The sequence below is a fragment of the Pseudophryne corroboree genome, chromosome 5, assembly GCF_028390025.1.
Source record: "Pseudophryne corroboree isolate aPseCor3 chromosome 5, aPseCor3.hap2, whole genome shotgun sequence".
Lineage (NCBI taxonomy): Eukaryota > Metazoa > Chordata > Amphibia > Anura > Myobatrachidae > Pseudophryne > Pseudophryne corroboree.
The window spans coordinates 362,054,502-362,188,443 of NC_086448.1; the positions used below are offsets into that span (position 1 = coordinate 362,054,502).

Genomic DNA, 133,942 nt, shown 5'->3' on the forward strand with positions numbered 1-133,942 from the left:
ATGTGGTATACTGTATATATTTATAATGTAATAACATAATACTGTATACTGTATACATTAGTTGTGAGGCCCCGCCCACTTTTCTAGAACCACGTGCGCCTTCGACTCACACATTGGGGAGATTGGAGGGCACTTCAAAAGATCTTGCTCAGAGTGCTAGTAGGCCTGGAGTTGTCTGAGTACTTTGGAGTCTGTCCTTTAATCACAGTATACAGTACTGTATACACAATATCATCAGTAGCAGCCCACCCCCATGTACTCTAATGTACTGTACTGTATCTGATGTTCCTAAAAAGTGAGCAGAGGTTTGCGTTCTTGTACTGCTGAGGATGTACTGGAGAAGCCAGTGCCTCCCCAACCATTGACCTCCCCGGACATCACTGATCTCAGAGGCGGAACTTGCGCCAGTGCAAGTGGTGCAGTGCACTGGGGCCCAGCGCTGTGAAGGGGCCCATAGCCGGCAGCAGTATAATGAGTCAGACTGACTCATTACATTACACGCTGCCACCGCTGAGAGACTGCTGCGGGTCCTAACTGATGAAGCCTGTACGCGGTCCCCGGCACCAGTGATGTGAGAAGGGTGATCACATCACCCTTCATCTCGGCTGCAGCTCTCAGCTTCTTCCTGGACTGAGTCACTGCATACTGGACAGTGGGGGAGAGGGAGGGAGTGGGAGGGAGAGGGGAGTCACGGCAGCAGTGTGTGTGTACAGCAGAGTGAGGACTGAGGAGACGTCACGTCAGTGCACTGCACTCTGCCCCTGCACAGTGAGGAGCCTTGCCGGAGCCAGAGCTAGCCTAGGAGGTGGAAAGTGTGCAACTTGTGGAAAATGAAAACATATGTAAAGTAAACAGTTTGTGTTTTGCTGGCAATGTGTGTGTTTAGCTATGGGTGTGTGTGTGTGTTTCAGTGTATACTCTATATGTATTTTCCTATGTCTGTTTTGCTGTGTGCGTGTGTGTTTCTGTATATACTGTATATGTATTTTGCTTTGTCTGTGTTGCTGTGTGTGTGTGTTTGTGTGTGTGTGTGTGTTTAGCTATGGGTGTGTGTGTGTCTGTATATACTGTATGTGTATTTTGCTATGTCTGTTTAGCTGTGTGTGTGTGTGTGTGTGTGTGTGTGTGTGTGTGTGTGTGTTTAGCTATGGCTGTGTGTGTTTCTGTGTATATACTGTATATGTATTTTACTATGTGTGTTTAGCTGTATTTATGTGTTGTGTGTGTGTGTGTGTTTTCTGTGGATGTGTCTGTGTATATGTGTCTTGCTTTGCGTATGTTTTACTATGTGTGTGTGTGTGTGTGTGTGTGTGTGTGTGTGTGTATATCCATATCTATAGATGTAGCCACACTCATCCAACCCATGATGAGTTCTCATCACGGCATGGATGGCGCGACTAGTGTGCCCATGTCTATGAAGCGTGTGTGTGTGTGTACGCATGCAAGCCATAGACATCTATGGAGTGAACGGAGGCAGCGACTAGCCACAGCACGGCGTTCACTGCAGCTTGCTGTGATGCGTACACCAGTTCCAACACATCGCGGCAACGATAAGGCTGTCTTCATCTGTATCTGTCTCACATTCCTGGTTGTAAATGTTGACGTGTGCGTCGCTCTACTGTGTGGCGTACCATGTATAAGGCTCTCTACTGTGTGGCGTACCATGTATAAGGCTCTCTACTGTGTGGCGTACCGTGTATAAGGCTCTCTACTGTGTGGCGCAACGTGTATAAGCATCTCTACTGTGTAGCGTATCGTGTATAAGCCTCTCTATTGTGTGGCGCAACGTGTATAAGCCTCTCTACTGTGTGGCGTACCATGTATAAGCCTCTCTACTGTGTGGCGCAATGTGTATAAGCCTCTCTACTGTGTGGCGCAATGTGTATAAGCCTCTCTACTGTGTGGCGTACCGTGTATAAGCCTCTCTACTGTGTGGCGCAACGTGTATAAGCCTCTCTACTGTGTGGCGTACCGTGTATAAGCTTCTCTACTGTGTGGCGCAATGTGTATAAGCCTCTCTACTGTGTGACGTAACGTGTATAAGCCTCTCTACTGTGTGGCGTACCGTGTATAAGCCTCTCTACTGTGTGGCGCAACGTGTATAAGCTTCTCTACTGTGTGGCGTACCGTGTATAAGCTTCTCTACTGTGTGGCGCAACGTGTATAAGCCTCTCTACTGTGTGGTGTAACGTGTATAAGCCTCTCTACTGTGTGGCGTAATGTGTATAAGCCTCTCTACTGTGTGGCGTAACGTGTATAAGCTTCTCTATTATGTGGGGTATTCAATTTCGGCTAGCCGAAAAAACTGTATAATTCGACCATGGGTATTTAATTGTTGGCGTTTTCGCCCATTTTTTAATCCCTTTTCGCCCATAACGTTTCACTTGTTTTGTCGAATTGGCATGGGAGAAAACAGACCCAAAAAACGGGCGAAAATGCCTGCAAATTCGTCAAAACACATGGCTCACCAGGAAATTCACAGATCCACGTGGTTTTCGTTAGTGCTGGATTTTTTGACCAGTTGAAAAATCCTGCACATGCATTGAATAGGGGGAATGTCATTTGCCCTAAAAATGACCAATAATTGACGATTTTTTGACTGGATGAAAAATCCGGCAATAATTGAATACCCCCCTATGTGTTGTAACATGTATAAGCTTCTCTACTGTGTGGCGCACCCTGTATAAGGATCTCTACTGTGTGGCGCACCCTGTGTAAGGCTCTCTACTGTGTGGCGAACCCTGTATAAGGCTCTCTACTGTGTGACGTACCATGTATAAGCTTCTCTACTGTGTGGCGCAACGTGTATAAGGCGCTCTACTGTGTGGCGCAACGTGTATAAGGCGCTCTACTGTGTGGCGCAACGTGTATAAGGCTCTCTTCTGTGTGGTGTACTGTGTATAAGCTTCTCTACTGTGTGGCGTACTGTGTATAAGGCTCTCTACTGTGAATTGGGAGTACTACTGTGTGGCGACACCCCTTGTTAGTGAGATAAAACACCGTATTTTGGGCGACGCCATTTCCCTGTTTTTAATATGGGAGGGGGTCCAATGCATATTGTTGCACCTGGGCCCACCATTCTCTAGTTCCGCCACTGACTGATCTACTATACAATGAATCTGTAAAGTACAGTACTGTATCTACAGTCTTCTACTGTACTTACCATGTGCATTTAGGAGTTCTATATCTGCGGCGCATCCTCATAAAAGCATGATTGCGCACAGTCTGTAAATTAACTACAACATCACTTTCTTTAAGCCAAGCCTGGATCTGTCGTGTTGTCTTGTTTTCTTTTTTCATCTTTGCAATTATCTGGCTCATAGATTTGCTGATTTTTACTGTCATGTTTCACGTCAGGAACTAGGGAGACAAGATAATGTACAGTAAATACTGACCTGTACTGTAATTTTTGGCACTCCATTATATAATTTTTTTTACAATATACTGTACAGTAGAGTACAGAACTGTGTACAGTATTATGGATGTTAAAACAATTCAATTGCCCCTCGTGATATCTGCGAATCGGTGTTGCAGTTTCTTGCACACAGTGCTAAAATGTCTACTTGCGGCACTGCAAATTACTGTACATACTGTACAGTAGATGTGCATCTATAGACATGGCTAGTGTACAAGGAAGGAATACACGGACATACTGTACAGTGCGGGGCTTAGCTACTGTAACAGGAGAGAAGAGAGGCATGTTCGGGGACAAAATGGACATTTTGTCTTCCTACAAACCTGCACATGGCTTGCTCTTAGGACCTGCTAGGGTCAGTAGCGGCTCTTGCCACGGGCAAGCAGGCTTTTTACCCAGGAGCGCCGCTGCCCTGAGGGTGCCACCGCCATGGCAAGAGCTGCTTCTCCTGACCCCCTCCCTGGCTGCAGCAGGCGCCGTGGGCTGTGTGGATGCCGGCTGCAGCCAGCGTCGCTGACTGACTGACTACAGAGGGCACTACTACAGGGGGAACAGCTACTGGGGGCAAATCAACTGCGGGCATAGCTACTGGGGACACAGCTACAAGGAGCACTACTACAGGGGGCACTTACTAGGGGCACATCTACAGGGGGCACAACTACTAGGGGCACAACTACAGGGGGCACATACTGGGGACACTGCTACAGGGGGAACAGCTACAGGGGAAAATCAACTGGGGGCACAAGGGGCACAGCTACAGGGGGCAAATGTACTGGGGGAAAAGCAATAGGGGACACAACTACTGGGGGCAAAGCAACAGGGGGCACAACTACTGGGATACAGCAACAGGGGGCACAACTACTTGGGGAAAAGCAACAGGGGGCTCAACTACTGGGGCACAGCTACAGAGGGCAAAGCAACAGGGGGCACAACTAATGGGGGCAAAGAAACAGAGGGCACAAGTACTGGGGCAAATCTACTGGGGGCAAAGCAACAGGGGGCACAGCTACTGGGGGCAAAGCAACAGGGGGCACAGCGAGGAGGCACAGCTACATGGGGAAAATCAACTGGGGGCACAACTACTTGGGGCAAATCTGGGGGCATAACTGTGGCCATGCCCCTCCCCTATGAAGCCATTCCCCATGTTTTTTGCCTAACTGTTTTGCCTGGGGGGGAGAAGAGGGGGGGAGGGGGCCAGTGGAAACTTTTGCACTGGGCGCCACAAGGTGTGAAACCAGCCCTGCACGTACAGTGTGCTCCCACAGTGCCAGATAAACTTACTGTATGCCTCCACAGTGCCAGATACACATACTGTATGCCCCCACAGTGCCAGATACACATACTGTACAGTATGCCCCCAAAGTGCCAGACACACATACTGTACAATATTCCCTCATGTTTATTTTACTATTAAAGGCAGCATTTTTAGGTACAGTAGATTCACATTTAGAGGTGGCATCTACTGTATCCCCTACAGTATACTGTACAGAATGTTGTGTTCCTGGACTTCACTCTTAATGCTAGCCATCACCTTTGGTGAAACACCTTCATATTCAAATAACAACAGTACACTGTAGTCCCCACAGGTAATTTAATTATTCCAGGAATAAAGCATTTTGTCCCTCCAGTGCAGAGGGTCATGTTGGGAGGTACAGTATGATACAGTGCAGTAGCAGCAGGGGGCTTAGGGGTCTATTTACTAAGCCTTGGATGGAGATAAAGTGGTAGGAGATAAAGGGTAACATGTACTAAGCAGCGATAAAAGTGGAGAAGTGAGCCAGTGGAGAAGTTGCCCATGGCAACCAATCAGCATTAACGTAACATTAATAAGTTGCATACTATAAAAGTATACAGAGCAGCTGATTGGTTGCCATAGGCACCTTCTCCACTGGCTTTCTTCTCCACTTTTATCACTGCTTAGTAGATGTTCCCCAAAGTACCAGCCAATCAGATCCTACAGTAACTGCCATGTAACTGGACGTAGCATTAGTGTATACTGTAAATGCATAAATCAGTGGCATATTGCATAATGTACAAATGACCTGTACTTACTGTGCTTACTATACCAGCGAGATGATCCTTCAGTAGAAAAAGTTTGTGGTAGAAAAAGTAGAATACAGCAACAACTTGACTTTGAAGTCAGCAGAAGCTGCAGAATGTACAGTATCTCAAGGGCTTGTATGGGTGATACGGCCGAAGAGACGAATCCAGTAGCAAGTCTACACTGTAAGATGCAGAATCACAGAATGGATAGCTTCTTGTGTCTACAAAGTGGCTTTATACAGTATTAGGTGTCTATAGAGTGTGTGGCCACTCTGTCTGCGGTGCCACCAAGTCTGTAATACCAATTATCAAAAAGGAAGACTCATTTGTGTGAGCTCTTAGCGGCTGACACCTTAGACAATGCTGCTAATTGCCATTGTGTGCATTGCCGGTGGGCCTGCCCTGCTATTGGTCGAACACAATGCAAATGCACCTCTATCAGAATTTGGAAAATAATGTCATCCTTTTTCATACAGTATTTGATAGCAAGTTAACATGGAGTGTTTATGCTAATGGTACCCGGCTATTTGTACAGAACATAACGACAATATCTATAGCTAGCGTGATCGGGCGGCAGTGTGCCTGTAGACCATCTGGTAGTCATACTGTGCATTCATGAGATACTGTAGGTACCCAGTTGCACTTTGCATTCAATATTTCTGCCCATTTGAAACAACAGAGACACAAAGCTAGTCCAAAATAGGATTGCTGCTTATGCTAATGTTATCCATCATTTTGTACACAACGTAACGACTAGATGAATAGCGTGAACAGGGCAGCAGCGTGGCCTTGTATTTAGTAGAAGCAGACTTTTTTTATATAACGAGAAATAGAAACTTATAACACTAAATAACTTTATTGTATTAAAAAAGAATAAAAAAAATAAAATAAAATAATAAATGGGTGCCGAACTCTGTATCGAACCCGGGTCTTCAAGCATTGCAGGTGCCCACTGTTCTAGTTAGGCCACAGCCGACCATGGTAGAGGTGGCCCTCCGGGTTTATATGTCATGTGTTGTATCTTGGTGCTTTAAAAAAAAAAAAAGGTAGCTGCTTACGCTAATGTGATCCTGCAATTTGTACACACTGTAACGACAATATCTATAGCTAGCGTGATCGGGCGGCAGTGTGCCTGTAGACCATCTGGTAGTGACTGAAACACAAAGCTAGTCCGAAATAATTCCCATATAAAGGGAAGTGATTAATGGTTCGTCATTGTCACAATAAATGTCAGCCAATCAGCAGGCGGCGCTATGAAGGGTCCGTTGGCTATTTGAGGCATGCGCTGTAGATTCTAGGAAAAGCGACATCTGGTGGACAGAAAGTAGAATGAACATTACAATTATAACGTGACGTCACATTTACAACGCAACTTATAATGGGAGTTATAGCGCAAGGAGCTGGCGCGAGTTGCATGGCGCCCGCTATGCAGTACGCAGCAACAATATATCAGGACACATCTGTATGTATATCTGGCATTGGGGGCATTTATGTATAACTGGCACTGGGGGCATATATGTATCTGGCACTGGGAACATGTGTATAACTAGCTCTGGGGGCATATATGTATATCTTGCACTGGGGGCATATATGTATATCTGGCACTGGGGGTATATATGTATATCTGGCACTGGGGGCATATACGTATATCTGGCACTGGGGGCATATATGTATATCTGGCACAGGGGGCATATATGTATATCTGGCACGGGGGGGGGGGGCTTATATGTATATCTGGCAATGGGGACGCTCTACAGTGTATATAATGGGCTCTGTCAGGCATAATGTGTGTAAGTGGCTCTACCAGACATAATGTATATAAGGGGCTTTGGGGGTAATTCAGACTGGATTGCTGCAGCGGCAGTGATCGCAGTCTGAATCCCTTTGTGGAGTGCGCACGCACCCCGGTAGCCCAGTGAGATGCTGACAGCATCTCTGAGCTGCGATCACCTCTGCCTGATTGACATCCCCCTGCATGTCTGAGTGATCGTAGATGTGCTAAAATTAGCACATCTACGATCAGATCTGAGTTAGGCCCTTTACCAGGCATATTGTGTGTAAGGGAACTCTACCAGACATAATGTATATAAGGGGTCACTCACTCTCTGCTACTCCATAGAATTTCGTATAGGTACAAGTGACCTGTCTAAGGTGGCTAGAAATTAGGGGTGCCAAATTGAGATTTTATCTTGCCCCCCCCCAACTGAAAAACGTTCTGACACTCCTGTTATGAACACTATTCTTATTACAGAGCTGTCTTTGATTGTGTGTGTGTGTGTGTGTGTATATATATATATATATATATATATATATATATATTAAAAAGAGAGAGAGAGAGAGTGAATGAAAGTGTGTAGCCAGAATAGGACAATAAGAGCGACCACTGGTGTCAAAATTGTATACAGAGACTTTGCTTCAGAAAGACATAAATATGGTAATTTATTTATAAAAACAGGCCACTAAAACAATTTTTACAGAGTAACAGCACAAGGGTATTTATGTAAAATACATAGAAAAGACTAACATAAAACATTACACATTAAAACATGAGACATAAGAGAGACATAAAAGATCTAATAGATGCTTATCTTTCAGAGAGAGGTAAACGCCTGTGGACTTCATCAAGGGGTAATACAGGAATGGGACAGGGCTCCTACTTATCTACTTAGCTTAATTGGGAAGTGATTAATTACATCACTTCCTGTTTGTAAACCATGTTCATCAGTGACATTAAAAAATGCATTGAGGCAATGTTAGCTAAATAAAGGGGGTACTTAATATTCAAATCATTGAAATGCATTGTTAAAAATCTCTATAATAAGTGAAAAAAGTCCAAAAGTCTGTGTTAATCCAGACTTCCTATCCGGGATGTGGAGGACGTCACTTCCATCTCACTTCCGGCGTCCAGGGCGCTAAACTGCGCATGTGCAGGCTTAAGGTGGCAGCTTCCGTGGAGCGCATCCCCCTTTCCGATTGCATCACTTCCTGTTTCTTCGAGTAATGCATCGGCAGCCATTTTAATGGAGATCCTGAGTGCAGACAGTTTTTAGCAGTGCAGGGAAGCCCATCGGCCATATTTGAAGATGCTTCAATATTAAAATCATTTCTTATAATGTGCTTCACGTATTGGCTCCCAAAAGCGTACATATAAATGAAAGATAATAGTTTAATAAACCAAGACAGTTTGTTTATTTTTTTTGAGAATATATTTAATGGATTTTTCTCGACAAGAAAAATGAACAGTGATGAGAGCAAAGTTCCAATTTCCCATTGCAGGTACAAAATACAGTGTGAATGCCAGCCACAGAAAGTAGGCAGGTAACAACCGTTATAGACAGTACTAGAAACAAAAGTCTCTCAGTGGAGGGGGGCGGCAAAAAATTTAACATATCAATATAAATACAAAGAGGGGTAGGAACATCCATAAATATGGTGTCAAGGTAGAAGACAGACAATACAAAGAACAAAGAGGCTAAGACGTGGGACACAGTTTATTAAAATAATTATAAAATATTTATTTAAACACTATTTAATGAGTTGTGATGGATGCTACAAATGCGGACGTTGCAACATCTGTCGTCATCTACATCCGGATAGAAAAACCTTCCAAAATATGAACTTAACTAATACTAGTTAAAAAGTTTATCAACATCGAAAGAAGCTAGTAGACTTCAAGGTTTAATGAGTGCCAGGCACAAGTTTGAGGTGTATATATAGTGTTGGGTATGAAATGCCGGCTGATGGGATGCCGGCGGTCAGGAGACCGACAGCGGCATTCTGACAGTGGAAATCCAGACAAGGGGCAGTAAGTAGCCTAACCCTCCCCCCACAGCCTAACCCTAACATCACTGCGTGGCACCTAAACCTAACACCCCCCCCCCCCCCCCGCGCACCCTAAACCTAACCCTAGCCCCTTCGGGTGGTGCCTAACCATAAGCCTCCCTCCCCCTGTGCCCTAACCCTAAGTACCTCGGGGGGTCACCTAAACCTAACCCCCCCATCCCGGGCATAATACTTACCTGCCCCACTGTCTGGCCGATCGGAATCCCGACAGCCGGGATTCCGGCGTTGGTGTCCTGTGTCCTGTCCCCTCTCGGGATTCCGGCAACAGTATTCCGTCATGTGTCAGGATTCCGGTGCCAGTATCTCGTGGGATCACGACAGTCGGGATTGTAACCACATCCCATATGTATATACTTCAGGCAACAGTGAAGCATGGCAGAGGTTCCTTGCAAGTTTGGGGCTGCATTTCAGCAAAAACTTGGGAATTTGGTCAGGATCAATTGTGACCTCAATGATGAGAAATACAGGCAGGTACTTATCCATCATGCAATACCATCAGGGAGGCGTCTGATTGGTTTCAAATTTATTCTGCAGCAGGACAACGACCCCAAACATACAGCCAATGTCATACTATCTTCAGCGTAAAGAAGAACAAGGAGTCCTGGAAGTGATGATATGGCCCCCACAGAGCCCTGATCTCAACATCATCGAGTCTGTTTGGGATTGCAAGAAGAGACAGAATGATTTGAGCAAGCCTGCATCCATAGAAGATCTGTGGTTAATTCTCCAAGATGTTTGTAACAACCTCCCTGGCGAGTTCCTACAAAAACCGTGCAAGTGTATCTAGAAGTATTGATGCCGTTTTGAACACAAAGGGTGGTCACACCAAATATTGATTTTAGTAGCTTCTGTGATCCGCTGCTGCGTCTGAACCCAGCATCAGACATCTATGTAAACATCAAACATCTGCGTAACCCTCAGATTCCTCAGGATGGCCAATGTAATCATGCAGCAGAGTCCAGGAAATCTGTGTTTAAGATGTAGACGCTAGCCTCACCATGCCTACAAAACGGTGCTGACATGCTTGTAAAGCGCTCACCATCGGTGCCCCACCTCCGCATCATGTCAACCATGCTTCAGCTTAGGGGACACTGCAACTGTCGTCACATGCACTTATCTACACAGCGCTGCAGTGCTGATCATGGACAAGCGCAAGATCAATAACCATCGGAGATGTATGTAAACCATTGGAGATGTACTGTATGTAAACACAATCAGGCCCATAATCAGAGAGGTCAAAAAAAGTTGGAAAATGCCAGATTCATCCTTACCTGTATTGAAGTGGAGCCAGGTTCTTAAAGTAGGTGCAGCTATAGCAAGCTTATCTTGTAAAACTACTTTACCAGAGTAATTTGACATTACTGCTGTGAGTTCAAAGTCAATCCAGGATGAACCCACCCTGGCAGACTCAATCTTAAATCGCCATGAGGCTTTTTTGTGCTCACTGGGCCTTATTTTGAAAATGTAGAGAAGTCCATTAATGTGACTACTAAAGCATTTCCCTTTGAGACATCATCCTTTAGAGATGTGATGATAGCCCTTAGTAGAAGCTCCAAGTATCAAGATAACTAAGTTGCTTCCAGAGCTGTCCATAATCATAAATATCACTAAAGGCACAGATTTAGCCAATTTATCAGAACAACATTTTTTGTTCATATTTCAGTGTCTGGGACCAAATGGCTTATTATCATTTGCTCCCAGCCATTACAAATACAAGGCCACCTCCAAAGACCTTGGCACCCCTTATTCAACACTGCCCAATGGTATGAAGAACATTGATACTCATGGAACTGTAAAGAACATCTGGGTGTGAGGGAAATAAAGTTTGCACAAACTGTGGAAAAAACACCAAATAACACATCCAAAGAGCTGAAGGCTTACCTGGAACAATCTGGAGTGATGGTTTCAACCTGTACCATATGCCCCACTAAACTACGAAGGTCATTATGGGCAAATGCCAAGGAGAATCACACTACTGAAATATAAGACATAAAAAGGAATGACTGTTTATTTCAAAACATACCTAGACAAACCTAAGTACCCTCCTGGAAAATGTTCTGTGGATAGACAAAACCAAAACCTGAACTCTTTGGAAATGCAGACCAGCGATTTGTTTATAGGTGAAAAATTGGTCTGTTTTTACTGGCCAGCAATGGGTCCTGATCTCAATCCAATTGAAAATCTTTGGAGAGAGATTAAATCTACTATTGGGTAAAATAATCTGGAAAACATTTAAGAGCTTCAACAAACTGCACTGGAAGAGTGGGAGAAACTACCAGCAGACTGGTGAAAGAAGCTTATAGAAGGCTATAACATGTTGTAATCATTATTGCACGGGTATGGGTCGACAGTCATTAGGTCGACACGCACTAGGTCGACATGTACTATGTTGACAGGTGAAAAGGTCGACATGAGTTTTCAGAATTTTTTGGGTGTCGTTTTTCTTCGTAAAGTGACAGGGAACCCCAAGTAGTGCACCGTGTCCCCTCGCATGGCTCGTCATGCTTCGGGCAAGGTTACTGTTCCCAATTGTAGTCCACGTGGATCGCAAAGTATGAAAAAGTCAAAAAAATTAAAAAAATAAATGTGAAAAACTCATGTTGACCTTTTGACCTATCGACCTAGTACATGTCGACCTAATTCCCATGTTGATCTTCAGTGGTCGATCTAATGACTGTCGACCTAAGTTGTTTCGACCTAATGACCGTATCCCTATTGCGCAAGGGTGTGCAATGTCAGAGTCGAAAAAATTGATAAAGCCTATTCTTTACCTTATAACATTCACTATATATTTGTACCAGACTCAGTACGCAATTGGCGTATGAAGTACCGTAATGGTACGCACTTAGCGTAACAGACGCTAGGCCGTGGTCGAAACGCACGAGCGGCACGTTCGCTCACGGCTTAAGCTTGGTATCGAGCACGCTATAGGCGGTCCGAGTACCGTAATGCTACGCTATTAGCGTAGTGGAAGCTGTACCGCGAGAGCGGGATACAAGCGGCGCTGACGCTCACAGATCTACACACAGACAACCTTGTAACAATACACTGTAAGGGTATGCTTACGCTGTAAACCTTATTACTGTAATATTACCACAATGTAACGCTGATTAACCTTGATAATAAGCAAGCTGTTTGAGCGACTGAGACGCTCAATAACCCTTAGTAATAAATGATGAAATACACAAGACCTGATGTAGATTTAAAAACCACTCCGGCTCTAAAGGTGCATACACACGGAGAGATTTTGGCTATGAGAGATTTTGACTAACTTTTCCCTTGAACTGGCAGTAGGAGATTTTGACTAACTTTACCAGAGATTTTGTCTAACTATGCAAGAGATTTTGGCTATGGGAGATTTTGGCTATGGGAGATTTTGACTATCTCATTTAAATAAGGGGATGAGTGTCATATATAGGACGATTTTACAGGGTGGCTGGTATTTAAATAGCTGAAAGTTAAAAAAAAATTTTTGCGTGGGGTCCCCCCTCCTATGTAAAACCAGCCTCGGGCTCTTTGAGCCAGTCCTGGTTGTTAAAATACAGAGGAAAAAATGAGTAGGGTTCCCCCATATTTAGACAACCAGCACCGGGCTCTGCGTCCGGTCCTGGTTTAAAAAATACGGGGGACAAAAGACATAGGGGTCCCCCGTATTTTCCAAACCAGCACCGGGCTCCACTAGCCAGGGAGATAATGCCACAGCCGGGGGACACTTTTATATTGGTCCCTGCGGCCGTGCCATTACCCCCCCAACTAGTCACCCCTGGCCGGGGTACACTGGAGGAGTGAGGACCCCTTAAATCAAGGAGTCCCCCCCTCCAGCCACCCAAGGGCCAGGGGTGAAGCCCGAGGCTGTCCCCCCCATCCGTGGCCCGGTGGATGGGAGGCTGATAGCCTTTCAATAGTAATATTGTTCTTTACAGGAGGCCTACAGGTCCCAGCAAGCCTGCCCCAGCATGTTGGCACTTGGAGAACCACAAGTGCCAGCATGCCCGGACATAAAGGGCCCGCTGGCACCTGTAGTCCACCTGTAAAGAAAATATAAAAAAAAAAACACAACACATTCTTTTAAAAATCCTTTATTAAACTGGGTCTTCACCTGGGGGCGGCGGCCTTTAAGCTCTTTTGCATGGCCGCCGCCTTCCCAGGGCTTCCGGCGTCTTCACCTGGGGGGGCGCCACCTCCCCAGGGCTTCTGGGGTCTTGCTCCGGCGTCTTCACCTGGTGGGCGGCGGCTGCTAAGCTCTTTTGCATAGCCGCCGCCCATCCAGGACTTCCACGACGTCTTCACCTGGGAGGCGGCGGCCTTTAAGCTCTTTTGCATGGCCGCCGCCTTCCCAGGACTTCCAGCATCTTCACCTGGTGGGCGGCGGCTGCTAAGCTCTTTTGCATAGCCGCCGCCCATCCAGGACTTCCACGGCGTCTTCAGGAGCTCTTCTCCGCTCCTCCTCCGCCGTCGGACTGACAGCCGCTGCCTCGCGCTGACTTATATAAGTCAGCGGGAGGGGGCGGGGCGATGACGCGGCGAGCCGTGATTGGCTCGCGGCGGCCATCTTGAATTTCAAAAATGACGCTGAGGCGCCATTTTTGAAACTGGTACCGCTCCGCTGCCAAACTCTGCAATAGAAAGGTAAATTTCCCCCGCCCGCACCGCTGCCGCAACCCGCCGCCGCCCGCACCGCCGCCGCCCACACCGCCACCGCAACCCACCGCCGCCCACACCGCCGCCGCAACCCGCCGTCGCCCACACCGCCACCGCAACCCGCCGCCGCCCGCACCGCCGCCACAACCCGCCGCCGCCCGCACATCGCTATCGCTGGGAAAAATCGCTGGCCTCTTAAAGTGTTAGCGATTTTGACTAACTTTTGCAGCGACATAGCCAAAATTGACTTGCCTGCACTGACTATTTTTCCCAGCGATAGCGACCTAGCGGGGACGCGCATCGCTATCGCTGGCTGTGTACACACGGAGCGATCTGCACTAACTTTCTGAGCGATTTTGACTATATAGTCAAAATCGCTCAGTTATATCGCTCCGTGTGTATGCACCTTAACACCAGGTGGATGATTCTTTTAGTATAAAAAGGGGAAAACAATACATCTGATACACTACAGATCTAACATTAATACCTAAACAGAATATCTAGACATAAATACAAACTAACAAATGATTGGAAATACAGATACATAGAATGAGAATGATTGGCATACATTAACCGGGTAACAAAGTGGCCACAGAGAAACATACCATACGGGGAAACACTCGCAAGCGCGACCGGATCCAGTCCTCCAATTATCCGACTGATAATTGTTGATGAGAGAGAGTCTTGTGTCACCAAGCCTATTGCAAGCTATATTTATTTACTAACTCAAGACATACTACAATAGATACTGTGTGCTCTCTTTCCATTGGTTAGGGGGTGGGACATGTACTGCACCTGGGATCATTGGTTAGTTCAAGAAGTGGGCGATGGCTAGGACTTGTTAGTATTCTAAATTCCTCTCTGGTTGTATTGTGGAAAGCTATTTGTTTTGGATCTTCCAAACAAACTCTGTCTCTGGGCTTTGTTTACCCCACCTTCAGTTGAGACAATTGACAACTCAGCACTCATTATTCTGGAGAGAAGCCTGGTTCTACTCATAAACAAAGGTGTAAGCCCTCTTCATAGAATCTCAAAGTTTAGTGTAAATAAGGCTATTGTATTCAGTCTGTGGGAAATAAGTGACTGAATTCTATTCACCTACCCTGCACTTGTGTAATTTATTCGGAATGCAATTAATCTTATTTTCTACTTCTGTGCCTAACCATGAGCAGGAACTATGCGAATCCCTCCCAATTATCATAGGCACAACACCCCTTCAATACCCCACAGCTGGACACCAACCACTAACCTCCAACCTTTGTCTGAGCCCTCCCAGCATGCAAAGAGGAATCTCTCTGTCTAAGAGGTTTTAAACTTACCATACTTGCTGACATTGTTAATGGGAATATTAACTATAATATATTATTACGCTATTTGGGATAAATATGTCGCGATCGAGTCGCACGCTACAAGCTCACAAACTCCGCCGTATTTACACATCCCATGCGCACGAGACGCTGGAGCGTCCCTTATAAAATCTGCGGGGATGTGTACGCACGGGGGACCAGGCGACGAGCAGCATGCGCACACATTAGGGGTTAATACAAGGTATATGAATCATGATATTTTTCGACTCTGACAGTTCAGCATTTGGCAGTCACCAATAACTGCCACTTCCTAAACAATTCAAACAGAAAAATATATGTCATCATGTAAATACCTTTTTATGATTGGGTAAGGGAGGAGAGGAGAAGGTGAGAAAGATATGACCAAGTGGGATAGTAGAAGCATGTGTGTATGAATCCATGTCTGAGGGGTCATGTATCATCGTGCCGTACGTGTTCTAAATCAAGCTTCGAGGTATTGCGAAGTATACATTTGAATCCTTCTTATCCCGTATTAAGGGTCTGTGAAACTCTACCGAGCTCTTTTCGGCTGTTGGTTGCAACAAATGGGGGAGCACATTTAGTTGATGATACATGAATGGGGGGAACATGTGAATGCTGATATATGTGTCTATATTCCCTGTCGACTATGTGTGTCCTTTCCTGAAGGTTGTAGTGGTGAAGATAAGAAACAATTGTTATGAATGCAGTCGTAAAACTATGTGAGTTTTAATAGACAGTCGCCGATTGAGGTCTTGTCTGATGTCTTGTCTTGATGTACATGTTGTCTGTTGTCTCTCGGTGCCTTTGCTGTAAGTGGGGAAGCAAAAGCTGTTCCAGGGTCCATAAAATTACAGTCTCTAAAGTATTGGGCTTTCATAAAAAGTTAAAGTCACTAGGGATATTGGGGGTCTGTGACACAGTTCATCAATGGTCTGTATAAAAGAGGTTGTCAAATTCTTCTTCCAAGCGGATGTCTTTGTACCTTGGAGGAAAACAAAGGAGAAACGGGTGAAAGAAACGGACCGTGGAATCACATTTTCATCACAACATTGTCTCTATCGTTGGGTCATAAATCAAATTAGTTGTTGTTATTACAGTGTCCTCGCTCCTCAGACTCATCACTCTGGTACTACGTTTACACTTCATTAAAGTCCGAACGCATCTAAATATCAGACCAACCAATATGACGACTCCCAGAATACACAAGATAAATTTCCCTACATCCATGATAATACCTTGGGCCCATTCTCCTAAACCAGAGAACCAATTTCGTGGGTTCAACCATGACACCCAACTGGTCAGCTCATTACTCACAGCAGCGAGAGTGAGATTATGTCTCCTTTGGAACTCCCACTTCAATTGCAAAATGTCATCCATCTTTTGGTCTATGACCTCGGCCGGGTCATCAGTGCTGTTTGTAATATACGTGCAGCACTTTACTCCATACTGAGTTGCTAGGGTTACACAATACCCGCCTGCCACTGCTGTGAGGTAATTGAGAATCATCCTATGCTGAACCAGCTCTGTTTTGTAGGCTTGTAACTCTCTCCCAGTATACCTGAACGTGTCGTCATACATTTCGGTGATATTGTCTAACAAATTTGCTAGCGCAGATATATACCTATAATTTATCACTCCTCTGGCGGTACGAGTGATATCTAACGCGAGTAGGACTTGAATCCCGGTGGATTCATGGATCAAATCAGAGGCTGGATGCTCTGTCCTCTCTATCAGGTGTCGTTTAACGACGTGCTCATAATGAGTGTGAGTATAAGGAGCTTGGGCACCGCGGTGAATGTTTTTCATTTTGATATGGGATACAGTCATTACTTCAGGCAGTACTTTTCCAATGTAACACAATCCCTCTGAGTTTGGGGCAAGCCACTTATACGCCTTCCTCCCGCTTATGAAATATGCATCATCGGGGAGAACATATGGGACTGAGTATGACATAACCATGTTACAAACTTTCCATGTGAAATCTCCTAACCCTAATTCTCCCATCTGTCTAGTACACGTATCCGATTGTATGATATGTGCACAGTATCCTGGTGATACTTCTCCAACTCGCATGGTCCTACTTCCTAGAGTGTACCTATACCGGAAATATTTTCCACTGTTGACTATGTGGCGTATAAGCTCTGTATCTATGGGCATTCTGTCGGCTCTGTGTGAAAAGGTCATGGTTTGATTACTCCATGACACTTCCCAATTTCCCGGCTTTCGGGGATTGAAAATGTTAAAGCATACTAAGGACTTATCCACATGGTATTGGTGGAGCTTCAAACTAGGAGGACTAGAGATATTAAACCTCTTGTCCACCGGCCTCCCACCACTTAACTCAAGTACCTCTCCTACAGTTAAAGGGAATGGTACTAGTCCTGATTTGCTATGACCTTGAGGTACTTGAGAGCATACCCAACAGTCTGTCTGGTTTAACACTTTACCCACTAAGGAGTGATAATCACTCAATGGATGCCGGTCCATGTGGATATTAAAACTGGACTGACATTTCTTGATGCACCCATCCTCAACTATATTGTCACAATGCCTACAGATGCAGTTCTCTTCAGCTAACAATCCTTCACAATTACTTCTATTGTCAATGCTACCAGATCGCTTTCTAAAACTCGCCTTTACTCAGTGATTGTGTTGCTCTTGGAAATCTACGCCTCCATCCTGGTCATCAGATTCCATTCTAGATCCTTTCTCGACCTCACTGGAACTCTCACCGAAACAGACTGCTCTGGTCAAAATCAGGGTCAACAGGAAAACACGGACTGCAGTCTCTTGGGGCGAGTCCATCTTACAGGAGGAGAAAGAGAAATTTGTAATGGGGGTACAGAAAATAATTGAGGGGAAAGAAAAATGTTACGATGTCTTCTAGTCTTGTTGTTCTTCTTGCTCTGTCGTCATCTCAAAGGTGCTGTCTCTCAGTCTTCCAAACGAACATTCCGGTGATGCAATATTCTTTCCGACTCAGCGATCTTTCTGTAAGGAGCAAAAAATGTTGCATTACCATTTGTCTAACTGACGTGTGACATACCATCTGTAAAGCATGAAAACATGAGAAAAAAAACTAAAGAGAGAGAGAACAATATATATATGTTATATAAGCCACAACAAAAAAACATTGTCAGATTTTCATCAGCAGGCTGTTACATCAACATGTCCACCAGTATCTCTGCATAATCTCCCCCCCCCCTTCAGTATTTCCCCTCTCCACCCTTTGCGTCTGGCCAAACACAACGATGCTGGTAAGACATACTGGGGTTAGGTAGACTTCTGCAAAGACCAAGTAGCTATGTGATGTTTGAGTTCTGCCGATGAACGTCAGAGATGGGGAAAAAGAAACATTTACAGATAAATTACAAAGTTTACCCGGCCGTCCCTGTGTCTTCAAGGAATGACCTCCCAATTACATTGACTGTAACCTCAGGCTTACTATCAAGGTTAATGATCAACTTTCCTGATTGCAACTTATAGGTGTAGCTCAAAATTTTACATATGTGGTACCTGATTGCAATTTCATTTTTCATGTCATTGTCTAGGGGGTTGATATACCTTCTGTAAATCTTTGAACATACAATCTCGTGCATAATGTCCCTCTTTGTGACAGTGATAACAAGTTAACACCTTTGACTTACCCACAGGGATCTGAGGCTTCTTACCTCCCTGTGACTCCCTGTGCTTGCTGATGTTTAGATCGTGCCCAACAGCGGACTTCCTTAATGCAGCCACTGAGATATTTCTCCAGTTTGGCTGAGTGGTCTGTACCCTTGTTCTCAATGCTACCTTTAAACCATCCATTAATACCTTAACCGCTATCTCTCTATGTTGTGCATTTCCCTCAATGTCCGTGATCCCCGTGTCTCTAGCCATTGTTTTCAGTGCTCGATTGAAATAATCAGAAGTACTTTCCCCCTCTCTTTGTCTTATGGAGAAGATTTTGTTCCACTCGACAACAGATGGGAAATATACTCCTAACTGTTGGTTGATCTGCTTAATACATTCCTGATTGTGTTCCTCCGTACGAGGTACTTCTGCGGTTAACTTACAATCAGTAATAAATTTCGCAAGGTCAACATTGGAGGGCAAACATGCCCTCCGCACTGTCCGCCAACCTTTGTTGGTGGGTTCTGTGGAGTTTCCTAGTTCTTTAATAAACCTCTGACATACAACTAGATCTTTCCTAGGATCAGGGAATTCAGACATAATTGTCTTTCAATTCTGTCCGGGACCAGGGACGGTGCATTGCACTGTTCCTGGCGGGAGTGATTCCCAGAGCGTCAGTCTGTCCATTTGGGACTGTGATCACCCTGACAGGATTAAATTCAACCACATCATCTTGTGTTGGCTCTACAATATGAGGTACATTTGTTTGTGCATGATATATAACACCGTACTTACCTGTGGACACGACCTCACCTGACCCTCCGTTAGGGGGTTTGATTACTGCCTTTACCGAATTGGTCGCGTCCACCTGGATGTCTTGTATGATGGCTGCTGGAAAAGGTGCCGACATTGTGCTGGGCTCACTTTCTTGCTTGTAATCCTGAGGGAAGTTCAACATGGAGTGCAACTTGCACGGGTTAGAATTTGTACATTTATCAGTTTTCCTTCTATCATTATTACATTTGTTACAATTATTCTTATCATCAATATTCATTTTACTCTTATCACTACTACATTGGTTAAGTGCACCCTTTTCGTGTACCCGTATGCCATTCTCTGCAGCCACTTTTTTCCCTACTATATACGGTGGTGGTGCCGTTGCCATCAGACTTCTACCAGGATGTGAATTTGCTTTTTGAGCTAATTTCTGTTGTATTTCACTCTCTTGTTGCCATACCTGTAAACAATCATAATGTCTAATCCTCTGCTTTGCAGACTTTATTAGACCTATCCTTTTTCTTAGATTCTGCAATACCTCAGGATTCAAACTGCCCACCCGGGGAAACTGTTCCCCATCATTCTCAGTCATTCGTTCCCATTCTTTGCATAATACCTGTGTGTGTGATCCGTCTCACACATTATATACCGTGCTGACCCTTTGGGCCAACAAATACTAACGTGAACCCTTGTTGGACGTCCCTTCTTTGAGCAACTGGCCCCCATCGTTTGCAGATATTGCTGTTTTAGCAAATTCTTACAAAACAAACCAAGTTCCCCTCGGTAAGGCGACGGTGAAAGTTCAACTAGTGCCTTCACTCACTTACGCCCCAATTGGCCAATACGAGTTCCAGCAATGTGCCCACCACTGGTCGTACCCAATTCGCGGGATCTTTTTGTAACCTCTATTTACTGGGGCGTGTGGGAGTATGCTACCCTCCCCAGTAAGTATTGGTTGTTGGAGATTTCCTGAGTGAACAGCGAAACTCCCTTAAAATAACAAAAACCTACACAAATCACGTTAGAATGTACAAATAGCGTTTATGATCCCACAATAAATTTTTAATGGGTATCAAGGTAACAAACTAATGCACACAATTACATGCGGTACAGTCGCACTTCGTATAAATAACTATTATTTATACGCCTTACGACCAGCGGAATCGTTTGTTTAGGCTGTGAAACCTTCAGCCGGAGCTCAACTTGTGTCTATATGGGTACTACGCAAACCCCCTGGGCTGCGCTTCAACCTTCGCAATTCTTTTTTTTTGCGAATACTACTTGCTCCTTTACCTTATATAATGTTAACGCGGGCAAGCCAGTCCCACGCCACCAAGTGTCCACTCACCTGATGTGGTCTCCGACGGGATCCCGATTTCTGAGTTCACAAAAGAATACCTTTATTTCCACACTCACTCCTGTTCATTCATATACACTCTAATCTTTCTGTACAGAAATTCCTTTCATACAGGCAGTAGTCCAATTCCTGGGTTTTGCAATAGATAAAGGTTCTCTTTAAACTAAACTTTTTGGCAACTGAACAAACTTATGCTATTATCAGGTGGCTATTATACCACCCACACTAAAACAATGTTATCATGTGATCTGAGTTTCAGTGGGCGTATCCGTACGCAGGTTGCGTAATGTACGCCACGTGTGTACGCCTTTGCGTCACATACGTAATCTCGCACGTTGCTCGAGACACGTACGCACAAAGTCCAGATACACCAAATAAATTTCCTCAGTACGTGTCTAACAATCAATTCTAATGGCAACAAGAGTGACTATGCGAAAATACACAAAATAAAATACAGGCGTATGTGCATGTATTGTGTGTGCAATTGGCGCCAAACAGAGAGAGAGAGAGAAAGAGAGAGAGAGAGAAAAAAAAAACAGATTTAAAACAATAGCTGTATGTTCTTACCTTCCTCGGATTCCACCAGCATCCCTACAAACCAGGAGAAGCAGACACAGACGCACATCCGATCAGCACTACAAGATACTACCTATCCGCCCTTTTGCTGATCGATAAAGTCTGTTGTTTTCGCCTGACTGCGGATATGAGGTGGACCGGACTAGCCCTCAATTGATAAAGCCTATTCTTTACCTTATAACATTCACTATATATTTGTACCAGACTCAGTACGCAATTGGCGTATGAAGTACCGTAATGGTACGCACTTAGCGTAACAGACGCTAGGCCGTGGTCGAAACGCACGAGCGGCACGTTCGCTCACGGCTTACGCTTGGTATCGAGCACGCTATAGGCGGTCCGAGTACCGTAATGCTACGCTATTAGCGTAGTGGACGCTGTACATCGAGAGCGGGATACAAGCGGCGCTGACGCTCACAGATCTACACACAGACAACCTTGTAACAATACACTGTAAGGGTATGCTTACGCTGTAAACCTTATTACTGTAATATTACCACAATGTAACGCTGATTAACCTTGATAATAAGCAAGCTGTTTGAGCGACTGAGACGCTCAATAACCCTTAGTAATAAATGATGAAATACACAAGACCTGATGTAGATTTAAAAACCACTCCGGCTCTAACACCAGGTGGATGATTCTTTTAGTATAAAAAGGGGAAAACAATACATCTGATACACTACAGATCTAACATTAATACCTAAACAGAATATCTAGACATAAATACAAACATTAACAAATGATTGGAAATACAGATACATAGAATGAGAATGATTGGCATACATTAACCGGGTAACAAAGTGGCCACAGAGAAACATACCATACAGGGAAACACTTGCAAGCGCGACCGAATCCAGTCCTCCAATTATCCGACTGATAATTGTTGATGAGAGAGAGTCTTGTGTCACCAAGCCTATTGCAAGCTATATTTATTTACTAACTCAAGACATACTACAATAGATACTGTGTGCTCTCTTTCCATTGGTTAGGGGGTGGGACATGTACTGCACCTGGGATCATTGGTTAGTTCAAGAAGTGGGCGATGGCTAGGACTTGTTAGTATTCTAAATTCCTCTCTGGTTGTATTGTGGAAAGCTATTTGTTTTGGATCTTCCAAACAAACTCTGTCTCTGGGCTTTGTTTACCCCACCTTCAGTTGAGACAATTGACAACTCAGCACTCATTATTCTGGAGAGAAGCCTGGTTCTACTCATAAACAAAGGTGTAAGCCCTCTTCATAGAATCTCAAAGTTTAGTGTAAATAAGGCTATTGTATTCAGTCTGTGGGAAATAAGTGACTGAATTCTATTCACCTACCCTGCACTTGTGTAATTTATTCGGAATGCAATTAATCTTATTTTCTACTTCTGTGCATAACCATGAGCAGGAACTATGCGAATCCCTCCCAATTATCATAGGCACAACACCCCTTCAATACCCCACAGCTGGACACCAACCACTACCCTCCAACCTTTGTCTGAGCCCTCCCAGCATGCAAAGAGGAATCTCTCTGTCTAAGAGGTTTTAAACTTACCATACTTGCTGACATTGTTAATGGGAATATTAACTATAATATATTATTACGCTATTTGGGATAAATATGTCGCGATCGAGTCGCACGCTACAAGCTCACAAACTCCGCCGTATTTACACATCCCATGCGCACGAGACGCTGGAGCGTCCCTTACAAAATCTGCGGGGATGTGTACGCACGGGGGACCAGGCGACGAGCAGCATGCGCACACATTAGGGGTTAATACAAGGCATATGAATCATGATATTTTTCGACTCTGACAGCAACAAAATATTAAGGAAGAGAGCCTTTAATACTGTATGGGTCATATGTTTTTATATTTTTTGTCTGATGATATAAAGCTGGTACATTTCTATTTCTTACTGAATATATTGTATACACAGATGTAGCCACACTCATCGTTGCATCACGGAGGTGATGGCGTGGCTAGTGTACCCGCGACACATGCGCACACCATTAAAGCCTGTGGAGCGAATGTCCGCTGCGGGCAGTCATAGTGCAGCGTGTTCGCATTATGCTGCAATGGGTGCGCACGCGTCGCGGCATAGATGAGCATGGCTGCGTGGAACCAGGAAGCACGTCTTATATTTAACACTAACGCATAACTCCCAACTATCCCGATTTTCGCGGGACTGTCCCATTGTCCCACCCACAGTCCACAGTGTCCCACGGTGGGGGGGCAGTTGGGAGGCTCCTGTCACTCGCTGGTGAATAGATAATGCGCTCATGCGCAAAGCATCTATTCACAGAAGACAGAGGGAGTGGGAGCATGCCAGCAGCTCATGGAGTGTTGGGCATGCCCCCCAAATGCCGCAAACGGGGGTGTGACTAACAATTGCAGGAATCACGACCTTCCAGAGAGCTGGGCAGGTAAGTACTACGCCGGGGATGGGGGGTTAGGTTTAGGCGACCCCCAGGGGACGGATTAGGATGCGAGGGGGGAAGACACTGCCAAGGGGTGCTAGGGTTAGGCTGCAGGGAGAGATGGTTAGGTTTAGGGTGCGGGGTTTAGGTGCCACTTGGGGAGGTTAGTGTTAGGCTGTGAAGGGGGGACGGGGGTTAGGCACCTAAAAGGGAGTGTTAGGGTAGGGTAGGGTATGGGGAGGGTTAGACTACTTACCGCTCCTTGGGGACAATTCAGACCTGATCGTAGCAGCAAATTTGTTAGCAGTGGGGCAAATCCATGTGCACTGCAGGTGTGGCAGATATTTCATTTGCAGAGTTAGATTTGGGTGGGTTATTTTGTTTCCATGCAGAGTAAATACTGGCTGCTTTATTTTTACACTGCAATTTAGATTTCAATTTGAACACACCCCACCCAAATCTACTCTCTCTGCACATGTTATATCTGTCCCCCCTGCAGTGCACATGGTTTTTCCCAACTGCTAACAAATTAGCTGCTATTACCCCTTGTCGGGATGCCCAACCCTAAAATTTATATATATATATATATATATATATATATTCCACCGTGGTGGAGGAGGGTGTACTCTCTAATAATGATCAAATGCAGTTCACTTAAGACGTCATCCGTTTAATATTCTATGTTCAGACAGTTCCTCATTGGGTACTTATGGATATTGTACTGTACGCTGAATTTCATCTGAATAATGTGTTTGAACATTTGATTATGTCTGAACTGTGTAAGCCCTTTCCTGATGAAGATTCAGTTCTTTAAATCGAAATATCGAGGTGACTTTGATTAAACAGATGACGTCTTAAGTGAAGTGCATTTGATTATCATTAGAGTGCACCCTCCTCCCCCACGGTGAAATTGTGTATATCGAGTGGACCATTCATTAGGACCCATTGGGAGCACCCTGAGAGTTGTTAAAGAGACCTATGAGAGTGCGGGACCTATGTGGATTGGGAGCGATGGGCACTTTAAGAGTTTAATAGTGTGGGCTGGCTTCTCCCTCTATACCCCTCCTACCAGACTCAGTCTAGAAACTGTGCCTGAGGAGACGGACATACTTTGAGAGAAGGAAATACACAGATAGTGGTGAGATTCCCACCAGCTCACACATAACAGAAAACCAAGCTAACTAGCTTGAAACAATTCAGCAACGGCTAAACAACAGTACTTAACCAAGCAACAATGCAGTACTTAACCAAGTAACACCGCAGTACTTAACTAAGTAACAAATGCAGGAAAACAAAGCGCTGGGCGAGCGCCCAGCATCCTCTATGGACTACGAGAAAAGGATTTACCGGTAGGTAATTAAACTCCTATTTTCTCTTACGTCCTAGAGGATGCTGGGGTCCACATTAGTACCATGGGGATGTACCAAAGCTCCCAGCACGGGAGGGAGAGCGCGTAGGCTCCTGCAGTACCGATTGACCAAACTTTAGGTCCTCAGAGGCCAAAGTATCGAACTTGTAGAACTTAGCAAACGTGAATAGCGGTAGCCGTAGAATAAGCATGCTGGATAGTAAACCTGATCCAGCGAGAAATCATCTGCTTAGAAGCAGGACACCCAACCTTGGACAAACAGAGCGTTCGACTTTCTGTGATGAGAAGTTCTCTTCACATAAATCTTCAAAGCCCTCACAACGTCCAAGGATTTTGAAGTAATTGAGGAGTCAGTAGCCACTGGCACCACAATAGGTTGGTTGATATGAAAAGTCGACACAAACTTCGGAAGAAATTGCTGAGGTGTCCTGAGCTCAGCTGTATCTTCATGGAAAATCAAGTAGGGGCTCTTGCAGGACAATGCCCCCAATTCCGACACATGTCTAGCAGATGCCAATGCCAAAAGTGTGACCGCCTTCCAAGTAAGAAACTTGACATCAACCTCCTGTAAAAGTTCAAACCAATCCGACTGCAGGAACTGTAGCACCACATTAAGATCCCAAGGTGCCGTAGGAGGCACAAAGGGAGGCTGGATGTGCAGAACCCCTTTCAAGAAAGTCTGAACCTCAGGGAGGACAGCCAATTGTTTCTGGAAGAAAATGGACAAGGCCGAAATCTGGACTTTTATGGAGCCCAAACGCAGGCCCACATCCACATCTGTTTGCAGAAAGAGGAGGAACCGCTTTAGTTGAAACTCCACCAGAGGAAACTTCTTGAATTCACACCAAGACACGTACTTTTTCCAAATCCGATGGTAGTGTTTAGACGTTACTCCTTTCCTAGCCTGTATCAGGGTAGGAATAACTTTTGGAATGTCCTTCCGAGCTAAGATCTGGCATTCAACATCCATGCTGTCAAACGTAGCCGTGGTAAGACTTGATAAGCGAACGGCCTCTGCTGTAGAAGGTCCTCTCGAAGAGGAAGAGGCCTCGGATCTTCCAGCAGTAACTCCAGAAGATCTGCGTATCAAGCCCTTCTTGGCCAGTCCGGAGCAATGAGGATCACCAGAACTCTTGTTCTTTTTATTAGTTTGAGAATCCTTGGGATGAGTGGAAGTAGAGGGAACACATACACTGACTTGAACACCCACGGAGTTACCAGGGCATCCACCGCCACCGCCTGTGGGTCCCTCGACCTTGAACAGTACCTCTGAAGCTTCTTGTTGAGGCGGGAGGCATCATGTCTATTTGAGGAACGCCCCAAAGACTTGTCACCTCTGCGAACACCTCTGGATGGAGGCCTCACTCTGCCAGATGGAGGTCGTGTCTGCTGAGGAAGTCCACTTCCCAGTTGGCCACTCCCGGAATGAAGATTGCTGACAGCGCCACCGCGTGCTTTTCTGCCCAGAGGATGATTCTTGTTACCTCTGACTTTGCAGCTCTGCTCTTCGTTCTGCCTTTATGTAGGCCACTGTCGTTACATTGTCTGACTGAACCTGAATGGCCCGATCTTTCAGAAGATGTGCCGCTTGCAGAAGACCGTTGTACACGGCCCTTAGTTCCAGAATGTTTATCGGAAGGATGGCTTCCAGACTTGACCACCTTCCTTGGAAGTTTTCCCCTTGGGTGACTGCTCCCCAACCTCTGAGACTTGCATCTGTGGTTAGGAGGATCCAATTCTGAATCCCGAACCTGCGGCCCTCTAGTAGGTGAGAAGTTTTCAGCCACCAGAGGAGCGAGATTCTGGCTTTCGGTGACAGATGTATCCTCTGGTGCATGTGAAGATGAGATCCCGACCATTTGTCCAAGAGATCCAGTTGGAAAGACCGTGCATGAAATCTTCCGTACTGTAGCGCCACGTAGGAGGCAACCATCTTCCCCAGATGGCGAATGCACTGATGAACCAATACCCAGGCTGGCTTCAGGACATCCAGGACCACTGTTTGTATCACCAACGCTTTCTCTGCCGGGAGAAACACCCTCTGTACTTCCGTGTCGAGGATCATCCCAAGGAAGGACAGTCTCCTTGTCGGATCCAGATGCGACTTTGTAAGATTCAGGATCCATCCATGATCCTGGAGTAGTTGAGTTGAGAGAGCAATGCGCTGCAACAGCTTCTCTCTGGAAGACGCTTTTATCAGCAGATCATCCTGATAAGGAATTATGTTCACACCCTGCTTGCGGAGGAGTAGCATCTCCGCCATGACCTTGGTGAACACCCTCGGTGCCGTGGAGAGTCAAAACGGCAGTGTCTGGAACTGATAGTGACAGTCCAGCAGCGCAAATCTTAGATAAGCCTGATGAGGCAGCCAGATCGGAATGTGAAGGTACGCATGCTTGATATCTAGGGATACCAGGAATTCCCCCTCCTCCAGAACTCAAATCACCGCTCTCAGACACTCCAATTTGAATTTGAATTCCCTCAAATAAGGGTTCAATGACTTTAGGTTCAATATTGGCCTGAACGAACCATCCAGTTTTGGTACCACAAACAGGTTTGAGCAATAACCTTTGTTCGTTAGGTGAGGTGGAACTGGAACAATGACATTTGACTTTAGCAATTTCTGAATGGCTTCCTGCAGAATAGCACTTTCTGTCAGCAAAGCTGGTAAGCCTGATTTGAAGAATCTGTGAGGTGGGAGTTCTTGAAACTCCAGTCTGTACCCCTGGGTAACAATATCTTGTACCCAGGGGTCTAGGCCTGATGACGCCCAGACATGACTGAAATTTCTTAATCTTGCTCCCACCTTCCTGATCTCCAGGCAGGGAGGTCCACCGTCATGCCGAGGATTTTGAAGAAGCAGAACCAGGTTTCTGTTCCTGTGAACTTGTTGGTGCAGGTTTTCTGAATTTCCCCCGACCTCCTCTAAAGAAAGTGGAAGGGGGTTTGGACTTTTTAACTTTCGCGGTCCGAAAGGACTGCATTGCAGATGTAGGATAAGATTTCCAAGTCGGCGGTGTTGCTGAGGGAAGAAATGTTGACTTACCCGCAGTTGCTGTGGAGATCCACGCATCTAACGCTTCCCCAGAGCCTGACTTGTGAAGGGTAGGTTCTCCACACTCTTCTTGGATTCTGCATCCGCAGACCATTGGCGCAGCCAGAGTCCCCTGTGTGCCGAGACAGCCATGGAAGAGGCCCTCGCATTAAGATGGCCAAGGTCCTTCATGGCCTCCACCATGAAACCTGCAGAGTACTGTATGTGACGTAAAAACAATTCAATGTCACCTCTATCCATAGAATCTAATTCCTCTAGTAATGTGCCTGACCACTTTAGTATGGCTTTAGAAATCCACGCACAAGCAATAGTGGGTCTAAACGCTACTCCAGTAGCTGTGTATAAAGATTTGAGTGTAGTCTTAATCTTACAGTCAGCCGGCTCTTTTAAAGCTGTGGACCCAGAGACAGGTAAAACCACTTTTTTAGACAACCTAGACACAGAAGCATCTACTACAGGCGGGATTTCCCACTTTTTCCTGTCCTCATCAGGGAAAGGAAAAGCCATGGGAACCCTTTTTTTGGGATCTGTAATTTTTTCTCTGGGTTTTCCTTAGACGCAGGGAATGTAAGGGAGTATTTCTTATTGTCAGTAAAATAAGCCTCCTCTACTTGCTCAGGTACCTTATCATTAATGTGTAAAATGTCACTGAAAGCCTCAATTATGAGTTGCACCCCCTTAGCAAGGGATGTATCCCCCCCCCCCTTCCTGCGTATCCCCATCACTGTCCCCTGTATCAGAGTCGGTATCCGTGTCAGCTTGCATTATCTGGGCAAGAGCACGCTTCTTAGGGTAAACAATTGGGGTCTTTGAAGAGGTAGTGGGAGCTGAATATGACAAAACTTCAACAGACTTTCTCAAAACCTGTGTTTCCGTCTCATTTTGAGCTATCCGAGATGAAATCTGGGATATCATTCCCCTAATTGAATCCACCCATGGGGGTTCGTATTCAGAAGGCTGAGACAGTATATTACAGTCCTGAGTACATGGAATAGACTCTTCAGGAGAAGATACACACTCCACAACACAAGATACCGAGTTCCTAGACACACACACACACACACACACGAAAATGCAGACACAGTTTCCCCCAGAGTACCTTCAGAGAGACACAGAGTATATGGAGCCAGCCACACAGCGCCCCAGTAGGCAGTTTATACAGTAAACAGCCGGCGCTGACTGAATAACCTTAATAGATTAAACAGCTATTTCTACACTCTTTCCCCCTGTCTATAACACCCTGGTACTGCAGAGGGCATGCTAGAGTTATGTGGAGGGCAACGCTCCCTGTCAGCGTCTCTTCAGTGTGATCTGCAGGGAGAAAATGGCGCTGGTGAGTGTTGTATCCGCTCTGAGGAAGAAGCCCCGCCGCCTGTAATGGCGCGCCTTCCCGCTTTCAAGGATTATACTGGCATGAGGTGAAACTGCTAACAGTGGGATTAGTCCCTGTTAGCATCTGTAACCAGTGTAGGGTATTTGCGCTGGCCCAGGGCGCCTCTCACAGCACCACACATCAGTACCACTGAGCCCTCCGTAGCGCAGCCTGTCAGAGCTGCGCTCCTGCCTTTGTGCCGCCATTCCAGCCAGCGAACCGCTTACCGGGGCGCCGGCGTCATACTCTTCACTCTAACTTCTGGCTCTGTTAGGGGGTTGGCGGCCGTGCTGCGGGAGTGAGCGGCCGCCTCGTGGGCTTGCGATCAGCACCCTCAGGAGCTCAGTGTCCTATCAGTGGAGATATTATTATTATTATTTATTAACAGTTTCTCATAAAGCGCAGCAAATTCCATTGCACTTTACAACTGGACACAATTAGAAGACAAAACTGAGTAAAAACAAACAGTCATAGAGGGAGAAGGGCCCTGCTCGCAAGCTTACAATCTATGGATAGAGAACTATTAACTTCTAGAGTTGGTTCCTATTGCCCCCCCCCCAAGTCCCACGAAGCAAACCTTCCTGTACCTAACTCTTAGAAATAACAATAAAACTAGAAAAACTCATAGGAGCTCCCCTAGCTGTGACCGGCTCCACCAGGCACATTTTCTAAACTGAGTCTGGTAGGAGGGGCATAGAGGGAGGAGCCAGCCCATACTATTAAACTCTTAAAGTGCCCATGGCTCCCAAGGGACCCGTCTATACCCATGGTACTAATGTAGACCCCAGCATCCTCTAGGACGCAAGAGAATATATATATATATATATATATATATGTTTTTGTGTGTGCGCGTGTTTATATGAGAACTTTCTCTATTAACCCAATAAACACGTCCCAGCATATCCTGCCAGTTTTAGCATGTATTAACAGCAAAACTGTGTTGGGGCATACTGGGAAGTGTAGTTCCAGAGCAGCTTGATGGTCACATGTTGAATACCCCTGCTATAAATTGTGGAAATTGATTTCTTCCCTTAGTCTGGATTTGCATGCATTACAAAATGCTCCTTGGAAAATACCAGAGATGTGCGGGTTCAGATTTACCTCGATCTCAAAAAGGCATCTTATTGGCTGTACGGCTATCACATGTTTTGGAAAGCCAATAAGCAAAATCCTGATAAATCTGGATAAATCCAAATTTACGCTAATTCTAGTAAATCCGGGCCTGCACAACTCTAGAAAATACACAGGGAAAGAGGAGCCTCTACATTTATACCATCCAGGACATGTTATTCTATTCCTTGCTCGGGGGTTGGGTACAGGTGTCTAGCGGTTGGGATGCCGCTGGTCACCATAGCGACGCTGGGATCCCAGTGTTTAGATTGCTGAGGGGGGGGGGGGTTGGGGCGAGCGGTCTCGCTGCTCTCGCCACGCAGCCGGCTCACTGTGCTCGCCACAGGTACTACTATTTCCACTCTATGGGTGTCGTGGAGTGGGAATAGTCCCTGTCAGTCAGCATGCCGACTGTTAGGCTTTCCACTGGTCGGAATGCCGGCGTTGGTATAGTGAACGCATCCCCTTGTTCGGGTTGGGTACCATACCCTGGCGATTTGTATCCCAGACAGTCAGAAGACCGGCAGTGGAATCCCATTAGGTATTTTAACAATACCCCTATCCCTAACCCACCCCTCCCGCAGGCTAACCATAACCGTCTCCACGCCAACAGCCTAGCCATAATACTCCCCTAGTGCCTAACTCTACTACTTACTGGTGGGATCTGTTAGGTTTCTGTCCATCGGGATGCCAACTGCCGTGATTTAGACTGCGCCCCCCTAGTTTTCCCCGATTTAGAAGTGACACATTGTAAAGGCTGCCATGACGTTTCCGTACTGAAAGATGTTATATTTAGCACATGACCAATTTCCTACTCTTCATGCAGTTAACTTTCACTCTGTCTTAAAGGCTTTATGTTTTACTTTTATTTTTCCCATTGAGTTTGGAGAATACTCTCCACTTTTGTGTGAAGCTGGAATAGCAGATCCTCTGTGATTTAGAATCAATAGCTGCTGTTCTGAGAACTAAACTAACAGGGTAAGCTTTATTAGTACCATGGGGTATAGACGGGTCCACCTGGAGCCATTGGCACTTTAAGAGTTTTAGAGTGTGGGCTGGGTCCTCCCTCTATGCCCCTCCTACCAGACTCAGTCTAGAAACTGTGCCCAAGGAGACAACATACTTCGAGAGAAGGACTTAACACAGATAGTGGTGAGATTCATACCAGCTCACACATACAAAGCACGTCAAGACAACTATCTTGAACTACTCAGCAACAGCTGAAACATTACTTACCAAGTAACAATGCAGTACTCAACAAAAACGAAGTTGTACTGAACCAAAGAACAATGCAGGAAAACGAAGAGCTGGGCTGGCGCCCAGCATTCTCTATGGACTACGAGAAAAAGATTTACCGATAGGTACCAAAATCCTATTTTCTCTTACGTCCTAGAGGATGCTGGGGCCCACATTAGTACCACGGGGATGTACCAAAGCTCCCAGAACGGGAGGGAGAGCGCGGAGGCTCCTGCAGAACTAATTGACTGTTAGGGTCTCCTGCTCTGTGCTGCCACATCGTCATGGCAACCGGGAGACAAGTGCTAACGGAGTAACCTGAGCGTAGCTGATACTCCGGTTCGGGTCTTTTGCTGTGCAGTGGTTACAGGCTCTGTGCACGGCAGGGGATCCGGTGCTGGTTTTTGTGCTCACAGTCTGTGAGGTCTGAGTGGGGCGTGGACGTGCTGCTATATTAACCCTCTTCTCAGGTTAGGCAGATGCTGCTGAATCTTTGTTGGTTAGTCAGTTCCTGAAAGCTAGCTAGTACTGTGTAAACTTTGTATTTGTTTGTTGCTTACTGCAAATAGGCCTTGGGATTTGGTATTACACTCTGCCAATCCAGACCTAGCAGTAAGACTGGAGTCAGTCGTTTAACCTGCTGGGGTTCTTTTGCTACTCTGTGAACCTAGCAAGTTTGCAGCTGTATTCTCAGACTTGCCTGCCAAAATCCTTTCTCACTGTGCAAGGTGTTCAGGTGTCAGTTTAGTGGCAGTAAGCTGAACCACTGCACTGCAAGTGAGGACTAGGATTGTGGAGACTCTCCTTGTGTCTATTATTCCATCTCTGACCAAGGAGTTTACTGCCACACCCGTTGGTAACCCTTTAGGGTTTTGCTGTTGCCCTTAGCAACAGCATTTCGGGTTCTCTACGTATTAAATCACTACATCTCGCTTCTTTCCATCTGAGCATTCCTAATACTAGGGAGACACCCAGTTTCTTAGCCTTTGGGCTTCTCTGTTCACTTTGTGTTTATTTTGTTACCCTATCACCTTCTGTGTATGTAATGTCATATTCCCCAGTCTGTCTGTGAGTTCATTTGTTTTGCATCCCTCACCGTTCAGACACCAGTACATTCCTGCTGGCACTGGTGTGCATAACATTGACTGAACTTCAGATCATCAGAGGCCAAAGTATCGAACTTGTAAAACTTTGCAAACGTGTCCGACCCAGACCAAGTTGCACTGCCGAGACACCCCAGGCAGCCGCCTAGGAAGACCCCACCTTACGAGTAGTGTGGGCCTTAACAGATTTTGGACATGGCAGTCCTGCCGTAGAATAAGCATGCTGGATAGTGAACTTGATCCAGCGAGAGATCGACCGCTTAGAAGCAGGACACCCAATTTTCTTGGGATCATATAGGACAAACAGAGAGTCCGACTTCCTGTGACGAGAAGTTCTCTTCACATAGATCTTCAGAGCCCTTACGATGTCCAAGGACTTTGATGTGATTGAGGAGTCAGTAGCTACTGGCACCACAATAGGTTGGTTGATATGAAATGCCGACACAACCTTCGGAAGAAACTGCTGACGAGTCCGGAACTCAGCTCTATCTTCATGGAAGATCAAGTAAGGGCTTTTACATGATAAAGCCCCCAGCTCGGACACACGTCTAGCAGAAGCCAAGGCCAACAAAGTGACCGCCTTCCAAGTAAGAAACTTGAGCTCTACCTCCTGTAGAGGCTCAAACCAGTCCGATTGGAGGAACTGCAACACCACTTTAAGGTCCCAAGGCACTGTAGGCGGTACAAAGGGAGGTTGGATATGCAGGACTCCTTTCAAAAAGGTCTGAACCTCAGGGAGGTATCCACTCCTGCCTGCAGGAAGAGGAGGATCGTCCTAGTTGAAACTCCACCGTAAGAAACTTCTTGGACTCACACCAAGAGACATATTTCTTCCAAATACGATGGTAATGCATAGACGTTACCCCTTTCCTAGCCTGTATTAGGGTAGGAATGACTTTCTTCGGAATACCCTTCCAAGCAAGAATCAGGCGCTCAACTTCCATGCCGTCAAACGTAGCTGCGGTAAGTCTTGAAAGGCGAACGGCCCCTGCTGTAGCAGGTCCTCCTGAAGAGGAAGAGGCCTTGGCTCTTCTTGCAGTAGATTCAGAAGGTCCGCGTACTAAGCCCTTCTCGGCCAGTTTGGGGCAATGAGGATCGCATGAACCCTTGTTCTCCTTATGAGTTTTAGGATTCTTGGGATGAGTGGGAGTGGAGGAAACACGTACACTGACTGGAACACCCACGGAGACACCATGGCATCCACTGCCACTGCCTGTGGATCTCTCGGCCTGGAACAAAAACGCCAAAGCTTCTTGTTGAGACAAGAGGCCATCATGTCTATTTGGGGTAGGCCCCAAAAATCTGTTACTTCCTTGAACACCTCGGGATGGAGTCCCCACTCTCCTGGATGGAGATCGTGTCTGCTGAGAAAGTCTGCTTCCCAGTTGTCTACTCCCGGAATGGCTGACAGCACCAACGCGTGCTTTTCTGTCCAGAGTAGTATTCTTGTCACCTCTGACATTGCCGCTCTGCTCTTCGTTCCGCCCTGTCGGTTTATGTAAGCCACTGTTCTTACGTTGTCCAACTGCACTTGATTGGCCTAGTTTCTTAGAAGAGGGGCCGCCTGAAGAAGACCGTTGTAGATGGCTCTTAGTTCCAGAATGTTGATGGGCAGGCCGGCTTCCAGGCTTGACCACCTTCCTTGGAAGGTCACCCCTTGAGTGACTGCTCCCCAGCCCGAGGCTCGCATCCGTTGTTAGCAGGACCCAGTCCTGAATCACGAATCTGCGGCCTTCCAGGAGGTGAGGCAATTGGAGCCACCAGAGTAGTGAAATCCTCGCCCTGGGCGACAGACGAATTCTCTGATGCATGTGGAGGTGAGATCCCGACCACTTGTCCAGGAGATCCAGTTGGAAGGTCCGAGCATGGAACCTCCTGTACTGGAGAGCCTCGTAGGAGGCCACCATCTTTCCCAATAGGCGAATGCATTGATGAACCGACACCCGAGGTGGCTTCAAGACATCCCGGACCATGGATTGGATCACCAACGCCTTGTCCCACCGAAGAAATAACCACTGCACTTCCATATCCAGGATCATTCCCAGAAATGACAATCTCTGGGTTGGTACCAAATGTGACTTTGGAAAATTCAGAATCCACCCGTGACTCTGAAGCAGCCGCATTGTGAGAACAATGGACTGCAGCAGCTTCTCCTTGGACGATGCCTTTATCAGGAGATCGTCCAGATATGGAATGATGTTCACACCCTGTTTGCGGAGTAGTATCATAATTTCCGCCATCACCTTGGTAAACCCCCTTGGTGCTGTGGAGAGGCCAAATGGCAGGGCCTGGAACTGAAAATGACAGTCCAGCAATACGAAGCGGAGATAAGCCTGATGGTGCAGCCAGCTCGGAATGTGAAGGTACGCATCCTTGATATCCAGCGATACCAGGAATTCTCCCTCTTCCAGACCTGATATCACCACCCTGAGAGACTCTATTTTGAACTTGAACACCTTTAGAAAGGGGTTCAATTACTTTAGGTTCAGAACGGGCCTGACCGAACCATCTGATTTCGGTACCACGAAAAGGATCGAATAATAACCTTTGTTCAGCATGTGAGGTGGTACTGGCACAATGACCTGTGCCTCTACCAGCTTCTGGACAGCATCTTGAAGCACTGCGCTGTCCTCCAACAGAGTTGGTATGCCCGACTTGAAGAAATGATGAGGAAGGAGACTTTGAAATTCCAGCCTGTATCTCTGAGACACAATATCTACTACCCAGAGATCCAGGCCGGACGATACCCAGACATGACTGAAATGTCCGAGTCTTGCTCCCACAGGCCCCACCACTGGGCCGTGCAGACCACCATCATGCGGAGGACTTTGGGGTACCTGAAGCAGGCTTTTGTTCCTGGGAACCTGCAGCGGCAGGTTTCTTGGACTTAACCCTACCTCCCTTAAAGAAGGTATTGGATGTTCTGGCCTTTCTAGGCTTGTTAGGCCAAAAGGACTGTTGCGCAGCTGAGGAGAAGGTGCTGCTGAGGGAAGAAACGGAGACTTATCCGCTGTAGCGGTGGATATCCACGCGTCTAGAGCTTCACCAAAGAGAGCCTGACCTGTATAGGGCAGCGACTCCACACTTCTTTTGGATTCCGTGTCGGCCGACCACTGGCGCAGCCACAGTTCCCGATGAGCTGAAACAGACATGGAAGCAATTCCCGCAGCCATGGAACCCAGGTCTTTCATGGATTCTACCATAAAACCTGCAGAATCATGAATGTTGCGTAAATATAATGCAACTTCATCCCTATCCAGCGTATCCCAATCCTCAAGCAAGGTAGCCGACCACTTCACTATTGCCTTTGCAATCCATGCACTAGCAATAGTGGGACGTAATATGGCCCCAGAAGAAGTATACATTGACTTAAGTGTATTATCAATCTTCCTGTCTGCCGGCTCCTTTAAGGTGGTAGATCCCGGAACAGGAAAAAAACACCTTTTTTGAGAGTCTGGATACAGATGCGTCAACAATCGGAGGGTTTTCCCACCTTTTCTTATCCTCCTCAGGGAAAGGAAAAGCCACCAGAACCCTCTTAGGGATCTGAAACTTCTTTTTAGGGTTTACCCATGCCTTTTCAAATATAGCATTCAACTCCTTTGTCGCAGGGAAGGTTAGCGAGGCTTTTTTATTTTCAGTGAAAAAAGCCTCCCCAACCTGCTCAGGTGTGGTATCATTAACATTTAACACATCCCTGATAGTCTCTATCAACAATGGCACCCCCTTTGCAAGAGATGCGGACCCCCGTGATACATCCCCATCACCATCTCTAGTGTCAGAATCGGTATCCGTGTCGTCTTGTGTGACCTGCACAAGCGCACGGTTGTGGGAGTATATAGCGGGGTGTCCTGAGGTACCAGACATGGGCCATACAGCCATACCTGGGTTGCAGATTCATTACTAGCAACCCTGTCAGAAATCTGAGAAATCCAAGTTTTGATAGAGAAAAACCACTCTGGTTCCCTTGCTGGTATCTGTGCTAAACCAGTGCTAACCTGATTACATGGAATGGGATCATCCTGGGAGGATAAATCCTCTGCAGCATATGACACAGTGTCCCCGGACATAGCTAAAGGAGACCACCAGACACTCCATACACACACAGGTGGGGCAGACAGAGTTTCCTCCCCAAGAAAGGCAAGAGAGACACAGAGATCGGAGCCAACCCACAACACAGCGCTTATAGTAAAAGGCAACCCCTTACCAGCGCAGACTATGTCCCTTAATAGGAGACACAGTTGTTTTGCAGCCTCCCCTCCCTTCTACAACCCCCTGGTACCGTGTACAGTCAGTAGAGCTGCTGTGGAGAGACCTGATCTTCCATCCAGCGCTGTGCAGGCAGGAAAATGGCGTTGGAACGCTGCTGGGTCCGCTCTGAGAAGCTCCACCCCCTTAATGGCGCTGTCTTCCCGCTCTTCAGATGATTATACTGGCCTGAGGAAAGTTGCTGGCTGAGATCCTCAGACCCCGACAGGCTTAATGACCAGTGTGGGGGGTAAGCGCTGGCCCAGGGCGCCCCTCACAACGCCGCACTATGTGCCTCTGGCACCATCCCAGGAGCGCAGTTAATACCCTCTCCATTGCCACCATTTTCACACCAGCCCCCCGCTTGCTAGGGGGGTCGGTGACTAACTCACCACTTTTTTCAGTTCTGTAAGGGGTTGGCGGCATGCTGCTAGGGCGAGCGGTTCCCCTGTGTCGGATACCGATCAGTCCCCTCTGGAGCTCAGTGTCCAGTCAGTCGAGTCAGTGGCTCAGACCCCGCAGGGCGGACACTACTTCCCCCCTTAGTCCCACACTGCAGGTAGGCTGTTGCCAACGGGTGTGGTTCGTTTTATCGACAGTATCTAGGTCAACAATGTTTAGGTCGACCACTATAGGTCGACAGTCACTAGGTCGACATGGATGGAAGGTCGACAGGGTTTCTAGGTTGACATGTGCTAGGTCGACAGGTCTAAAGGTCGACATGAGGATTTTTGTTGTTGTTTTCTTCGTAAAGTGACCGGGATCCCAAATTAGTGCACCGCGTCCCCTCGCACGGCTCGCTTCGCTCGCCATGCTTCGGGCATGGTGCCTTCGCTCCGCTACCGCTTTGCTCGGCACACTTTACCGTTCCAATCGTAGTCCACGTGGATCGTTAAGTATGAAAAAATAAATAAAAATAAAAAAAATTTGAAAAACTCATGTCGACCTTTAGACCTGTCGACCTAGCACGTGTCGACCTAGAAACCCTGTCGACCTTCCATCCATGTCGACCTATAGTGGTCGACCTAAACATTGTCGACCTAGACACTGTCGATCTTCAGACCGGATCCCGTTGCCAACAGCCTCCTGTAAAAAAACAAACTGCAAAAAAATTTTTTTTACTAGAAAAGCTCAAGAGAGCTTCCCTAGCTGTGACCGCCTCCTCCAGGCACATTTTCTAAACTGAGTCTGGTAGGAGGGGCATAGAGGGAGGAGCCAGCCCACACTCTAAAACTCTTAAAGTGCCAATGGCTCCTGGTGTACCCATCTATACCCCATGGTACTAATGTGGACTCCAGCATCCTCTTGGACGTAAGAGAAATAAATGCATGTTTAACAGTCTCAAAATAGTTTGCCTTGTACACGATTGTCGCTTTAAAAAAATGTCAGAGTCCAGCTGATAACTCGCACCAACACAAGCTTCTTTACATCCGGCCCCAGGTTTTAAACGTATCCATGCTAAAGCACAGGTGACTTAATTAGTACCCTCAGTCAGTTTGATTATACAACATGTACACAAGCATGGGTATCCTTAAAACCTGGACTGTTCGTGTTCCTTGAGAACCACGTAGGGAACTACTGTCTTATAGGGCATACTTACCTACTCTCCCGGAAGCTGCGAGAGGCTCCCGTTTTTTGGGGTAGCCCCCCGCACCCCCGGAAGAGTGGGCAGGTCTCCCGCATCCTGCTCGCACCCTAGTGATGCGGGCAGGATGGAGAGAAAACCTCCCGATTCGCGGGTCCGTCGGGTGGAGAAGGGGTTAAAATGATGCAAATTGCGTAATTTTAGCCCCGCCCCCTTCCCGCGGACCCGCAAATCGCGGCATTTCCCGATGTGGGGGGGGCGGTGCTTAGTGATGTCACAGTCCGGCCCCGCCCCCCGAAGTCACTGCAGCGTCTCCTCTCCGGGCTTCTCCCGGAGAGGAGAAAGAAAATGTCGGTAAGTATGTTATAGGGATCAGTACGTAATCCTGCTGGACGGGATCCCGGTGGGCGAAATACCGACACCGGAATCCCGACCACACAATCCCAACAGGGGTGGCGAGCGGAACTATTATATTCTCCCTCTATGGGTGTCGTGGACACCCACGGACGGAGAATATGTCGGGATTGTGGCGGTCGGGATTCCGGCGTCGGTATTTCGACCGCCGGGATCCCGTCCAGCGGGATGTTGACCGCATCCCGTCTTATAGCCTTCCTCTTAAAGTAACAATTACTGACAGTTGTAAAAACGCTGTTGGAGGCCGGAGGGCGCGCAATCATGGGCACACATTAGACGATTTCTCCGGCAGGGTCCACAGGATAACAATGGGTTATGATGGAGCGATAGCGGATTGGCACCAAACGATCACAAGCTTTCAGTCCTCCCAGGATGCAACGGGCCCGTCCATATATCCCGGCCCACTGGCTCAGGCAAATCCATAGTCACAGGGCTGCTCTTTTTGGCAGCCCTAAGCTTTCTTAATTTATTTTTATAGTCTTATTACGTTTTCTGAGTGATCTTTCCTAACAGCGTCTTACACGCATATTGGAAAGAGTTGCTCCAACAACTCTCTGCTGGGTCGCAATAACGCTTACCCATGAGTACAAGTGCTGTCTCGACGGGCGTCTGTGTCGGATATAATTGCAGGTCCAGCAGACGTTACCAGGCTGTGGCTGGAGCATGGGAAGAAGGTAAGGCATCGGTTCCACTTAGAAGGGGAATAACGGACACAGCCGCACTGTATTGGGAGGAAACTACTAAACAGTAGCTGGCGCGCCGCCACCATGGGTGCTCCAGCGCTAGGCCTTAGGGATCATAAGGTACCAGGAGTAGTATTAGGCTGCGATCCCTAGGGTTGATGTCAGCGGTGGGGAGTCAGACGCTCTCCTGGTCGCCCCTCCCCCCAGTTCATGACCAGTTTCCGTCGGTCTCCCGCCATGAACTGATTGCCTCACTTCCGTCTAAGACGCTACCACAAGGCGTCTCGGTCACAGCATAGCCGCTGTGTACACTAAGCTCTAACGCGAGGAGACCCGGTCGCAGTACAGGCATCTGTATGACCGGTGCATCTGCATGCACAGTGCGTGTGTGTTTACTAAAAGTTCCCGGAGCAGAAGTGTACACTAGTAGCGTCTGGATCCACTCAGCATTCACTAACGTCTTGATCGATCGTGGAAGGGAGGTGAATCTCCCTGTATCCCACTCTACTGAGTACGGGTTATACAGCACTAAATTTCAATCTACTTTTTGTCAGTATGAATAGTTAAGTTTAGTGCCTATTGCATATGAGTCTGTGTACATTACTGTGGTTTCTTCGCAATGCGTCTGAATACGTTAAGATCTGTATAAAACAGAATTCACGGGGTAATTCCGAGTTGCTCGCAGCAGCAAGTTTGTTAGCAATTGGGCAAAACCATGTGCACTGCAGGGGGTGGGGGGGGGGCAGAGAGAGTTAGATTTGGGTGGGTTATTTTGTTTCTGTGCAGGGTAAATACTGGCTGCTTTATTTTTACACTGCAATTTAGATTTCAGTTTGAATACATCCCACCCAAATCTAACTCTTTCTGCACATGTTATATCTGCCCCTCCTGCAGTGCACATGGTTTTGCCCAACTGCTAACAAAATTGCTGCTGCGATCAACTCAGAATTAGGCCCTCAGTAATATGTAATCCTACATACTCTGAAATGTGTTTGTAGTTGATAATATGCTCATATGACTAATATACACTGCTCAAAAAAATAAAGGGAACACTTAAACAACACATCCTAGATCTGAATGAATTAAATATTCTTATAAAAATACTTTGTTCTTTACAAAGTTGAATGTGCTGCCAACAAAATCACACAAAAATTATCAATGGAAATCAAATTTATTAACCCGTGGAGGTCTGGATTTGGAGTCACACTCAAAATTAAAGTGGAAAAACACACTACAGGCTGATCCAACTTTGATGTAATGTCCTTAAAACAAGTCAAAATGAGGCTCAGTAGTGCCTGTATGACCTCCCTACAATGCCTGGGCATGCTCCTGATGAGGTGGGGGATGGTCTCCTGAGGGATCTTCTCCCAGACCTGGACTAAAGCATCCGCCAACTCCTGGACAGTCTGTGGTGCAACGTGGGGTTGGTGGATGGAGCGAGACATGAAGTCCCAGACGTGCTCAATTGGATTCAGGTCTGGGGAACGGGCGGCCAGTCCATAGCATCAATGCCTTCGTCTTGCAGGAACTGCTGACACACTCCAGCCACATGAGGTCTAGCATTGTCTTGCATTAGGAGGAACCCAGGGCCAACCGCGCCAGCATATGGTCTCACAAGGGGTCTGAGGATCTCATCTCGGTATCTAATAGCAGTCAGGCAACCTCTGGCGAGCACATGGAGGGCTGTGCGGCCCCCCAAAGAAATGCCACCTCACACCATTACTGACCCACTGCCAAACCGGTCATGCTGGAGGATGTTCCAGGCAGCAGAACGTTCTCCTTGGCGACGCCAGACTCTGTCACATGTGCTCAGTGAGAACCTGCTTTCATCTGTGAAGAGCACAGGGCACCAGTGGCGAATTTGCCAATCTTGGTGTTCTCTGGCAAATGCCAAACGTCCTGCACGATGTTGGGCTGTAAGCACAACCCCCATCTGTGGACGTCGAGCCCTCCTACCACCCTCATGGAGTCTATTTCTGATTGTTTGAGTAGACACATGCACATTTGTGGCTTGCTGGAGGTCATTTTGCAGAGCTCTGGCAGTGCTCCTCCTGTTCCTCCTTGCACAAAGGCGGAGGTAGCGTTCCTGCTGCTGGGTTGTTGCCCTCCTACGGCCTCCTCCACATCTCCTGATGTACTGGCCTGTCTCCTGGTAGCGTCTCCATGCTCTGGACACTACGCTGATAGACACAGCAAACCTTCTTGCCACAGCTCGCATTGATGTGCCATCCTGGATGAGCTGCACTACCTGAGCCACTTGTGTGGGCTGTAGACTCCGTCTCATGCTACCACTAGAGTGAAAGCACCGCCAGCTTTCGGCCAGAAAGCATAGGAGCTGAGAAGTTGTCTGTGGTCACCACCTGCAGAACAACTCCTTTATTGGGGGTGTCTTGCTAATTGCCTATAATTTCCACCTGTTGTCTATTCCATTTGCACAACAGCATGTGAAATTGATTGTCAATCAGTGTTGCTTCCTAAGTGGACAGTTTGATTTCACAGAAGTGTGATTGACTTGGAGTTACATTGTGCTGTTTAAGTGTTCCCTTTATTTTTTTGAGCAGTGTATAACATGTGACTGACTGCTAGTGTGATTGCTGACTTTATATATGCTTGTCAGTGGTTTCTTCTGAGCCTCAATGCTGGTGCACGGGATGGGGTCAGATTGATATCACTTTAATATAGTAAAGTGATTAGTCACATATTGTGTAGTACACTGTGAAAAGCTGATTTTTTTATCATGTCTAAGAGCGGCAAAAAAGACGAGGTTACATTAACAGTAACAACACTCATAACATGTTTGTCCTGCAAAGTGGGATTATCCTCTCAGGATCTGGCACATGATGGTTTATGTACAAATTGTTTTGCGTTTCAGTAGATGGCAAGGCAGATCCCTGTTCAACGGCAGGTAGATCCACCTTGGACTATGTTTGCACAGACCTTGTCCAGTATAGATAAACGGGTAGTCCCTACAGCTTCAACCCTAGGAGTAGGGTACACTGTTAACCCATACATGCAGCTCCTTCTTACGGTATATCCCCAACAGCTTCTCCAAGGAAACAAGCTGATAACCCGAGTGTAAATATATCATCAAATTCACAGACTACACAAGACGATACATCAGATGATGATAGCTTTATATACTCTGCTTCAGCATATGAAGAACAGGTAGAAGGTATCAGCTTATAGGATATAGCTTAATTAATTGGAGCAATGAAGGATATTCTGTCCTTAGAGGATTCAGCAGAGCCGATGTTAAAAACTAAGGCACCTGTGTTTAAACATCCCAAAACAGTTAGGGTCGAGTTTCCAGGGTCAGATCAACTGACGGAAATCATTGAGGAAGCTTGGGCTACACCCAATAAAAAAAAAATAAAGAATTCCCAAAAAATGGGATTCCTATTACCCTTTTCCAACCGGGGACTGTTTAAAAAGAGAAGTGCCTCCTAAGGTAGATATGCACGTCATTTACCGTCAACATCATTAAATGATGTCAAAGACAGAAGAGTGGATGGGTTTTTGAAAACCATATTTTCTCTGTCAGGGGCAGTCATAAGGCCAGCTATGGCTTCAGCTTGGATGGCAAAGGCGGTAGCTGAATGGGCTGAGGTACTGGAAAACGGGCTTTCAGCACTTACTAGGGAACAGGAATTCCATATAGCTCACATGAAGCAGGCTGCAGTATTCTTAGAAGAAGCGGCAATAGATATGGGTACTATTGCTTCCAAAGCATCAGCCTTAACGGTAGCTGCTCGCAGAGCAATCTGGCTACATACATGGAAAGTTGATTCAGAATCTAAGAAGGTTCTGGAATCTGCCTTTTGTTGGGAATATTCTGTTTGGTAAAGAATTGACAGATATTCTGGAGTCAGAAGCAGAATCCAAGAAGGTCAGGTTTCCTGCGAATTATAACCCCAGGGCTAAGGGTTCGGTTTTTCGGCCATTTCAGTCGCAAGGAAAACAAAAAGAAAAAGTAATCATAAGCAGCCCCAATACAATAAGTTTGGTAAGGCAAAGAAGCAATGGGCCACCAGGGGGCCAGCTTCCAAACCAGAAGATAAGTCATCAGCCTGATGGTGCGGGCCTCCGCCTGGGGGATCCCAGGATAGGGGGCCTACTTCTTCAGTTTGCACACATATGGCAGCAGTCAACAACAGATGCTTGGGTGCAAGAAGCGGTATTTCTGGGTTATGGTTTCCCTTTCAAGAAGCAGCCTCCTCGAAGGTTCTTCTGCACCAGTCCGTCTCGAATAGAGGCGAAGGCCAAAGCCCTGCAAGAAGCAGTTCAGAAATTGCTTCAGTCAGGAGTAATTATTCCAGTACCCCCTGCACAACGGGGACAGAGTTTTTACTCCAACCTGTTTTTGGTCCAGAAACCAAATGGGTCGTTTCGGCCCATTCTCAATCTCAAAATGCTAAATAAATACATTTGGGTACCACGGTTCCACATGGAGATGTTACGCTCCATAGTTTAGGCCATGGAACCAGGGGAATACATGGTATCTGAATATACAGGATGCTTACCTGCATGTTACTATAGCATTGTCTCATCAGTGTTACCTCAGGTTCGCCATCCTCCAGCAACATTTTCAGTTCCAGGCCTTACCCTTTGGGTTAGCCACAGCCCCCAGAGTATTTACCAAGATTATGGTGGTTATGGCAGCTTATCTCCGCACGCAGGGGATAAGAATTTTTCCATACCTTGATGATCTTTTAATCCTGGCACAATCCCAGGAATTGCTCTTGGTCCATCTTCAACAGACAACTTGTCTACAAAAGCACGGATGGCTCATAAATTGGGCAAAGTCATCTCTGATTCCGTGACAACGGATGATTCACTTGGGGGCTGTATTGGATTCAAGTCTGCAGATAATATTTTTATCTCGGAACAAGATATCCAAGGTGCAGTTAAGGACTCAGGTGTTGTTACAAAGTCAAACAATATCAATTCATGCAGCAATGCGAATGATGGGATTGCTGGTATCAACATTCGACATGGTGGAGTATGCACAATTTCACTCAAGACCTCTGCAGCATCTGATTCTGGCCAGATGGAATAGAGTACATCAGACAATAAAGAAACGGACCATAGTACTGTCAGAAAAGGTAAATAGGTCATTAGCCTGGTGGCTACAGACATCCCATCTAGACAAGGGGAGACCCTTTTGGATATCAGATTGGGAGGTCCTGACAATAGATGCCAATCTTCAGGGCTGGGGAGCAGTGTCCGGAAAATTATGGTTTCAGGGACAATGGACCAAAGAAGAAAGTTGCCTGCCAATAAACCTGTTGGAACTTCGGGTCATATTCATGGCACTGATTCAGGCAAAGGACACTCTGCAAGGAAAACCAGTCCAGATCCGCTCGGACAATGCAACGGCAGTAGTGTACCTCAACCATCAGGGAGGAACTCGAAGCCAAAAAGCAATGAAGGAGGTAAGTCACATACTAAAGTGGGCAGAACTCCATCTTCCAGCATTATCCGCAGTGTTCGTTCCAGGAGTCCTAAACTGGGTAGCCGACTTTCTCAGTCGACACACCATTCAAGCAAGCGAATGGGCTCTACACCCAGAAGTAATTCAGACTCTGGTAGACAAGTGGGGTATGCCAGAGATAGATCTCATGGCGTCCCGTCTGAACAACAAAGTACCAGCATACAGGTCAAGAACAAAGGATCCCGGAGCGATCCTTGTAGACGCACTGTCAGAAAAAAGGGACTTTCATCTGGCATATCTGTTTCCTCCGATCATCCTGCTACCCAGGGTGGTGAGGAAAATAAAACAAGCAAGGGGTGCCATGATTCTAATAGCTCCAGCTTGGCCCAGAAGGCATTGGTACATAGATCTGCAGAGGATGTCGATGGATGCTCAAATTCTGCTCCCTCAACATCCAGATCTACTAATGCAGGGTCCTTGTTATCACAGGCATCTGGATCGACTGTCTTTGACGGCGTGGCTATTGACACCTCTATCCTGAAGTCAAGAGGGTTCTCACAACAGGTAATTCAAACTATGCTCAGAGCAAGGAAACCCTCCTCAGCTCGTATTTATCAACGAATATGGCAAGCCTATTTCTGCTGCGGGGTACACTGGGCTCCACAAGGAAAGACATAGGTGTGTAGAGTAGGATCTTGATCCGAGGCACCAACAGGCTCAAAAGCTTTGACTGTTCCCAGAATGGATAGGGCCGCCTCCTCTATAACCCCGCCTCCCTGCACAGGAGCTCAGTTTTGTAGTTGGTGCCGCAGATAGCAGGCACATAACAGAGGGGCTGCTCTGGGCAGCCCTAAGAAGAGCTTTTTGAAGAAAAGTGAAGACTTCAAGGGCTGTAGTAGTGTGTATATGTCTAGTGACATTCACTGCTGCAGCTCCATCTCTCCCCAGCGGCGCTGTACACTCCCGAGCCCTGGTTGCCGGGTAACTACAGCAGGAGGCTCCGGTTTTCTTCTGGTCAGGCACACACGACGGGGGCTCTCCGGGATCGCGTGAGCGCGCTTCGGGAGGTGGTGAGAGGGTCCCGCTAGCGGGACCCGAGCATTATCGCGATTCGGCACGGCCGGTGGGAGACGGGCCGCGTGCGCTGGCCACTGTGGCAGTAGAGGCGATCCCACTAGATCACCAGGGCATGGGTGCAGGTCAGGTTTTCCATTAAAACCTTTTTATGTGTAGCCCGCAGTACCTGGTGGTTTTGCCAGCAGAGGGAATAAGGCTTAGACCTGGAGCCCCTCCCCCAGGGCGCCATTTCCAGCAAATGTTCCCACCCTGGAGCTGCATATCTGTCTCTCCCTCACTCCCTGTCAGTGTTTGGGCGCCATTTCTCTCAGCTACACTGTTCCTGGGACTGCTTGGGCAAATCCTCCTGTGTAAAGCCACCTGGTTGTCAGCACTGTGACTTTACATGACACTTAAGTATTCTACATGTCACTTAGACATTGTTAGTTAAGAAAGAGTTAATTTAGTCAGGGTTCTCTGGTACAAGTACCCTGTGATATACATCCAGTTCTTACTGTGCAGTGTTACATCTATTGACTACATAGCTATATATAAGCTGGTCCAGTGCAGTATTATTGTTAGTAATAACCTCTGCATTGTTTAACTGTGACTATATGTGTGTGCATTAGCTTGCTGATTGGTTTCCATTTTGTGTCTCTCACTCAACTTGCTATCCCTGTATTCTATAACCTGAAGGGGCTTGGTGCGTCAGGTTTTATGATTATATAGGATTTTAACAAGATATAAATTAATACGTATTTTTCTCTGTGATTTTAGTCACTTTATCTCTCCCGTATCTCTGCTTGTACTGACTACACTGCGCAGGGGTTTGGGTAAGAGGTATTGTGCTGCTGACAATTGTACTGTGTTACCTGATACTGCAAGTTATATCATGTCTGCTTCTGAAGGTAATGGTTCTGGGGCTGAACATACTGCCGGTGTTGCTGACGCCACAGATCCCTATGAGGAGAATATAGCAGTTGAGGGCTCCTTGCCCCCCAGTGGGACTGTGGCAGAAGGGGTACAGAATGACCCACCGTGGCTACTTTCTCCACGCTTCTACCTACGCTAGTTACTAAACTAACACCCCCATGGGACCCCCTATGCCGGTGCAACCGTATGTGGTCCCCGCAGCTAACCCGCCGTGGGCGGATAATTTGTCTGCTCAATTGAAGAAGTTGAACCAGTCCTTGACTACTAAAAAGTCTGACCCTCGCTCGCCTAAGACCAAGGGGTCCTCTAAGCGAGCTATTATCTCCGCACAATCCACTGCTGTCACTGACACCTCGTCTGATGAAGATGGCGCTTACACTGACCCCATAGATTCTGACAGATACTGCTGATGGGGAGGGTAGTTCACATGTGGATGTTCCTGATCTTTTGGAGGCTATTAAGTTAATTCTACAGATTGCAGATGATCCCGAGCCATCCGCCCCTCCTAAGAAACCAGATAGGTTCAAGCGTCAGAAGGTGGTTAAACAAGTTTTAGTTCACTCTGACCACCTGGTGAATATACGTCAGGAACCCTGGGGAAACCCGGGAAAGAAGTTTGTGCATCAAAAGAAGATGCTGGCTCGCTATCCCCTCGCGCCAGAGCTGTCTAGACTCACATGTGGCTAGGATGGTGGTTTCCTCAGCTCTACCTGTCACTACCGTCACATCTCTAAAAGAGCCTACGGATAAACGTGTGGAGGGTTGTCTGAAAGCGATTTACACCCTCACGGGTGCTGCACAAAGGCCCACTATTGCAGCAACATAGGCTGCAGAGGCTATTCAAGCATGGGCCCTAGAGTTAGAAGCTGAAATCTCTTCTGACCATGCTAGACAACGCTTATCATATATTGTCACAGCTTCTCACTATATTATAGAGGCGGCTTCTGATGCCGGTATCCTAGCGGCCAAAGCCTCTACTACATCAGTCCTGGCTCGCCGGATATTGTGGCTGAGATCCTGGTCTGTGGATCTGGACTCTAGAAAAACCCTGGAGGTACTCCCTTTCAAGGGAGATATTCTGTTTGGGGAGGACTTAAATAAGATAGTGGCTGACTTGGCTACTGCCAAAACTGCCTGTCTGCCAAGTACCGCTCCTTCTGTGTCGAAGGCTAAAGGTACTTCCTTTCACACCTCAGGTAAAGCAAAAGGTCAGGCGTACAACAAGCAGGCCCGCACTTCCAAACCTGGTAAGCCGAAGCCCAAAAGAGCCTGGGCTGCCCGTCAGCCAGCTTCCAAGACCGATAAGCCTGCCGCATGACAGGGCGGGCCTCCCCCTGGGGGAACCCAGGGTGGGGGGCCGGCTTCTAGGGTATACCCAGGAAAGGTTGAAGACCACTTCAGATGCCTGGGTACGGGAAGTCGTCACTCGAGGTTACGCCATAGCCTTCAAAAACCGACCCCCTCATCGATTTTGCCGGACGTCCCGTTGGACCAGACAAAGGCACACACTCTACATTCGGTGGTACAGACCCTCCTGGACACAGGAGTTGTCGTACAGGTGCCTCTTGCTCAGAGGGGCCGGGGGTACTATTCTCCGCTGTTTCTGGTCCCGAAACTGAATGGGTCCTCCCGGCCCATTCTCAACCTCAAGGCATTGAACAGGTTTGTGAAAATTTCCAAGTTCCGTATGGAAACCCTTCGCTCTATAGTTCTGGCCTTGGAACCTGGGGACTACATGGTCTCCCTGGACATACAGGATGCTTACCTGCATATTCCTATAGCAGTGTCACATCAGCAATACCTGAGGTTTGCGATTGGCAACCTCCATTACCAGTTTCGGGCGTTACCTTTTGGTTTAACTACGGCTCCGCGAGTCTTCACCAAAGTCATGGCGGAGATGACGGTAGTAATCCGCCGTCAAGGGGTCAGGATACTGCCGTATCTGGACAACTTGTTAGTCTTGGCAAATTCCCCAGAAATTCTCCTACGTCATCTGGATAGGACGGTCCGGTTTCTACAAGCCCACGGCGGCTCATCAACTGGAAGAAATCCTCCCTGGTCCCTGCTCAGAGCATGGTGCACCTGGGAGCGCTATTGGACACTCACAACCAGCGGTTGTTCCTGTCTCAGGAGAAAGTCCTGAAGCTTCAGGACAGGATTCATTGCTTCCTTTCTCGTCCGCAAGTGTCGATACATTCGGCGATGCAGGTGCTGGGCCTCATGGTGTCAGCATTCGACATGGTGGAGTATGCTCAATTCCATTCTCGCCCCCTCCAGAGGCTGATTCTAGCCAAGTGGGACGGCCTGCCTCACCGGATCAGGTCTCACATGATCTCTTTGACTCCGGAGGTCCGTCTGTCGCTGCACTGGTGGCTCCAGGACCAACGTTTGTGCAGGGGCCGCCCCTTCTGGATATCCAACTGGGTCCTGTTGAAGACAGATGCCAGTCTAAGAGGTTGGGGTGCGGTGCTGGACCAACACTCCCTTCAGGGTCGGTGGACCAAGGAGGAATCTTTCCTCTCGATCAACATTCTGGAATTGCGGGCGGTCTTCAATGCGTTGAACCTAGCCCAGAATTTAATTCAGAACTGTCCTGTTCAAGTACAGTCGGACAACGCCACCACAGTGGCTTACATAAATCATCAAGGCGGCACTCTTTGGAGCAAAGACAAGGGATCCTCAAGCAGCATTTGTGGATGCGCTGGCTGTGCCGTGGAGGTTTCGGCTGCCGTACGTGTTCCCTCCGGTGTCACTCCTGCCCAGGGTAATTCGGAAGTTCAAGCAAGAAAGAGGAATTCTGCTGCTCATAGCTCCAGCGTGGCCCAGACGGCACTGGTTCTCAGACCTGCAGGGCCTATCGTCAGGGCGTCCGATTCTACTTCCACAACGCCCAGACCTGCTCGTTCAGGGCCCCCGTGTCTACCAGGACCTAGCCCGACTGTCTTTGACGGCGTGGCTCTTGAAGTCTCCGTCTTGAGGGCTAAAGGGTTTTCTGAGGTGGTCATTCAAACTATGTTGCGGGCCCGGAAACCGGCTACTGCTCGGATTTACTATAGGGTCTGGCATTCTTACTTTGTTTGGTGCGCATCTAACCATTATGACGCTTCCAAGTTTAGTATAGCCAAGCTGTTGGCCTTTCTTCAGCAGGGCCTGGACTTAGGCCTGCGTCTGGCCTCCCTCAAGGTTCAAATATCTGCCTTGTCGGTGTGGTTTCAGAGAAAGATTGCGACCTTACCTGATGTGCATACCTTTACTCAGGGCGTGTTGTGTATCCAACCTCCCTATGTCCCGCCTGTGCTCGTCGGTGGTTTTGGAGGCGTTACAAGAGTCTCTGTTTGAACCTCTTGGTTCAGCTGATCTTAAGTGGCTTTCCCTTAAGGTGGTGTTTCTGCTGGCTATTGCTTCAGCTAGAAGAGTGTCGGATTTGGGTGCCTTGTCTTGTAGTTCCCCATATCTGATATTTCACCGTGACCGGGAGGTTCTTAGGACTCGTCCCGGATATTTACCTAAGGTGGTTTCTTCGTTCCACCTTAACCAGGAGATTGTGGTTCCGGCACTTGTTTCTCCTGATCTGTCTCCTAAAGAGCGACCTTTGGATGTGGTACAGGCTCTCCGTATCTATGTGAAGAGAACTGCTTCTATTAGGAAATCTGATTCTCTCTTTGTGCTGTTTGGATTTCACAAACGGGGCTGGACTGCTCACAAGCAAACTTTGGCCAGATGGATTAGAATGGTGATTGCACATGCTTATGTTCGGGCTGGTCGGTCAGCTCCTGCTCACATTACGGCCCATTCTACTCGGTCTGTTGGACCTTCTTGGGCGGCCCGCCGTGGTGCGACCCTTGAACAATTGTGCAAGGCGGCTACGTGGTCCTCTGTGAACACGTTCATAAGGTTCTATGCCTTCGATACTGCCGCTTCCCAGGATGCTTCCTTTGGACGCAGGGTTCTTGTGTCCGCTACAGTGCATCCCCTCCCATAAGGAACTGCTTTAGGACATCCCCTATGTCTTTCCTTGTGGAGCCCAGTGTACCCCGCAGCAGAAAACGAGTTTTATGGTAAGAACTTACCTTTGTTAAAACTCTTTCTGCGAGGTACACTGGGCTCCACAAGGCGCCCACCCTGACGCACTTCGCTTCTTTGGGTTGGTATGGCATTAGCCGCTAACACTTCTGTCATGAGTGTGGTGTATGTGGCTACTAACCATTGTCATCTTTTCCTGCTACTGCATTGGGCTGGTTAACTAAAAACTGAGCTCCTGTGCAGGGAGGCGGAGTTATAGAGGAGGCGGCACTATCCATTCTGGTGAACAGTCAAAGCTTTTGAGCCTGTTGGTGCCTCGGATCAAGATCCTACTCTACACCCCTATGTCTTTCCTTGTAGAGCCCAGTGTACCTCGCAGAAAGAGTTTTAACAAAAGTAAGTTCTTACCATAAAACTCGTTATTCTTTGGTGCAGTGAAAGAAGTATGGACCCAAAATCTTTCGGAGTATCCAGGGTCTTAGATTTCCTTCAGGCAGGAATGGATAAGGATTTGAAGGTGGATTCCTTGAGAGTGCAAGTATCAGCATTTACTGTATGGTTTCAAAAGAAAATTGCCAATTTACAGGATGTGCGTACTTTTTTTCAGGGAATGCTATGCATTCAACCACCTTTTGTTCCTCCTGCAGTGCCTTGGGACTTAAGTCTAGTCCTCAAAGCCCTTCAAGTTGCTCTGTTTGAACCACTTAATAATGTGGATCTTAAATGGTTGACAGCTAAAGTTCTCTTTCTACTGACTTTGGCATCAGCTAGAAGAGTGTCAGATTTAGGAGCGCTGTCATGTAAATCTCCTTTTCTGATTTTTTTTATCAATATAAAGGAGTTTTCAGAACTAGGTCTGGTTATCTTGCTAAGGTGGTATCTAAATTTCACCTTAACGAAGAAATTGTAGTACCTGCTTTTCAGGTATCGGGACTTTCTGCAGGAGAAGCGTCGCTGGACGTAGTCCGGGCATTAAGGATCTACGTGGATCGTACCAGTGCCATCAGAAAGACAGATTCTCTCTTCATTCTCTACAGATTTCACAAGAGGGGATGGCCTGCTACTAAACAGACGCTAGCAAGATGGCTTCGAATGATGATCTCAGAAGCATATTCTCAAGCTGATCTCCCTGTTCCGGCTAATGTCTCTGCTCCCTCTACACTTAAGGTAGGTCCTTCATGGGCAGCACAACATGGTGCTTCAGCAGAACAGTTATGCAAGGCAGCCATATGGTCTTCCATTAACACATTCATTAGACATTATGCCTTGGATACTTTTGCCTCTCATGACGCTGAATTTGGGCGTAAGGTTTTCCTGTCCAATCAGGAGCGTCCCCACAACTAAAAATTGCTTTGGGAAATCCCTTTGTTATCCTGTGTATAACCTGTGGACCCTGCCGGAGAAATATACGTTATGGTAAGAACTTACCGTTGATAATGGTATTTCTCCTATGTCCACAGGGATCCCACCCTGACGCACCTGATTTGAGGATCTTTATACTCACTAAACTCTTCCCTCTTGCATGGAAGGGTGTGCATGCGTGCTCTTCTCGCCTGAATAGGGTTCTACATAATGCTCCTGCCTAAATGCTTTGGAATCCAACTGATTTGCCTGAGCCAGTGGGCGGGGATATATGGACGGGCCCATTGCATCCTGGGAGGACTGACAGCTTGTGATCGTTTGGTGCCAATCCGCTATCGCTCCATCATATCCCATTGCTATCCTGTGGACATAGGAGAAATATCGTTATCAACGGTAAAGGTGCATACACACGGAGAGATTTTGACTAACTTTTCCCTTGAACTGGCAGTAGGAGATTTTGACTAACTTTACCAGAGATTTTGTCTAACTATGCAAGAGATTTTGGCTATGGGAGATTTTGGCTATCTCATTTAAATAAGGGGATGAGTGTCATATATAGGACGATTTTACAGGGTGGCTGGTATTTAAATAGCTAAATGTTAAAAAAATAATTTGCGTGGGGTCCCCCCTCCTATGTAAAACCAGCCTCGGGCTCTTTGAGCCAGTCCTGGTTGTTAAAATACAGAGGAAAAAATGAGTAGGGTTCCCCCATATTTAGACAACCAGCACCTGCGTCCGGTCCTGGTTTAAAAAATACGGGGGACAAAAGACATAGGGGTCCCCCGTATTTTTAAAACCAGCACCGGGCTCCACTAGCCAGGGAGATAATGCCACAGCCGGGGTACACTTTTATATTGGTCCATGCGGCCGTGCCATTACCCCACCAACTAGTCACCCCTGGCCGGGGTACACTGGAGGAGTGAGGACCCCTTAAATCAAGGGGTCCCCCCCTCCAGCCACCCAAGGGCCAGGGGTGAAGCCCGAGGCTGTCCCCCCCATCCGTGGGCGGTGGATGGGAGGCTGATAGCCTTTCAATAGTAATATTGTTCTTTACAGGTGGCCTACAGGTCCCAGCAAGCCTGCCCCAGCATGCTGGCACTTGGAGAACCACAAGTTCCAGCATGCCCAGACATAAAGGGCCCACTGGCACCTGTACTCCACCTGTAAAGAAAATATTGGAAAAAAAACCACGACACGTTCTTTAAAAAATCCTTTATTAAACTGGGTCTTCACCTGGGAGGCGGCGGCCTTTAAGCTCTTTTGCATGGCCGCCGCCTTCCCAGGGCTTCCGGCGTCTTCACCTGGGGGGGCGCCACCTCCCCGGGGCTTCTGGGGTCTTGCTCCGGCGTCTTCACCTGGCGGGCGGCGGCTGCTAAGCTCTTTTGCATAGCCGCCGCCCATCCAGGACTTCCACGGCGTCTTCAGGAGCTCTTCTCCGCTCCTCCTCCGCCGTCGGACTGAAAGCCGCTGCCTCGCGCTGACTTATATAAGTCAGCGGGAGGGGGCGGGGCGATGACGCGGCGAGCCGTGATTGGCTCGCGGCGGCCATCTTGAATTTCAAAAATGACGCTGAGGCGCCATTTTTGAAACTGGTACCGCTCCGCTGCCAAACTCTGCAAGATAAAGGTAAATTTCCGCCGCCCGCACCACCGCCTCAACCCGCACCGCCGCCACCGCCCGCACCACCGCCGCCGGCAACATTGCTATCGCTGGGAAAAATCGCTGGCCTCTAGCGATTTTAACTAACTTTCCCAGCGACATAGCCAAAATTGACTTGCCTGCACTGACTATTTTTCCCAGCGATAGCGACCTGGCGGGGACGCGCATCGCTATCGCTGCCTGTGTACACACGGAGCGATCTGCACTAACTTTCTGAGCGATTTTGACTATATAGTCAAAATCGCTCAGTTATATCGCTCCGTGTGTATGCACCTTAAGTTCTTACCATAATGTATATTTGTACTATAGGTCGCTTTGATCTGCACGGGATCGGACGGCATAGTGTCTGATGAGTACCTAGACTCAGTTTCTCAAACTCCACCATTACACTCCAGATTTTAAGGATATTCAAGATTCAGCATAGGTAACTTAATTAATACCCCAGTTAGTTTAATTTAACCATCTGGTCTCAAGCACGGATATCCTTAAATACTAGACTGTAATGGCAGAGTTTGGAAAAATAAGATTTTACTTACCGATAAATCTATTTCTCGTAGTCCGTAGTGGATGCTGGGACTCCGTAAGGACCATGGGGAATAGCGGCTCCGCAGGAGACAGGGCACAAGAATAAAAGCTTTAGGATCAGGTGGTGTACACTGGCTCCTCCCCCTATGACCCTCCTCCAAGCCTCAGTTAGGATACTGTGCCCGGCCGAGCGTACATAATAAGGAAGGATATTGAATCCCGGTTAAGACTCATACCAGCCACACCAATCACACCGTACAACTTGTGATCTGAACCCAGTTAACAGTATGATAACAACGAAGGAGCCTCTGAAAAGATGGCTCACAACAACAACAATAACCCGATTTAGTTAACAATAACTATGTATAAGTATTGCAGACAATCCGCACTTGGGATGGGCGCCCAGCATCCACTACGGACTACGAGAAATAGATTTATCGGTAAGTAAAATCTTATTTTCTCTGACGTCCTAGTGGATGCTGGGACTCCGTAAGGACCATGGGGATTATACCAAAGCTCCCAAACGGGCGGGAGAGTGCGGATGACTCTGCAGCACCGAATGAGAGAACTCCAGGTCCTCCTCAGCCAGGGTATCAAATTTGTAGAATTTAGCAAACGTGTTTGCCCCTGACCAAGTAGCTGCTCGGCAAAGTTGTAAAGCCGAGACCCCTCGGGCAGCCGCCCAAGATGAACCCACTTTCCTTGTGGAATGGGCTTTTACAGATTTTGGCTGTGGCAGGCCTGCCACAGAATGTGCAAGCTGAATTGTACTACAAATCCAACGAGCAATCGTCTGCTTAGGAGCACCCAGCTTGTTGGGTGCATACAGGATAAACAGCGAGTCAGATTTTCTGACTCCAGCCGTCCTGGAAACATATATTTTCAGGGCCCTGACAACGTCAAGTAACTTGGAGTCCTCCAAGTCCCTAGTAGCCGCAGGCACCACAATAGGTTGGTTCATGTGAAAAGCAGAAACCACCTTAGGGAGAAATTGAGGACGAGTCCTCAATTCTGCCCTGTCAGAATGAAAAATTAAGTAAGGGCTTTTATATGATAAAGCCGCCAATTCTGACACACGCCTGGCTGAAGCCAGGGCTAACAGCATCGTCACCTTCCATGTGAGATATTTTAAGTCCACAGTGGTGAGTGGTTCAAACCAATGTGACTTAAGGAACCTCAAAACAACATTGAGATCCCAAGGTGCCACTGGAGGCACAAAAGGAGGTTGTATATGCAGTACCCCTTTTACAAATGTCTGAACTTCAGGTACTGAAGCCAGTTCTTTCTGGAAGAAAATCGACAGGGCCGAAATTTGAACCTTAATGGACCCTAATTTTAGGCCCATAGACAGTCCTGTTTGCAGGAAATGGAGGAAACGACCCAGTTGAAATTCCTCTGTAGGGGCCTTCTTGGCCTCACACCACGCAACATATTTTCGCCAAATGCGGTGATAATGTTTTGCGGTTACATCCTTCCTGGCTTTGACCAGGGTAGGGATGACTTCATCTGGAATGCCTTTTTCCTTCAGGATCCGGCGTTCAACCGCCATGCCGTCAAACGCAGCCGCGGTAAGTCTTGGAACAGACAAGGCCCCTGCTGGAGCAGGTCCTTTCTTAGAGGTAGAGGCCACGGATCTTCCGTGAGCATCTCTTGAAGTTCCGGGTACCAAGTCCTTCTTGGCCAATCCGGAACCACGAGTATCGTTCTTACTCCTCTCCTTCTTATGATTCTCAGTACTTTTGGTATGAGAGGCAGAGGAGGGAACACATACACTGACTGGTACACCCACGGTGTTACCAGAGCGTCCACCGCTATTGCCTGAGGGTCCCTTGACCTGGCGCAATATCTGTCTAGTTTTTTGTTTAGACGGGACGCCATCATGTCCACCTTTGGTTTTTCCCAATGGTTTACAATCAGGTGGAAGACTTCTGGGTGAAGTCCCCACTCTCCCGGGTGAAGGTCGTGTCTGCTGAGGAAGTCTGCTTCCCAGTTGTCCACTCCCGGAATGAACACTGCTGACAGTGCTATCACATGATTTTCCGCCCAGCGAAGAATCCTTGCAGCTTCTGCCATTGCCCTCCTGCTTCTCGTGCCGCCCTGTCTGTTTACGTGGGCGACTGACGTGATGTTGTCCGATTGGATCAATACCGCCTGACCCTGAAGCAGGGGTTTCGCTTGACTTAGGGCATTGTAAATGGCCCTTAGTTCCAGAATGTTTATATGAAGAGATGTTTCCATGCTTGACCACAAGCCCTGGAAATTTTTTCCCTGTGTGACTGCTCCCCAGCCTCTCAGGCTGGCGTCCGTGGTCACCAGGACCCAATCCTGAATGCCAAATCTGCGGCCCTCTAGTAGATGAGCACACTGCAGCCACCACAGAAGAGACACCCTTGTCCTTGTCGACAGGGTTATCCGCTGATGCATCTGAAGATGCGATCCGGACCATTTGTCCAGTAGATCCCATTGAAACGTTCTTGCATGGAATCTTCCGAATGGAATTGCTTCGTAAGAAGCCACCATTTTTCCCAGGACCCTCGTGCACTGATGCACTGACACCTGGCCTGGTTTTAGGAGGTTCCTGACTAGCTCGGATAACTCCCTGGCCTTCTCCTCCGGGAGAAACACCTTTTTCTGGACTGTGTCCAGATCATTCCTAGGAACAGTAGACGTGTCGTTGGAATCAGCTGCTATTTTGGAATATTTAGGATCCACCCGTGCTGACGTAACACTACCTGAGATAGTGCTACTCCGACTTCTAACTGTTCCCTGGACCTTGCCCTTATCAGGAGATCGTCCAAGTAAGGGATAATTAAGATGCCTTTTCTTCGAAGAAGAATCATCATTTCGGCCATTACCTTGGTAAAGACCCGAGGTGCCGTGGACAACCCAAACGGCAGCGTCTGAAACTGATGACAGTTTTGTACTACAAACCTGAGGTACCCTTGGTGAGACGGGTAGATTGGGACGTGGAGATAAGCATCCTTGATGTCCAGAGACACCATATAGTCCCCTTCTTCCAGGTTTGCTATCACCGCTCTGAGTGATTCCATCTTGAATTTGAACCTCTTTATGTAAGTGTTCAAGGATTTCAGATTTAAAATTGGTCTCACCGAGCCGTCCGGCTTCGGTACCACAAACAGCGTGGAATAATACCCCTTTCCCTGTTGTAGGAGGGGTACCTTGATTATCACCTGCTGGGAATACAGCTTGTGAATGGCTTCCAAAACTGCCTCCCTGTCGGAGGGAGACTTTGGTAGAGCAGACTTCAGGAACCGGCGAGGGGGAAACGCCTCGAATTCCAGTTTGTACCCCTGCGATACCACCTGTAGAATCCAGGGGTCCACTTGCGAGTGAGCCCACTGCGCGTTGAAATTCTTGAGACGGGCCCCCACCATGTCTGAGTCTGCTTGTAAAGCCCCAGCGTCATGCTGAAGACTTGGCAGAAGCAGGGGAAGGCTTCTGCTCCTGGGAAGCGGCTGCATGGTGCAGTCTTTTTCCCCTTCCTCTGCCCCGGGGCAGGAAGGAATGGCCTTTAGCTCGCTTGTACTTATGGGAACGAAAGGACTGAGTTTGAAAAGACGGTGTCTTTTTCTGCTGATGTGAAGTGACCTGGGGTAAAAAGGTGGATTTTCCAGCCGTTGCCGTGGCCACCAGGTCCGATAGACCAGCCCCAAATAACTCCTCCCCTTTATACGGCAATACTTCCATATGTCGTTTGGAATCCGCATCGCCTGACCACTGTCGCGTCCATAACGCTCTTCTGGCAGAAATGGACATAGCACTTACTCTTGATGCCAGGGTGCAAATATCCCTCTGTGCATCACGCATATATAGTAATGCATCCTTCAAATGCTCTATAGTTAACAGTATATTGTCCCTATCCAGGGTATCAATATTTTCAGTCAGGGAATCCGACCACGCGACGCCAGCACTGCACATCCAGGCTGAAGCGATTGCTGGTCGCAGTATAACACCAGTATGTGTGTATATACTTTTAAGAATATTTTCCAGCCTTCTATCTGCTGGTTCTTTGAGGGTGGCCGTATCAGGAGACGGTAACGCTACTTGTTTAGATAAACGTGTGAGCGCCTTATCTACCCTAGGGGGTGTTTCCCAACGCGTCCTAACCTCTGACGGGAAAGGATATAGTGCCAATAATTTTTTAGAAATTAGCAGTTTTTTGTCGGGGGAAACCCACGCTTTATCACACACCTCATTTAACTCATCTGACTCAGGGAAAACTATTGGTAGTTTTTTCACACCCCACATAATACCCTTCTTTGTGGTACTTGTAGTGTCAGAAATGTTCAATGCCTCCTTCATTGCCGTGATCATGTAACGTGTGGCCCTACTGGACATTACGTTTGTCTCCTCACCGTCGACACTAGACTCAGTATCTGTGTCTGGGTCTGTGTCGACCCACTGAGGTAACGGGCGTTTTAGGGCCCCTGACGGTGTCTGAGACGCCTGGACAGGCACTAATTGATTTGCCGGCTGTCTCATGTCATCAACCGTTCTTTGCAAAGTGCTGACATTATCACTTAATTCTTTAAATACGATCATCCAGTCAGGTGTCGACTCCCTAGGAGGTGACATCACTAACCCAGGCAATTGCTCCGCCTCCACATCATTTTCCTCCTCATACATGTCGACACACACGTACCGACACACAGCACACACACCGGGAATGCTCTGATAGAGGACAGGACCCCACAAGCCCTTTGGAGAGACAGAGGGAGAGTCTGCCAGCACACACCAAGCGCTATATATATATACAGGGATAACCTTATATAAGTGTTATTCCCTTATAGCTGCTGTTTATATAATTTCTAGCTGCCAATAGTGCCCCCCCTTCTCTTTTTTACCCTGATTCAGTAGCAAGTCTGCAGGGGAGAGTCAGGGAGCCGTCCTTCCAGCGGAGCTGTGAGGGAAAATGGCGCTTGTGTGCTGAGGAGATAGGCTCCGCCCCTTCACGACGTCCTTATCTCCCGCTCTTTCTGTAAAAATGGCAGGGGTTAAAATACATCCATATAGCCCAAGAGCTATATGTGATGTATTCTTTTGCCAACCTAAGGTATTATCTGTTATATTGCGTCTCAGGGCGCTCCCCCCCAGCGCCCTGCACCCTCAGTGACCGGAGTGTGAAGTGTGCTGAGAGCAATGGCGCACAGCTGCGGTGCTGTGCGCTACCTTAGTCTGAAGACAGGATCGTCTTCTGCCGCCGATTTCACCGGACCTCTTCGCTCTTCTGGCTCTGTAAGGGGGCCGGCGGCGCGGCTCCGGGACCCATCCAGGCTGAACCTGTGATCGTCCCTCTGGAGCTAATGTCCAGTAGCCTAAGAAACACGATCCACTCTGCACGCAGGTGAGTCCGTTTCTTCTCCCCTTAGTCCCACGATGCAGTGAGCCTGTTGCCAGCAGGACTCACTGAAAATAAAAAAACTAAAATACACTTTTATTCTAAGCAGCTCAGGAGAGCCACCTAGCCTGCACCCTTCTCGTTCGGGCACAAAAATCTAACTGAGGCTTGGAGGAGGGTCATAGGGGGAGGAGCCAGTGCACACCACCTGATCCTAAAGCTTTTATTCTTGTGCCCTGTCTCCTGCGGAGCCGCTATTCCCCATGGTCCTTACGGAGTCCCAGCATCCACTAGGACGTCAGAGAAACTGGTTTAATTGAATGTCCATGACTTTTTGGACTGAAACTTTGACTGACCTTGGTCTCGTGTCCCCTACATCTACCAACCTGCACACTATCTATCCTTTGTGCCCTCTAACTGTATGATCATTACGGGTTGTCTTCAGTTTGCCAGCTGTCAGGGTCCCCGGCGCACAGTATAACGGCGCCGGAATCCTGACAGCCGGCATACAGACTCCTTTTCTCCCTCTTGGGGGTCCACGACCCCCCTGGAGGGAGGATAGCGTTGCGCACCACTGTGTCCGCATCGTGGCGAGCCCGCAAGGGGCTTATTTGCGCTCACCCAGCTGTCAGTATGCTGCCGGTCGGGATTCCGGCGCCGGTATGCTGTGCGCCGGGACCTGACAGCCGGCATACCATACTACACCCAATCATTACATGTTCTGTGTGGTTTTACAAGATCCGAGAACATACATACATTGATGCACAACTGTTTTCGCATGATATTAATCCTTTTCCTGTTGAACCCATTTTGGTACTTCATGGGCTGGGCAAATTCAAATATTAACATCATCAGACATTATTGATAAAGTATAACTTATATGAGGGAACTGCATTCTTTTAGAAGACTTTACATTTACAGAAAATAGAATTGCTTATTTCTCTTCACTAAGTAAATAATATGTACCCCAAATTGGCTAAGAAAAGTGCTTTTTAGTAAAGCTGGTAGAGAGTAAATGAGAAGCAAAACCGTTTTATTATTTTATTTTCTAACAATTCTCAAGAAACACTTTGGGTTTCTTTCTGCTGCATTAGTCCACTTTTCCAATCAGCTAGATTATACACAGATTTTCACTTGAAAATAATAATTATCCAATTTTCATTAAGTTTGCATGAAACATGTGTAGGAATAATATGGCAGCCAAAAAAGTTATACCATTTTGAAAAATAGTCCATCAGCCCTATCAAATCAGAGGACCAGTGGTTATTATTGCCAGGATGTGGGAGAGCTGGGCATTGTAACCCACCGTGTTAATAAATATATGTGAAAATCAAGTGCTCTTCCCCATCCTCCATCTATATTAGTGTTTCTGCACACAAACTGATCTTGTCTGATGGTCTCCAGACTACTAAGGAGCCATATCATTTGAGAGGGGTCTTACCACTTTCAAATAAGAGTTTATTGAAGCAAAGCACTTATAGGCACTAAACAGAGACTGTGCTGCCACTGCCCAGAAAGTTACAGTAAGATTATGGCACTACTCCAGGTTTCCCCACCTGCCTCAAACTGGTTCCTCTATACACACCAGTAGTTAGGATGAGGAACACATGAGATAAAGGAGGAAACCTGTGAGATGCTAGAACAAAAGCTGCTATAACCTGCAAGCACACCCATATATGTCACTTTTGTACCATCTGCCCCTATAGACTAAGTTGTGCTGCAGGAATATTATATTTTTAAAAAGTGTTGTGGACTCGTGTTCAGATTCCTGATAAGGGTTTAGATTTCTTATCTGTCATAATAGAATGGTTTTCAGTCTCCATATAGTAGTGCCTTAGTCTAGTCATTTAACATAAAATGTAACCCCCATCCCCCGAGACTCAACACACAAGTTTTCAGCTATTGGTACTGGGCATTGTACAATTTATTTTTGTACAGACTGGGAGAAACATTTCCAAATATGGTCATTAACTGTTGTACAAAAAAAGACGTTTCCAGAAGTCTGTGGAAACCAAGTTACGTTGGTGTTTTGATGCAAGATTTCAGGTCTTAGAAGTCCAAAAAATATTTGGTCCGATAAACTAGAGAGCAAGAGTTTTTATGAGCGTGTGTATTTTCCCCAGATATGGAGCATGAAGACAGAAGCAATAAAAAGGAGACTCATCACAAGCACTGGAACGGGTCCCCTGTAAGAGAAGAAAAACAAATTGTTTCTATAGAACACAAACCATTACTTTGTCAGACAGGTCCATTCCCATAAACATGTGACACTTAATATAGTGTAACTCAGAGTCGGCCAGATTCTTGGACTCTGATCTGCTTTAAAAGCTTTCGTAATCTACCAAGTAGGCACAAAAAGTGTGGCAAGATGTGCCACAGGGGGTGTGGGGACTGTCCCTCTAAAATCTTACACTGGCCTCCACGAGAAACAAAAAAAACCACACACATTCATTGGCCCCAAAAGAAAACACAAAAAATAAGAATTTACTCACCGGTAATTCTATTTCTCGTAGTCCGTAGTGGATGCTGGGACTCCGTAAGGACCATGGGGAATAGCGGCTCCGCAGGAGACTGGGCACAACTATAAAGAAAGCTTTAGGTCTAACTGGTGTGCACTGGCTCCTCCCACCATGACCCTCCTCCAGACTTCAGTTAGGATACTGTGCCCGGAAGAGCTGACACAATAAGGAAGGATTTTGAATCCCGGGTAAGACTCATACCAGCCACACCAATCACACCGTATAACTCGTGATACAATACCCAGTTAACAGTATGATAACAACTGAGCCTCTCAACAGATGGCTCAACAATAACCCTTTAGTTAAACAATAACTATATACAAGTATTGCAGACAATCCGCACTTGGGATGGGCGCCCAGCATCCACTACGGACTACGAGAAATAGAATTACCGGTGAGTAAATTCTTATTTTCTCTGACGTCCTAAGTGGATGCTGGGACTCCGTAAGGACCATGGGGATTATACCAAAGCTCCCAAACAGGCGGGAGAGTGCGGATGACTCTGCAGCACCGAATGGGCAAACTCTAGGTCCTCCTCAGCCAGGGTGTCAAACTTGTAGAATTTAGCAAATGTGTTTGACCCCGACCAAGTAGCTGCTCGGCAAAGTTGTAGAGCCGAGACCCCTCGGGCAGCCGCCCAAGAAGAGCCCACCTTCCTCGTGGAATGGGCTTTTACAGATTTTGGCTGTGGCAGGCCTGCCACAGAATGTGCAAGCTGAATTGTACTACAAATCCAACGAGCAATCGTCTGCTTAGGAGCACCCAGCTTGTTGGGTGCATACAGGATAAACAGCGAGTCAGATTTTCTGACTCCAGCCGTCCTGGAAACATAAATTTTCAGGGCCCTGACTACGTCCAACAACTTGGAAGCCTCCAAGTCTTTAGTAGCCGCAGGCACTACGATAGGTTGGTTCAGATGAAAGGCTGATACCACCTTAGGGAGAAATTGGGGACGAGTCCTCAATTCTGCCCTATCCATATGGAAAATCAGATAAGGGCTTTTACATGACAAAGCCGCCAATTCTGACACACGCCTGGCCGAAGCCAAGGCCAACAACATGACCACTTTCCACGTGAGATATTTCAATTCAACGGTCTTAAGTGGCTCAAACAAATGTGACTTTAGGAAATCCAACACCACGTTGAGATCCCAAGGTGCCACTGGAGGCACAAAAGGGGGCTGAATATGCAGCACTCCCTTAACAAAAAAGTTTGAACTTCAGGTAGTGAAGCCAGTTCTCTCTGGAAGAAAATCGATAGAGCCGAAATCTGGACCTTAATGGAACCCAATTTAAGGCCCATAGTCACCCCTGACTGTAGGAAGTGCAGGAAACGGCCCAGCTGAAATTCTTCCGTTGGGGCCTTCCTGGCCTCACACCATGCAACATATTTTCGCCATATGCGGTGATAATGGTTTGCGGTTACTTCTTTCCTAGCTTTAATCAGCGTAGGAATGACTTCCTCCGGAATGCCCTTTTCCTTCAGGATCCGGTGTTTAACCGCCATGCCGACAAACGCAGCCGCAGTAAGTCTTGGAACAGACAGGGCCCCTGCTGCAGCAGGTCCTGTCTGAGCGGTAGAGGCCATGGGTCCTCTGAGATCATTTCTTGAAGTTCCGGGTACCAAGCTCTTCTTGGCCAATCCGGAACAATGAGTATAGTTCTTACTCCTCTTCTCCTTATTATCCTCAGTACCTTTGGTATGAGAGGAAGAGGAGGGAACACATAAACCGACCGGTACACCCACGGTGTCACTAGAGTGTCCACAGCTATCGCCTGCGGGTCTCTTGACCTGGCGCAATACTTTTCTAGCTTTTTGTTTAGGCGGGACGCCATCATGTCCACCTGTGGCCTTTCCCAGCGGTTTACAATCAGTTGGAAGACTTCTGGATGAAGTCCCCACTCTCCCGGGTGAAGGTCGTGCCTGCTGAGGAAGTCTGCTTCCCAGTTGTCCACTCCCGGAATGAACACTGCTGACAGTGCTAACACACGATTTTCCGCCCATCGGAGAATCCTTGTGGCTTCTGCCATCGCCGTCCTGCTTCTCGTGCTGCCCTGTCGGTTTACATGGGCGACCGCCGTGATGTTGTCTGACTGGATCAGTACCGGCTGGTTTTGAAGCAGGGGTTTTGCCTGACTTAGGGCATTGTAAATGGCCCTTAGTTCCAGAATATTTATGTGCAGGGAAGTCTCCTGACTTGACCATAGTCCTTGGAAGTTTCTTCCCTGTGTGACTGCCCCCCAGCCTCGAAGGCTGGCATCCGTGGTCACCAGGACCCAGTCCTGTACGCTGAATCTGCGGCCCTCTTGAAGATGAGCACTCTGCAGCCACCACAGCAGAGACACCCTTGTCCTTGGAGACAGGGTTATCAGCCGATGCATCTGAAGATGCGATCCGGACCACTTGAAAGGTTCTTGCATGGAACCTGCCGAATGGAATTGCTTCGTAGGAAGCTACCATCTTTCCCAGGATCCGCGTGCAGTGATGCACCGACACCTGTTTTGGTTTTAGGAGGACTCTGACTAGAGATGACAGCTCCTTGGCCTTCTCCTCTGGGAGAAACACTTTTTTCTGTTCTGTGTCCAGAACCACCCCCAGGAACAGTAGACGTGTCGTAGGGCCCAGCTGTGACTTTGGAATATTTAGAATCCAGCCGTGCTGTTGTAGCACCTCCCGAGATAGTGCTACCCCGACCAACAACTGCTCCCTGGACCTCGCCTTTATCAGGAGATCGTCCAAGTACGGGATAAGTAAAACTCCCTTCTTTCGAAGGAGTATCATCATTTCGGCCATTACCTTGGTAAAAACCCTCGGAGCCGTGGATAGACCGAACGGCAACGTCTGGAATTGGTAATGACAATCCTGTACCACAAATCTGAGGTACTCCTGGTGAGGATGGTAAATGGGGACATGCAGGTAAGCATCCTTGATGTCCAGTGATACAATGTAATCCCCCTCGTCCAGGCTTGCAATAACCGCCCTGAGCGATTCCATCTTGAACTTGAATTTTTTTATATATGTGTTCAAGGATTTCAAATTTAAAATGGGTCTCACCGAACCGTCCGGTTTCGGTACCACAAACATTGTGGAATAGTAACCCCGTCCTTGTTGAAGAAGGGGCACCTTTACTATCACCTGTTGTGAATACAGCTTGTGAATTGCCTGTACCACTGCCTCCCTGCCTGAGGGAGTGGTTGGTAAGGCAGATTTTAGGGAAACGGCTGGGGGGAGACGTCTCGAATTCCAGCTTGTACCCCTGAGATACTACTTGAAATATCCAGGGATCCACCCGTGAGCGAGCCCACTGATTGCTGAAATATTTGAGACGGGCCCCCACCGTACCTGGCTCCGCCTGTGGAGCCCCAGCGTCATGCTGTGGACTTAGAGGAAGCGGGGGAGGACTTTTGCTCCTGGGAACTGGCTGTATGCTGCAGTTTTTTCCCTCTGCCTCTGGGCAGAAAGGACGCGCCCTTAACCCGCTTGCCCCTATTGGGCCGAAAGGACTGTACCTGATAATACGGTGCTTTCTTTGGCTGTGAGGGAACATGGGGTAAAAATGTAGACTTCCCAGCAGTTGCTGTGGAAACGAGGTCCGAGAGACCATCCCCGAACAACTCCTCACCCTTATAAGGCAGAACTTCCATGTGCCTTTTAGAATCTGCATCTCCTGTCCACTGCCGAGTCCATAACCCTCTCCTGGCAGAAATGGACATTGCACTAATTTTTTATGCCAGCCGGCAAATATCCCTCTGTGCATCCCTCATATATAAAAGTGCGTCTTTAATATGCTCTACGGTTAGCAATATAGTGTCCCTGTCTAGGGTATCAATATTTTCCGACAGGGAATCTGACCACGCAGCTGCAGCACTGCACATCCATGCTGAAGCAATAGCTGGCCTCAGTATAACACCTGTGTGTGTATATATAGATTTCAGGATAGCCTCCTGCTTTCTATCAGCAGATTCCTTCAGGGCGGCCGTATCCGAAGACGGTAGTGCCACCTTCTTTGACAAGCGTGTGAGCGCTTTATCCACCCTAGGGGATGTTTCCCAACGTGCCCTATCCTCTGGCGGGAAAGGGTACGCCATTAGTAACCTCTTAGAAATTACCAGTTTCTTATCAGGGGAAGCCCACGCTTCTTCACACACTTCATTTAACTCCTCAGAAAGAGGAAAAGCTACTGGTAGTTTTTTCTCTCCAAACATAATACCCTTTTTTGTGGTACCTGGGGTAACATCAGAAATGTGCAACACATTTTTCATTGCCTCAATCATGTAACGTGTGGCCCTACTGGAAGTTACATTAGTCTCATTGTCGTCGTCACTGGAGTCAGTATCCGTGTCGACATCTGTGTCTGCCATCTGAGGTAGCGGGTGTTTTAGAGCCCCCGATGTCTTTCGAGACGCCTGGGCAGGCACAGGCTGAGAAGCCGGCTGTCCCACATTTGATATGTCGTCAAACCTTTTATGCAAGGAGTCGACACTGTCGCGTAATTCCTTCCACAGCACCATCCACTCAGGTGTCGACCCCGTAGGGGGTGACATCACATTTATCGGCATCTGCTCCGCCTCCACATAAGCCTCCTCAAACATGTCGACACAGCCGTACCGACACACCGCATACACACAGGGAATGCTCTGACAGAGGACAGGACCCCACAAAGCCCTTTGGGGAGACAGAGAGAGAGAGTATGCCAGCACACACCAGAGCGCTATATAACACAGGGATCCCACTATAAATGAGTGTTTTCCCTTATGCTGCTTATATATATATATTTTGTATGAAGCCACTGAGCCCGGCTGCTGAGGGAGAGCTCGGGAGTGGAAGCCGCACGGTCAGGGGATCTCTGCGGGAGCTGGCGAGAAACGCTTCCTGAGCACTGCAGACAGGCCGGCCGGCTGACATGACGTCCCGCAGCCATTAATTTGAATAAATTTCCTAGTCTTCCGACTGGTTTTACAACTACTCTGCGTACTGGATTGAATGGGAGACTTCTGGACACATGATCACTAGATGTTTATGCTGATTACACATCTAAATCTGGTACGCCTATTAAGTTGTTTTGGGGGAGATTGTCGTTTACCCTGAAATACTACGCCATGTGGCGATTTCGTCTTCTTTGATTCTTAGATGGTGTTGCCAGCAAGAAATATTCTGACTGACACCTATTTATTTGACGTGGTTTAAAGAAATTATCTGGTACGCATATATAAGTTTTTGGGGGAGATTGCCATTTATCCTGAAATACTACGCCATGTGGCGATCTCGTCTTCTTTGATTCATAGATGGTGTTGCCAGCAAGAAATATTCTGACCGACCTCTATCTATTTGACGTGATTTAAAGAAATTATCTGGTACGCATATGTATTCCGCCACAGTGTCATCCAAACACATATAAAAACTTATTGCACCATAGGCGCTTGTTCTTCTCCTCTTTTTGCTACAGAACCCATGCCATATACCTTTGGTATACTGAGGAACTGAGCTGCCGCCCTGAAGAGTGGAGGGTGCCTATTAAGACTTATTTAAGCTTGTAAGACTGTGTCATTAACCTTTTGAGGCTATTGTATCAGCAATTTTACCTATACGGAAAAGGATTCCACTTTTACGGTCGATCCCTGAAGAAGCGCACTAGTCTATACATTTTCTTCATATATATATATATATATATATATATATATATATATATATATATATATATATATATATATATATATATATATATATATATATTTTGAGCCTAAATTTAGTGCCCCCCCTCTCTTTTTTACCCTTATGTAGCTTGACAACTTCAGGGGAGAGCCAGGGAGCGTCCTTCCAGCGGAGCTGTGAGGGAAAAATGGTGCCATTGTGCTGAGGGAGATGGCCCCGCCCCTTTTCCGGCGGACTTCTCACGCTTTTTCTGGAATTCTGGCAGGGGTATTTTTACACCTATATAGCCTTCCTGACTATATATGGTGTAGATTTGCCAGCCAAGGTGTCTTATATTGCCCTCAGGGCGCCCCCCCCAGCGCCCTGCACCCATCAGTGACCGGAGTGTGAGGTGTGCATGAGGAGCAATGGCGCACAGCTGCAGTGCTGTGCGCTACCTTGTTGAAGACAGAAGTCTTCTGCCGCCGATTTTCCGGAACACTTCTTGCTTCTGGCTCTGTAAGGGGGCCGGCGGCGCGGCTCCGGGAACGAACACCAAGGTCGGGTCCTGCGGTCGATCCCTCTGGAGCTAATGGTGTCCAGTAGCCTAAGAAGCCCAAACTACCACCAGTTAGGTAGGTTCGCTTCTTCTCCCCTTAGTCCCTCGCTGCAGTGAGTCTGTTGCCAGCAGATCTCACTGTAAAATAAAAAACCTAAAATATACTTTCTTTCTTGGAGCTCAGGAGAGCCCCTAGTGTGCATCCAGCTCAGCCGGGCACAAGATTCTAACTGAAGTCTGGAGGAGGGTCATGGTGGGAGGAGCCAGTGCACACCAGTTAGACCTAAAGCTTTCTTTATAGTTGTGCCCAGTCTCCTGTGGAGCCGCTATTCCCCATGGTCCTTACGGAGTCCCAGCATCCACTTAGGACGTCAGAGAAACATATTAAACTGCCACAGCCCCATACAAAGACTGACTTGACCAGTCAGAGAGGATCCCCATGACCCTCCCTGCCCTCAACCTTTGGTAGGGAAAAGACCTCAGGGTAGACTCCAGAGCAGGCTGGCTGCAGACATTCCCACTAGTCTTGATCAGTCCGGGGTCCTGGCATTGGCCACACTTCTCCCCCAAGGGGTATGGCGCCCTTGAGACAGCTGTGTCCACCGATTTCTGGCACAGGTGGAATGGAAACTTTTACATTTGACAGTCTTAGCCAATTGAGGTCAGCCGACAGATAGCTGCGGCTTCAGTTCGGGTCAGCCAGATTCTTATTGGCTGATGCTTGATGTCCACCATGGTCAACCAGTCGAGTATCTGTGGTGGACTGGTTGAACAATGCGTTGGCCTCCCCTGCTGTAACTGTTTGTACAAATAGTTGTTAAAAAGGGATTCTAGAAGTTACCCATACATGGCCTGAACAGCTCAATGCTAAAAGACACATTCTCAATGCCAACACCATTTCCTTATGTATTCCAGCATTCCCAATTAACATGCGACAGTCATCAAATCATCCTTGGAATTTCATTAACTCTGCAATCTGATGTTTTATGCAGGACTACCCAACAATTATCATTCAAAAAGGAGAAAACATCTGCCTAGCACTCCAACACTAGATCTATAATTCTACACCAATTGTCATACAACATTTACAAAATGTGATCTCTGCCAAAGATATAACATACAATTTTTTTCCCCTTAAACCCCACCGTTAGTGTATACTATCAAGACTATAAACAAGACTAGAACAGATGTATATAGGATTCATTACTGGCAAGTGACACTTACACTTTAAGGCCAGGAGAGTCCTCTGTGTAGAACCTCCACATGCCCCCTGTACCAGCAGATGTAGTTCGCCCTGAACTTCTTGCACTACTGCTTGTAGTTTTCCTTTAAGGAGGAAGGGGAAAAAAAAAAAAGGAATGAAAGCAAATATCTAGATACAACCCTAAATTCTGATATATTATATATAGAACTCTATGCAACATTATATTCTGTTTACAACTAGTTTACAGCTTGAGTATTAGAATTGGACCAAATATTGGTATCCGTGCAAAAGCTGTCTCAAAACATAATATATTATCTTAAATAATTGAGACCTGCCCTGTTTCCTCACTTATGAACATAACACAACCTTTATTTTTCTACCAAGTTATCCATAGCACCAAAGGACCATAGTCCCGTGTATGTAATCTAAAAATATATTGGGGTATATTCAATTAGCAGTGATAACGGACTTTTCACGCGAAAAGTCCAGTTTCCGCGCGAAAAACCGGACTTTACCCGCGAAACGCAATTACAGCCTATTCAATTTTCCAGGAAAATTTATCGGTGATAATTTTTTCACTAATTTCACTTCACCTACTCTGAAGCAGGTGAAAAGTTGGGAAAAGTCACTATTTTAAGGTAAAAATGTTTGGATATGGTACAGAACTCCGGGGACACCCCCCTTAATTACTAATTAGGCACGTTGAAGTTTTTAATTATTTTTAATTGGCCAATAATGACATGTCATTTTTGGGGTGAAAAAGTACAAAGTGATGGAAATTGGGGTTCAAGGTATGGGACAGGTATATTGGGGTGCTTTATGAGTGGGACAGGTGTTTTTAGGCTTGCAGATGGGAGTAATCGGTCTGTTTCCACTTTTTTTTTTTTTTAAAGTACCCTAAAATGACCCAAATATATACTTATACCCATTTTCATGTACCCCAAATTTAATGAGCATTTATTTTGCTCAAAAAAAACTTGCTTTCTATCATTTTTTTACATTTTTAAAAAAATGCATATAACAGCCATTTCACACAATTTAAGTCCCCAAAAACTCTCTAATGTGATCTCTAACACACTTCTCTTCTGTTTTCCTATGTTAGTTTAGCATTTTTGGGGGTACAGGCTGATTTCCCCATTTTCACCTGCACTTTTCACTGCAAGAATTTTCACGTGAAACCCGTTTGGAATTAAATAGGTTGAAAAAAGGAGCGTTTCCGCAGCAATTTTCGCCCGATTGCTGCAAAAAAAAATTCGGTGAAAAATTGCCGCAAATTTGCGGATAATTGAATACCCTAGATTGTCTACGTCCTTATCCCTCTGCCCACAATAAAAGTTTAATTTGCTATACCCTGCAAAAAGAGATTATCATTAGACAATAATCAGACTATTGTTCGTGGCTAAAATGTCAGTGTTACAGGAAATAGGATACTACCTTTGTCTCACAGTAGACCCTGCCGCTCTGGGCGCGACAGCTTTACTTGGGGATCGGCTGGAAGCCCCAACATTGGTAGAACTTGCTGCAGGACCAGGCTGAAATACAAATTATGTACAGATTAGATAAGAAAACCTTGCACCAACAAGGACACAAGTATGTGTATAATACATAAATAAAATGCTTACATCACATTATTATGACCACCTGCTACATTAGACATTGGCAGCGCATATCCCATGAAGTACGTGTCGTGCACTGGCTTGGTGGCTATATAAGGTGTGCAACAGGCCGTCCGCACACAGATCACTTGTTGCCGTCATTGGGTAAAAGGATTTATTAGAGTTGCAAAAAGGGATGATTATTGCCTTTCGGGACAAATGTGGCAGTCTGCTGCTGTGGTGACGTTGTATCGAGACCAGACAAATGCACCATTGCGAATGACTAGGAAACTGCGAAGCACCACGTGCCATTTACGTGAGGGATGAACGTCGGCTACAAAGGTGCGTGAGGGCCGACCGACATGCTACAGTGGAGCAGTTCATCATCAAAATGAACCTGTGGGGTACCAGACGTGCGTCTAAAATGACAGTTCAGACCATCTGCCTGCTGTCCGTGCAGCACACAGTAGTTGCTATGGCTATTAGCTGGTGGTCATAATAATGTGGCTTGACACTAAAAATAAATAAATTATATATATATATATATATATATATATATATATATATATATATATATATATATATATAAAATAAGAATTTACTTACCGATAATTCTATTTCTCGGAGTCCGTAGTGGATGCTGGGGTTCCTGAAAGGACCATGGGGAATAGCGGCTCCGCAGGAGACAGGGCACAAAAAGTAAAGCTTTATGATCAGGTGGTGTGCACTGGCTCCTCCCCCTATGACCCTCCTCCAAGCCTCAGTTAGGATACTGTGCCCGGACGAGCGTACACAATAAGGAAGGATTTTGAATCCCGGGTAAGACTCATACCAGCCACACCAATCACACTGTACAACCTGTGATCTGAACCCAGTTAACAGCATGATAACAGAGGAGCCTCTGAAAAGATGGCTCACAACAATAATAACCCGATTTTTGTAACTATGTACAAGTAATGCAGATAATCCGCACTTGGGATGGGCGCCCAGCATCCACTACGGACTCCGAGAAATAGAATTATCGGTAAGTAAATTCTTATTTTCTCTATCGTCCTAGTGGATGCTGGGGTTCCTGAAAGGACCATGGGGATTATACCAAAGCTCCCAAACGGGCGGGAGAGTGCGGATGACTCTGCAGCACCGAATGAGAGAACTCCAGGTCCTCCTTAGCCAGGGTATCAAATTTGTAGGATTTTACAAACGTGTTTGCCCCTGACTAAATAGCCGCTCGGCAAAGTTGTAAAGCCGAGACCCCTCGGGCAGCCGCCCAAGATGAGCCCACCTTCCTTGTGGAATGGGCATTTACATATTTTGGCTGTGGCAGGCCTGCCACAGAATGTGCAAGCTGAATTGTATTACACATCCAACTAGCAATAGTCTGCTTAGAAGCAAGAGCACCCAGTTTGTTGGGTGCATACAGGATAACAGCAAGTCAGTTTTCCTGACTCCAGCCGTCCTGGAACCTATACTTTCAGGGCCCTGACAACATCCAGCAACTTGGAGTCCTCCAAGTCCCTAGTAGGCGCAAGGCACCACAATAAGCTGGTTCAGGTGAAACACTGACACCACCTTAGGGAGAGAACTGGGGACGAGTCCGCAGCTCTGCCCTGTCCGAATGGACAAACAGATATGGGCTTTTTTGAGAAAAAACCCACCAATTTGACACTCGCCTGGCCCAGGCCAGGGCCAAGAGCATGGTCACTTTTCATGTGAGATGCTTCAAATCCACAGATTTGACTGGTTTTAAACCAATGTGATTTGAGGAATCCCAGAACTACGTTGAGATCCCACAGTGCCACTGGAGGCACAAAATGGGGTTGTATATGCAATACTCCCTTGACAAACTTCTGGACTTCAGGAACTGAAGCCAATTCTTTCTGGAAGAAAATCGACAGGGCCGAAATTTGAACCTTAATGGGCCCCAATTTGAGGCCCATAGACACTCCTGTTTGCAGGAAATGCAGGAATCGACCGAGTTGAAATTTCTTCGTGGGGCCTTCCTGGCCTCACACCACGCAACATATTTTCGCCACATGTGGTGATAATGTTGTGCGGTCACCTCCTTCCTGGCTTTGACCAGGGTAGGAATGACCTCTTCCGGAATGCCTTTTTCCCTTAGGATCCGGCGTTCCACCGCCATGCCGTCAAACGCAGCTGCGGTAAGTCTTGGAACAGACATGGTACTTGCTGAAGCAAGTCCCTTCTTAGCGGCAGAGGCCATAAGTCCTCTGTGAGCATCTCTTGAAGTTCCGGGTACCAAGTCCTTCTTGGCCAATCCGGAGCCATGAGTATAGTTCTTACTCCTCTACGTCTTATAATTCTCAGTACCTTAGGTATGAGAAGCAGAGGAGGGAACACATACACCGACTGGTACACCCACGGTGTTACCAGAACGTCCACAGCTATTGCCTGAGGGTCTCTTGACCTGGCGCAATACCTGTCCCGTTTTTTGTTCAGACGGGACGCCATCATGTCCACCTTTGGTATTTCCCAACGGTTCACCATCATGTGGAAAAACTTCCCGATGAAGTTTCCACTCTCCCGGGTGGAGGTCGTGCCTGCTGAGGAAGTCTGCTTCCCAGTTTCCACTCCCGGAATGAAACACTGCTGACAGTGCTATCACATGATTTTCCGCCCAGCGAAAAGTCCTTGCAGTTTTTGCCATTGCCCTCCTGCTTCTTGTGCCGCCCTGTCTGTTTACGTGGGCGACTGCCGTGATGTTTTTCCCACTGGATCAATACCGGCTGACCTTGAAGCAGAGGTCTTGCTAAGCTTAGAGCATTATAAATTTACCCTTAGCTCCAGTATATTTATGTGGAGAAAAGTCTCCAGACTTGATCACACTCCCTGGAAATTTTTTCCTTGTGTGACTGCTCCCCAGCCTCTCGGGCTGGCCTCCGTGGTCACCAGCATCCAATCCTGAATGCCGAATCTGCGGCCCTCTAGAAGATGAGCACTCTGTAACCACCACAGGAGAGACACCCTTGTCCTTGGATATAGGGTTATCCGCTGATGCATCTGAAGATGCGATCCGGACCATTTGTCCAGCAGATCCCACTGAAAAGTTCTTGCGTGAAATCTGCCGAATGGAATTGCTTCGTAGGAAGCCACCATTTTTACCAGGACCCTTGTGCAATGATGCACTGACACTTTTCCTGGTTTTAGGAGGTTCTTGACTAGCTCGGATAACTCCCTGGCTTTCTCATCCGGGAGAAACACCTTTTTCTGGACTGTGTCCAGAATCATCCCTAGAGGCACAGCAGACGTGTCGTCAGGATCAGCTGCGATTTTGGAATATTTAGAATCCATCCGTGCTGTTGTAGCAGTATCCGAGATAGTGCTACTCCGACCTCCAACTGTTCCCTGGACTTTGCCCTTATCAGGAGATCGTCCAAGTAAGGGGTAATTAAGACGCCTTTTCTTCGAAGAAGAATCATCATTTCGGCCATTACCTTGGTAAAGACCCGGGGTGCCGTGGACAATCCAAACGGCAGCGTCTGAAACTGACAGTGACAGTTCTATACCACGAACCTGAGGTACCCTTAGTGAGAAGGGCAAATTTGGGACATGGAGGTAAGCATCCCTGATGTCCCGGGACACTATATAGTCCCCTTCTTCCTGGTTCGTTATCACTGCTCTGAGTGACTCCATCTTGATTTGAACCTTTGTAAGTGTTCAAATTTTTTTAGATTTAGAATAGGTCTCACCTAGCCTTCTGGCTTCAGTACCACAATATAGTGTGGAATAATACCCCTTTCCTTGTTGTAGGAGGGGTAATTTGATTATCACCTGCTGGGAATACAGCTTGTGAATTTTTTCCCATACTGCCTCCTTGTCGGAGGGATACCTTGGTAAAGCAGACTTCAGGAGCCTGCGAGGGGGAAACGTTTCGACATTCCAATCTGTACCCCTGGGATACTACTTCTAGGATCCAGGGGTCCTGTACGGTCCCAGCGTCATGCTGAGAGCTTGGCAGAAGCGGTGGAAGGCTTCTGTTCCTGGGAATGGGCTGCCTGCTGCAGTCTTCTTCCCTTTCCTCTATCCCTGGGCAAATATGACTCTTATAGGGACGAAAGGACTGAGGCTGAAAAGACGGTGTCTTTTTCTGCAGAGATGTGACTTAGGGTAAAAACGGTGGATTTTCCAGCAGTTGCCGTGGCCACCAGGTCCGATGGACCGACCCCAAATAACTCCTCTTCCTTTATACGGCAATACACCTTTGTGCCGTTTTTCTGGCAGATATGGACATCGCACTTACTCTTGATGCCAGAGTGCAAATATCCCTCTGTGCATCTCGCATATATAGAAATGCATCCTTTAAATGCTCTATAGTCAATAAAATACTGTCCCTGTCAAGGGTATCAATATTTTTAGTCAGGGAATCCGACCAAGCCACCCCAGCTCTGCACATCCAGGCTGAGGCGATCGCTGGTCGCAGTATAACACCAGTATGTGTGTATATACTTTTATATGATATTTTCCAGCCTCCTGTCAGCTGGCTCCTTGAGGACGGCCCTATCTATAGACGGTACCGCCACTTGTTTTGATAAGCGTGTGAGCGCCTTATCCACCCTAAGGGGTGTTTCCCAACGCGCCCTAACTTCTGGCGGGAAAGGGTATACCGCCAATAATTTTCTATCGGGGGGAACCCACGCATCATCACACACTTCATTTAATTTATCCGATTCAGGAAAAACTACAGGTAGTTTTTTCACATCCCACATAATACCCTCTTTTGTGGTACTTGTAGTATCAGAAATATGTAACACCTCCTTCATTGCCCTTAACGTGTGGCCCTAATAAGGAATACGTTTGTTTATTCACCGTCGACACTGGATTCAGTGTCCGTGTCTGTGTCGACCGACTAAGGTAAACGGGCGTTTTAAAACCCCTGACGGTGTTTTTGAGACGTCTGGACCGGTACTAATTGTTTGTCGGCCGTCTCATGTCGTCAACCGACCTTGCAGCGTGTTGACATTATCACGTAATTCCCTAAATAAGCCATCCATTCCGGTGTCGACTCCCTAGAGAGTGACATCACCATTACAGGCAATTGCTCCGCCTCCTCACCAACATCGTCCTCATACATGTCGACACACACGTACCGACACACAGCACACACACAGGGAATGCTCTGATAGAGGACAGGACCAACTAGCCCTTTGGAGAGACAGAGGGAGAGTTTGCCAGCACACACCAAAAAACGCTATAATTATATAGGGACAACCTTATATAAGTGTTTTCCCTTATAGCATCTTTTTATATATTTCTAACGCCAAATTAGTGCCCCCCCTCTCTGTTTTAACCCTGTTTCTGTAGTGCAGTGGAGAGCCTGGGAGCCTTCCCTCCAGCCTTTCTGTGAGGGAAAATGGCGCTGTGTGCTGAGGAGATAGGCCCCGCCCCTTTTTCGGCGGGCTCGTCTCCCGCTCTTCAACGGATTCTGGCAGGGGTTAAATATCTCCATATAGCCCCCGGAGGCTATATGTGAGGTATTTTTTGCCAAAAAATAGGTTTACATTGCCTCCCAGGGCGCCCCCCTCCCAGCGCCCTGCACCCTCAGTGACTGCCGTGTGAAGTGTTCTGAGAGCAATGGCGCACAGCTGCAGTGCTGTGCGCTACCTTAAGAAGACTGAGGAGTCTTCTGCCGCCGATTCTGGACCTTCTTCTCTTTTCAGCATCTGCAAGGGGGCCGGCGGCGAGGCTCCGGTGACCATCCAGGCTGTACCTGTGATCGTCCCTCTGGAGCTAATGTCCAGTAGCCAAAGAAGCCAATCCATCCTGCACGCAGGTGAGTTCACTTCTTCTCCCCTAAGTCCCTCGTTGCAGTGATCCTGTTGCCAGCAGGACTCACTGTAAAATAAAAAACCTAAGCTAAACTTTTCTAAGCAGCTCTTTAGGAGAGCCACCTAGATTGCACCCTTCTCGGCCGGGCACAAAAATCTAACTGAGGCTTGGAGGAGGGTCATAGGGGGAGGAGCCAGTGCACACCACCTGATCCTAAAGCTTTACTTTTTGTGTCCTGTCTCCTGCGGAGCCGCTATTCCCCATGGTCCTTTCAGGAACCCCAGCATCCACTAGGACGATAGAGAAATTATATATATATATATATATATATATATATATATATATATATATATATATATATATATATATATATATATATATATATATATATATATCATACATACATACACAGAATATCTATACACACACACACCTCATATTAGCCACATGCCCAACAACGTTCACAAACATGTCATTTGTACCCACCCTCTAGCCCCCTTGTGATATATTCCTGTGTGTGTCCACAGCATTAGGCTGTTGGGACAATAAATGACTAAGGGGTCTATTTACTAAGCCTTGGATGGAGATAAAATTGCTGGAGATAAATTCCCAGCCAATCAGCTCCTAACTGTCATTTTTCAAACACAGTCTGCGGCATAGCTGTTAAGAGCCGATTGGCTGGTACTTTATCTCCAGCGACTTTATCACCATCCAAGGCTTAGTAAATAGACCCCAAACTCCAGCTGCTTTTTTGGACATCAAGTATCAAAGTGGGAGGGATCTAAACAACCTGCCCATAATGATATGGTTATGTACCAGCAGTAGGGATAGCCACACCGCACACCCTGCACCCATTATTTTTAATACTTATCCTCCAGAGTCCAGCAGCAGAAATCATTGGGACAATGGCACAGTGCCATTCGTCAGGGGTTTCACAGTAGGAAAGTTAATGGGTAAATGGCCACAGCGCTATCTTCCCAGCAATCTGCATGTGTGCTGTAGACTCTGGGACAACGCTAGGGATAGTGCCCAGGAATGCAGCGCTGCCGGCTGGATAGGAGGGGGCCCAGACAGCGCCTGCACACTGGCCTCCTCCTCTCTAGAAACGCCCCTAAGTAGGGAAGTCTGTGCCAGTTATGTACGAGTTTACAGGAAAAAACACACAACCTCACACGTATGTGCAGTTGAGGAAGTGATGCCAGGACAGAAGCTCTCTACCACCATCATGATTTTAGGCTCGATCCTGCCGATACATGTAAATGCATAAAACACGCGCCTGCCCGGATATTCCGAGCACGGGAACTAGACTACTATGGAGCTTGTAACTATATGGGAGCACTGGCACAGCCTGCCCTTTGCAGCACTAGTGCATCCACACAGGGCCGTCTTAACGGCAGTGTAGGCCCCTGGGCACAGCAATGCATTGGGCCCCCTACCCATCCTCCAGCGGTAGGGGTGGGGTGTGCTATCAGCGGCAGCTTTGCTGTCCCGCGGGCGGTAGGGGGTGTTCTATCTTTTGCTCAGCATGTAGGACCTGGAGCAGTAATTTCTGCTAATTACTCCTTTACTGCACAGATGGGGTGGGAGGGAGAACACTAAACTGTAGAAGGGGGCATTGGGCTGAATGAAGGCGCCCTGCTACATGACTTCCGGGGTGGTAGGGGTTGTTTAATATGCAGGGGAGGGGTGGATAGTGGAGTGGGCTTAATATTCATCATTTTCTGGTGGGAGGGCAGCTTGCTTGACTGCAGATATCTCAAGTTCCTGAAAATAGATTTCTTAGCTTTGAATGGGATAAAAAACTAGAGAGTCACACCTTTCAGAAGGTTCTGGGACTTGGGGATCAGAGGTCAGGAGCCAGTGCAATCCTCCAATGAATATATAAAACTGTATACCAGGCGTGTGGAGCTGGAGCAGGGACCAGCTGCTGGAAGGCTGATATCTCTGGTTCTGGCCACAGTAGAGACAAGCTGCCAGTGTCCAGCAAAAGGGGTGAGCCCCAGCTTTTGTATTATACCCTCAGAAAAACTCTATGTCAGACAGAACCTGAGATATCTGGCTGGGAATAGCAATTAACAGGCTCGGATGGGGACCACTGCTTTCACGTTGGATATCTCCGTTTCCCCAAGGCCGATTTTAAAAAATCTGGTACCCCTGTAAAGAGGGGACTCTCAGCTATCAGCCTAGGGCCCTTATACTCCTGGGGCCCTTGGGCAATAGCCCATTGAGCCCATACGAAAAGACGGCCCTGCATCCACAAGTACAATACAATATAGAACACGGGCACGTACACCTACACGTGTAATCCCATCATCACTACCCATGGCTGAGCTGCTTCCCACACCCGTGTACGGCGTAACGGGAAGACAGTGCATAGCGCTTCTCCTAATGCGCTAGGGACGCCGCACTTTGTGCGGCTGCATGAGAGCGGATCTGCAGCAATAACAGCAGCTAGTAGCAGGCATGGAAGAATAAAGCATAAAGCAACCATATGCAGGAAAAACCACTGTTATTACCATTGTAATGAATCAACGTCCAACTGCTCCGATCAGCACAGCAAAAAGAGCACAACGGCGGCGACTCCTCTTCTCACTGTACGAAGTAGTACGTCACAGGAAGTAATACTATCCCCCAATCACAGAGCTACATTCTTTCTCGCCCCACCCTTTCTTCCTAACGCCCATTTAGTAGAGCCAAAGCTGAGACACTACTTTGGTCCCCAATCGCATAGCTATTTTCAGGCTTGGAAGCCATTTTCTTGAAGACAAAGACTAATTAACCTTATCGTAAATGTCTCCAATAAAATGACAGTTTCACTTGAGACACGCAACAAATAAAAACCTGTCAGCAGTCTGGCGAATGAAACGTATCTAGTTGCGGACGCGCTGGCAACTTGGAGCTTAGGACACGTCAGCTGCCTGGTCTGCGAGGCTTTCCTTGCTCGTCGTGCACAGAAACCTCCATCATGCATGTGGGATGAGGCTCAGGCAGTCACCAAGCTACTCTGTGAGTCTAGCAACATAGTAAACTGAAAGTCTAACAGATGTGGTGGCCAGCTAGTAGCACTGTGACTGTTGGGGAGATGTATTAAACCTTGTAAAAAGATAAAGCAGAGAAGTTGACCACAGCAACCAGTCACCACCTGGCATTTTTAAGAAGCTGCTGCATACATGATATATAGCAGCTGATTGGTTGCAATGGGCAACTTCACTGTTAGATACATCTCCCCCCTATGACTTGTAATGCTTATGTGTCATGTGCTTTATGGGCTGGGTGTTGCAGGAGGCATAAGGAAAGGGTAGATGCTAGAATCAAGTGGGCTAAGGGACCTTTTCCGCCTGGGGGAGGAGCCACGACACAAGGGGGAGGAGCTAGGCCAGCGGGATAGTTCCTCTACTATCCACGCCACCAACTATTACCTTTAGTAATTGAAGGGAATTAACCCTTTTTGTGCCCCCTCGATGTAATCATCTCTTTGGTACCAGTGAAAGCAGCTCTTAGCCCCATACATAAAACACACAGTTGAGGGTTAAGAGTCACTCTGCTTTATTATATGGTTAACAAAGGTTTATAAAGACAACGTACATGGGTGTATACAATATGTGCAAGCATATGATTGGATAAATAGAAGTAGCATTCGACATTACATGCAGGATATTTAGTAACACACAGAAGTAACAGTTTTGATCTGGTATGTAATTGTCCTTGAAGATAAGACACACACAAGCCTTATATTATATGAACAGACAAGGGCATCTTGTAGAGAGTGCGTACGTGTTTATTCAAGCACATAACAATTCATATAGCATGTTTAACCCTTCAATCCCCTCTTAGAATCATATATTTAAATAACATGATTCTGTACATGGAGCTTTTTATTTCTATATTCAGTTAGGTATTGCTTATAGGCTGCAGGGGAGTTAGGAGGGATTGTAAGGACGGCTTCATACATAAGCGAGTTTTCAATACCTTTTGTGGCGAGTTTTCTGCAGCAGGGTATAATACAAAAGAAAACAACACAAAAAATTACTATCACAATCAATATATAGATTCCTAGTTGAACAAGACCCTGTTTCCAATTTTCAAACCAACCAAAGTATTGGCTCCATGAGTTATCAATACCTGAATTCTTTTTTAGCTCTATGGATAAATCATCTAGTTTTTTTATGGCTAGGGTAACTTTACCATTTGGCCCTGTGTTGTCAGGGATAAAGGTACAACATCCTTCTACCTGTTTTATGTAGACACAAACTCCACCCTTTTCAGCCAGTATCATGTCTAAGGCCATACGGTTTTGGAATGTCATTTGAGAGGTGGCTTCTAATTGTTCAGCTATACCTTTGAGTGCAACTTTGGTATCATTAATGAATCTCTGTTGGTTATAGTAGATATAATTGATCCATGCAACATTTTTATTGGCAGTTATTATAGGAATTAAGGATTCAAATCCTGCAGCTACTTCATCTCTAGCTTTGAATTCGTCTGGCACCCCTCTTGGGACCCCAATTGTGTCAATATAAACATGTGGATCGAAGCTACCTATTGGAGTTTCCCTTTTTCTTCTATGTGTGGGAGCAGTGTTTGAGGTAGGGGAACCTTCATTAGTTGGGAGTATGTGTAATGGCATAATTATTTTGGCTAAGGCACATTGACCTTTCCATGGGATATTTAATCTAGTTCTGAGTTTTAAATCTCCACAGATATAATAAATGTCCCCTAGGGACTTGGTTTGATTAACTAGGATGGTGTTACGTGTTTCTGAGCAGTATCCAGGAGGAAAATTTTTAAAATCCTTGCCAGAGTGGCTAGTGGAGTTGTAGCAGGTGTAGTTACCTGGGTATATGGTTATTGTGTTACCAAGGTTGGGGTTTTTTGAGAGTATGGGGTATTCCTTTTTCCACATTTCACATTGGCTGTCATTGGTTTTGGTGCCGTTGTAAAGGCTGAAAAAACAACTTTCTTGTTCTAGGGGTATATTAAGGGGCACGGTGCCTAGGTGAGGCCTAGATCTGCCACAAACATAGCAGTTATTTTTATTATGTTTATTGGCGCTATATTTCATCCATTCTAACCAGAAATTGATGTCAGAGAAACCAGTTTCAATAGCTAGGGTGTCTTCAAGGGTGGGATTGTTAATGGCTATCATATCCTTGAAGGTAGCTATATGAGGCCTTAGGGGTTTGCCTTGGGGGATAGCCTTAGACTGATACGCTGGATTTTTAAACATGTCCCATAAATGAAAGCTTTGCCTTTCGCTATAGTACCCTGTTCCCCACCATATTCCAACTACATAGGTACCATTATCTGCTCTGCTGGGGCGTTCTATGTTTAATCTGAACCTATATGCACTTAGGCCCTCGTCCATCTTAAAGATAGACATTCTAGAGAGTAGAGGTATTCCATCAGGTTGGCTCCATCTATTTAAAGCGTCTGATGGTCTGTACCCCCAGTCAATTCCTGTGTTCCACCCCACAGATTCCCAGGAATCACAGTTGTATCCCCACCATGAATCAGTAACACAAATATAAACTGTCTCAGATATTCCTGATTTTCTTTTTTTGTGTATAGAGTGTTTTGCTTCAGCAAGCTTGGAGAACATAAAGTAATCTAAGACATAGGTGGCTACGTGTGTGTTGGAGGAGTTATACCATAAGGTGGTCACCCCTTCCTTTTGTGAGATGTCAACCTCAGTTCTACAGGGAAATGTTAGGACTGTGATGAGGGTTAGGATAACACATGCCCAGCGGGGTCCGTGGTTCACAATCATCTTCTCCATGTGTGAGGTCATCTTGGTTGGAGGTCAGGGCTGTCTGCCCCCGTTAGTACCTCTCCTCGTTGGAGGTCAGGGCTGTCTGCCCCCGTTAGTACCTCTCCTGGACTTGCTTCGCGGTTTGGGCTGGGTATCTTCTTTACTCGGGATGCATGTATCCACGTGGGCCCCTCTTCAGTGAGGACAGCCGTCCTGGTCACTGCCACGACTTCCGTCTCTGGACCATAGGTGAAATCTCCTGGACCTTTATTCCTCGGGAGCACTTTCACAACGACTTTGTCTCCGACCTGAAAAGGATGTGTCGGTTCCTGTGGATTAAAAGGATTTTTACAAACAATTTTGTGTTCAATTTCATCTAGTTTTGTTATGAGGGACCTGACGTATTCTTCCCTTATGAGCTCTAAGTCTCCTTCCTGTACTACTAATGGTTTCTTAGCCCAGGGTGTAGGGAAGGGCCTACCCATAAGTATTTCAAAGGGTGAGTAACCTAGGGTCTTTTGTGGGGTCATTCTGATTTCTGCTAAGATAATGGGAAGGACCTGTTTCCATTTGTGGAAGGTACCTCCTGTGGCCTTCCTAAGTTTGTCTTTGAGGGTCCTATTCATCCTCTCTACGACCCCTGAACTCTGCGGGTGATATGGAATATGGAATTTCCATTCAATTTGTAAGGCCTTCACCAGGGCCTGTGTGATTTTTGCTGTAAAGGCTGCGCCTTTATCACTGTTTATCTGTAGTGGGCATCCCCATCTAGGGATGATTTCTTGGGTTAAAATCCTTGCTACAGTCTTAGCATCTTCTGATTTTGTTGGAAATGCTTCTGGCCACCGTGAAAACATATCAACTATGACCAAAGCATATTCCTGTTTGCCTTTACCTGGTATGTGTGTGAAATCAATTTGCAAATGCGTAAAGGGTGTAGTAGGGTATTCAAGATGCTGATGTTTTGCTTTATCAGGATTATTGGGTTGTTACGTAGACAGGTAACACATCTACTGACGTAATGATCTACCAGTGTTTTAACATCAGTGATATAAAAGTCTTTGCTTAAAAGTAAGGCTGTGGTGTTCTTGCTATGATGTCCTACCCCATGGTAATGAGCAATGAACAAAGGGGCACTTGTTTGGGGTATACAAGGTTTCCCCTCTTTGCAGATTAATCCTGATTTGGGATTTTTCTGCAATACAGGATATATCCAGTCATCCAAATCCTTGTTGGAGGCTGTGGCCTGTAGCTCCGTGATAAGATATTGATCATTAATGGCAGGGGGGGTCATGACAGTCATATGGGACTGGGCAATGGGTTGTAGAGCTGCTTCTTTGGCAGTTTTGTCAGCAAGGGCATTGCCTTTGGATATGTCGTCCTTGCCACCAGTATGGGCCCTGCAGTGCAAAATTGCAATATCAGAGGGCAGTGTGATGGCATGGAGGAGGTTTGTGATAAGCTGTGCATGGGAAATGCCTTTTCCATCGGCTCCTACAAAGCCTCTTCTTGCCCAAATAACTCCATGGTCGTGGACAACGCCATGGGCATATTTGGAGTCTGTGTAAATTGTAACGGGTTTGTTTTGGTACATTTGGCAGGCTCTGGTAAGGGCTATGAGCTCTGCAGCCTGTGCAGACTGGTAAGGTATGGGCTTTGCTTCAAGAATGTCATTGGGCAGGCGCACAACGGCATAACCTGCTTGGTATGTGGAGTCATTTGGTCTGCTACAGGAGCCATCAACAAAGACATTGTCTGAACCGGGTATTGGCACAGGGGACATGTCTAATCTCGGGGAGGTCTCTGATTCTATTGATGCTGAGCAGTCATGGTCGTCAGGTATGTCATCTTGGGGACCCTTTTGTCCTAGGAGTGCATTAAGAATGGGTGCTGGGCCTGATGACGTGTTTGCATATTTGATGATGAGGGATGGGCTGCTTTGCAATAGGACTTCATACCCACTAAGGCGTTGGGCCGACATATGCTGTGTATGCAAGCCGTTAAGTATTGCTACGACATCATGTGTTGTGTGTAGAATTGTTGTGTGACCTAAGGTGAGTGTAGTTGCCATCTCAGCCACCATTGCACAAGCTGCCAGTGCTCTGAGGCAGGCAGGCATACCTTGGACCGACACAGGAATGCCACAGGGCGCAGTTTGCCTCCATGTGAGTTAGTACCCCCGCCATGGTTTTACAGTTGTCCCTTGCATATAAATGAAACGGCAGTACAGTTTGGGAGGCTCTGTGCCGGACTTTTTACCAACATACATTTTAGACTTTCATATGCAGTTAACATTTCTTGTGACCATTGAATCTGTTTAGGTTTGTTATTGAGAGTGGCTTGTCTCAAGATATTGTCATAGTAGGAACAATCAGATATCCACTGTCTGCAGTAATTAATCATGCCCAGAAAGGATAGCATTTCCTTCTGAGTAGTTGGGGTGACCAGGCCCAATACAGACTGAATGCGTTGTGGACTGATTTTCCTTTCTCCCTCTGAGTACAAAACCCAAATAATCGACATGCTTTTTACACCATTGCATTTTAGTTTTTAGACACCTTGTGTCCACATTCACAGAGCCAGTTTAACAGTTTGACTACAGAGAAGCAGATCATCTGCATACTGTAGCAGGACAGAACCATAGGGGGGGTGCCAGGGAGCCAATGTGGCTTGGAGTACAATGCTATACACAACAGGTGAATAAACATACCTGTGGTAATCTGCACCATGTTAACTGCTTGCCCTCAAAAGAAAAAGCAAAAAGTAACTGTGTTTGGGGGTCCACTGGTATGCTGAAAAATGCATTTTTTTAAATTAATCACTGAAAAAAATGCAGCATCTACAGGGATGGCTGAGAGGAGTGAGTTTACATCAGGTACAATTGGTGCAATGGGAACAATTAGCTGATTAATTGCTCTAAGATCTTGCATAAACCTTATAGTCCCATCTACTTTTGCTACAGGGTTAACTGGTGTGCAGTATGGGGATACTACATGTCTAAGAATGCCTTGCTCTAAAAATTGCTGTACCATAGGTCTAAGACCTTCTATTTTTTCTTTTAGACAATGGATATTGTTTCTGGTAAAGGGGTGTACATCAGGTTTCAGTGTGGCCTTGTAGGGGGTACAAGATATTAGGCCAGTGTCATAGGGCCCCTCTGGAACCTATTGTCTTGGGTGGGCGGAAAGACCTATTTGGCTTTCCCGGGGGGTTCTGGTAGTTATGTGAGGGTATAGTACTGACAGATTTCCTCATTTCAAAACAACCTGCTGCTTCTTTCTCATATAAATGTTCTTCAGAATCTTTAAATTATCAGAGGTCCAACTGGAAACACTCTGTTTTACAGTTAATGACACTGTTGGCAACAAGTTGTTTCTAAATGTAGAAATGAGTAAGTTGTCGGTATTAACTAGGGTGAGACCTGCCTCCTCTGACCAACACTTTTAAATCAATTCCAGAATTCAGTCACATTCTCACTAGGTTTCTGTTTGCAAGCTACTGCTGCTGCTGGGAGAGACGAGCAGCACATTCCTTGCAGGTCTCCCCCGGGAGGGGAGGGGAGGGGGGTATTCAATCTCTTTACTCTGATCTGATCCCATATTACCAATAAGTAACTAACGTGTCTAAACTGAATTAATAACAATCTTTATCATAAAAAAACATAGATTGTTCCAAACACAGTGTCATATAGTGCGTGTACACTTACCACCCACGCAATATATTTCTAAAAGAATTCACAAATAACAGGGAAGGGGAGCAATAGTCTATGTATGCATTCAGCTGATCTGATCATAAATCATTGGTAACATGTGGGATTACACATTCCCTACACAAACTACCAGAGACAGAACAGAGAAGATAAGGAATAACAGCACAACTTGTGATACCAAATGTACGTACACTTACCACCCGTACAATTAATATCTCTGCAATCGTGGACAATGTTATTTGTTACAAATCAACTTTCAAATGTACTTAAAATCACTGTAAACAACAATGTCCTCTGAGACTCAGCGCCCGTGCACTTACCACCCGTTCACTGAGTGTCCTTAATAGAAAAAATTACAATATGAGTACTTATAAGACAAACATACAAACATTTAGGTGATCAAATCGAGGAGGCGTTGTTATTTGGATTTCTGGTCCATCTATGGTATCCCGGATACCTGTGCCTTTTAAAGATTTCGTGGACCCCTGGTCCTCTTTATTGGTATCCCTGATACCTTTGCCTTTAAAGATTGGTATCCCTGATACCTTTATGTGGCGCCCGGCGCCTTTAAGAAAACAAGTTTCTTTTCTGCCAAGTCCCGGACTTGGATTGTATTTTTGGTCACGTGTTCCCGGAACACGGAATGAGTTCAAATCTAGTAGTAATCGCAATCCCTGAACGGAAAAGACAGACAATAAAATTCTCTATCTTACCGGGCAGGGGACGATCGCCTAGATCCCGGACCTAGCCCCCAGCTGAAGGGAATTAACCCTTTTTGTGCCCCCTCGATGTAATCATCTCTTTGGTACCAGTGAAAGCAGCTCTTAGCCCCATACATAAAACACACAGTTGAGGGTTAAGAGTCACTCTGCTTTATTATATGGTTAACAAAGGTTTATAAAGACAACGTACATGGGTGTATACAATATGTGCAAGCATATGATTGGATAAATAGAAGTAGCATACGACATTACATGCAGGATATTTAGTAACACACAGAAGTAACAGTTTTGATCTGGTATGTAATTGTCCTTGAAGATAAGACACACACAAGCCTTATATTATATGAACAGACAAGGGCATCTTGTAGAGAGTGCGTACGTGTTTATTCAAGCACATAACAATTCATATAGCATGTTTAACCCTTCAGTAATCAGCCCGAAGCGTGGCGAGCGAAGCAAGCCCGCGAGGGTACTTTTCGGGTACCCTGTTCGCCCGTAGCTCCTCCCCCTGGTGACGTGTCTCCTCCCCTAGGTACGTCAGAAGGTCCCTTCTCCCACTCCGATATAGAATCAACCATAAGGAAAGACGTATTAAGCCTTCGAGAGAGAGAGAGAGTACCGACACCTGTAATTTTTTAAACCGCCTGTAACATGACAGGAGCTGATTGGCTGGCACTTTCTCTCTACTTTTTCACTGTTTAAGGCATAGTACATATGTACCATAGTGAGGGGCTATACATTCAGAATGGTGACATTGTGAATGTTTACACCTGATTTTAGCCAATGCTAGGGCTAGTAAGAACTGTATGTTCTTCATGGTGAATATTGACTTTCAGGCCATGCTGACGTTTTGAACGTTGAATAAACACTCTCTCGGGGAGTCCGTATTCACGAATACATATTTCCTGTAGCCAGAGGCGTAACTAGGGGTTTTGGAGCCCAGGGCAAGATCAATAATGCCCCCCCCCAAAACAAAATAAAATTGAATAATAATAACAATAATACAAAAGGAAAGTATGTGCGCACGCCACTGGCGCACACTGAAAAAAAAATGGGCAGAAGGGGGCTTGGACACTGAAAATGGGATGTGCCAACATAACACGCCAGCTGTTTCAGGTCATCCTGGGAGCATTCTTTTCAATTCCACATGCACCTTACCATCATCATCTCAGGGTGTGTATGTATAGATGTAGGTGCAGTGGTCGAAGTGTAATTTTCGAAGGGGGTTATGAAAAAGGGAAGGTTGCAATTCGGCGCGCGCTCTGGAAAAGGGGGCGTGGCCTTCAGTGTAGTAGGACCCTTTATACTATCTAGTACTGGTGCCCCTTTCACATTATAACACACGGTAGGAGCCGAAATTCACATTATAGAGTGAGGGGATCCTACCCCCTTAATTAAAAAGGCATGTGGGCACTGTGGTTAGGGGAGCCTACCCCCTTAATTGACTAATTGCAGAGTTTAGCAGCGGAAGGGTTGCAGCGATTTCTCACCCCAAGCTGCGGCGCTTCTGCCACCTCCGACACTCCATATCTTCGGAGCCACCCGGGATGAAGAGCACCGCATCGGGGATGTACCCTTTTCAGTGTGGTCTGCTGCGCTCCGAAGGGGGATCTTCTCTCCTGCTCAGGATCCCAATCTGCGCCGTCCTCCCCGCTGTTCCGTGCCGTCTCCTTTAAGCCAGCCGGGGTCTTCTGCCGGTGCTCCCATCGCTGGTCAGTCTCCTCCCTTGCTGCAGGGTCCCAGTCCATTGAAGGTTGGATGTCCTTCCCCGGTCCTGCGGCTTGCTGGACTCCTCTTCTGCGGCGCCTTCTCTACTCAGCGCGGGCGGCTCTGGTCGCTCCGGTGACAGGTGCAGGCGTGAGTCCTCCAGGGCCTCCGGCCTCCTTCCTATGTGCTGCTGCTGTGTGCTAATTAAAAAATAATAATATATACTTCCGGGTCTGTGGAGAAGTGCCACCACTTCGACATATATATATATATATATATACACTGCTCAAAAAAATAAAGGGAACACTAAAATAACACATCCTAGATCTGAATGAATTAAATATTCTTATTAAATACTTTGTTCTTTACATAGTTGAATGTGCTGACAGCAAAATCACACAAAAATTATCAATGGAAATCAAATTTATTAACCCATGGAGGTCTGGATTTGGAGTCACGCTCAAAATTAAAGTGGAAAAACACACTACAGGCTGATCCAACTTTGATGTAATGTCCTTAAAACAAGTCAAAATGAGGCTCAGTAGTGTGTGTGGCCTCCACGTGCCTGTATGACCTCCCTACAACGCCAGACCTGGACTAAAGCATCCGCCAACTCCTGGACAGTCTGTGGTGCATGGAGCGAGACATGATGTCCCAGATGTGCTCAATTGGATACAGGTCTGGGGAACGGGCGGGCCAGTCCATAGCATCAATGCCTTCGTCTTGCAGGAACTGCTGACACACTCCAGCCACATGAGGTCTAGCATTGTCTTGCATTAGGAGGAACCCAGGACCAACCGCACCAGCATATGGTCTCACAAGGGGTCTGAGGATCTCATCTCGGTACCTAATGGCAGTCAGGCTACCTCTGGCGAGCACATGGAGGGCTATGCGGCCCCCCAAAGAAATGCCACCCCACACCATTACTGACCCACTGCCAAACCGGTCATGCTGGAGGATGTTGCAGGCAGCAGAACGTTCTCCTTGGCGTCTCCGGACTCTGTCACGTCTGTCACGTGCTCAGTGAGAACCTGCTTTCATCTGTGAAGAGCACAGGGCGCCAGTGGCGAATTTGCCAATCTTGGTGTTCTCTGGCAAATGCCAAACGTCCTGCATGGTGTTGGGCTGTAAGCACAACCCCCACCTGTGGACGTCGGGCCCTCATACCACCCTCATGGAGTCTGTTTCTGATCGTTTGAGTACACACTTGCACATTTGTGGCTTGCTGGAGGTCATTTTGCAGGGCTCTGACAGTGCTCCTCCTTGCACAAAGGCGGAGGTAGCGGTCCTGCTGCTGGGTTGGTGCCCTCCTTCGGCCTCCTCCACGTCTCCTTATGTACTGGCCTGTCTCCTGGTAGCGCCTCCATGCTCTGGACACTACGCTGACAGACACAGCAAACCTTCTTGCCACAGCTCGCATTGATGTGCCATCCTGGATGAGCTGCACTACCTGAGCCACTTGTGTGGGTTGTAGACTCTGTCTCATGCTACCACTAGAGTGAAAGCACCGCCAGCTTTCAAAAATGACCAAAACATCAGCCAGAAAGCATAGGAGCTGAGAAGTGGTCTGTGGTCACCACCTGCAGAACAACTCCTTTATTGGGGGTGTCTTGCTGATTGCCTATAATTTCCACCTGTTGTCTATTCCATTTGCACAACAGCATGTGAAATTGATTGTTAATCAGTGTTGCTTCCTAAGTGGACAGTTTGATTTCACAGAAGTGTGATTGACTTGGAGCTATATTGTGCTGTTTAAGTGTTCCCTTTATATTTTTGAGCAGTGTATATATCTCTATATCGAAGTGGTGGCACTTCTACACACACACACACACACACACACACACACACACACACACACACACACACACACACACACACAACACACACATAAAACACACACACATAGCCATAGAACACATACACTTACTTATACACACACATAGAACACATATACAAACACAGGAAATACACAATTATACACAAGCACACTGAACACATATACACACAGATAGAAAATATACTTACACTGTCAGTGTCACCACCACTATGTCCTCCTCCAGCAGTCCTAGGGGCTCCAGTCCTGTACAGTCAGCGGCAGCGCAGGGCAGGATGGAAGGACGTGTGGTTTTACGTGCTGACGTCACACCACGAGGAAATGACGGCAGGTGGGCTGGGCTGTGCGGCCAGCCACCCACAACGCAGCAGGAGGGGGTGACCCGGGCAGCGATCCGATCATCACTATCAGTGTACGACAGCAGCACACAGACAGCGATGATCGGATTGCATGGGGGCGTGGGGGGTGCTGGACCATTGAGCAATAGTAGCGGCTGCGAGTGGGCATGATGCCCTGGCCGCCGGAGGCGCCCCCCTCTGCTGGGCCTGCTCGACCCCCCTTAGTTACACTTCTGGTCGTCTCTCAGCACACCATCACCTAGCCCCTGTGTCGTCACTCGGCACGCCATCACCTCCCCCTGCGTCATCACTCAGCACACCATCACCTCCCCCTGCGTCATCACTCAGCACACCATCACCTCCCGCTGCATCGTCATGCAGCACACCATCACCTCCCCCTGCGTCGTCATTCAGCACACCATCACCTCCCCCTGCGTCGTCATTCAGCACATGCCATCGCACTCTGTGTGTCCCATGCGCTGGGAGCCCATGCTGCTGCTGTCAGGGAGACTGCACCGCACCCAAGCGTTCTGTGTATTAAACAAGCTCCCCTGCGATGTTGAATGGAGATACTCAAACTGGGGGCATGGGGACACACTGCTGGCCGGGAGGGGGCATGGGGACACACACTGCTGGCCGGGAGGGGGCATGGACACACACACACACACACACACACTGCTGATGGAGGGTAGGGGGCATGGAGACACTCTGGTGTGGGGAGGGGGACATGACGACACACTGCTGATGGGGGGGCATGGAGACACACACTGCTGATGGGGGGGCATGGAGACACACACACTGCTGATGGGGGGAGGGGGACATGGAGACACACACTGCTGATGAAGAGGGGCATGGAGACACTCAGGGACACACACACACAGACAGAGGTGCGCTCACCTTTGATAACTTGTAGCCTCCAGCAGCTCCTCCCTCCTCTTCCACGCTGCCAGCCAGGGCCCAGGAGAAAAGCAGCAGAGCTGCAGAAGATCCAGATGTAGCCCCGCCCCCTAATTGGGTCAGATGAGCATGTACTGGGCTCCACCAATCTGGGCTCAGCAGATGCTTGTCTGACCCCCACCGTCAGCAGGTTACTCTCTGCTGCTGCTCCTGCTCCTCCTCACACACAGCAGCTGCACATTAATGGGGGCGGGCGAGCAGGTACGATGCCCTGGCCGGCGGCGCCCCCTTCTGCAGGGCCTGCCACGGCGCCCAGGGCATGTGCCCTGCTCGACCCCTCTTAGTTACGCCTGTGCCTGTGGCACAAGTATCAGAATCTCAAATCACCTGGATTATTGGTTCTCAACACTTTACACAATGGTGGCAACACTGTAATGCTCTGGAATCAGGCTAAAGTTGAATTTTGTTTTATTAAGAAACATGTCGTTATGCATTTTTGGATGAGCAGGTGATAACTGTTTCAACCACATTTGAGGAATATTTGAGGAATGTTTACACTTGGAGTATATTTACTAAAGGTCAATATTAAATAGATATTGAATTTCAGGGCTATAACACCTGTACTAACAGGTGCTTTTTTATATTTATTTTTAAATGTTGGTACATGTGTGTTTTTTCCCCAGTAACACAACATCGTTGTAGATCACTAAAAATAGATATTTAGTAAATGTAACTCTAGGTAAGCAACTTTGCTTTTTTATTTTCTGTTTTTGTTATATAAAAAAAATAGTCACACAATACTAAAGTTGTTTTTTTGTGGATAATATAGTTTCAGTCTTGGTGTATCATTATTTAAAAAAAAACAGATCATAAGGACGATGTGTCAAACTTTCTATTTATCATTTTATCAAATCTTTTAGATAAATGACAGCTACAATCTGATTTCCATTTATCCTCCTTAAGAGGTTTGATACACTGGCATCCATGGGGGTGATTTAATTTTGCACAATGTTTGTTCTCACTAAACGAAAAATTAATCAAATCAATTCAGTTCCAATCTCCCAGACTATTAAAAGCAGAAGTGTCATTCCATGAAATATAGGACACAATACATGAAAATTTAATTTCACATAACCACTAATATTTTTGCATATGCTGCCAAAGATTTTAGCATATTGGCCCTCGTTCATTATCGGTTGTAAAACTGATATTTTCACAAACGGACGCTTTTTGGCGGATGAGATTCCCACAAAGGCATCCTGGCCGCCAGAATGCCTGCAGCAGGGCGAGCGCAAAGAGTACCCTTGTGGGCTCGCTGCACTCGCCATTCTGTGGGCTAGGTCGCTCGCAGCGCTTACCACAGGTACTTTTCCCACTCTATGGGTGTCGTGGAATAGTCCAGTTTGGCTGGTATTCCAGCTGCCAGCATTGGCAGCTGTCGGGATTCCGGCGTTGGTATCTTGAATGCCGGGATCCGACAGCCGGCAAGTTAAACGTATACCAAATTGGCCCACCTTTTACATTTTTCTGGCCCACTACAAGTGGCCCAGGGACAGGATAGGTTTGGATGGGCTTTAAATCGTGTAGAAAAGCCCATTGGTCACTAAGTATAGCCCACCCAAACCTAACCTGTTCCTGGGCCATTTGTGTCACATTTGAAAAAGTGGAGTGTTTAATTACAAAGAGGTGTCAGACTGGGAGAATGTGTGCTGGGAGGAGGAAGGAACAGCAACTTGGAGAATGGGTGCTGGGAGGGAGAGACACAGTACACTGGAACCAACACTGTACTCACAAGAGGAAGCCTCAGTGACCCCGCTATCTTTGGATTAGTGCTCAAACTACTGTACAATTCTCCCATGTGTGGCGTATAAAGCTGTGTACACACAGTGAGATTTATCCTTTTGATTTTGACTATATATGGGTAAGTGAGCCAGTGGAGAAGTTGCCCATGGCAACCAATCAGCAGTGCCATACATTTATAATTTGCATACTATAAAATTATACAGAGCAGCTGATTGGTTGCCATTGGCAACTTCTCTGGCTCATTTCTCCACTCTTATCACTGCTTCATACATTTACCCCATAGTCAAAATCGCAAGGAAAGTTAGTGCAAATCGCACTGTGCTTAGCCAGCTGCGATACCGATGTGCACTCCCGCGGGGTCGGTATCTCAAGGAAAGATAGACTGTGCAGGCAAGTCAATCCTGGCTATATTGTGTACTATCTAGTACAAAGTTTAGTCAAAATTGGCACTTAGTCAAAATCGGTGCTTCTCGGCTCTGGGCAGTTCAAGGGAAGTCTCATAGTCAAAATCGGAGATAGTCAATATCTCACCGTGTGTATGCACCTTTACAAGGGAAAAACAAAAACTGAGCATCTTAGCTATGCTGTTATTTCAGACTGTCTGGAGCACAACACAGTGACAGTCTACTGCTTCCAGAGGAAACTCAAACTTCCTGTAGAATAAATTTCACCAAAAATATCACCCAAAAAGATTTTCTACTTCTCTGATGGCTGTGCCACACAATTTAAGAACAGGAAAAACTTGCCAACTTATGCTCTCATAAAGATGATTTTGGTATAGAAGCAGAGCGGCATTTTTTCGCAATTGCTCAAGGAAAAAAGGGCCTTGCGATAGTGTATGTGGCACAGTGAAGAGGTTAGCATCCCGAGCAAGCCTGAAACATCCGTATGATAATAAGCTTCTTACACTACAACAACATTTTGACTGGACAGAGGAAAACATTACACGAATGCATGTTACTTTTTTTTTTTTACTAGATTTTCAAAGTTTTTATTGTTTTTACATTGTGCGGCTGACCCAAAAAATCTTTTTGGGTGAATTTTCAAATTTATTCTACAAGAGGTTTGATTTTCCTCTGGAAGCAGAAAACTGTCACTGTGTTGTGTTCCAGACAGTATGAAATAACAGCATAGCTAACATCAGGCTCAGCGATAGGGGTAGACAAAGGGGACAGCTGTAATGAGCCCTGAGGTTCAGAGGAGCCCCGAGGTTTGGGTGGACCCCAGCCACTCAGCGCATACATGCCAATCTGTTTTGTCCCATCTTCTGCTGCTCCCAGATTCACACTTCCTCATCTGATATTCTGACTATGTGCATCAGATGTAATATGGGGCGGAGTTTGCGTCAGTATGCAAATTAGGTTATGCCTCTCTGAGTTGTGGGTAGCCTCAGGCGCCTAGTGCAGCAGAGTCTGTGAATCATCACAGTGCAGGCAGAGTCTACACAGTGCTTATCTTTCTCCTGCAGGGTCCACAGGATACATTGGGATATGGTGGAGCGACAGCGGATTAGCACCAAACGGTCAAAGCTTTTCTGCCTCCCAGCATGCAATGGGCCCGTCCATATATCCTGGCTCAGGCAAATCAGTTTTTTGTTTGGGCAGCAGGAGCCGGACCATGGTCAGGGGGCTGCTGTTTTTTTAGCAGCCATAAGCTTTCTTATTTTATTTTTATAGTCTTACTATTTTTTCAGAGTGATCTTTCTAAAAAGCGTCTTATACGTACCTTAGAAAGTGTCGATCGGCGGGCGTCTGTGTCGGATATACTAGCAGGTCCAGCAGACGTCACCAGGCTGTGGCCGGAGCACGGGGTAAGGTAAGGCTTCGGTTCCACTTAGAAGGGTAACGCAGACACAACCACACTGTTTTGGGATGAGACTACCAAACAGTTGCTGATGCAGCTGCCACTGACAGTGCACCAGCGCTAGGCCTTAGGGATCATAGGCTCCAGGGGTAGTATGAGGCTGCGATCCCTAGGGTTGATGTCAGCAGTGGGGAGTCAGACGCTCTCCTGGTCGCCCCTCTACCCGGTTCATGACCAGTTTCCTCCGAGTCTCCCGCCATGAACTGTTTTCCCGCTTCCGTCTGAGATGCTGTGTACTAAGGGGACCCAGTCGCAGCATAGGTGGCTGTGTGACTGGTGCGTCAGTGTTCACTTGGGCGTCTATGTTCACTATAGGTTCACGGAGCGATTGTGTACGCTAGTAGCATCTTGATCCACTCAGCGTTTGCAAACGTATTGATTGGTCCTGGAAGTGGGGTGAGTCTTCCTGTATCCCACTCTACTGAGCTGGGTAATACAGCACTAAGGGGGACATTTACTAAACAGTGATAAGGGCAGAGAAGTGAGCCAGTGTAGAAGTTGCCCATGGCAACCAATCAGCTCTGAAGTAACATCTATAATTTGCATACTATAAAATTATACAGAGCTGCTGATTAGTTGATGCAGAAATTTCTCCACTGGCTCACTTCTCCGCTCTTATGCCTGCTTAGTAAATGTCCACCTAAGTCTCTATCTATCTTTGAGTACAAATAGTTAGATAAAGTGCCTGATGCATATGAGTCTGATAACTATTGCTGTGGTTTTCTTTTGCTGTGCAACTGAATACGTTTAAAACTCCATTATACAGTACCTTGCTTTTTACCTATTTTGTTACATTACAACCTGTAATTTTTATTTTTTTATTTTAATCTGAATTTTTGTGATGGTTATGCACAAAACTGTCTAAGTTGGTGAAGTGAAATGAGAAAAATTTATATAAAAAATAATTTTTATAAATAAAAATCTGAAAATTGGCATGTGCATATGTATTCACCGCCTTTGCTATGAAGCCCTCAAAAGTTCTGGTGCAACCAATTACCTTCAGAAGTCACATAATTAGTGAAATGAAGTCCACCTGTGTGCAATGTAAGTGTCACATGATCTGTCAGTATAAACACGTTTTCTGAAAGGCCCCAGAGGCTGCAACACCACTAAGCTAGAGGCATCACACCATGAAGACCAAGGAGCTCTCCAAACAAGTCAGGGACAAAGTTGTTGAGAAGTACAAGTGAGGGTTGGGTAATAAAAAAAAATCAAAATTCTTGATGATATCCCCGAGCACCATCAAATCCATCATCTTCAAATGGAAAGAACATGGTACCACAACAAACCTGCCAAGAAAGTGCTGGCCACCAAAACTCACAGACCGTGCCAGGAGGGCATTAATCAGAGAGGCAGCCCAGAGACCAAAGGTAACCCTGATGGAGCTGCAGAGTTCCACAGCAGAGACTGGTGTATCTGCACATGTGACCACAATAAGCCATACACTCCATAGAGCTGGGCTTTATGGAAGAGTGGCCAGAAAAAAGCCATTACTTAGTGTTAAAAATAAGAAGGCACGTTTTGAGTTTGCCAAAAGGCATGTGGACGACTCCCCAAATGTATGGTGGAAGGTGCTCTGGTCAGATGAGACTAAAATTTAACTTTTCGGCCACCAAGGAAAACGCTATGTGTGGCGCAAACCCAACACATCTCATCACCCCAAGAACACCATCCCCACAATGAAACATGGTGGTGGCAGCATCATGCTGTGGGGATGTTTTTCAGCAGCAGGGACTGGTTAACTGTTTTGAGTCGAGGGAAAGATGAATGGTGCTAACTACAGAGATATTCTTGAGCAAAACCTGTTTCAGTCTGCCTGTGATTTGAGACTGGGACGGAGGTTCACCTTCCAGCAGGACAATGACCCGAAGCATACTGCTAAAGCAACACTCGAGTGGTTTAAGGGGAAACATTTAAATGTGTTGGAATGACCTAGCCAAAGCCCAGATCTCAATCCAATTTATAATCTGTGGTCAGACTTGAAGATTGCTGCTCACAAGTTGAAACCATCCAACATGAAGGAGCTGGAGCAGTTTTGCCCAGAGGAATGGGCAAAAATCCCACTGGCAAGATGTGGCAAGCTCATAGAGACTTATCCAAAGCAACTTGTGGCTGTACAAATTAATGACTTTAGGGGGGTGAATAGTTATGCACGTTGAAGTTTTCTGTTATTTTGTCCTATTTGTTGTTTGCTTCACAATAAAAAAAAACATCTTCAAAGTTGTAGGCATGTTCTGTGAATGAAATGATGCAAACCTTCAAACAATCCATTTTAATTCCAGGTTGTGAGGCAACAAAACATGAAAAATGCAAAGAAGGTGGGGTTGGTGGGGTCGGTGGGTGTTGGGTTTGATGATTACTTTAGCAAGGCACTGTAAAGTAATGCAGTAATGTTTCTCCTACATACTGTACTTGAAATGTATTTGTAGTAGATTATGTGCTCAATGTATAACCTGTGACTGACTGCTAGTGTGATTGCTGACTTTACTATAAAATTCTGTCAGTTTTTCAGTGTATTCCGATTCTCAATGCTGGTGCAAAGCAGGGTAGGGTCGGATTGTGTGTCACTTTAACAAATTTTAAAGTGATTACAGTCACAAATTGTGTAATAACACTGTAAAGGTGTGTGATTTATTTATCATGTCTAAGAGCGGCAAGGATGAGGAAAATACACTTTCCACAGCAGCACCAACACTCATTTCATGTTATCTTGCAGAGCTAGGTTAACCTATCAGGACTGGTTCAATGGGATAATGTGCAAAATGGTTTAGTTGTCCAAAGCCTCTTAAGTAACTGAGGCAGGGACAGGTTCTAGGTGTACCTTTATTGGCTACTTTGCACAGACATCATCCAACGCTAGGTTATCCTATTAACCATTACATGCAATCTTCATTCTGTGGTTATCCACATAGGAAGTGGCAGTTTCTTAATAAAGGCAGTCTGAAAGGCCAGTGGTAAGTAAATCACATAGACCTGATACAACATCTTCATAGTCTACACATGTTTAGCTGAGGACTCATTGCACTTTGGAAGGTCAGCTCAGTGGACATACCTGAGCTAATTCGTGCTATGTAAGCCATTCTATCCTCAGAAGCAGCAGAGCCTATGTTAGAAACTAAGGCGGCTGTGTTTAAACGTCCCAAAACAGCTGATGTATGTTGGGTTACTCCTAGTAGGAAGTTGAATTCTGATTATCCTCGTCCAGCTGGGTACTGTTTAAAAAGTAGGGTGGCTCCCAAAGTAGATTCGCAGATTTTAGAATGGTGCGAAAATCTACGTTATTTTGGTTTTCAACATAAATTAATGATGTCGCGGATAGGAGACTCTGGTTTTCTAAAGACCATTTCTTCTTTTTGTCTGGGACAATCATTAGACCAGCCTTGGCTTTAGCTCAGAAACCGATAAGCAATGGCAGCCTGGGCTGATGCATTGAAAGGGGTTTCTAGATGTCATCTAGAAAGCAAAAATTCCATAATGCATATCAAACAGGCAGTGATAAGCGGACCTGGATATGGGTACTATTGCCTCTCAGACAGCAGCTGCAGCAGCAGCTCGCAGTGCGGATTGGCTATGTACATGGTAAATTGACTCATAATCCAGGAAGGTTCTGGAGTCTTATCTTGTTACTGGAAATATTTTTTTGGTAAAGAATTAATGTTAGGTACCGCGGTCCGCGGCGCCGCTCGTTCTGCTTCTGAGCGACGCTCACGGCCGCCGCACCTCCCTCCCTGCCCGCCCGGCGCATAGCAACGCCAGGACGCCGTGCGTACTGTAGCCGCCGGGTCCCTGGCAACGCTAGGACGCCGGGTGTCCTCAGCCGCTTGGTCCATAGCAACGGGGACGCCATTGGCGGACCGCGTTCCCCGTTGCCAGATAGGATTGATTTAGTTGCTCGTGCAGCAGGGCAGCTGCACGGCAACTTTTAATTAGGGTCTGGGGGCTGGTCTTGCTGGCCCTCCTGTCATTGGCCAGCAGGGTCTTTTTATGGGAGCCAGCACACTGCAGCCTCGCCGGTGATAGCTTCCTGTATGCTGTTCCTGCCTTACAACGTCTGTTCCTGGTCATCTGTATCTGGTCGATCCTGCTCCCTGTGCTCCTGAGTTCTGAAGCCGGTCCTGGGAATCCTTCCTGTCCAAGTCAACCTGTTGCGGTCATCTGGTGGTTCTCGCTTGTTGGGGTTCTCTCCCGGTTTCGTGAGTAGCGGCTTCTGCCGCGTATTGCGGCTTAGGCCGCTTAGTCCTTGTTTTACTTTGGTATTGGTGGTTTTTGCGGAGGTTTCCGCTTTTCACTGTCCTCCCCGGAACTCGGCGGTGCCGTGTGGGGGAGTGGACAGTGGTATCTTTTGTTGTTCTTTTCCTTTGGCGGCGTGCCGCACATATATTTAGTTTTAGGGTAGTTAGTAGCCCCTAGCTTCTGTTTGCTTTAGTTAGAGGTCCCCTTGTTATTATCCTGTCTCGGTTCATGCCTTGTCCCACTCTAAGACCTGGGGGCATCGGAGTTGGGCAGACCTAATCCGCCCTTCAAACGCGGCTGCCGTGGGCCCAAGAAACCATAGTCACTCAGGCGTGAACTGACTGGTAAAACAACGGAGGTAGGGTGCTAGGGGCTATTCCCGTACCATCCCTTATTTCAGCGTCACGTCCTGGTGCTCTGGACTCTCTACACAACATCTCTCTAGTTCTGAGCATCAGGAACGTAACAATTAACAGTATTTGAAATCAGATCAAGCCTAGTTTCCAGCTTTCCGGTCCTTTCGGAATCAAGGAAAAGCAGAAGAAAAGGGTAAAAGGCAATCAGTCCCAATCCAACAAGTCTGGTAGGACTAAAAGGTATTGAGATACCAGAGGAACGGTTTTTCGAATCTGAAGATAAGCCATCAGCCTGATGGTACAGAGCTGGCAGCAGTCTACTACAGATGTCTGGGTGCAAGAAGCGGTATCTCACGGTATGATTTACAGCCACACCACACTGGACATGCCCAATCTTATCTGATCTTGGAAGCTAAGCAGTGTTGGTCCTGGTTAGTACCAGTGTTGGTCCTTGGTAATACCAAGTGCTGTAGGTGTTTTCAGAAACACCCTCATTTAAAATTGTACCAGCCTGTCTTCAGTGGAAACTCATCCTGCAGGTGGCATTGCTGGCAACCGTAATTATTACCCTGCTTGTGCCCATGTTACACCCAATACTACTGTGCCAGCACCTTACATACCCCCCTCCCCCCAATACCAGTGGCCACCTCATCCTGCAGGAGGTATTACTGGCACCAGTAATTATTACCCTGCTGGTGCCCATGTGACACCCAATACTACTTTGCCAGCACCTTGCATACCGCCTTTCCCCCCCCCCAATACCAGGGGCCACCTAATCCTGCAGGTGGCATTGGTGACAACAGTAATTATTGTCCTGCCGGTGCCCATGTTGCACCCAGTACTCCTGTCTTAGCCCCTTGCATACCCACCCCCCAATGCCAGGGGCCCCCTCACCCTGCAGTCAGCATTGGCGGCACCATTAATTTTTACCCTACCCATGCTGCACTTAATACTACTGTGCCAGCACCTTGCTTACCCCCCCCCCCCCCCTCCCCCGCCCCTCATGTCAGGGACCACCTCATCCTACAGGTGGCATTGGTGGCAACAGTAATTATTACCCTGCTGGTGCCCATGTTACACCCAATACTACTGTGCCAGCACCTTGCATAACCATCCTCCCCCCCGCCACCCCTCGATGCCAGGAGCCACATCATCCTGCATGAGGTATTACTGGCAAAAGTAATTACCCTGCTGGTGCCCATGCTACACCCCGATACTACTGTGCCAGCACCTTGCATTCCTCACTAATGCCAGGGGCCACCTTATCCTGCAGGAGGCATGCTGAAAGCTATAATTATTGTACTGCTGGTGCCCATGTTACAAATCCTGATACTACTGAGATCAGCTACTAGCATCCTCCTGCCCCTCCATACCCCTCTACCCTGAGGGGTCGCTTCAGAAGGCTATGCTGGCAGCTCTACTTTATTTATCATGTGTCAGGCAAAACAGCTCAGCTCCTAAGTGGGAATAAATCTTTATCTAGTGTTCCTGCTAGGATGCAGGCAGAGTGCAAAGGTTCTGGGCCAGTTAGTTCGGCATGCGTACATGCTTGAAAAGGCGGCGCTGCCGGCTGGGGAGGATGGCTGGCCCCACCAGCGTCATTAATGGGGGGATGTTCAACTGTTAGTGTCATTAATGGGGGCGTGCCAGGCACTTATGGAAGTTCTGGGATTTCCCCAAGCCTTCCCTTTAATGTGAATAGATACCATTCAGGTGCGCACAGCATTTATTTATTCACGGGCAGGGCTCATTTTGCCCTTTAAAAATCAGGCAGGGCGCGGAACCCTGCTAAAACAGCCTAGCATGAACACTAAATCTGTGTACACACGGTGCGATTTTGACTATGGCATTCTTTCTACTAGATAGTCAAAATTGCCATGCCTGCACAGTCTGTTTTGTCTTGCGATACCGATCCCGCGGCAGCGCGCATCGGTATCGCAAGCTGTATACACAGGGTGCGATATGTTCTGACTTTTCTATATAGTCAAAATCGAAGGGTCACATCGCACCGTGTGTACACAGCCTAAGCATCCATGCATCTGATATATAGGGGGAGATTCAATTGTATGAAAAGTCAGTTGGGATCTGTTTTTCCCTATCTAGTAGACAGGAAAAAACAGACACGTAACCATGTTTTCAAACATTTGAATTCCACCCATTGAGTCCCATTTAACAACATGTCTTTATACCAGGGGTGGGCAATTATTTCAGCTGGGGGGCCGCTTAACACTTCCAACGAATATTCGAGGGCCACACACAAAATACTCAAAAAGAGTCCCCTTTTTACACATTACGGCAGATAGCGTCCCCTTTTTACAAATTACGGCAGACATCGTCCCCCTTTTTACACATTACAGCAGACAGCGCCCCCGTTTTTACACATTACGGCAGACATTGTTCCCCTTTTTACACATTACAGCAGACTGCGTCCACTTTTTACACATTACGGCAGACATCATCCCCCTTTTTACACATTACAGCAGACAGCGCCCCCGTTTTTACACATTACGGCAGACATTGTCCCCCTTTTTACACATTACGGCAGACTGCGTCCACTTTTTACACATTACGGCAGACTGCGTCCCCTTTTTACACATTACGGCAGACTGCGTCCCCTTTTTACACATTACGGCAGACATTGTCCCCCTTTTTACACATTACGGCAGACTGCGTCCCCTTTTTACACATTACGGCAGACATCGTCCCCCTTTTTACACATTACAGCAGACAGTGCCTCCGTTTTTACACATTATGGCAGACATCATCCCCCTTTTTACACATTACGGCAGACAGCATCACCCTTTTTTACACATTACGGCAGACAGTCCCTACCCCCCTATCCCCTCCCTCCCCTAAACCCATATTGTAGTTTTTAACTCAGCTGCCTCCCCACCCCTAAACCTATATGGCAGCTTAAGCAGTGATCCAGGGGCTGGCAGGACAGGGGGTTCACCTGTTCGTCACAGTGGCAGACGATCCCCGCTGTCCGATGATGCCGCCTGGAGTCACTGCTGATGTGGCCTCTTGCTCCCGCTCGCTGGCCGCTGCTTCTTCTCCTCACTCAGCCGCCAAGCGCAGTGCCCGCCCCCCGTACCGCCCAGCGCGCTTGGTAACAGAGGAAATCCCGGTCAGCTGACCTTGTGACGTGACCGGGATTTCCTCAGCGGCGCCTCGTCTGAGAACAGTGCAATGACAAGCGGCCTGTCGGGCCGCTTGTCATTGCACTCTAATGGGGCACAGCGGGCCAGGCACGATCGGTCCGCGGGCCGCATCCGGCCCGCGGGCCGCCTGTTGCCCACCCCTACTTTATACTATAGCAGGGACTGATGTGAATACAGGGAATATTTGCTGTAAATCACTGTGCTAATATAGGGACCAATAAGTCAAACTCTTTCCAACATCTAATTTAATTTGTTTCTAAATTAATTTTTTTCTAATTGGTTTGCTATATTTTGCAATATCCCAAAATCTGTTCCTCGGTGTGCCTTACTATTTGCCTTGGAAAATATATTGGTAAAGGAAATTAGTACCATGTGTTGGCACACCATATACCTACTGGGGCAGGATGGGGGGAAGTTGCTATGGGGTTGAGGAAGGGGATCCCAAAAACATCAGTGTATCGGGCCCCAAGATTTCTGTTGCTGGCCCTGGCTAAGATGCTCAGTTTTTGTTTTTCCCTTGTAATACTCCACCGATGTGACACAAATGGTCCAGGAACAGGTTAGGTTTGGGTGGGCTTCACTTAGTGACCAATGGGCTTTCTTCACTATTTAAAGTCCACCCGAACCTATCTGGACTGAAAATATAAAAGGCGGATTCTTTCAACACAACTGAAGTATCTTTCCACATGGAGTATCTTTCCACTTACGTTTATTCACCTGCACAGAACTGGGAGCAGTCATTGGGGGTAATTCCAAGTTGATCGCAGCAGGATATTTTTCAGCAGTTGGGCAAAACCATGTGCACTGCATGGGGGGCAGATATAACATTTGCAGAGAGAGTTAGATTTGGGTGGGTTATTTTGTTTCTGTGCAGGGTAAATACTGGCTGCTTTATTTTTACACTGCAATTTAGATTGCAGATTGAACTCACCACACCCAAATCTATCTCTCTCTGCACATGTTATATCTGTCCCCCCTGCAGTGCACATGGTTTTGCCCAACTGCTAAAAAATTTCCTGCTGCGATCAACTTGGAATTACCCCCATTGTCTGTAGAATCTCAGTCCCCAAACACCTCTGAAGAGGAACGAGCATTCCTCTTAATATAGTGAACTAGAACAAATATTATTTCTCTAACGTCCTAGAGGATGCTGGGACTCCGTAAGGACCATGGGGATAGACGGGCTCCGCAGGAGACATGGGCACTTTAAGAAAGACTTTGACTCTGGGTGTGCACTGGCTCCTCCCTCTATGCCCCTCCTCCAGACCTCAGTTTGATACTGTGCCCAGAGGAAATGGGTGCACTGCAGGGAGCTCTCCTGAGTTTCCTGCTAAGAAAGTATTTTAATTAGGTTTTTTATTTTCAGGGAGCACTGCTGGCAACAGACTCCCTGCATCGTGGGACTGAGGAGAGAGAAACAGCCCTACTTCTCTGAGTTTCAAGGTCCTGTTTCTTAGGCTACTGGACACCATTAGCTCCAGAGGGAGTCGGAACACAGGTCTCACCCTGGAGTTCGTCCCAGAGCCGCGCCGCCGTCCTCCTCGCAGAGCCAGAAGATAGAAGCCGGGTGAGTATGATAAGTAAGATGGCTTCAAAGGCGGCAGAAGACTTCGTGATCTTCACTGAGGTAACGCACAGCACTGCAGCTGTGCGCCATTGCTCCCATACACCTCACACACTCCGGTCACTGTAAGGGTGCAGTGGCTCTACTGTGTGGCGTAACATGTATAAGGTGTACTACTGTGTAGTGTAACGTGTATAAGGGGCACTAGTGTGGCATAATGTTTATTGGTGGTACTGCTGTGTAGCATAATGTTAATAAGTGGCTCTAGTGTAGGGCATAACATAAATAAGGGATACTACTGTGCGGTATAATGTGAGTAAGGGCTACTACTGTGTGGCATAATTTGAATTGGGGGTACTGTTTTGTGACTGAGTCCCCATGAGTCTATGTCCCTTTTCCTTCAGCATCTGCTGTCCGTATTTAATACATTGGGGCAATGTTTTCTCTGGCACAGGACACCAAAATATCTTTACGGGTCTGCAGACTAGACCTAGAAGAATTGATGCTGTTTTGAAGGCAAAGGGTTGTCACGCCAAATATTGATTTGGATTTCTCTTGTGTTCATTCAATTTGCATTTTGTTAATTAATAAAAAATAAACTAACACTTCTATTTTTGAAAGCATTATTACTTTGCAGCATTTTTTCAACACCTGCCTAAAACTTTTGCACAGTACTGTATATCACTAAGAAAATTATATTGTAGTGTGCATTGAATAAAATGAGTGGTAATATCAGCCAAAATATGTAATGAGCCACATACTGTACATGACACCTGAATAAGAATTCTGGAGTACAGCTCTTAACCACACATTTAGGGCTGTGTTCATAAAGCGGTGATAACCCATTTTTTGTTGATAAAAATGTAAAAAAAGGATTACTACCGCTTCATTCATTTTATGAACAGGGTAGCTGCTGAGAAATCAATGATTTCTCAATCGACCCCTTTAATTCCATCCCCATAGTATATTATGGGGACTGTGATGTGTGTGCAATTTATAAAACTGTTAACGCTTACCAAAGTAGAATCATGATTGTTACTACTTTTTTTATTTATTTATTATTTTTTAATTTATATTTAATCTGTGGCTAAACAGTGTGCCACACTATGAAATACTTTTTTATTGTGAACATATTATATGACATTTTTTCCTGAGAGTACCTACCAGGTGAAAGAGGACATTTTATATTAGTATATAAATTTCTCTATCGTCCTAGTGGATGCTGGGGTTCCTGAAAGGACCATGGGGAATAGCGGCTCCGCAGGAGACAGGGCACAAAAAGTAAAGCTTTTTCAGATCAGGTGGTGTGCACTGGCTCCTCCCCCTATGACCCTCCTCCAGACTCCTGTTAGATTTTTGTGCCCGGCCGAGAAGGGTGCAATCTAGGTGGCTCTCCTAAAGAGCTGCTTAGAAAAAGTTTAGCTAGGTTTTTTATTTTACAGTGATTCCTGCTGGCAACAGGATCACTGCAGCGAGGGACTGAGGGGAGAAGGAGTCAACTCACCTGCGTGCAGGATGGATTGGCTTCTTGGCTACTGGACATCAAGCTCCAGAGGGACGATCACAGGTACAGCCTGGATGGTCACCGGAGCCGCGCCGCCGGCCCCCTTGCAGATGCTGAAGTCAGAAGAGGTCCAGAATCGGCGGCTGAAGACTCCTGCAGTCTTCTAAAGGTAGCGCACAGCACTGCAGCTGTGCGCCATTTTCCTCTCAGCACACTTCACACGGCAGTCACTGAGGGTGCAGGGCGCTGGGAGGGGGGCGCCCTGGGAGGCAAATGAATACCTATAAAGGCTAAAAATACCTCACATATAGCCCCTAGAGGCTATATGGAGATATTTAACCCCTGCCTGATTTTTCTAAATAGCGGGAGACGAGCCCGCCAGAAAAGGGGCGGGGCCTATCTCCTCAGCACACGGCGCCATTTCCTCTCACAGCTCCGCTGGTCAGGACGGCTCCCAAGTCTCTCCCCTGCACTGCACTACAGAAACAGGGTAAAACAGAGAGGGGGGGGCAAATTTATGGCGATATTTTGATATAACAAAGCAGCTATAAGGGAGCACTTATTATAAGGCTATCCCTGATATATATATATATAGCGCTTTTGGTGTGTGCTGGCAAACTCTCCCTCTGTCTCCCCAAAGGGCTAGTGGGTCCTGTCTTCGTTAGGAGCATTCCCTGTGTGTCTGCTGTGTGTCGGTACATGTGTGTCGACATGTATGAGGACGATATTGGTGTGGAGGCGGAGCAATTGCCAAATATGAGGATGTCACCCCCTAGGGAGTCGACACCAGAATGGATGCCTTTATTTATGGAACTACGGGATAGTGTCAACACGCTAAAGCAGTCGTTTGACGACATGAGGCGGCCGGACAATCAATTAGTGCTTGTCCAGGCGACTCAAACACCGTCAGGGGCTGTGAAACGCCCTTTGCCTCAGTCGGTCGACACAGACCCAGACGCAGGCACTGACTCCAGTGGTGACGGTGACGATTCAACCGTATTTTCCAGTAGGGCCACACGTTATATGATTTTGGCAATGAAGGAGGCGTTACATTTAGCTGATACTACAGGTACCACTAAACAGGGTATTATGTGGGGTATGAAAAAACTACCTATAGTTTTTCCTGAAGCAGAAGAATTAAATGACGTGTGTAATGAAGCGTGGGTTGCCCCTGATAAAAAGCTGATAATTTCAAAGAAATTATTGGCATTATACCCTTTCCCGCCAGAGGTTAGGGAGCGCTGGGAAACACCTCCTAGGGTGGACAAGGCGCTAACACGCTTATCTAAACAAGTGGCGTTACCCTCTCCTGAGACGGCCGCACTTAAAGATCCATCAGATAGGAGGATGGAAAATATCCAAAAAAGTATATACACACATGCAGGTGTTATACTACGACCAGCTGTAGCGACTGCCTGGATGGGCAGTGCTGGGGTAGTTTGGTCAGAGTCCCTGATTGAAAATATTGATACCCTGGACAGGGACAATATTTTACTGTCGTTAGAACAAATAAAGGATGCATTTCTTTATATGCGTGATGCACAGAGGGATATCTGCACACTGGCATCACGGGTAAGTGCTATGTCCATTTCGGCCAGAAGAGCTTTATGGACGCGACAGTGGACAGGCGATGCGGATTCAAAACGGCATATGGAAGTTTTGCCGTATAAAGGGGAGGAGTTATTTGGAGTCGGTCTATCAGATTTGGTGGCCACGGCTACAGCCGGGAAATCCACCTTTCTACCTCAAGTCACTCCCCAACAGAAAAAGGCACCGACTTTTCAACCGCAGCCCTTTCGTTCCTTTAAAAATAAGAGAGCAAAGGGCTATTCATATCTGCCACGAGGCAGAGGTCGAGGGAAGAGACAGCAACACGCAGCTCCTTCCCAGGAACAGAAGCCCTCCCCGGCTTCTACAAAAGCCTCAGCATGACGCTGGGGCTTCTCAAGCGGACTCGGGGACGGTGGGCGGTCGTCTCAAAAATTACAGCGCGCAGTGGGCTCACTCGCAGGTAGATCCCTGGATCCTGCAGATAATATCTCAAGGGTACAGGTTGGAATTAGAGACAGATCCACCTCGCCGTTTCCTGAAGTCTGCTTTACCAACGTCCCCCTCCGAAAGGGAGCCGGTTTTGGAAGCCATTCACAAGCTGTACTCTCAGCAGGTGATAGTCAAGGTACCTCTTCTACAACAAGGGAAGGGGTATTATTCCACTCTTTTTGTGGTACCGAAGCCGGATGGCTCGGTAAGGCCTATTCTAAATCTGAAGTCCTTGAACCTGTACATAAAGAAGTTCAAGTTCAAGATGGAGTCACTCAGAGCAGTGATAGCGAACCTGGAAGAGGGGGACTTTATGGTATCCTTGGACATCAAGGATGCGTATCTCCACGTTCCAATTTACCCCTCACACCAGGGGTACCTCAGGTTCGTTGTACAAAACTGTCACTATCAGTTTCAGACGCTGCCGTTCGGATTGTCCACGGCACCTCGGATCTTTACAAAGGTAATGGCCGAGATGATGATTCTTCTTCGAAGAAAAGGCATATTAATTATCCCATACTTGGACGATCTCCTAATAAGGGCGAGGTCCAGAGAACAGCTAGAGATGGGATTAGCACTGTCTCAAGAAGTGCTAAAACAGCACGGGTGGATTCTGAATATTCCAAAATCCCAGTTAATGCCGACAACTCGTCTGCTGTTCCTAGGGATGATTCTGGACACGGTTCAGAAAAAGGTTTTTCTCCCGGAGGAAAAAGCCAAGGAGTTATCCGACCTTGTCAGGAACCTCCTAAAACCAGGAAAGGTGTCTGTACATCAATGCACAAGAGTCCTGGGAAAAATGGTGGCTTCTTACGAAGCAATTCCATTCGGCAGATTCCACGCAAGAATTTTCCAAAGGGATCTGTTGGACAAATGGTCAGGGTCGCATCTTCAGATGCACCTACGGATAACCCTGTCTCCAAGGACAAGGGTGTCTCTTCTGTGGTGGTTGCAGAGTCCTCATCTATTGGAGGGCCGCAGATTCGGCATACAGGATTGGATCCTGGTGACCACGGACGCCAGCCTGAGAGGCTGGGGAGCAGTCACACAAGGAAGAAACTTCCAGGGAGTATGGACGAGCCTGGAAACGTCTCTTCACATAAACATTCTGGAACTAAGAGCAATATACAATGCTCTAAGCCAGGCAGAACCTCTGCTTCAGGGAAAACCGGTATTGATCCAGTCGGACAACATCACGGCAGTCGCCCATGTGAACAGACAGGGCGGCACAAGAAGCAGGAGTGCAATGGCAGAAGCTGCAAGGATTCTTCGCTGGGCAGAGAATCATGTGATAGCACTGTCAGCAGTGTTCATCCCGGGAGTGGACAACTGGGAAGCAGACTTCCTCAGCAGACACGATCTTCACCCGGGAGAGTGGGGACTTCATCCAGAAGTATTCCACATGCTGGTAACCCGTTGGGAAAGACCAATGGTGGACATGATGGCGTCTCGCCTCAACAAAAAACTGGACAGGTATTGCGCCAGGTCAAGAGATCCGCAGGCAATAGCTGTGGACGCGCTGGTAACGCCTTGGGTGTACCAGTCGGTGTATGTGTTTCCTCCTCTGCCTCTCATACCAAAAGTATTGAGAATTATACGGCAAAGAGGCGTAAGAACGATACTAGTGGTTCCGGATTGGCCAACTTGGTACCCGGAACTTCAAGAGATGATCACGGAAGATCCGTGGCCTCTACCTCTAAGGAGGGACTTGCTTCAGCAGGGTCCCTGTCTGTTTCAAGACTTACCGCGGCTGCGTTTGACGGCATGGCGGTTGAACGCCGGATCCTAAAGGAAAAAGGCATGCCGGAAGAAGTCATTCCTACTTTGATTAAAGCAAGGAAGGAAGTAACCGTGCAACATTATCACCGAATTTGGCGAAAATATGTTGCGTGGTGCGAAGATCGGAGTGCTCCGACGGAGGAATTTCAACTGGGTCGATTCCTACATTTCCTGCAATCAGGATTGTCTATGGGTCTCAAATTGGGATCTATTAAGGTTCAAATTTCGGCCCTGTCGATTTTCTTTCAAAAAGAATTGGCTTCAGTCCCTGAAGTCCAGACCTTTGTTAAGGGAGTGCTGCATATACAGCCTCCTGTGGTGCCTCCAGTGGCACCGTGGGATCTCAATGTGGTTTTGGACTTTCTAAAATCTCATTGGTTTGAACCACTAAATAAGGTGGATTTGAAATCTCTCACTTGGAAAGTGACCATGCTTCTAGCCCTGGCTTCTGCCAGGAGAGTATCAGAATTGGCAGCTTTATCTTACAAAAGCCCATATCTGATTTTCCATTCGGACAGGGCAGAACTGCGGACTCGTCCGCATTTTCTCCCTAAGGTGGTGTCAGCATTTCATCTGAACCAGCCTATTGTAGTGCCTGCGGCTACAAGTGACTTGGAGGACTCCAAGTTACTGGACGTTGTCAGAGCATTAAAAATATATATTGCAAGGACAGCTGGAGTCAGAAAATCTGACTCGTTGTTTATATTGTGTGCACCCAACAAGATGGGTGCTCCTGCGTCTAAGCAGACGATTGCTCGTTGGATCTGTAGCACAATCCAACTTGCACATTCTGTGGCAGGCCTGCCACAGCCTAAATCTGTAAAGGCCCACTCCACAAGGAAGGTGGGCTCATCTTGGGCGGCTGCCCGAGGGGTCTCGGCATTACAACTTTGCCGAGCAGCTACGTGGTCAGGGGAGAACACGTTTGTAAAATTTTACAAATTTGATACTCTGGCTAAGGAGGACCTGGAGTTCTCTCATTCGGTGCTGCAGAGTCATCCGCACTCTCCCGCCCGTTTGGGAGCTTTGGTATAATCCCCATGGTCCTTTCAGGAACCCCAGCATCCACTAGGACGATAGAGAAAATAAGATTTTACTTACCGATAAATCTATTTCTCGGAGTCCGTAGTGGATGCTGGGCGCCCATCCCAAGTGCGGATTATCTGCATAAATTGTACATAGTTATTGTTAACTAATTCGGGTTATTGTTGAAGGAAGCCATCTTTCAGAGGCTCCGCTGTTATCATACTGTTAACTGGGTTTAGATCACAGGTTGTACGGTGTGATTGGTGTGGCTGGTATGAGTCTTACCCGGGATTCAAAATCCTCCCTTATTGTGTACGCTCGTCCGGGCACAGTACCTAACTGGAGTCTGGAGGAGGGTCATAGGGGGAGGAGCCAGTGCACACCACCTGATCTGAAAAAGCTTTACTTTTTGTGCCCTGTCTCCTGCGGAGCCGCTATTCCCCATGGTCCTTTCAGGAACCCCAGCATCCACTACGGACTCCGAGAAATAGATTTATCGGTAAGTAAAATCTTATTATTAGTCATATGTATGATATTAGCAATCCTGGAGTAAATCAGCAATCCCTCTAAACTAAGTTTCCTGTACAGGCTGCTATGCTTTGAATAGTAAGCTATGGTTATTCAGTGTGGGCTTTAGTTATTAACTGTATATTTATATTTACACAGTGAACTTCCAGCGAATGCATGATTGTTGCCTGTCATGGGACCTTCTGTGCTCTTTATCCATCCAGACCTTGGAATTGGAGGAGCGGAGAGACTTGTTGTTGACGCAGCGCTTGCACTGAAATCACGTGGTTGCCAAGTACAAGTGTGGACAGCCCATTATGACATTGGTCACTGTTTCTCAGAGACACTGGATTCGGGCATTCCAATTAGGTGTTGTGGAGACTGGCTTCCCCGGAGTATCTTTGGAAAATGTCTGGCCTTATGTGCATATATTCGCATGATATTTCTGGCTTTCTATGTGGTCTTTCTTAGCGGAGAGCAATTTGATGTGGTGTTCTGTGACCAGGTATGTTTGTACACATCTTTATTTTTATTAACATGTCATGTAAAATAACACTTCATAAATACAGCTGTACGGCTAAATGTAATAGCCTCCGAGTTCAGGAGGTGCAGGAAGTTTGTGTGAGTCTTCCCTTTTTTTTTTTTTAAGAATCATTCATTTACAGGCAATACCACCCTGGTTTTACATTGTAAGTCATTTTTGTTGAACAAAAAAAAATTGTTCAGCTTGAAGAAGCCGCAAGTTAAAAAGTAAGAACACCCTTACTGCTTCCATATTAGTAGTAAGTTAATGTGAGCAGTGTCCTAATCACATGCACTTCATTTATTGATAATTGGTAAGTGGGTTGTGGATCATCAAATCGACAGTGTCTAGGTCGACAATGTTTAGGTCGACCACTATAGGTCGACAGGGTTGGAAGGTCGACCGGGTTTCTAGGTCGAGATGTGCTAGGTCGACAGGTCAAAAGGTCGACATGAGGTTTTTGTTTGGTGTCGTTTTCTGCGTACAGTGACCAGGAAGCCGAATTAGTGCACCGTGTCCCCTCGCATGACTCGCTTCGCTCGCCATGCTTCGGGCAAGGTTACCATTCCAATCGTAGTCCACGTGGATTGTTAAGTGTGAAAAAGTAAAAAAAAAGAAAAAAATTTGAAAAACTCATTGTCGACCTAGACAGTGTCGATCTTCAGACCGGATCCCGATAAATGATATTACAAGCAGACCTTCTTGCAGCTTGGAACCTTCTGCTTTTACTATGTGAGGATTAAATGATGGTTAATAATGTCCTAATACATTAAAGCACACATATGTATGATGGCATACACAAGGCTGTACATAAGTATATAAACAAAATGGTTGGTGAACTTTTCTAAGGACACAGGGATGTACAAGTGGTGAGGCTAGGTTTCTGTTTTCCAGGGCAAAGACTGCTTTCAGAGCTTTACGGTAATACATATGGATTCTCATATATATTATAAAGGTCGGCACTAGAACCCCATATAATTATATGCTCAAATGCAGCAATTTGTGAAATGTTACTTTCTGGAGCTTGTGCCCTATAGAGGCCTATGGGCTTCTTTTTGCAAGTCTCAGGGGCTTCCGTATGTGCTGACAAATGGGTGTGCATATGCATTAAAACTCAAGTGTGATCAACCCGGAGCTCTATTTTTCACCAGGATGGTTTTATATTGGCAAAGCTGTCCCAGCAGGTAAGTATTGTTGCATATTCGTATTAAAAAAATGCCAGTATGTATGCACATAGGTGCAGGATGTATCGCTATGTATTTACGATGCTTGATACACCTACCCTATAGTCTCTTAAAAATAAAAACAAAAAAAACTTCATCTTAATTAAACCCATTAAAGCAGTCACCCCCTATCACCTTATTCTTACTGTTACCTAGCATAATCTGTAGAGGACAGGTATGTTCTCATGCATTATTTCTGTTACTTTAGCAGAAATATTTGACATTTCTTTTTTTATATATATTTTTTTGTATGAAATTTGTGTCTTTTCTGTCTTCTCTAGGTATCGGCTTGCATTCCAGTTTTCAAACTGGCCAGAAATAGAAAGCGAGTTTTATTTTATTGCCATTTTCCGGATCAGCTTCTTACCCAGAGGACATTGCTGCTTAAGAAGCTTTATAGAACGCCTATTGATTGGTTGGAAGAGAGAACCACAGGCATGGCAGACTGCATTTTAGTCAATAGCCATTTTACTGCTAAAATCTTCAAAAAAACATTTACATCATTATCTCACATACAACCAGATGTTTTATATCCGTCACTAAATGTTAGTAACTTCAAACACAGTGTTTCTGATGACCTGTCCGAGTTTGTTCCTGCAAAGCGGGAGACTGTGTTTCTTTCCATCAATAGATACGAGAGAAAGAAAAATCTTAACCTTGCTCTGGAAGCCTTATCTTCTCTTCATTCCAAGCTGAGTTTGTTGGAATGGGAAAAGGTGCATCTCATCTTAGCAGGAGGGTATGATGACAGAGTTAGAGAGAATGTTGAGCATTATCAAGAGTTAAAAGAAATTGCTGAAAAATCAGAAATGAGTAATCATGTAACTTTCTTAAGATCTTTCTCTGATAAGCAGAAATGTAATCTCCTTCATAATTGTGCTTGCATATTATACACTCCAAGTAATGAGCATTTTGGGATTGTTCCAGTAGAAGCTATGTACATGCACTGCCCAGTAATAGCGGTTAATTCGGGCGGTCCTCTGGAATCTGTTGTAGATGGAGTGACTGGCTTTTTGTGTTCCCCTACAGCGGCAGCGTTTTCTGATGCAATGGAAAAATTTGTTAGAAACCCTACCCTTAAAACATCAATGGGAAAATCGGGAAATGCAAGAGTTATGGAAAACTTCTCATGTGAAGCTTTTTCAGATCTGATCTACCATTACATATGTAAGCTGATGGAGTGCAGATGATTACACAAAAATGCCTCATAAAGATATGTTTTCTCTACCCCTGATATGCTACAGTGAACATTTTTACTAGAGGTTATGCACATACGCATTTACTGGATTCTGCAATGTATACGTAAGCAGCCCATTAGAATGTATTGCAGTGTACAGCTGGTAAATCCTTATTTTAATTGATTTATCCACTGTGCTGCCTGCCCATGGTGCTCACACTGCATTCAGCGTATGAAGCTGTTACATCATGTGAAATAGGGAACAAAATCGATTATTCTTAAAACCCCAGTAGACCATAACAGAAAGAAAATACAGGTTGGAGCCATGGTGCATTTAACATGCAATTTGAATAGCATTGAGTTACATGTACTGTACCATGGAAAGCAGCAATTCTCATTGAACATACAGTATGATGTACATGCTGCATCCAGGAAATGACTGTGCAGCGAATGCTAAACATCCCAGGCAAGCAAAATTCTGTGGACATGTGCAGACTTAGAAAACCAAGGCATCAGGTTCAGGTTTATCTCTTGCTGTGGAATCAAGTCCCTCTTATTAGTCTTATATAATCATCTCTTCTTGTTTCGTCAGGTGTACAATAAATAAATTTCTTGCAAATGATTTGTAATTATATTTTAAGTTCTATTTCATATGTTATAGTGATGTAGTATATAAGAACCAATTACTAGTTAGTTTTAAAGAATTGATAGCCCAAAACAGCTCTCATCTGAATGTGACAGAAAGTCCCTAAGTTCACATATAAGCAGAGGCAGAACTCTGGGAGGCAACGGAGTCATCTGCCGCCGGGCTCCTGCTCTGAAGGGGGGCACCTCTCCTCCCATTCTGTGACACCATTGAATTAAGTTAATTGATAGCTGTCGCTGTCTTTTCAGTGGCCAACTTCCTCACTGGTCCCTGCACTTTACAAATCACACCCTCTTTAATATACTGAATATACACATTTTACAGCTATCACACCCAGGATTAGAAACCACACCCTATTACACTGGAAGCAGACACCTTACTGATGAAGCTATTTGCTCCTGTATAGGAAATATGAGAATTTTAACTATATGAAGATACTTCTCTGACAATTACACGTAACTTCATATAGTTAGAATTCTCATGCTTCCTCTACAGGAACAAATAGCTCCATCAGTAAAGTGTCTGCTGTCAGTGTAACAGGTCATGGGTTCTAATCCTGGGTATGACTGCTAAGAAATGTGTGACTTAAAATAAAAGACAATTAAATGTATTAATACAGTATATAATTTTTTTTCAGAACACTCCGTACACACACACATTTTTTTTCAGAACACTTCGTACACACACACATTTTATATATATATATATATATATATATACGGGAAGCCCCACACTCACCCAACGCAGGTTACCGGTTCCTGCTTTTGATGTTGATACTGACGCTGCTGTTTTCCTGATTTTGCATTAAGAGACTGGCTAATACCTTGAGAAAGGTCCGAATAAGGACCGAAACGTTGGTGAGCCCTTTTTGTATATACCTTGTTTGTGACATGAAGATTACATAGAACCAAGTTTTGTGAATAAATGACTTTACTGCGTATATTATAACAAGTCTGGAGAGTGCTATCTTTCTCCACTGTTAATGTGGAGAAACACTGTACAATATACACACACACATACATATATTTATCTTAATATAGGAAATAGGGGGGCACCGATATTTAGCTTGCCTCCGGGCAACTGTGACAAACTTACGCCACTGCATATAAGACAGGGCACACTCAGATGGAATACAAATTATGATTAGCAATAAATTATTTTTGTAAGGACCTAAAATGAAAACGCTTTTACCTGAGAAAAGTCATGTACTAACTTGTGTCCGTGGAGAGAGATACAGTAGCAGCCAATCAGCTCCTAATTATCATTTTAATGGCTGTGTTTGAAAAATTGCAGGAGCTGGTTGGTACTTTATCTCAGTCCACTATATATATCTATCTCCAAGGCTTAGTAAATAGGCCGCTATGTCTGTTATGTTCAGGTGCATGTTGAATAAACTTGCCACATCTATAACATGGTTCACTGTATTAGATTACACACATCATTATGACCACATAATGCACCATGATGGCTGTCAAGTTTTTTTTTTGCCTTGCTGGTTGATCTAGTATTCAAAATAAGTGATCCCTGTTGAGATAGATTTAATAAAGATTTTAAAAAGATGTAGGTGTTGCCTATAGCAGCTAGATTCTAGTTAGTAGAATGTACTAGAACTAGATAAATACAAGCTACAATTTGATTGCTAAGGGCAACACCTCTACTTTTAATCTTTAGATGTTTAAAAAATCTACCCGATGGTAAGGATAGAGTAACCAGCATTGTGTAGCAGGCGCCGGTCCACAATGATGTAATTTTGCGGACACGCCTCCGCTCTGCCCCTACTCAGCATCACACCTTCCTCCTGGATGGGGCAGCCAGAATATCGGGAAGTATGAGATTTACTAAACACAGGTTATGATGAAATCTGCGTGGACCTTTAATCATTTTGGTTTTGAGATAAAAATGTGTGTTGTGATTCACATGCAATATACTGCCTGCATGTTCATGTACAGTAGCACACATATACTAGGTAGCTTTGTTTAATTAGCACTGCACTATAGAGTTGAGCTCGGACATGCCTCCTCCCAACTCGAATAGGCAGATGCAATGAAGCGTACAATACAGGTAATTATGGGAGGAAAACCTTGCTCATTTTTGCATACAGCTATATGGGGGGGAGGGGGGGGCAGAAACAGGTGAGTGTATCTGGCCTAGATAACCTAATGAAATTGGCCCCTAAATCTTTCTGCACAATTTGTAAATGCGGCTCCCAGGTGAGGTGAGGTGCACATCTTGCATGTTGAATAGATAATCAAGGCACATCAATGAAAAACTGCATTGCACAGCTGACATTTATACATTACCTTTCCAGTTTTAGCACATTTATTGAGATGCAACAGAAGTTGATATTTTGGGATCTCTGGAATGACAAATGTGATCAGTGTTTCCATCTCCATTATGTGGTTCTGTCATTTTTCTCTTTTTTTACACTGTTTCTCTGAAATCCTTTTTTTTTTTTTCCCCCCCCCACAATTCCAGCCACAAAATATGCCCCAAATGGGATTGGGACTATTAGTCGACATGGACAAAAGGTTGACATATGAAAGGCCGTAAATGGAAAAGATCAGCAGGTTCAAATGGTCAACGTGACAATGCTCGTTACACATGTGGTTGACACTTTTTAATCATATTTTTTGACTTGCTTCCTTGACTATCCATGTAACAAATCATGATCTTTAGTAACCTTGTGGAGAGCAAAGTGAGACACCGTGCCCAAAGCATGGCATGCAAACCGAGCCTGTGAGGAGAAGCGTTTCAACAATTGGTGGTCAATAGTTGCCAAAACTATCCATACTAGCCCCTAAAATGCAAAAAAAAAACCTGTTGACCATTGTCATGATGACCTTTTGTACCTGTCGATCTTTTGTCTGTGTTGACTTAGTGCCTGTTTACCTAATTACTGTAGACCTAATGCATGTAGATCTTCTATACCACACCTGCCCCAAATATTTAAAGGAATACCAAATGTTCCTAAGGTTGTAGAAGTTTTGTCTGTATATGCTGACCATAATAAAGTTTATTTGTGAATACATATGTGTGTGTTTTTTATTCATTTTTTTTTTTTAAACTTGGTAAAAGCATGTCTTTTATATGTCTGCCAATCCTTGGTTGAAGGTACCCACCACTGAGATAGTGTAGCTCTTGACTGATAGCAGGAAGAGCAGGAGTCAGAGAGCTAGCTTCTGACACAGAAGACCAGAAACTCCTTGAAAATAATGTATACTGGTAATGTGTAGATGCATGGGTATGGTTTAAATTAGAGATGAGCGGGTTCGGTTTCTCTGAATCCGAACCCGCCAGAACTTCATGTTTTTTTTCACGGGTCCGAGCGACTCGGATCTTCCCGCCTTGCTCGGTTAACCCGAGCGCGCCCGAACGTCATCATGACGCTGTCGGATTCTCGCGAGGCTCGGATTCTATCGCGAGACTCGGATTCTATATAAGGAGCCGCGCGTCGCCGCCATTTTCACACGTGCATTGAGATTGATAGGGAGAGGACGTGGCTGGCGTCCTCTCCGTTTAGAATTAGAATAGATTAGAGAGACACTTGATTTACTAATTTTGGGGAGCATTAGGAGTACTCAGTAGTGTACAGTGCAGAGTTTTGCTGATAGTGACCAGTGACCACCACTTTTATTTATAATCCGTTCTCTGCCTGAAAAAAGCGATACACAGCACACAGTGACTCAGTCACATGCCATATCTGTGTGCACTGCTCAGGCTCAGGCCAGTGTGCTGCATCATCTATTATCTATATATAATATTATATATATCTGTCTGACTGCTCAGCTCACACAGCTTATAATTGTGGGGGAGACTGGGGAGCACTACTGCAGTGCCAGTTATAGGTTATAGCAGGAGCCAGGAGTACATAATATATTATATAGTGAGTGACCACCAGACACACAGTGCAGTTTATTTAATATATCCGTTCTCTGCCTGAAAAAAGCGATACACACAGTGACTCAGTCAGTCACATACCATATCTGTGTGCACTGCTCAGGCTCAGGCCAGTGTGCTGCATCATCTATATATATTATATATCTGTCTGACTGCTCAGCTCACACAGCTTATAATTGTGGGGGAGACTGGGGAGCACTACTGCAGTGCCAGTTATAGGTTATAGCAGGAGCCAGGAGTACATAATATTATATTAAAATTAAACAGTGCACACTTTTGCTGCAGGAGTGCCACTGCCAGTGTGACTAGTGACCAGTGACCTGACCACCAGTATATAATATTAGTAGTATACTATCTCTTTATCAACCAGTCTATATTAGCAGCAGACACAGTACAGTGCGGTAGTTCACGGCTGTGGCTACCTCTGTGTCGGCACTCGGCAGCCCGTCCATAATTGTATATACCACCTAACCGTGGTTTTTTTTTCTTTCTTTATACATACATACTAGTTACGAGTATACTATCTCTTTATCAACCAGTCTATATATTAGCAGCAGACACAGTACAGTGCGGTAGTTCACGGCTGTGGCTACCTCTGTGTCGGCACTCGGCAGCCCGTCCATAATTGTATATACCACCTAACCGTGGTTTTTTTTTCTTTCTTTATACATACATACTAGTTACGAGTATACTATCTCTTTATCAACCAGTCTATATTAGCAGCAGACACAGTACAGTGCGGTAGTTCACGGCTGTGGCTACCTCTGTGTCGGCACTCGGCAGCCCGTCCATAATTGTATATACCACCTAACCGTGGTTTTTTTTTCTTTCTTTATACATACATACTAGTTACGAGTATACTATCTCTTTATCAACCAGTCTATATATTAGCAGCAGACACAGTACAGTGCGGTAGTTCACGGCTGTGGCTACCTCTGTGTCGGCACTCGGCAGCCCGTCCATAATTGTATATACCACCTAACCGTGGTTTTTTTTTCTTTCTTTATACATACATACTAGTTACGAGTATACTATCTCTTTATCAACCAGTCTATATATTAGCAGCAGACACAGTACAGTGCGGTAGTTCACGGCTGTGGCTACCTCTGTGTCGGCACTCGGCAGCCCGTCCATAATTGTATATACCACCTAACCGTGGTTTTTTTTCCTTTCTTTATACATACATACTAGTTACGAGTATACTATCTCTTTATCAACCAGTCTATATATTAGCAGCAGACACAGTACAGTGCGGTAGTTCACGGCTGTGGCTACCTCTGTGTCGGCACTCGGCAGCCCGTCCATAATTGTATATACCACCTAACCGTGGTTTTTTTTTCTTTCTTTATACATACATACTAGTTACGAGTATACTATCTCTTTATCAACCAGTCTATATTAGCAGCAGACACAGTACAGTGCGGTAGTTCACGGCTGTGGCTACCTCTGTGTCGGCACTCGGCAGCCCGTCCATAATTGTATATACCACCTAACCGTGGTTTTTTTTTCTTTCTTTATACATACATACTAGTTACGAGTATACTATCTCTTTATCAACCAGTCTATATATTAGCAGCAGACACAGTACAGTGCGGTAGTTCACGGCTGTGGCTACCTCTGTGTCGGCACTCGGCAGCCCGTCCATAATTGTATATACCACCTAACCGTGGTTTTTTTTTTCTTTCTTTATACATACATACTAGTTACGAGTATACTATCTCTTTATCAACCAGTCTATATATTAGCAGCAGACACAGTACAGTGCGGTAGTTCACGGCTGTGGCTACCTCTGTGTCGGCACTCGGCAGCCCGTCCATAATTGTATATACCACCTAACCGTGTTTTTTTTTTCTTTCTTTATACATACATACTAGTTACGAGTATACTATCTCTTTATCAACCAGTCTATATTAGCAGCAGACACAGTACAGTGCGGTAGTTCACGGCTGTGGCTACCTCTGTGTCGGCACTCGGCAGCCCGTCCATAATTGTATACTAGTATCCAATCCATCCATCTCCATTGTTTACCTGAGGTGCCTTTTAGTTGTGCCTATTAAAATATGGAGAACAAAAATGTTGAGGTTCCAAAATTAGGGAAAGATCAAGATCCACTTCCACCTCGTGCTGAAGCTGCTGCCACTAGTCATGGCCGAGACGATGAAATGCCAGCAACGTCGTCTGCCAAGGCCGATGCCCAATGGCATAGTACAGAGCATGTCAAAACCAAAACACCAAATATCAGTAAAAAAAGGACTCCAAAACCTAAAATAAAATTGTCGGAGGAGAAGCGTAAACTTGCCAATATGCCATTTACCACACGGAGTGGCAAGGAACGGCTGAGGCCCTGGCCTATGTTCATGGCTAGTGGTTCAGCTTCACATAAGGATGGAAGCACTCAGCCTCTCGCTAGAAAACTGAAAAGACTCAAGCTGGCAAAAGCACCGCAAAGAACTGTGCGTTCTTTGAAATCCCAAATCCACAAGGAGAGTCCAATTGTGTCGGTTGCGATGCCTGACCTTCCCAACACTGGACGTGAAGAGCATGCGCCTTCCACCATTTGCACGCCCCCTGCAAGTGCTGGAAGGAGCACCCGCAGTCCAGTTCCTGATAGTCAGATTGAAGATGTCAGTGTTGAAGTACACCAGGATGAGGAGGATATGGGTGTTGCTGGCGCTGGGGAGGAAATTGACCAGGAGGATTCTGATGGTGAGGTGGTTTGTTTAAGTCAGGCACCCGGGGAGACACCTGTTGTCCGTGGGAGGAATATGGCCGTTGACATGCCAGGTGAAAATACCAAAAAAATCAGCTCTTCGGTGTGGAGGTATTTCACCAGAAATGCGGACAACAGGTGTCAAGCCGTGTGTTCCCTTTGTCAAGCTGTAATAAGTAGGGGTAAGGACGTTAACCACCTCGGAACATCCTCCCTTATACGTCACCTGCAGCGCATTCATAATAAGTCAGTGACAAGTTCAAAAACTTTGGGTGACAGCGGAAGCAGTCCACTGACCAGTAAATCCCTTCCTCTTGTAACCAAGCTCACGCAAACCACCCCACCAACTCCCTCAGTGTCAATTTCCTCCTTCCCCAGGAATGCCAATAGTCCTGCAGGCCATGTCACTGGCAATTCTGACGAGTCCTCTCCTGCCTGGGATTCCTCCGATGCATCCTTGCGTGTAACGCCTACTGCTGCTGGCGCTGCTGTTGTTGCCGCTGGGAGTCGATGGTCATCCCAGAGGGGAAGTCGTAAGCCCACTTGTACTACTTCCAGTAAGCAATTGACTGTTCAACAGTCCTTTGCGAGGAAGATGAAATATCACAGCAGTCATCCTACTGCAAAGCGGATAACTGAGTCCTTGACAACTATGTTGGTGTTAGACGTGCGTCCGGTATCCGCCGTTAGTTCACAGGGAACTAGACAATTTATTGAGGCAGTGTGCCCCCGTTACCAAATACCATCTAGGTTCCACTTCTCTAGGCAGGCGATACCGAGAATGTACACGGACGTCAGAAAAAGACTCACCAGTGTCCTAAAAAATGCAGTTGTACCCAATGTCCACTTAACCACGGACATGTGGACAAGTGGAGCAGGGCAGGGTCAGGACTATATGACTGTGACAGCCCACTGGGTAGATGTATGGACTCCCGCCGCAAGAACAGCAGTGGCGGCACCAGTAGCAGCATCTCGCAAACGCCAACTCTTTCCTAGGCAGGCTACGCTTTGTATCACCGCTTTCCAGAATACGCACACAGCTGAAAACCTCTTACGGCAACTGAGGAAGATCATCGCGGAATGGCTTACCCCAATTGGACTCTCCTGTGGATTTGTGGCATCGGACAACGCCAGCAATATTGTGTGTGCATTAAATATGGGCAAATTCCAGCACGTCCCATGTTTTGCACATACCTTGAATTTGGTGGTGCAGAATTTTTAAAAAAATGACAGGGGCGTGCAAGAGATGCTGTCGGTGGCCAGAAAAATTGCGGGACACTTTCGGCGTACAGGCACCACGTACAGAAGACTGGAGCACCACCAAAAACTACTGAACCTGCCCTGCCATCATCTGAAGCAAGAAGTGGTAACGAGGTGGAATTCAACCCTCTATATGCTTCAGAGGTTGGAGGAGCAGCAAAAGGCCATTCAAGCCTATACAATTGAGCACGATATAGTAGGTGGAATGCACCTGTCTCAAGTGCAGTGGAGAATGATTTCAACGTTGTGCAAGGTTCTGATGCCCTTTGAACTTGCCACACGTGAAGTCAGTTCAGACACTGCCAGCCTGAGTCAGGTCATTCCCCTCATCAGGCTTTTGCAGAAGAAGCTGGAGGCATTGAAGAAGGAGCTAAAAGGGAGCGATTCCGCTAGGCATGTGGGACTTGTGGATGCAGCCCTTAATTCGCTTAACAAGGATTCACGGGTGGTCAATCTGTTGAAATCAGAGCACTACATTTTGGCCACCGTGCTCGATCCTAGATTTAAAGCCTACCTTGGATCTCTCTTTCCGGCAGACACAGGTCTGCTGGGGTTGAAAGACCTGCTGGTGACAAAATTGTCAAGTCAAGCGGAACGCGACCTGTCAACATCTCCTCCTTCACATTCTCCCGCAACTGGGGGTGCGAGGAAAAGGCTCAGAATTCCGAGCCCACCCGCTGGCGGTGATGCAGGGCAGTCTGGAGCGACTGCTGATGCTGACATCTGGTCCGGACTGAAGGACCTGACAACGATTACGGACATGTCGTCTACTGTCACTGCATATGATTCTCTCAACATTGATAGAATGGTGGAGGATTATATGAGTGACCGCATCCAAGTAGGCACGTCACACAGTCCGTACTTATACTGGCAGGAAAAAGAGGCAATTTGGAGGCCCTTGCACAAACTGGCTTTATTCTACCTAAGTTGCCCTCCCACAAGTGTGTACTCCGAAAGAGTGTTTAGTGCCGCCGCTCACCTTGTCAGCAATCGGCGTACGAGGTTACATCCAGAAAATGTGGAGAAGATGATGTTCATTAAAATGAATTATAATCAATTCCTCCGCGGAGACATTGACCAGCAGCAATTGCCTCCACAAAGTACACAGGGAGCTGAGATGGTGGATTCCAGTGGGGACGAATTGATAATCTGTGAGGAGGGGGATGTACACGGTGATATATCGGAGGGTGAAGATGAGGTGGACATCTTGCCTCTGTAGAGCCAGTTTGTGCAAGGAGAGATTAATTGCTTCTTTTTTGGGGGGGGGTCCAAACCAACCCGTCAAATCAGTCACAGTCGTGTGGCAGACCCTGTCACTGAAATGATGGGTTGGTTAAAGTGTGCATGTCCTGTTTTGTTTATACAACATAAGGGTGGGTGGGAGGGCCCAAGGACAATTCCATCTTGCACCTCTTTTTTCTTTTCTTTTTCTTTGCATCATGTGCTGATTGGGGAGGGTTTTTTGGAAGGGACATCCTGCGTGACACTGCAGTGCCACTCCTAGATGGGCCCGGTGTTTGTGTCGGCCACTAGGGTCGCTAATCTTACTCACACAGTCAGCTACCTCATTGCGCCTCTTTTTTTCTTTGCGTCATGTGCTGTTTGGGGAGGGTTTTTTGGAAGGGACATCCTGCGTGACACTGCAGTGCCACTCCTAGATGGGCCCGGTGTTTGTGTCGGCCACTAGGGTCGCTAATCTTACTCACTCAGCTACCTCATTGCGCCTCTTTTTTTCTTTGCGTCATGTGCTGTTTGGGGAGGGTTTTTTGGAAGGGACATCCTGCGTGACACTGCAGTGCCACTCCTAGATGGGCCCGGTGTTTGTGTCGGCCACTAGGGTCGCTAATCTTACTCACACAGCTACCTCATTGCGCCTCTTTTTTTCTTTGCGTCATGTGCTGTTTGGGGAGGGTTTTTTGGAAGGGACATCCTGCGTGACACTGCAGTGCCACTCCTAGATGGGCCCGGTGTTTGTGTCGGCCACTAGGGTCGCTAATCTTACTCACACAGCTACCTCATTGCGCCTCTTTTTTTCTTTGCGTCATGTGCTGTTTGGGGAGGGTTTTTTGGAAGGGCCATCCTGCGTGACACTGCAGTGCCACTCCTAGATGGGCCCGGTGTTTGTGTCGGCCACTAGGGTCGCTAATCTTACTCACACAGCTACCTCATTGCGCCTCTTTTTTTCTTTGCGTCATGTGCTGTTTGGGGAGGGTTTTTTGGAAGGGACATCCTGCGTGACACTGCAGTGCCACTCCTAGATGGGCCCGGTGTTTGTGTCGGCCACTAGGGTCGCTAATCTTACTCACACAGCTACCTCATTGCGCCTCTTTTTTTCTTTGCGTCATGTGCTGTTTGGGGAGGGTTTTTTGGAAGGGACATCCTGCGTGACACTGCAGTGCCACTCCTAGATGGGCCCGGTGTTTGTGTCGGCCACTAGGGTCGCTTATCTTACTCACACAGCGACCTCGGTGCAAATTTTAGGACTAAAAATAATATTGTGAGGTGTGAGGTATTCAGAATAGACTGAAAATGAGTGTAAATTATGGTTTTTGAGGTTAATAATACTTTGGGATCAAAATGACCCCCAAATTCTATGATTTAAGCTGTTTTTTAGTGTTTTTTGAAAAAAACACCCGAATCCAAAACACACCCGAATCCGACAAAAAAAATTCGGTGAGGTTTTGCCAAAACGCGTTCGAACCCAAAACACGGCCGCGGAACCGAACCCAAAACCAAAACACAAAACCCGAAAAATTTCAGGCGCTCATCTCTAGTTTAAATAAGGTGCTCTGAACCAGGATTGGATACTGAAATCATGCGAGAACTACAGCCTCAGTGAATGTCCCCAACAGAGTCAGCAGACCTTAGCCAAGATGGTGGCACCCATGCAGCACTGCACTACGGGAACCCAGTACCCTTAGGTTGTCACAACAGGGCTATCATGAGAAGACTGGCCACTGGAGACATGCCAGCCAGTAAATCGGCAGTGCCAGGTGTAGGAAGAGGGTCTGAGTACCCACCGTGTGACAGAAGGATAAATCTAGCAAATAGAGGAGTGACTTCTCCTCTATAGATAGGGAGTAAGAGGGCTTTAGGATACACAGGTAATTCTGGTAGGGGGAATCATTTATTAGGTTATTGATAAGTTCGATGAGTCTGTCACCAAAATCATTTATGACAGTCTGTTTTTTATAAAGTGCTTGGCTATACATTTTGGAAATAGTTTATAGATTGCTTCGGGAGGTGGGGACGGGACACATAGATGATGGTACATATCGGTTCCAATAACAGTTCATGAAAAATGGATAGTTATTAAATTAGTTTAAGAAATTAGGTTTAAAACTTAAACCAAGGACCTCCAAATGTAGTATTTATTGAAATACTAGATGTACCAAACTGCCACACCTGAAAGACAGTGGGAGCTTGGGGAGCATAACCAAAGAGACTGTGAAGTTGTAAGAAGGAGGGTTTAGGATTTTTGAATCTACAGTAGGTGCATGCCACTATGGACATGATAAAGTGGGGAGAGTGGGCTCTACAGTAGGTACATGCCACTGGTGACATGATAAAGTGGGGAGAGTGGGCTCTACAGTAGGTACATGCCACTGGTGACATGATAAAGTGGGGAGAGTGGGCTCTACAGTAGATACATGCCACTAGTGACATGATAAAGCGGGAAGAGTGCTGCTGTGCTCGGGTGAAAGAGGGAGAAGATGGAAGCAGTGTACAATACAGTGTAGACGCAGACCTGGGATTTGTCAATGGAAAGTCGATAGTGTTCAGAAGAGAAAATAAATGAAAGACCAATTGGGAATTTTAAGAAACATCTTTAAATTAAATCCTGTTAAAATCACTGCATGTTGGGGGCGTGGCCACGGCGGCAAGCGTGTAGGAAGCAAGGCACCGGAGCTCCCCGGGCAATTAATCCTCCTTATCCTCCTGAGCCTCTTCCGGAGCTACAATTAGGCTGCATCTGTCTCCTGTCTCCCCTGGGCAGCGGCGGGTGTCTCCTGTGCTCTCCTCTGTGGGCTTCCTGACCACGCTGGCTTCCGGCCAGAGCTGAGGACTAGTCCGCCATTGCAACCCCGGCCTCGATTTGCTGTACTCGACCGTGCGGCCGCGAATCCGTGGTGAAGGTCGGTGCTGTGGGGTGCCTGGGGTGTGGAACATCCCCCTGTAGCCCCTGGGAGTTTCTACCTGGCCACTCCTGATCCCCGATGCTCGGGCTCTGCATCCCTGCAAGAGGAGGGGGGAAGCTGTGGGCCCGGTGGCCATCTTGGAAGCAGCTCCCTCAGATAGTCAGCATTACACAACACTGTGATCCTGAAGTAGCTGTGTGGCTGGATGAGCTGACCCTGGGCACACTGCTCTGCTCTCCTGTTAATAATCTGCCTTTATTGATTAAATATTCTTGGGTCCTTCTTGCCCTTTTTTATCACTGAATGTTTGGGACTTTTATGCTTTATTGATACTGCATATTCAGATCACTGCTGCGTTTTCTTACACTGAATATTCGGGACTTGCGGGCTATCTTAGACTATCTGTGCCTGTGATATTGCCTGATTGTTGGTTCACCCTTGGATACCGTGGTGAAGGACAGCCAACGTGCGGCTAAATTGGAGAAGTATGCCCACCAGTACACCAGCCAGTGCAGTCATCTCCTAAATCATCCCCCTCTACTTGACCTGATCCCCCGGCCGGGGGCCGACTTGGGCACTGCTGCATCACCTTCTGCTGCTTCCATTCAACAGGTTCTGGAGGCTATAGCAGCTAGTGAACAACGCTTATCTGACAAAATGGAGAGTGCGCAGTGCGCTTTCATTATTGCGTCAGGATGTCCAGCGTATCCGTGAGAGAGTGGATGAGGCCGAGACACGGGTCTCTAATCTGGAGGATCTCTGTGGCCCCCTGAAGCAATCCGTTTCTACAGTGTCCCAGCAGGTTTCATCGTTGCAAAGTAAGCTCCTGGACATGGAGGGACGCCTCCGTAGAAATAATGTGAGGTTTGTTGGCCTGCCTGAGAGAGAGGAAGGGTCACATCCTGAGGACTTTCTGGAATCATGGCTCAAGGAGCTGTATGGAGCAGACTCCTTTACCTCCCAGTTTGCGGTGTAACGAACTCACAGGGTACCTTTTAAGCCATTGCCTCCCGATGCCCCACCACAAACTTTTATTGCCAAATTCTTGCATTTTAAAGACCGTGACTCTGTCCTTCGTTTGGGTCGCACGAAGGGCCCCCTGCTCCGGAATGGTGTCAGGGTGTCGGCATTTCCGGACTTCGCTGCGGATGTCCAAAAAGACCGGGCCCAATTCCTGCCTATCAAGCGTCGTCTTCGGGACCTGAATTCTACTCTATGCTGTTCCCATCCAGGCTTCGTGTGGTGGCGGATGGGGAGACCAAATTCTTCAATTTTCCGAGAGAGGCAGCAGCCGGGCTGGACAGATATGCTCCGGGTGCCCGTCAGCTGGCTCCGGACTGACATCCAGCGTTACTTCTTTCGAACTTCTGTGCCTAAGATATGCAAGTATATGTCCGGGGAGCCCCCTCTTGTTTTGGTGGTTCTGGACATTGTTGTATAGCGTTATTTACACATAGGTTTCAATTGGGACTTTAGATTTTATGCTACGTATAGGTTTTTCGTGGGAATTTATATCTTAAGGGATTGAGGTTTTGTTAGGGATATGAGTATGCCACAGTTCGGGGAGGTATACGGGGAGGGGGGCTGTTGTTCGGGTGCTGCATGTTTTTGTATGCTTTTTTTTTCTTTCTTCAGTTTATTGTTTTCTATATGTATTACACTATGTGAAGTGAAGGTATATTGTTTTGGCTGGCATGGCTCAAGACCCGGGGTCGGCGGACGGCATGGTTTTTGGGATATTGGGCCATCCTCTGCGGAGCTTTCTGAGGGGGATGCTGACACTTTACACGTTTTGATTTGGCATTTGTATACATGGCTGTTTTTGACAATGGGGCTGCCTAACCATCTTGCATGGTATCTATGTGTTGAGACCCAGTTGACTCCACGGGTGCAATGCCTGCCCTAAAAATTTTTGGCATGGAATGTCCGGAGTATTAACAATAAAATAAAGCGATCCCTTGTACTTAAAATGATTAAGAAATATGACCCGGACATTGTTTGGTTGAGTGAGGCCCATTTAGAGGGAAATAGACTGCTGTCGCTCCGCAGACCTTGGGTGGGATGGGCCTATCATTCCTCACACTCCTCCTTTTCTCGAGGGGTGTCGGTTATGATAAAAAAAATCTGCAATTTGAGTTGATTACGGTTAATACTGACCATATGGCAGGTTTGTGTTTGTGGAATGTAAATTGAGTCCCCAGACCTTTTTTCTTTTATCTGTCTATGTTCCTCCTCCATTCTCCTATGATGTTTTGCAAAAGACTGCCTCGTTCATTGCCTCTTCCCCTCACACCCCTGTTATCTGTTTAGGGGACTTCAAAAATGTTCTCGATGCCTCCCTGGATAGGTGGAAGTCTCCTCAGGCCCCCGGGGTGGGTGGTGGCCCATCTATATTTGCAGACTTTGTGAATGGCATGCAGTGGTTGGATGCTTGGAGGGATCGTTATCCCACGCTTAAACAATTTTCCTGTTTTTCCAGCACACATGGTTCCTTTTCTAGAATCGACCTGGTCCTGGTTTCGCCTGAACTTCTACCTAAAATTTCAGATGTTCATTATGAGGCACGGGGTATATCTGATCATTCACCTTTAATGATGTCCCTTGATGTGGAGTGCCAGAGGGGACAGTCCTATTGGAAATCACACCCATCCTGGCTGGTCCAGATGGGTGACTGTTCGGACCTGACAACTCAATGGTAGGGTTATTTCACAGATAATGTAGGCTCAGCCCCAGCGTCTATTGTCTGGGATTTATTCAAGGCTTTTTTACGTGGCACGCTGATCGGTAGAATTGCTGCCCATAAACTGTCCTGCATGGAGGAGAGGGCCCTTGAATCTGAGTTTAGGGACCTAAAGGTCCGCTATTTGGCAGAAGGTACCCTTGCGCTTAAAACACGCTGGTTGACAGCTCAGGCGGCATGGCTAACCCACCTATCAGATAAAAATGCACATTCTCTTTTGTTTTGAGCCACTAACATATATATGCAGGCAGATAGACTGGGCAGCTTGATGGCCCACTTAGTTCACTATGACAGACCTAGGGCTACAGTTGCGCAGGTATCTGGTCCTGGTGGCTCCTTTGTGGACACCACCCCAGACATTGCACAGTTGTTCCTCTCTTATTACAGGGATGTGTATGGGTCTCGGCTGGCATGCTCCGCAGAGGACCTGGACTTTTACTTGAACAGTATACCCCTCTCCAAACTCTCCTCTGAGGCTTGTGACTTTCTAGACGCGCCTATAACTTTAGATGAGGTGACTGCGGCTGTAGGTTTGTCTCCCAATGGCAAGTCCCCGGGTTGTGATGGCATTTCCACTGAATTGTACAAACAACTTATTGATTTCTTTGGCCCCAAGTTGCACAATATGTTTCTGGATATATTTGCTACTAATCAATTTCCTCCCTCAATGTCTGAGGCTGTTATTATTGGGCTGCCATAGCCTGGCAAGGACCCCAGACTTTTGGAGTCTTATAGGCCGATCTCTCTCATTCCCACCGATGCTAAAATCCTGGCAAAAATTTTGGTGATTTGGATAAACACTGTTATTACTTCCATAATCCATCAGGATCAATCCGGCTTTATGCCAGGAATGTCCACCTCTATTAACCTGTGCAGACTGTATACTATTCTGTAAGCTCCACATGATTTCCCCTCAGACTCTGTCGTGGTCTCCTTGGACGCGGCTAAGGCATTCGACAGTATTGAGTGGTCTTACCTGTGGGGAGTCATGAAATATATGGGCTTCGGCCCTAACTATATTCAATGGACCAGACTTTATCGAAATCCAAGTGCCAGGATCTCAGTAAACGGATATATTTTTCCTCTTTTACTTTGTCTCGGGGCACCAGACAGGGATGTCCCCTTTCCCCGACTTTATTCGCCATAGCCATCGAGCCTTTGGCTTGTTTGATTAGGTCACACACAGACATTGTAGGTATTGCTACAGGCCCCCGAATAGACAAAATTGCCCTTCATGCAGATGACCTGCTGTTGTTCCTGCATAACTATGCCGCAACTATGCCTATTTTATTACAGGTCATTGAGGACTTTCGCAGCTTTTCTGGTCTCCGTATAAACTGGTCCAAATTATTTATTATGCCTGTCATTGGCTCCCCTTCCCCTGTTCCAAAAATCTCTCTGCCGCTATGCTGGACAGACCAATTTAAATACCTTGTAATCCAAGTTACAAATAACCCTTGTGATTTTATACCTCTGAACCTTGACCCACTCATGCAACAGATTACACGTAAATCGAAAACTCGTGTTTTGGTCTGGGATCGGGTCGATTCTGGAACAGATGGGGATATCTAGAAGCATGCTTACCCTGATATTTTGTATACTGGGAATGGGGGGGCCATGACTCCTTATCTAAATGGGAGGGCCTCTATGCTCGCAGTATCTGCGCCCTAGCTAAGGTGTGTATTGCGAGATCGTGGATGGCTTCTCACTGCCCTTCATTATCTGCTTTTAGGGCCTTGGTGAATGACACTCTCTTCAAAGACCGTTACATATATATGAAAAACAATGCTATTTCTAAATACGAGAAAATATGGTCCCCTTGGATTGAATCTGCATACTCCTCTCCTGCCATTGCGCTTTAGAGGGAAATGAGTTCCAATGACGATTTGTGCCCTGGGTGTTGCCCTGCTGATTTGTTCTTTATATACACTGCTACTTCACTTCACATTCTTTATTCTATTTCCCTCTCGTTTTTGACTTTAGGTTTTTTTGTTGTTTTTTTGCTTGTGCTTTTGCTGTTTTTTTATTTCATGTCGGGCTTTACTTAAGCCTAATAGTTAATTTGCAAAAGCAAACTACATGGGGAGAAAATCGAAAAGTTTACTATGTTGAATGATATATTGTTTACAGATCTTGTTACTTTCTTATACTGTATGTATTAGCCTTATTTCGTGAGCAACATTAGATATGGTGCATATTTGTTTTTCCTGTATCCGTGTGTCATAATGATGTAATGCACAAGTATGTCACATTTGTCCTCACGTGTACAATGCGATATCTGTATATTCAATCCTTCTTGAGGAGAGACTGGTATTACCATCGGTCAGCTCAGTGCATGCAAGTATATGCACTTTTTGTATATATGTGTGTATATGTGTATATCTATCAGGGACGTGCAGTCATGCTCCCTATCATACTCAGAGTTCTCATTATAAAAATTATTGGAAGAACAGAAAGAAGATATTTATAACTTACAGTATAAGCATCTTCTTTATATTTATACAATCATCTTTATAGATAAAACTTACCAGAGTTGCAGAGCTCCTGGAACTGCAGGGAGAGACAGAGATGAGGCAGTGGCAGCTCAGCCTTATCTCACACTGTCGGACACTGCCTGTACAGATGGGCGGGGCTACAGAGCGGCCAATCAGACTGCAAAGAACAGAGAAATGTGAGGCATGCCTTACAGTGGAGGCGTGTATGAGCTCTGATAGACAGCTCGGATTGGTCATGTGACCAATCCAGGAAGTGAAGAAAGGCAGACACCGAAGCTGAGCTTCTTGGCAGGGGAGGAGGGAAATGGGGACCTGCAGTGGCAGCAGCAGCCACCCATGCACAGTGACTGGGGTGAGTAGCTGCCAGTACCTAGACTGTGTGTGTGTGTGTGTGTGTGTGTGTGTGTGTGTGTGTGTGTGTGTGTGTGTGTGTGTGTGTGTGTGCAATATTTGTAGTGAGTGAGGTTACAGGACTGTGTGTGTGTGTGTGTGTGTGTGTGTAATCTAGTGAGTGTGGGGACTGGAGTCA

At 46.6% G+C, this 133,942-nt stretch overlaps 2 protein-coding genes across 3 annotated transcripts; one reads left to right on the plus strand and one right to left on the minus strand.

The window, feature by feature from the left end:
• Positions 1-62,411: 62,411 nt before the first annotated feature.
• On the minus strand, positions 62,412-80,436 carry SEC61B (SEC61 translocon subunit beta). The gene is made up of 4 exons (XM_063922660.1): positions 80,328-80,436; positions 71,867-71,964; positions 70,453-70,554; positions 62,412-62,705 (listed from the first exon to the last, which is right to left on the minus strand). The coding sequence occupies exons 1-4, from the start codon at positions 80,328-80,330 to the stop codon at positions 62,618-62,620; spliced, it is 291 nt and encodes a 96-aa protein (XP_063778730.1). The 5' UTR covers positions 80,331-80,436; the 3' UTR covers positions 62,412-62,617.
• A 185-nt stretch (positions 80,437-80,621) lies between these two features.
• ALG2 (ALG2 alpha-1,3/1,6-mannosyltransferase) lies at positions 80,622-116,145 on the plus strand. 2 transcript variants are annotated; one of them, XM_063922659.1, is made up of 4 exons: positions 80,622-80,817; positions 105,550-105,750; positions 112,763-113,108; positions 114,631-116,145. In XM_063922659.1, the coding sequence occupies exons 3-4, from the start codon at positions 112,797-112,799 to the stop codon at positions 115,537-115,539; spliced, it is 1,221 nt and encodes a 406-aa protein (XP_063778729.1). In that variant the 5' UTR covers positions 80,622-80,817; positions 105,550-105,750; positions 112,763-112,796; the 3' UTR covers positions 115,540-116,145. The 2 variants fall into 2 exon arrangements, with proteins under 2 accessions (XP_063778729.1, XP_063778728.1); XM_063922658.1 differs by lacking the exon at positions 105,550-105,750 and having other exon boundaries at positions 80,623-80,817.
• The last annotated feature ends 17,797 nt before the right edge of the window (positions 116,146-133,942 follow it).

Bases quoted from the DNA above. Each gene is read 5' to 3' on its own strand.
- ALG2 (XM_063922659.1), top strand. From the start codon at position 112,797: ATGGGACCTTCTGTGCTCTTTATCCATCCAGACCTTGGAATTGGAGGA. The intron at 113,109-114,630 runs GTATGTTTGTAC...TGTCTTCTCTAG, and splicing joins ATGTGGTGTTCTGTGACCAG to GTATCGGCTTGCATTCCAGT.
- SEC61B (XM_063922660.1), bottom strand. The intron at 70,555-71,866 runs GTAGTATCCTAT...TCCTCCTTAAAG, and splicing joins GGGTCTACTGTGAGACAAAG to GAAAACTACAAGCAGTAGTG. The intron at 62,706-70,452 runs GTAAGTGTCACT...CTTCTCTTACAG, and splicing joins GACTCTCCTGGCCTTAAAGT to GGGACCCGTTCCAGTGCTTG.